This window comes from Mixophyes fleayi, chromosome 6 (genome assembly GCF_038048845.1).
Source record: "Mixophyes fleayi isolate aMixFle1 chromosome 6, aMixFle1.hap1, whole genome shotgun sequence".
Lineage (NCBI taxonomy): Eukaryota > Metazoa > Chordata > Amphibia > Anura > Limnodynastidae > Mixophyes > Mixophyes fleayi.
Window position 1 is genome coordinate 131,467,257 of NC_134407.1, and position 105,248 is coordinate 131,572,504.

Genomic DNA, 105,248 nt, shown 5'->3' on the forward strand with positions numbered 1-105,248 from the left:
GATCCAAGTACTGTTCGGGAACTTCCGGGCGCCAAATGAAGCCAAACCGAGGCTATGACATCCAAGTCTCGCGTCGGATCTCGCGAGACTCGGATCTCATAAATGCCCCGCTCGTGGCCGCCATCTTCATTCTCCCTGTGGTTAGTGAAGAGGGAGGTTGATGTGCTCTGTCCTGCTGATAACTTTACTAAAGTGGTGCTTTGTCCTGCTGAGTGCAGTAGTACTTTTTCCAGTGCTCTGTCCTGCTGATTCCAGTGGTGCTTTTGTCCTGTATTTGTTTCTGATAAGTCCATAGCAATTTGTTAATCAGCCAAAAATCTTTAAAAAAAAATAAATCTCTAAAAAAATATTAAAAAAAAAGATTAAAAAATATTATAGAGCAATATATTTTTGCAGTCCAAAAAAGAGGACCTGCCATTTCTATTACTTTTCTACATTGCTATTACTACGTTCATTATTTCTGTAGTTCCAAAAAATAGGAACTGCCAGTTCTATTACTACGGTCATTGTTTGTGTAGTTCCAAAAAAGAGGAACTGCCATTTCTATTACTACGTTCTTTGTTTCTGTAGTTCCAAAAAAGAGGAACTGCCATTTCTATTACTACGTTCTTTGTTTGTGCAGTCCCAAAAAAGAGGAACTGCGGCCTTAATAGCTATGTTGGTGTTAGACGTCCATCCGGTGTCCGCCATCTGTGCAGTGGAATTTAGACCAGTTGGAGGAGGTAGGAGCAGACATCTGTGCAGTGGAATTCAGACCAGTTAGAGGAGGTATTGTGGCCCCGGTACCAAATTGGGTACCGGGGCCACTCCACTACGCAGTCCAGATAGCTGCGTATCAGATATTAAACTACATTTAGTGTTGGGGCCAAATCCAAAAATAATTAAAATGCACTGTCATGATCGAAAACAAGTGGTATTGACACGCTAGAACTCCACCCTCTATATGCTGCAGAGGATGGAGGAGCAGCCATATGTGCAGTGGAATTGAGACCAGTTGGAGAAGGTATTGTGGCCCTGGTACCAAATTGGGTACCGGGGCCACTCCACTACGCAGTCCAGAAAGCTACCTCTGTGCAACGTTTCGGACTAAAAACAATATTGTGAGGTGTGAGGTGTTCAGAATAGACTGGAAATTAGTGGAAATGATTGTTATTGAATGCTATTGAGGTTAATAATAGCGTAGGAGTATAAAAAAAACAAAAAACTGGATTTTAGTGCTTTTTATGCTTTTTTAAAAATAAATCAGAACCCAAAACCCTAAATCGGAACCAAAACCTTTCGTCGGGTGTTTTGGCAAAACAAATCAGAACCCAAAACCTCAAGCTAATCAGAATCCAGAACACAAAACACTTAAAGTGCCAGTTCAAGACCACGCAGCTTAATATAAAAGTGCGCCAGCCACCTTCCAGCATGAGGTCGATAACCTACTGGAAGGATGTTAAAGTCTTTACTCAGATTTACTTGGATGACATTGCCATTTCGTGTAAAACCTGGGAGGACTATCTGAATCATGTAGGGCAGGTGTTGGGGCAGATTCGGTGGGCAGATCTGACAGAGCAGACAGGTGTCATGTGGAGATGTCAGAGGGGCAGTACCTGGGACATTGTGTGTGTGTGTGTGTGTGTGTGTGTGGAGGGTAGGTTCCGAGACTGGCCCCGGCCTAAAAACCAAAGACAAGTAACGGCATTCTTAGGGACTGCAGTGTACTACAGACATTTTGTGCTGGACTTTGGTGTTGTAGCAATAACAGATCTCATTAAGAAATGACTCCTCAAGACAGAGGGACACCTGCTTGTGAGCTGGCATCATGTGAGTTCCAGTACTGATGGTGCCAAATTGTGACAATGACTGTATTATACAAACTGATGCATCACAGTGCTCAGACAGGTAGGTGCAGATGAAAGGGAGCACCCTGTGACTTATTTGAGCAGGAAACTGCGGGGCTGGGAGTTGGGATATGCTACAATTAAAAAGGTGTAATTGGGGATGGCTCAAACGTGTGTATTTTTATATGTCCATGGATGATGATATCTGCCACGGATAAGCATGCGGTCTTTACAGCCACTTTGTTTAGTTGGTTGGAGTTTAAGGAATCGGTTGAATTTAAATCATCCTTTTTTTCCCCTCCGACTCTGGTAGTTTGAGACAACGTGATTGTTCACATCAGATTTATGTCCCTCAAAGGATGGGTCCTAACTGGCTTCGCCAATCACTCATGGTTTCCACTCACTCCATAATTAAACTTGGACACCACCACTCCCATTTACACCTAGTTTCCTTATTACCCTCTTTTCTTCCCTTCCCCACTCTGATTCCTCCTGGTTTCCACCTCATTTGTTCATTTGTTTTAATCCTAAAATGTAAATTTTCTGATACAGTCAACGTCTCGCTACATATGCAGCTGATATATATATATATTGTAATATTTTGATATGTCCTTCATACTTTCTATGTAGCTCTCTATCCACCGATTTTGTATTCAGATACATACACACACACACACACACACACACATACATATATATATATATATATATATATATATATATATATATATATATATATTATATAAAAGCCTAGCAGGGTGTGTTAGTGTGTGTGTGTGGAAAAAACTACCGGGTGACAGAGTTCTCAAGCTGCAGCGCCACCTGCTGGGCGGAGTTATATACTACACTGACCTACTAAATTCTTAGCATTATCTTCTAATATATAAAAGCCTAGCAGTGTGTGTGTGTGGCGATGAAGATGACAAGAACCTTTTTAACACCTTAAGTAGCTTGATTTGACTAGAATGCATGAGTATCATGCACGGGTTAACATGTATGTATGTATGTATGTATGTACACACTGCTAATTGGTATCCTATGGGTGACGTTTACTACCGTAAATTTGATCTATACCAAATGGAATGGAACATCAAAGAAGAATTTAAAGATGGTCTTGTAGCAGTTGGTCCATATGGAGGAGCAATAGGTTGTGACAGAGGAATGGCTTGATCTTTTACATGGTCCAAGAAAATTCATGGTCTTTTGACTATCTGGTACGCAGTTTTTATTTACCTAGGGTTGCATGTTGCACATGTGTGCTACATTTTTCACCTTTGGGTTTGCTACCTATTTTAACACTTTGTCTCCTGGTGGAGGACTATCTCTGGGTTCTGGTGCAGTTTTTATACATTACAATACTGCACTATGTTATTTTTTGTTCTGTTTTTCTACATTGTCGTTATGTCTGATGGAGATTGAGAGGGACTACCTCTGAACAGGAAACCTCCATATGATCTATACTTCTTGAATACATCCTTACGGTACGCAGTTATTACATTTTCCCAACACCATATTTGTGATAATACACATTGGGGCGCCCTACTTGTTTTTTCTGTTGCAATATATATATATATATATATAATGTATGTATATGTGATTCAAAAGTCGCAGTACACCCTTTTATTTCAAAAACTCTAGTGGAATTGGGCTGATTGGCCGATTTCAAGATGGCGGCCATGTTTGGTACATACCGTAAAAGATAGACCACGTCACCCATACCTTACTGGAGTATTCAGGTTTACCAATTTCCTGTAGAGTTTTTGAAATAAAAGGGTGTACTGCGACTCTTGAATCACCCTGTATATATGTATGTATGTGTATATATATATATATATATATATATATATATATATATATATATATATATATACATACATACATACATACATACATACATACATACATACATACAGTGATTGCCAATTTTGGGCTGCAATAAAAATTCAGCCCTATCTGTGGCCGTCATTTAACTGTGGTTCGTGATTACAATTTGTTATAGTGGCTGCAACACACTGGTGAATGGCAGAGTGGTGGAGCCCAGCATCTCAAAATTAAGAGTTTCATATTGTTGACAAGCAAGGAAAGGTGCACAGTAATGCGATTTGGCTGTTTCGCAATGAAAAGTCGGGTCCGCTGGGTAACCCCAGAGACTACGGGACTAAGAGCCAAATTGTTGGCATATGGCTCAAAGGTGACCCACATGGACAAGCGAGAGAGTGTAGCAGGGAACTCCCCCACCTTCCATGTGCTAAAGAGGGTTGCTGCAGCACCAGAGAAGTTCATCTTTAGTGCAGTAGAGGTGACTGGGTTAAACACTAGTGCAATGCGCTGGGGGTATGGAATTGTATATACACTTGTGTTTTTATGTGGATTTTTTTTTTTATAATAAGTGCACTTAGAACTGTGTGACGACGAAGCGCCAGTCAGTGCCTGGCATGCAGCAATGAAAGTGTCGGCAAAATGTGTACAATAATATGTGTATTTAAAATTGTTTTATATTTAAAAATGTGTAGTTAATAAAAAGGTAAATATGCTCCGAATCCTCCCTATTGGTCCAGTGGAGTTCCAACGCTCCTTTATTATACCGCTGCTCCAGTTGCTGTTGGTGGTGACCTGAACACTGCAGTGCCAAGGGATCCCTGATCCATGGTGTTCCAGTGGAGGGCTGCAGGGGTAAGCCCTGACAGCAGCCTCAGTCCAGTGGCTGCCAGAGGTCTGAAAATTGTGCCTCCTAAATTGAAATAAATCCAGAAGACTCGGGGCAGGCTGGGAGTCCCGGCCTGCAAAGAATTACACTGGGGCTCAGAAAGCTCCAGCAGTGGTAGCCCGGTGACTGATGCCATCAATCAAGAGCGAAATTTGGCTTTAAGGTAGACCCTGGAGCAAGGCCTCTGAAAGTATTTTAGTGGGGTGATTTAAAGATTAAGTTTCCGGCCGTAGACTTGGAGGCACCAGGGGTGGAGAGGAGGCTGTGCCTTTGTCTCCCTGGCAGTTGAGGCTGATTCGCGTGCTAGCTGCATGAATCAACCTGGATTGACTAAAGGTACAGGAAGCTGGGTTACCTCTTGTCAGGTTATGTGCTCAAAATTGTTTAAAAAGAGCTGTATTGTGTATTCCAGCTCTTATTTTGGAATAACACTAGTACCCCTAATTAGTGTGTAACAGTCCTTATAAGGACCCTTTAAGGCAATAGCCATTACTGCTTTTAAGTTTGTGCTTGACGCTTATTGACTGCTGTAACCTGTGACCAACAGATAAGAGCACACACTCTAATCCATTTACAGGCTGTACTGTGTTGGAACCAGCATCTCTGTGTCTACGATCTGCCCTCTACCCAGCAGATCTGATGCATAATAAGCGGTCAGCTAGTCACCAGCAAAGAGCTGCTGCAGCAGCTAGACCAACTACACAGATGTAAGTGGTGCCAGTGAAGGTGCATGGTGGTGGCAGCACTATCTTTCTACAACAAGTGCACAGTTGGCATTTGCAGTCGGCGAGTGTCTGGAGGCAGGTGACAGCAGGAGTGGTCCGTAATGGCTGGATAGTGACGGATGGAAAGCAACGCCGATAAAGACCTCCCGAAAAGGAAGACCAGGTGGCAGAGTAAGTCTATCCATCATCAGCAGCATCTATTTATATAGCGCTACTAATTCCGCAGCGCTGTACAGAGAATTCACTCACATCAGTCCCTGCCCCATTGGAGCTTAAAGTCTAAATTCCCTAACATACACACAGGCAGACAGACAGAGACTAGGGTCAATTTGATAGCAGCCAATTGACCTACAAGTATGTTTTTCCAGTCACAAATACCTTGAAGGACTTGCCTTGAAAGCCCAGTACTACCACTGAAATGTAAGTGTACATACCTACTTGTGTGTTAGATGCTGAAGTCTCTTTTAAATTGTGAGTGGGGTACCCTTACATATAGTTGTGTTTGGAGTATTTCTGCGTTTTCAAAGACATTTGCAGTCCAGTCATGGTGTGAGAGAAATATTTATCTTTGAAAAAATATACTTGGCATCATTCCATTGAAACGCATGAATTCAAAAAAAGATTGAAGAGAGATGGAGACTGCACCTTTTTCCAGATATCCCCATTTTAGAAGAAGTCTGCAAAGCGGGCATATTTTGCTATGATCTCTGCTAAACCTAATTTATTTGGTGCACCGCTACTTTTTAAAGGACATCTCCACCTTTCTGGAATTTTAATTATTTAAGATTCGCACCATGTATAACAAATTCCGTGAGCCCCGTCTTTACCTAAAGACGAACTTTTGCTCACTGAAAATCATGCTCATTTTCTCTACAGTGACGCTGCAGACAAATTGCAATTCATAGCACTCAGTGTAACAGCTTCCATATAGCTCTTTTGTAGACGTATCATCATCACCATTTATTATAATTTGACTTTGTCCACCAGTGCGGAAAGCTAGCACACACAGACACTAATAATCATGGGCCAATTGATGTATTTAAGATCATCAACAATTATTCCCGAAACATGGTTTTATCTAATGTTTAGTTTTTACCACTTTATAACTGCAATTATAACTCTGTCCATAAGAGGGCGGAATTGTAGTGTGTTTATTTGCATGCATGTTTTTTTTCTAAATGTGCATGACTAAACTCAAGGTATGTGAATGCATGATTCAGAAAAGCTGACAAAATGTGGTTTTTAGGCAGGTTTTTTTTCCATTATTTTTAATATTGTGTGTTCGATTAATTAGATTAGAAGGTATAATGGCATTAGACAATTTAAATAATGTTATAATCTTACAATAATAAATATAAGGCCATGCTGGTTGTGGACCATAAATTTGTGTGCATTCCTGTGCAGCAAGATCTATGTTATTCCACAAATCGATAATAATCTGAGCAGATGCTAAATACTACTTGAAAGCACAGTCTCATATTTGCACTGTATGTACATATACCATTGCCAAACCAAACTTTTTATTGTGTAGTGTCCATTATTCCCTACATGCTTGTTCACAAATGGGCACACAAAAAAATAGGTGCATAATCTAGGGAAGATTTCAAAGAACCCCAACAGTAAAAATATTGTTTATTTGTAAAAATGTTTTACCATGTGCTATGAGGTGAATTAATATATTTCAAAAGTAATTTTCTATTTTTAACACCCAGTCATCCAAAAAGCAACAGAGAATGCAAGACATTTATATAGAGTAAACAAGTAATACTCTGTGTACAACAATTAAAAAAGCAAAAACCTAGCAGTAGATGGGGCCTACTTAAAAAAAAAAAAATAGACAATCAAACTTGTAAATTTATGTATTTTTGTTGCTATTTAACTATCTTTTTTTTTTAGTAGATGTTTCATATCTATTACTAAAGCGATGGGTCCTGTAAGATCGGTTGTGCGATGTGTAGGTGCAGGCACTGATTATATTTGGTATATATGGTATCTAGAAAATGGAGTCTAACGGGCACATGGACAGGAAATATTCAGGGGACACTCATGCTGTGTCTAATTAATACCTACATTTAAAACTGCTCTTTGATTTTAAATGTAGCAAAGTGTGTTTAAACTATCATATATAACATTAAAATCAAATAAATTGCACTTATCAGTTGCATATTATGTGCACGTTTAAAATACCATGGTGTACTTTTATCAAGCAAGGAATTGACATGTCTTGTCTGCTGTATTGTTGGGAAGCAGCCTTTTAATTAGAGGACACAATGACCGTTATATACATAAGAATGCATAAAAAAACAATTGGGGCTGAAGCCTCCTTCCCCCTTTGTCTTAAGGCTGCATGCACAAGCAGGCCTCTCTTCAGAGAGAGCTGGCGTCTCAGGGTTAATACTCTGCAATTTGCAGCCAACCAGAGCGGAAGCTGTTTTTTCTCTCTCTCTCTCTCTCTCTCTCTCTCTCTCTGTGTTGCTTTAAGGACAGTTTCAGTCGGCCTTGGAGGATGGGGGAATAAAAGGTTTGTTGAAAAGGACAGACAGTGCTAAATGCTGCTCCTGTGTCATGGGAATGCCATGCCTTTCTAGTTTTTTATTATTAGTTTCACATTTCTCATTATTTCTCACATTTTACATGTGCTTACTGCTCCAGCTCTGAGGAGAATGTTTTTAGAGGCCTGCAATTTTTTTTTTTTTTATCAAAGTAAATACACATAGTAACAGTTACTGCATTGTATTAGAAAGTTCAGTGTATTGTGCATGGGGCAAAGCTTGCATTGCAGAATGATCCTTGTGTGTGTGCCTGTGTGTGTGTTTGTGTACTGAGACTGTTGCTAGCTGTGTAAAGAGCAGTTCTTTGTGTCATTTTGAACAGTTCGCTCTGAAATAACCTGTAGGTTATGTGGGGAAAAGGCCTAACTTAGCCTGTCTTTTTCTTTACACAGGATGGCTCCTGCTTGCTAATGCTGTACAAAGATAATCTCTCAGGAAGTGTTTCAGCCAATGGCCTGAAGCATTACACTTGGATTCCTGAAAGCATCCAATCCTGCCTCAGCTTGTATCAGGGGGAGTCTGTTCATCAGGCTGGAGTGCCAAGCCCTTTCTGTCTGAGAACTGAGAGTCTGTCCTCCATGTTTTATGTATTGACATAACACTGTAACAATGCATCCACAGAGGTAAGCCATACTTTTTGTAGTTTATTCCCATCTCTTGGACATAGAGATTGTGCTTTTGCAGGTTGCATCTCCAATGACTTTTCGCGCCAAATAACCACAACAGCAACTGTTTTAAATCTGTTTTCCTGGGGATCACATGGGTAGGTGTCATTAGCCACTGATTGCTGCTGAAAACTGAGGTTAGAGGAAAGGTGGTGGGGACAATGGTGCAGTAACTTTTTCTGCTTTTAAAGTGTGGGTTCTGTTTTTGTTTTTTTCACAATGCCCCCCTGGTTCAGCAAGGAAGATCTCTGCATTATTGTCTGTTCCTGTGTCACATGCTGCTGAAGGGAACATGGAGGCTAACTCAGCACAGGCATTCAGCTGCTTTACAGGGAGTCAAGCAAAAGAAACTGGCAAACTGAGCTGCAGGCAACTTTCCTTTTCCTATCACTAGAAGACCAGGTTACCCCAGGAATATCCCTTTTATACCGACTGCAAGGAACTCCCACAATACTTATGTCTGACATAAATTTTGGGCCTAGCCTGCATCTATTGGATTTCTAAAATACCATCCTATTAAACCTTTTTATTTGTTTATTTTATATTCTGAGGATTGTGGCAGCCTTAAGCATTTGTGTTTTTTTTGTTTTTGCACCAGAATATACATTTTTTATTTTTTTTTATATTTACTCTGGATATATGACTCCCTTCAGCACAGAAGCAAAGTAGTATGGATATCAAACAGTAAGTAAAGTATGTGTTTTTACGTCTTAAAATACCATGTCAGCAATTTTTAATGACATTTTAAAAAAACAAATAGTGATCAAGGTTTTCTATCCACACAGATGGGAATATATACTTTTTCATTCTGTTATTTTGTTGAAAGACCATATATTTTCAAGCTTTCTTGTTTATAAGGGTATTTAAACATCTGTAGTGACCCTTGTTAATTGCTATTAATAATATTTGTAGGCCTTTCCCCCATACTGCAGAAAGGGTTATTCAGTGTTTGCTTTTTAATGTTTATCTGCTCCTGGAAAACATAAAGGTAAGTTTAGGGTATTTATTGTGTATAGTAGTTAAGAAAGCATTTATTCTATTTTATTGAAGACAAAAATGAAAATGGTTATGTTCCCTCTGCATATTTTGATATTTGTATCTGGTTAATCTGCATCTTAAGTTGTGCTTTTGCTTCCTGTCATTTGTAAGCTGTGGTATATTTTTATTACTGTTCTCATTGAATAGCATGATTATTTTTTTTTTTTAATATATAATTTTTTGTACTGTATGACATCACAGGTCCCACCAACTGGCTTCTCCATGCACGCAATATTTAGAAAGGAAAGGATGTGGTTTCTCCAAATTAGGTCGTCTTGGCAATCTCAGATTTTTATCAGCCATATAACGAGGTTTAATTTTAGTTGCTGAAATAATAATTGGGTGGCGGATCTCCCCAGCTGTGTTTCAGTTTGAGGGAAACTGTTAAAGTGTGTGGGAGATTATATTCTTAGATACTGTAAGTTAAATGCTATTAATGGTGTGTCGTCTTACCCCACCCCCCTCCAACTTCCTTTTGTGACACAAGCACTATTGTATTTGCCATGTTTGCCTGGTAAACAGGTCATTTACAAATGTTAACTGTTACTAGTTATCCCATTCAGCCTTTCAGGAATCTTAATTTATTAAACCAGATATATACACAGTGTGTGTTTCTGCACTGTACACTGTTCTCCATGACAGTGGCCACGGACAACTTTCTGGCAATGAAGGGTTAACATTTACAAAATGGAGCTGGTTTCTCTGACGTCACTAGCAGTGCAAGCTCCTCCATCTTGATATAGGAAAGTGTTAGCCAAGCAGCTGCTAGAAGTTTAATGAAAATTGAGCTGTCTCCCTGCTGAAAGCAATGTCAGAGAAAGGGTTTGCATTCTTAAGTTAATTTATTTCTCTATTCACCGCACCACAGATTGCAGTGACGTACCTGCTTCCTGCTTCTTTTTCAAGCGTCCATTGCAACGACCATTTTGCCACTTCTGTTGAACAATATATATTTTCTATCAGCAATTATAGACATGGGGGTTAGAGTTTGGGCATTATATTGTAAAAGTAGTCTGTCTGCACTATTAATATATTAGTTATCTTTTTATTCCAATCAGCAGGCAATATTATAAGGGGCTACACCCGTCAAGATGGCAAGTCATGATAGGGTAATGAATCTATTGACCACTGTAGCTTAGGTCAGGGCTAAATATATTCTCTCTCATGTTAAATTTGATAAAAGAAATGTTCTGAACCAAAGGGGTTAATTTCCCCTCTTTGGAATTTAGCCATTTCATCTACACCAATGAAATGTTAGCCGTTTTTTTTTTTTTTTTTCTGCAGCTTTGTGATGCATTATTAGGAATTGTTAACACATTTGCAGGCGAGGCACACTCTCTGAACACTGAATCCAGTCCTGTTTGTCACACACACAGACATGGTAAAAAAATGCCTGCATTGCACCAAGATGTCTGAATTCAAGGAAGGAGCAAAAGGAAAAAATCCAGCCTTTTCAGACCAATCAACTGTCCTGTAAAGCTGTATACACCAATGACAGCACAGAGCTGGTTAACAGCTGACAACTGGAGAGCTGAGAATGGCATCGTTCTGGAAGTTTCTCTCAGCGCTGCTGGCTCCATGTCAGTGATTCAACTCCTTCCAATAAGTGCATGTTTTTACTGCTGTGAATCCAGAAAACTAGTCAAAAAGTTGATCTGAAGGTGCAGTTTGAGGGAGGAAGTGCACTTATTTTGTGTATTGAAAGCATGTGAACATTCTCCTGCAGCTGACCTAGGCATGACATTTCTTTCCCATAATAGTCATGAAATAAATATAAAAATACATTTTTTACACTTATGAAACACCCCTTCTTATAGGCCGCACCCAACCACTGGACATATAATCGGAAGAGGTTAAGCAGAATCACCTCACACAGCAGATTCACTAAAGCAATTTGCCTTTGTACTGAAACATTACACACATGAACTCATTCTCTGTAAAGTGCAGCGGAATTGGTGGCGCTATTTAAATGATGAGAGAGGTAGTCTAGATGAATGAAACAGTGGTCCTTCAATGTTTGAGAGAGGGTTTTTTTTATGTTTGGTACAGACCAGTAAGCATTCAGCCTTTTTCCATAATAGCTTTGTTAGGAATGATGTTCCTTTAAAACATAAAACATCTGTGTTATCCACAGAGAAAGCAGATTTTCTGTGCTCTCATGAAAATAATATTCATTTTTTACAGTTTGAGTTACCAGGTGATCCACTTCTGGGCCTTGAGTAAAAAAAAGAAGCAAAGAAAATATGGAAGTGTGTTTCAGGCCAGCAAACTTGGTATCGGGCATACTGAGAATAATATTTTATATTGTCACGTGATTAGGGCAGACACATAGTATATGATGACTCAGCAATGGGGCCCTACATCCCTAATTCAAGGTGGGCTCTTTAACCAGACACTGCTCCTTATTGATAGAGTATATTTCGCTTTACATAAAAACAATCAATATTCTTATTACACTCTCATTTCCATGCTACTCATCTGTCATCGTGTCTTTGGATTCCCTTTTAGGTATAGGAAATATGTTGCTTATAGAAAGTGACATTATATTGGATCTTTTACAACTAGATGCATGCCGTTCAGTATAGTAATGGGTAAATGGAACAGTGGTACTCCCAGCCATGAAGGTGTCCGCTTCTCTTGTGAGACAAGTGCTTTCCCCATATACCTTCTTCCTTATTGACTACGGTTATTTTTAACACTTTATTTAGTGTTACTGTATTATGACAGCAGCCACCTCCTACATGTCACATGTTTTGGGACAGACGTCCATCTTGTGACGCAACTGTCATTTCAAGTGTGAAGACAACACTGCATATTGTAAGAAGATGGGCATGTTGTAGAGTACTATTTGTCCTCACTCTACAGTAACGGTCCTTTACTTAGCGTGTTACACATTTCAGTTATTGGTAAATATAGGACTATGATATGTGATATCACTACGTAATGGGATGAGGAAAACTGCTCTTGCTACATAATTTAGCAGTAGTATACTTTGCTGCTGTGTAAAGTCAGCTGTGGTCTGGGTAATCTGAGACTTGCAGCCCTGACAATTTTGTGCTTATGTGTCTGTACAGTTAATTCGTAACCAGATGTGTCAGTGTATAATGGTGGAACTAGCTCAAAATGGTGGGGAAATAAATCATTCTGTTAGGTGAGATCTTTCTTGTGAAATAGCAATCTGTATAAAGGAATAAAGGCGTACATAGCCTTAATGGTATATCTGTAGACAATATTTTCTGTGCCATCATTAACTCATATATAGAGCATACTTACCCACTTTGAAATGTTGGTATCCGGGAGCCTGCGGGGGAGGTGGGCGTTATGTGACATCATGATGCAAACGCGTCATTTGACAGCGGGGGGCAGGGCCAAACGCCGTTATTCACCGGGAATCGCGGTGTTTGGGACCTAATTCTGCCCACTTCACCTTCCCAGTGAAGTGGGCAGATCCAGGAGATTGCCACACTCTCCCGGGAGTACGTGAGACTCTTGCAAAATGCGGGAGTCTCCCGGACATTCTGGGAGAGTTGGCAAGTATGATAGAGAGGCAGTGGTGCAAAACCTTTTTTAGTATGAGGGCTGCAGATATAGTACTCATTTGAAGACTCCACAATAAAACTTAACTTGTTTAAACATGTAAAATGTATTGAATTTACTACAGTATATGATGTGTCTTTGCAGTTTTGCCACGCCTTGTTTATTGCATCACATTGTTAATAAGTCAATATGCACAGTAATGAGTCACATAGGAAGCAAGCAACTCACCCTCACCTCTGTTGTAACACCCCCCCCCTCACCTCCACACCTCTGTAGCAACACATCCTCCGCCCACCAACAAACCTCTGAAGTAACACCCCTCCCCCTTAACCTCTTTAGTAACACGACTCTCCCACAACCCTCACCTCTGTAATGACCAGGGCCGTAAACTAGGGCCAGTGCCGAGTGGGGGTGTAACGCTGAAGGGGGAGCGCAATTTATGATCATTTTAGGTTCATTTGGTTTAAAATTGAGGGCAAGGTAGGCGCCAGGGTTCCCTTCCTCGCTCCAGGCGCTAAAGTTTTAAGTTACGGCTCTGGTAACAAACTCCCCCCCCCCCCTTCACCTCGGTAACAAGCACATTCTCCCACAGCCCTCCCACCTGCCATAGGCAAACCGAGGGGAGGTTTCCTAGTGCCTGGAAACCCCCCCTCCAAGCTTGGGGCACTGTATAATTGAGGGTGGCTGGACCCTTGCCCCCAGCTTCACAACGGCTCTGTCTGAAAAGGCTGAGAGCTGCGTGCACCCTAACAGTAGTGAACGCAGCATTGCCCATGTATATTATGGGGATAGGAAGAGTTGGAGAGCAGCCAATCACTGTCTACAATTATAGCCAACGCCCCCCATGCATGCTGGTCACGCCCCACTGGCGGCGTGGTGTGGAAACTCCCCTCTACAAATCCCTGCGTTTGCCCTCCGCACTGCTGTGGCAACATATTGCAACATCACCCCCCCCCCCCCCCCATGCAATAACACATTTCCCCTTCATCTATGTAAAAACACATTCTTCTTTCTCTCTCTGTCCCCTGTAGCAGCACATTCTCCCCCTTCCCCCATCCCCCCACCAGAAAGCCATTGTACATTTATTACCTGTCCTCCTCAGTCTGTCTGGTGAGACTAAGCTCCGCAGTTGTACAGAGGGCATTGGCAGCGAATCAGTGAAGCTCACTGAGGCTGTGGGGGGTGGGGACATTTAGAGTACTGACACCATAGTGAGATACAGGACAGATAGCTGGGCAACCAGGATGTCGGGGACAGGAATACTATAAATGTATTTCAGACACATTGTCCTGGGGTTCTCTCTGAATCTGTTGTGCTTACCAGCGGGCCGCAGAAAATGGCCATGCCTACATACAGCATGTTGTGCACCATTGCTCTAGAGAATGGTCAGTAGATGCTGAGGGGATTGTAGTATCGTGGCATAGATACAGAACATGAGTACAATATGCTAAGTACGTAAAGAAAAGGGGTCTAGCTGATTAGTGTTTATTTCAGCAGGCCCAGCATTGATGTGAGAGGCTAATGTATCATTCCATCAAGACAAATGTTCCCTCTTCTGGATGGAAATGCAGGATTGTTATATAGTTTTGCCTGAGGGTTGGGCGGGAGAGGGTTGTCGTTTTCTCAACTTGAAACCAGACTTAAAAATACTGCGCTTGAACCTCCTTTTAAACTGTTTTATTTATTAAGGAATCTCTTTTAAACCCACCATGTCTCTAGCAAGCCTTCATTTTGTCTTTTGAAACCTGATTCTTTCGCTTTTGTGTAAATCACACAGGTAGTTTATGGAGGGAGGGCTTCCTGCTGTGGATGGGGGAAAACTCCCAGAGAAGCCAGAAGTACACATTTTCTAGATGAGTTGTGGGGGGCGTGAAATGAAGAAAGAATCTCAAACAATTTGTTGTCCTAAATGATTTTCCAGTTGGTAGGTCTTTGTTGATGGGACTACAACATTAATGCATTAACTTCAGTGTGGGTGGTGGTGACATAGAGAAAGTGATAGAAGGAATTTCACATTGGCATTGAAAATGGGACATAAAGACAAAACCAGATTAAGATTTGCGTGGGGCCCCAAGGCAATTAATTGCCAAAATGAAGCCCCGGCCATGCAAACGCTGTACTAACTGCTTTCAGGCATTACTGACTGGCCTGGTCAGAGCACCCACGTGGAGGGTTACAGGTGACATATTTGGCCAATTTCGTTTGTGGGAGCTCTAGTGCTTGTCATAATAAAAAGATGTACCGATAACATGCAGCTTGTCTTCATGCCCCACCCACCACATTAAATGACCGTATCAAAAAGAACACACTAAACTGCATTGCTCAAAATCATTTATTGTTTTAATATAACAAATAATTACAAGAATGGAACAGTAACAGTTAAACATTTTAAAGATCAAAATCAATATTGCTGTAATAGAAATTGTAGTCTGTTTTATCTTTTTATTTATGCAGTATTGCTATATATAACCCATTTATTGCCCATCCACAATCCTTTATGTCCCCTTTCATCACCAATCTCTACCACATATGCCCGCTTTCTCACCTACTTATGCCACACTCCTCCCCTTACTCCTCATGCCTCTTACCACCTTTGCCACTCCATATCCCCCTGCCACATTGTCTTCCATACCTTTGCACTCCACACGTACTGTTTGGTCGGATTGTGACTAAAAACTAAATGGCTCACACCGCTGGGGTCATGAGTTCAATTCCCGACCATCGGCCTTATCTGTGTGGAGTTTGTATGCTCTCCCCATGTTTGCGTGGGTTTCCTCCGGGTGCTCCGGTTTTCCTCCCACACCACTCCAAAAAATATACTAGTAGGTTAATTGGCTGCTATCAAAAATTGATCTCTCTCTCTCCTCTCTCTCTCTCTCTCTCTCTCTCGTCTCTCTATCTCTCTCTCTCTCTCGTCTCTCTCTCTCTCGCTCTCTCTCTCTCTCTCTTCTCTCACTCTCTCTCTCTCTCGTCTCTCTCTCTCTCTCTCTCTCTCTCTCTCTCTCTCTCCTTCTCTCTCTCTCCTCTCTCTCATCTCTCTCTCTCTCTCTCTCTTCTCCCCCCCCCCCCCCCCCCCCCCCCCCCCCTCCCCCCCTCCGTATGTTAGGGAATTTAGACTGTATAAGCCCCCACTGCGGAATCAGTGGCGCTACATAAATAAATGATGATGGTGTACTGACATACACTAGAGCAGCACCGGTGGCAATTCCTGACCTGCCCAATGGCCTCTTATCTCTATGAATTTTTTATGTTCTTCCCGTATTTGCGTGGGTTTCCTCCAGGTGCTCCAGATTTTCTTCCCGCACTCCAAAAACATACCAGTAGGTTAATTGGCTGCTATTAATGTGACCATAGTCTCCTCTCGTTCTGTGTTTTTGTTAGGGAATTTAGACTGTAAGCTCCAATGGGGCAGGAACTGATGTGAGTGAGATCCCTGTACAGCACTGCAGAATTAGTGGTGCTATATACAAAGCTGATGATGATGATGCCTATGGCCAAGTTATCGGGTTCATAGAGGGTGGTGAGAAGTGACTTGAAATATTAGCCCCTGCAACATGTGACCTAACATAGCAGAGGTCAGAGCACATGACAAGCCGATGATGGTTTAACTTAAGAACCGTTTACCCCCTTTTTTTTTTTTTCTTAATGTGTAGGTTCATTTTAACTTTCTCAATATCCACTTGTTAACAAGATCAAGATTTTCAAGTGCAATATATGGTTAAAAAGACCATAACAAGCCGCCTGTTACAAGATGCAGAATGATGCTTGTCCTGAGCAGAATCTCTTATCAGTATAAAATAATTTTTTAATGTGGCTATTTTTAAAATATTGCCTTTATATTGGGTTATTAAAAACATGACAACTTAAAATAGGATCTGGAATAAGCAGCATGAACTAGTTGGTTTTAGGCAGCAAGTACTGTCATTTATGTATTGCACTGTGTCTCAGTCAGGACCTAATTATTCAGTAATTGCTGATATGACTGACCATGCTACCAAAGATGCCATCTTTTGGTTATTTATGCTGTTTGTACATGTAGCGTTTACATTTTAAGACAATAATAATAAGGAACTTTGGTACCAAGAAATTGGGTCTGTAAAACTTTAGCAGAAACCCAGCTCATCTGTACATTAAAAATCCATTTTCATGGTTTATAAACCTTCTTTATATCCACATAAATCTTTGACCTTTGTTCTGACCGAGTGTTTGTGATGTGTAAATCATGCTAGTCTCTTCCTGTCTGAATTTTCTCTAAAACATTTGGTTTTCATCTACAATTGCTGAAATAAAAAAGCGATCCCCTTGCTTTGGTGGAGGCGGTAGGGGAGATAGCACTTAAGTCCACATATGCCCTTATTGAATAAACTGCTTCCATTTTAGCTACAGTGCAGGAATGGGGCAGTGCATTGCTGCCGAAGACGCCATTTTAAGAGCCTGCACAAGTTACATAGCCATCGATGAGTGTGATAGGTGAGTCTTTCTATAAAAAAAAAAAAATAAAACAAAAATCTAATGTTCCTTCAGCTTCAGAATTGCTAGCACCTCATCCTTTTACATGCACGTTAATATGTTGCTTTAACATTTGTATTATTCCTACTTGGTATTGTTTTCTGTATTAAACTCAAAAAGAGGAAAGAGCTCCAGCATGACTTGTATGTCACCTCTTATTCAGATAGCTTTCTTACAATCTGCTTTAACAATGTTAGATTTGTGGCATGCAAAAGTTAGTACTGAGCATTTTATTTACATCTCTGTGTGGTAATATTCATTTTTTTTGTCAGCTTTGCTACAATGTAACCAGACAAATGTTACATATAAAGCAAGTGCAAATGACCGGGTAAACAAGTATGATTTAAACATTTTAATGTCGAGAAAACCATCTACTGATGAAATGGTTAATGCAAAGCAGATGGGAATTAGAGGAATATCGATTTTTCTTCCTTTTGTTCTCTCTATATAGTATTTTAAAAAATAAGAATAATCATGACAGCTTGGCATTATTATGCTGAAATAGTCCACTTACCCTTTGCTAATATCTGCTAATTGTCTAGCTTCCAGTATTGACTGACCAGTCTCAATTGCGATATAAGTTATCAATAATTATACCATCTATAGCTGATCAGTATTTACAAGTGAAAATAAATGCACGATAAGCCTTTCCTAGACAGTCCACGACCTTTCCAGTAGATCCTTGATGTTAATGTCCGAAAAGAAATTCTTCTTCTGCTTAAAAACAAAAACCCTCCCCCCATCAATCTTACCTTGGTGAGACTGTCTCAAGCTGGTGCTGCTTTCTCATCGAAGAGGTTATTTCAAGTGTATGCATCCATATTGACAGAGAGGCTTTATGTATGACTGTGATTTAATGGTCTAACCATATGCTATGATCTGTATAGATCATATGTATGGATGTGCTGCATAGAGAGGATATTATGTATAATGTTTAGATTTGTCTTGAAGATGCCCAGGGATGAGAGAGGGTTTACATGTTTATTAAAGATCATTTTGAATATCCTCAGCTTGCTGGAGTGCTGTTTAAAGCAGACGCTCTCCTTGCAGAATCTTGCGGGGCTAGTCTTATCTCCTGAATACTGACACTGGAGGTGCAAAGTGCTGTTTCTCCTCTTACTTTCATGGCTCATATGCTGGCGTGTTACCCCCCTAAGTGTTACTGCTTCATTTATCGCTAGTTGCATGCAAAAAATGAATGGCTGTATGCTTTAATGCAGTAGTGGACTGTCCTGTTTTGTTTTATTACCTCAGGAAGCCCAGTGATTATTTATGGCTCTTCTTCCAGGGAGCAGTCACCTACATTCTAGAAATTGACACTAGTTATTACTGAGAATTACCTCATGGATATATTTTCTGGGCTCCATGCTTGGGTTGAGGCTGGATGAAAGCTGAAAGTGTGTATATGTTGACATGTCACCTACTCTTTTTTGTTTCCCACAGTTTGGCAGAGGAGGAAGTAAAGACAGAGCAGGAGGTGGTAGAGGGGATGGATGTCACCACTCGATCTAAAGGTGAGGAATATTTTGTATGGCCCTATACAAATAAAATAAGTGTATAGAATCTTACACCTTTTTCTGGACTCGACTGGCATGCAAGTTTTTTCTACTAGAGTGACATGGCATAATCCTCAGGGAAAGTGTGAGTTCACTTTCCAGCATTATCTGGTAGCAGTACCAGATGTTTATGTTCTAGCTGCAGTGCATTCCTGTTCAACTCCCTTAAGAAATGCTCACAACTTAGTAGTCTATAGATGAGGAAGAAAGCTTAGCAGAGAATGATCTATTTAAAAGCTGGACCTGTGACAATAGCCATACACTACATCTTTAATAATTGCAGAATGGAAAGTTGAATCTACTTACTGTTATACGCTTACTGAAATATGTATGTCATTTTATATGCCAGGCTGGAATTTTTCATGTGCTGTCTTTTATTACTGTAGCGCTTGAAGTGATTTATGGAAGAGAGTGTTAAAAAAAAAAAACATGGCTGCCAGAGGAGCTTCTTCTATAAATCTACAACAATGTATATAGCAGGAATCTGGACTGCATACATGTTTACTGCAGCAGTGGTTGACTGAGCACTGGTTTTTCAACCAAATAAATTTACTTTAATTATAGTGACGGTAGTGTATCCTCTTACATTCACTATAATTCCAATGAGATTCATTGGTTGAAAAAACAGTGGTCTCCACCAGTCAACACAATATAAAATGAAAGCAGTAGAAGTGGCGGTATGGATACCACTATATACACCCTTACTTTGCCCACTGTATAGATACTGTAACGATTGACTACTTGTGTTTGGTGTACAGAGTTAAAGTGATAGTATATGATAGGCAATATAGTGGTAGCTGCCTTTTATCTTTGTTTACATGTTGTTGTTTTTTTTTGTGCTTTTTTTTTTTTTTATTTTAGGGCCTGCCCCTTTAATACTGATAGGCATGCATGTATTACTTGTACAGTTGTTTCTTCCGGAGTGTTACCACATGAATAGCAAGTAGAAGCCTGCACACTGTAATCTAAATAAAGAACTCCAGTGGTTTACCTGTCCCCTTGCACGTATTTCAGAGCAGATGTTCTCTACTCTCCAGACACAAAGGGGTTGTAAACAAGTGCTGCTTCTTTCATACAAATGTGACAAGACATCATTAGGGGCTTTTTTTTTTTTTTTTTACTGTACTACAGTTTTATAAGACACACCTAAATATTAAAATATTGGTTTAAAAAATGTCAGTTTTGTTTCTGATACTTTTTTCTGTTGATTCTAACATTATGTGTTTAAATTAAATTGGAATGTATTTCCAACATAGCAACATTTTAAAAATTAGTAAGGCATATATCTGACTGAGAGAAACCAGAAGTGGAACTATTCTGTGGGTAGCTCACTCAGCTTGACTACTTCAGTGAGATGTTTACCAGGTACCATTTTGTTTATTTCACTAGCAGTGTCCTCAAAATGGTGCTTCCAGAAAATCTTGGCACAACTCTGCTGTTACTGAGTGCACTGCATACTTGTCTTAGCTGCTGTCCAGCTGTGATTTCAGCATCTGCTTACAAACTGACAGGTTGTTTTTGGGTTGAACAAAAATATCATCTAGGGGGGCAAATTATTGATAAGTGTTTTGGATTTCACCATTATGTTAATGAGTGAACTGGACTCAGAGTTGCCATCCTAAATGTATTTAAATATCATTGCTAAACAGTCATCATTGCTAAAGGAGAGAGAGGGTGGGTGCCTGTTGTCTATTAAGAGAGGGAGTCTGATTGTAAAGAATAACCACCGATTTCTGTGGAAGGCACCATTCAAAAGTAATTGAACCTGATTGAAAACTAGGTGCTTACCATTCATGGCGTTTAAGTGTTGAGCTAGTAAAGACTTTTATGTATTTGGAGGAACACAGCAGAGAATGGGTTATTTTAACTCTTCCTTCAGGCAGTAAAACACATAGTACAGCTCTCAGTAACAGGGTGTGTATCTGAGAATTATTCTGAACAGCTTAAATTCTGATTATGACATACAGCAACTTGTCAGATTAAAAGTACTGTGTTAGCTAGTTTATTTCATTTCACTTAAAGAGACACTAAATCTGAAAAGTTAGTTTATTTACATAAAAGAACTACTAATATCATTAAATTGATATCATGGATCATGGAGAAGTTATGTTTGTTTGCAATTATTCGTCTATGAAGCCAGCTACACGTACAGGTAGGAAAATGTATTTGGCCAAATGAACGATAAAATGAATGTGTCTGGATGACCACTGAGAACTGTCCATTTTTGTGACCCATTTGTCTTTATTAAAAGACACTGTATGGACCTGTTGTCCGTACACTGTAGAGGAAGTATTTCATGGTCTGAATCAATCATAGTTGCCACCATTTTATAATAATTTCATGTTGGTGCTGAGCAAGTGGATTCAAGCATATTCTGTGTGGTACATTCTACGTAAACATTCAAGTATTATCCCTAACATGGTGCATTTGTTAGACTGTGAGAATTTCATTTATTTGCATTTTCAATGGATCTGTTGAATAAGTATTAATTTATAAACTTCAGAGAATAACCATAGACAGTGATAGTGTAGTAGTATAGTGTTTTTAATATATGAAATAATAGGAATTGTAATGTGCAGATAGTCAGATGTATAGTCAAATCAAACAGGAGAACATACCAGCGACAAATCATTTAAGGACTTGTTCACACATACATACTGGAAAAATGGGTAAAAACGAATTTGCTTTTCACGAGTTGTGCTTTTATCAATGCAATCTATTATTGTAGTGTGCGTATTTAGAACGTAATAGTGGTATCATCGCCATTGATTCTCCTTTGACATACTTTAAAGCATTTTTTATGTATTTATTATGGTGTGAATAGCGCAAAATAAACAGATATAAGCTGGCACAGTCCCTGTACATTGGGAATGGTTGGCAGATATGAACCAATATTTATTGGAATGCAGCCTATGTGTTCAGGAGTAGGCTCTATATCAGTGATGGCTAACCTGTGACTACAAGCCCCAGCATGCTTTGCCAGTAGATAACTAGCTGTTAACTGGCAGAGCATGCTGGGACTTGTAGTTTCACAACACCTGGAGTGTCACAGGTTAGCCATCACTGCTCTATATAGTCCAAGCTAACAAAATGGCTGCCTCCATTGTGTTTAGGTTTATTTTAATGCTTAAAAGATGACCGCTTTCAGTGAAGTAAATACAATGACATACAATTCAATGTTGTCATCATAAGAAAACATTTTCAAAATGTCTGCTTTATTTATTAACAACTGTGTTTATACCACTAGCATACTCAGCAGTGATTTGCAATTCTATATCATGCTCGTTGGGCTTCCATCCCTGTTTATTTGTAAGAATCAGTATTTACTCTTATGGTGATGTGACATATAAAGGCATCACCAGCCTGATTGTGGAAAGTCATTATTCCTTTGGGAAGGCTGGCAGTAACTAACATGGGGAACATTACTGACCAGGTCATTCACAATTCCTTATATACCGGTACACCGTTCATGTAGGTTTGCCTAGCTGCCATGTTTTGGGTACATCAACCCAGAACACTTGCTGCCGAACAGGAACAGGGATACAAAATTACAAATGGTGCATTTTGTCCAAACATAGGGCACCATGTCTGCCTCCTGGCCTAGCTAGTATCAGTAGAACAGGTTACTAAAACCATTCTAATCCCTTCATTTAAAATGTTACTGTGCAGTACATATAAAATCATAGGGATATATCTTCAAAACCATACATGCCATTGTTCCATATCTTGCACTGATCAGAGCTGATGAGTATAAAACGGCCGTATAGAACTGGATATTAGGTTGCATCTATAAAACAATGGTTTTTGTTGCACATCTCGACAGGGACACATAAGAAATCATTTTCATGTCCACGTCCCCACAATTCCTTGAGGATTAATTACCCCTTTTTTGGTTATATGAGTTAATGCTATTTTGTAGTAGATTTACGTAAATACCTTCTTTTTAAAGAATGTTATTCCTAAAACGAGTTTGACAAGTGGCTTTCCATTTTGTATGGCCTTTGAAGATGCAGCAGTGGAATGGGGGAAGTGTGGGGGGAGGTGTGGGCGGAAGAGGACCAAGCTGTAATTTTCCTATTGCAACACATTTGGCAATCTAAGAAATCAGGAGTATTATGAGATGCTTCTTCCTTTATTACATGCACAATATTCTGTTTTATGTGCACAATTCTATTTTATTTCTTGCTGGTAAATATATATCGGATTATAGCCTTCATTTTTAGATGTGAATGTTTTTCTGCACAGAGCTTTCTGTGCAGCCCCCACTGTCTGTATCATATCTCGGGCAGAGAGTGACGTAACATTTTCCATGGCAACCTCTCTCTGCACAGAAACCGATGTGTGCCTGCTCCCCAGAGATCCTAGTAACAATGTGTCCTTTGTCCCGCTTTCATTTATTCTCTGAGAGGGAATTCTGTATATCCCACTTTTTCAATGGGTTCAGTAACTTAGATATTAGATTCCAACAAAATACGGTGTTTACCAATAACAGGATTACTGAATGTTGTAGTTTATCAGTGTATATTAGAGCTCACTCAGAGGGAGAGGAGTAACTTCAGGTCTGGCCATTCAATAACAAGTAGAACTGGTGTGACCCGTTTAGATAAAATTCTGTGTGCAGTATTTAAACATCTCAAGTGAGTAATTGTGTCACACGGCATAGTGCAGGAGATCAGCCATTTGGAAACCACATGCTTTATTGCCATTCGATGCATGGTACATGCGTGTCTGCAGTTGTACTAACGGAGCGTATTTTAAGCAACTGTTGGTTTTTCTTTTTTTTTAGATAGCTTTTGTTGCTGTAGTTGCATTACAGCTTTAGAAATATTAACCATAAGATGAAGGCAACCATTCACACTCACCACATTTATGCATAAACCTATCCGTTTACTTTATAAATGACTTCACCACTTTACAAGTCATGTTTGTGCAGTATTCACGTCCATCCATTGATCCCATATTCGTGTGTATATTGTTCTGTGCATCCTCTTTACACTTATTTGTAAGTTTGTAGAGGACCTCACAACTGTTCTCTTTTATTCACAAGACCATTGATTAATTGAACCATGGAGATGCAATATTGTCTCGTATTTTGTAGGTACAACTTCCTTCTCTACTTTCAGAAGGTATACTACCTGAGAGACAGTTTTTGAACATCAATATAATAATTATTAACAGGCATTCCCAGACTAAGTGGGTAAAGATTCCTAATTCTGTAGGATATCCCTCAAGCATAGCTCTCGGGATGATGTCCATTGCTTTAAAGTGCAAGACCTATAGTATATTCTATGTGCCCATTAAAACTTTCCATGCATGGATGACAAATCTGGGCAGAAACATAATATTGTCTCGGGTGAGGACTGTTTGGTAATACCTTATCTTGTGCCATTTTAGAGAGAATATGGAGTCATAGAGCTGTTACCACTATGTATTTGTTTAGGTATGCTCTCGCTCAGAAATACTATAAACAAAATAAAAAGTTACATTGCAATGAGTTCCCGGCCCAGACATAGTCTTCTAGGTAGTGTGATACACAAGTGTTGGTGCATTCAAGAAGTTTACACTGGTTGAACTTTACTGACAGTATATATAGAGCTACAGAAGTAGAATAACTATATTTTTTTTTCAATACCTGGCCTAGAGTGAGAGGATTGGGAGCCATTCGACAGGAGCAGGCAGGGAGGGTGGATGTGATAACGAGTTCAGTAATATATAAGTACACAACACACACATTTCATGAATGTAAAACATTTAACAGGATTGATACTATTTCAGTCTGTCACGTGTTATCAGGTCTCAAGGTCTGGAAAATGTCTGATTTCCCCTTAGAACTCAATGTAGCAATTAGCAAAAACAATTCTAGCCTAATCACTACACAAATGGCTGTTGTTTGCATTCATTGCAGAGAGGGAAAAACTATGTTAACCCCTCCTGTCCCAATACAACCTATAGCTGCTGTTTATCCTATCCTTTCCAATCATACACCTCTACAATGTGCTTTCTCTTTGTATCATTTTACTATGAGGAGCAAATCCCTAAATATAAGAGGGTAGCCCTTCCCCTTAATAACATTGTACACCTAGTAGAGATGAGGTGTAACAAAGCAACCAGACATTAACTCTCATTAGTGTAGCCTGCACTAGACTGATGAAATCTCTTACTAGTGTCTTGACAATAGGGGCCAGGTTCATCTTTTCATGTAAATTAGTTTGCATAGCGTGTCTTGGGTCAAAACAGCTCTGTGTATGCTCAGAAAGGGAACTTGCACCAATAAACACAATTGCATGCAATTCATATATGAACACAAATAACACAACTGCCTACAGCTTCTGAGGTGGAATGGGGGTTGGTAGGGTCGGATGGACATAGGCCATGTGCAGTAAGGGCACGTAGACGCATATGCAGCCGATTCAAGTCCTCATTTCAACATATTAAAATCTATACTATGCGTGGCACTAGCTAACACAGAACATGTGTATTTAAGGAAGATTGACTATATATGTATTGTATGTACAGTATGCATTAAAAGCATCTTTTATTTATGTATTATATAAAAAATATATATATTTTTTTAAATCCTTATTTTTACTACTGATCATGTTAAGAGTTGTTTGTTTATTTTATGAGGTAAAATAGGTTTTTTGTGTTCTGATATGACTTTTTTTTTTTTACATCGTTTTTATTGAGATTTGTTAGGTTAACGGGGGATACAAAAAGAAAGGAGGGGAGAGAGGGGGGGGAATATGAACACACCAATATAGTGTATGCGGGTTAAAAACATTATACAGTATACATTCTACATTCTACTGTGGCTATTTCACCTAACCCACCAGACTTGATCTGATATGACTTTTTAGTGAACAGCTTGTGCGTATACTACAGTCTGTTGTGTGTATCTACATATGGTAAGTAATATTTAGGCAGAGCATACTTACCTGCAGATTCAAATTGAAACGTATCTTGAGATGTTTTGTATTTGATTATGGTCAGTTCCCTGCTCTTTTTTAAAATGCAACTTGCGTGCAAACATGAATTAGGCCCTAGATTTTTAAAACTACATTATGTGATTATCTTTAAGAAAAATTCTGTTTGTGAAGAACTACTGTAGCAGAGTTCATATGTGCGCTATAAATCAAATAGATGATTATGAACCATTGTAATTACTGATTTCTGTTACAAAATGTTTGTTTTATTGTAATATTATGGGGCATATTCAATTCTCACCGTTTTTTCTGCGGCGTTAAAACTAATACCGTTATTACGGTAATAGTAAGCTGGATTTCAGCTTGCGGCTCAGGGAGCTGCGAGCTGAAATCCAGCGAGAAAACTACCGTAATAACGGTAATAGTGCGCACGCCACAAGATTTTTGGCGTTTCCCCAAGAATTGAATATGCCACTATGAATTTATAACATGATTGGGGGTGAACTGTTACACTTCCATCAGCAGAGTTGTCAGTGGTCAGTAAATATACTGATGGTAAAAAACATAATAATTAAGTTGTCACATATCATTAAGAACAAAGGAGATTACTAAAATTAGACACACCCCTTCCCCTTTAATACTACAAAACTCAGAAGCGTTACGCAAATGTTCTTTTGACCCCCCCCCCCTCCCCCCCGTTTTTTTTTGTTTTGTTTTTTGTTTTTTTTGTTTTTTGTTTTTTTTATATGTGTATTTCATCATTAGTAGAGACATAATGGGAAGTAAAAAGAGAAAAACAACAACAAAATTGTATGACAAACGTGAGCATAAATGTATTAGAGTATATGCTATGCAAATGTAACATGGTGTAAAGCAGAAAAAGGATGTACAAAAACTAAACAGAATTTGCATTATATAGCTATGTAGTCATCAAAAAATTAAACTATATCTAATAAAACTTAACTATAGCTGTTATTATACATTCATTAAGTGTCTCTCTGAGAAATGATTCCACTGATAACTTAGTAGCGGGAGGCAGTCATCAGGAATGGGGAGCCTAAAGGTATATAGGGGGGTAATCTGCTATCATCCTCACTCCATACCATGTGGTATATTGGAGGCACTTATGTATTTGTGTTCTGGTGGAGTCTGGTAGAGGGGTGATATTGCTCTCCACCGTTCAGTTTTAGAATCTCTATCTATGGATATCTTTAACAAATTCATCTTCAATAAGTAAAACAAATTTTCTTGAAAAAGGGTCCATAGAGGTCGGACTAGTATGAATCTGTGTATGAAGGATTGTTTTTCGCACCACTGTGGTAACAGTAAGCAGTAACCTCTTACTACCTCTGGTAATCCTTTGATGTTTCTGAAATATTCCTAGAACCGCACACTCTGGGGTAAGAGGGAGGTAGTTAATAAGATCATATAATGCGTACCTTCTGACCTGTAGCCAGATCTCTTACCATTGGACAATGCCAAAAACAATGTACAAAACCTGCATCCACATTTATAGTATAATGAGGAGGTGAATAGTCTAATTGTGAATAGATAGTGGGGGAATAGGTATGTCCTGTGGAATATATTCAAAAACATTTCAGTTAACATGTTGGAGAATATAAACTTGGCCTTAGATTTATTGATGGATGAGCTCAAGAATTTATCCACCAAAATATTCCAGTCCAGATCTGAGAATGACTCCCCCTTATGATTTTTTTCTTTGAATTTAATTCTTTAGGCAGACTAGATTATGGAAACACCACAAAAACTTTGAATGTCCAGAAACTCGGACCGTTTCTTAAGGAATTTCATTGTAAGGCTGGCTCAGCCTGACCTCCAGGTTCACTGTCTAATTTCAGTACACGCGTGGGTGGCCAAATTGGATAAGATCCAACCTGACGTTGGCGGCCAACAGTTGTGTGTGCTTGCGTAGGAACTATTAACTCTTCCCTATAAATGCTAGTAGTCCATTTCATCACACAAGTATAAATATTCCTATTCTCCGTTCTTACTAATTTTTTTCCACACGCTGAAAATTTTGTCAGGGTGTTCTGTGCTCTACTCAGATTATCAACAAATCAATATGTGTGTATTGTGTGTATAATAACTACATATAATTGGATCCGCATATATGGGTGGATGTTCAATAAAGAATTTCACAGATAAATGTCATGCTGAAGCAGAACAGCAGAAAAATAATTGGTGAAAATGTTTTATAAGGACTTACATATATGGGCACTTGTTTAACAGCTGTGGTGTATCTACTCTGAGCTGTGTTCACCTCAATCAGCACTGCATGCAGTGTTCATTATAGTACATGTAGATGGGCATAATTGCAAGACATTAGGACATGCAGCATCCATATCCCCCATTGTTCACTTTTGTGTACTGCAGCTGCATTCCTCACAGGATTGTCAAGTCTATATGCAGCTCAAGACAAATCATTATTGAAGGACCGCTCATTGTGCACTGGGGTATTGTCATGCTGAAACAGGAAAGGGTTTTCCCCAAACTGTTGCCACAATGTTGGAATCGCACAAGTCTATACAATGTCATTGTATGCTGTAGCATTAAGATTTCTCTTCACTGGAACGAAGGGGCCAAGGCCAAACTATGAAACCACTATCATTAAGAAGAAAGTAAGATTAGTAAAATCAAACATACCAGGGACTCTGTTCAGAGGTGGCATAGCGCAGGTGATGTAATTGCGCTGTTTTGAATGTCGAGTTGTAGGAGCCAATGACGACATTTGAACCACCCTCTTTTCTCCTGAGGTTTAGGGCCAGCCTTTGTAAATGCTGGGCCCTGTGCATCATACATCATGGGCCCTCCCCCATACTACTGGAGGGGTGTGACCACAATGAAAAAAGTTTTTGAGGGTTCCTCTATTTCTATGCAACAGATTTATGCAGCTGCTTAGAAGTGTTAACCAACAGAGCATGTCTGCCAGATGAGGAAAGGGAGCCCCATGATTATGCACCAATAGGAAGTCGCAAGCTCTTTGCTTACAGTTTCCTATTGGTCAGTGTGGTCACACCTTCAAAGGCTAATTGTTTAGCACTATTTTAACACGTATGTACATCTCTGGCACTCCACTTAGTAACAAAAAAACACAACAAAGATGTATTTTCTTTTTCCCCCTTTCTCCTGTTTGAAAACAGATCTATACCCACAGATCCGTCAAACATGACTCATCCCTAAACTTTATTTTATTAGTTTAGTCATTACTTCCATACTTTTAAAGAACTTGTAAACTTTCTGGAAATAAGCATGTGGTGAAATCGCTCAGATATTTGGTTGTTTGGTGGTTGTTGTGTTTGATCGGTATGAAAACCTGCACAAGCAGCCAGCACTTTTGAACACTACGCCCATCTTTCTACAAGTGAGTAACACATAGTCATTGCTGTAGTAACATCTTGGAATGCTGCATTCATCCCGTCACACAAGAAAGCTTCAGCTCTGAAGAAATCCTCCACGGTTGCTGAGTGATGATACATCTATGGCCCTACTCAACATGACATGATCCCTGGTCACAATTCCAATTCTATGGTGTTATAAGTACTCCCCTTTATTTTTTTTCAATTTATGCAAAATACAAGGTAAAAAAAGATACTGAGAGCTATTAAAGAAAGCCTAACGAGGGAAGTAGCATTGGGGCAACTGGTCATTATTAACAAAACAGTGGCCTTATTAGGAACAAACATTTCCCTGGAGTAAATCTTCAAAACTTGAGACTCCGCATATCAGACCGTTGCTAACTGTACCACAACATTAACATAATTAAACTATAGGTATTTCAAAATAGAAAGGGAAGTAGAACTGAAAAAATGTAAACATGTCCCATGAGCATTTTATACGCCCTGCATGTGTTTCAGAAGAGCTAGGGGAGGAGCTATGAGAATGTGCATTAATTTACACCCAAAATAGTGTTTATACCTTCATGTGTCCAAACTGAATCTATGTTGTGAAACCAGTTCTGTGGGACGTATACCCAGCAATACATTTTACAGTTAGTTTTTTTTACTCCTGGTCAGAATTGTTAATCCAGGTGGATTTAGCTCTGAAATTTTTATTTTCATATTTTGTTTAATATAATATTAAATCAAAAGCTCTAAAGGTCTATGCCCATTCAGTATAATATTATATGGTTCTATAATTTTATTACGTGTGTACTATTAGGGCTCTTTCAACAACTGCGATTATAATGCGGTTTTTATGTGCCAATTAGTACTTGAAACCACATTACATTTAAAATACATTATTCTCAAAGAAGGTCATTCATACCTATGCATTAAGATACACCCTGAGTTGTGTTTAAAAAAAAATATTGCATACTGCAGTTTTCATTTGGTAGCACTAGTTCCATTTATATAACTGAATGGAGTCCAGCTTAATGCACCAAAAATGCATGGGCTTTTTGGGTGCATTTCTGATGCATTTTTGTTGGAAACATGAAGCGCCTTAGTGTGAATGAGCTCTTAAAGAATCTAGCATGTCTCCCTTTATAAGGCAATAAGAGAAAATATAATATATATGGCAACATTCAGAAATAAGTGTGTGTCCTGTATACTCTCTCATAACACGTAATAATATGACATATTGTGCACTGTAATTACATTTCATATGCAGTATATTACTATTATCTGTTATTAGTGATGTCTGATCCGTGGATATATAAAGAAATTTGTACGTTGGGTACAGTGATCCTTGATCTGTTGTTGTATTGTGGGGTTATCGGCCTTAATGGAAACAGAAGCTGTCATGTTTGGCCATGTAGTGTCTTGGTCATACACTACATGGCCAAAAGTATGTGAACATCTGACCATCAGATCCATGGTATTCATATGGAGTTGACCCCCGCCCCCCCCTACTGCCATAACACTCTTCTGGTGAGGGTTTCCACTAGATTTTGGAATATGGCTGGGGATTCACATCTGTTTAGGCACAAAAGCATTAGTGAGGTTGGGCACTGATGTTGGGCAATAAGTCCTGGCTCACAGTTGGCTTTCCAATTCATATCAATGGTGTTTGATGGGGTTGAGGTCAAGACACTGTGTATGCTAGACAAATTCTTCCGCATCAAACTCAGAAAACCATTTTTTGATGGACCTGTCTTTATGCACAGGGGCATTGTTGCATTGTCATGCTGAAACATATAAGGACATTACCAAACTGTTGCCACAATGTTTGAATCTCACAATTCTCATTGTATGCTGTAGCATTAATATTTCACTTCACTGGTACTAAGGGGCCAAGGCCAAACCATGAAAAACCCCAGCCCCAGACCATTATTCCCCCTCCACTAAACTTTACGCAATTGGGTAGTGAGTGGTCTCCTGGTATCCACCAAATCAAGATTTGTCCAGATGATGAATGTGATTCACACTCCAGACAACGTGTTTCCAATGTTTCCCAGTCCAATTTATATATGTGATAAACACATATATCAGTTGTTGTTTGGGATTGCACGAGGTGATCTGAGGCTTGTGTGTGGCTGCTTGGCCATGGAAGCCCGGTCCATTAAGCTTAATGTCGCTGCTTCCAATGGCAGTTTGTAACTCAGTAGTGAGTGTGGCAAATGAGGACAGACGATTGTTACTCGCTATGTGCACTCAGCAGACCCATTCTTGTATGGTCTATCGTTTCGCAGCTAAACTGTGCTCTTAAATGTTTCCACTTCACAATAACTGCTCTTACAGTTAAACGGGGCAGCCTAGCAGGGCAGAAATTTAGTTCACTGTCTTATTGGAAAGCTGGCATCCTATGACAGTGCTATGTTGAAAGTCAATGAGGTCTTCATCACCCTACTGCTAATGTTTGATTATGTAGATTGCCTGGCTATCTGCTAGTGATGGGTGTTGCTGATATGGGCAAACATACTAATTAGAAGTGATGTCCTCATACCTTTAGCCATGTAGTGTAAGTTAAATTACTGGGCAGGAACATGTTAGTGTCCAACTCTTTCCCACAGCACTGTGTCATAATTAATGCAGTCCTCTAATAGAGGTGTTATTAACTATTATATATAAAATAGGGGCTTGTCCTATTCATTCCTTATTTTCTACAGCCAAGCCCAGCAGCATGTAATTGCAAGTACATGAGATTGTATGATCATTTTCATCTGCGCTTTCCACCATTTTTTTTGTAGGCCCAGCTGTTGCTTATCCAGAAGGATTATCACAAGAACATGGGGACAGTCAGCAATCCAGTGAGTAAAACTCATAGCTGTGTAATGAGTGATTTAATTTTTGCATTTAAATATGTTACTGTTTATTGTGTGTCCTTGCGCCAAGACCTGATATGTGATTGAAAATGTGTACATATTTTTTGTACTTAAAAACACCTTGGGCTAGATTTACTAAGCTGCGGGTTTAAAAAAGTGGAGATGTTGCCTATAGCAACCAATCAGATTCTAACTGTCATTTTGTAGAAGGTACTAAATAAATGAAAGCTAGAATCTGATTGGTTGCTATAGGCAACATCCCCACTTTTTCAAACCCGCAGCTTAGTAAATCTAGCCCCTTGTGTTATGTGAGTTAAGTTTTATATATACACAAAAGCATGTGCTTAGTCTGGCTTTTGTCCTGTCTTTCATTTTACCAGAAATTCCTCTTAAACCAGTTATCTCATTAATGACTTCCCAGAGTCCTCAGAAGCTGGTGATGTCACCACTGTGCAAGTAACCTGATCTCATCATGCTGTACCTGGGTTGAGCTCGGAGCAAACATTTCAAAAGTACAATAGAACAACACACAACCTCCTCCATTGCTATTCACAGTATAACCACTAAGTGTATAGTAGACGCTTCTCTCAGAAATGTTTCATGTATTGCAAGACATTGTCAGAAATCATTGTGACCATTCAGAAAAATGAAGCATTTATTTCCTCAGACTGATGCTAGAAATGAAACAACAGCAGCAATTGTTCTAATGACATTTTAAAGTATCTTCAACATAGGGACAGGTATGATTTACACATGTTCTGTGGTTAGTTGATTGGGACCTGTTGAGATAATTACCTCTCAGCCAGTCCCAGGACCTGTGTAAATCCTATGTCTCCCTTATTAAAGAGCCATGTTGAGACATACTTTAACAGAAAGTCAGACCTTTTTGTTTTTTAAAGCAAGAGGCAACGCTGTGCTCATGCCGGAAATGTATGCTGTCCCTATTGTATTGCACTGAATTATCCATCTCTAACTGGAGTATAGGGAAAAGGAGACTGCATTCCTAAGTAAAACATTATTATATGCCTTTATGATGTCAAGATTACAGAAAGCAAAGTGGCCACGCACTGATTATTGTGATTGGACATTTAGGTTATTTGTCACCTAATTGATCAGAGATCACTCCATTTGTGTTGCCTAATGCTGCCCATACTTGCAGCAGTATAACCGTTTGTATGCTATGAAAATTACCCCAATGCCTGATCATCATTCTATTAGTCAATAGAATATCTGGCAAGCCGTAAACAAGGTCAGAAGATGACCACAAAGGGCATGTGTATGGTCATATTTGGACAGTTCTAAAAGGCACCAGAAATTACCTGCACCCTGAGGGGAGGGGCACTGGGTCTCATCCATTTGGGGCATGTGTGGCTGTATTGTGCATTAATCCTGTCACGTGGTGCTTGCAACAAGCAATAGGTTTGGACTGTGTGTAGCTGTCCTAAATTATATAAAAAAGCAGGACAATTTATTTGGCCGATGACTGCACTCTGCATGTATGTACGTTTTTTGAGCCCTCGTGATCAGTTCAGTTTGTCCCTTCATGTGTATGGACATAGTTCAGTCATCTAGCTATGTGTTACCAATTGTCTATTATAAATACCATAAATGCTTACATTTCCACCAATATTCTAGGTTCTGACAATCAGATTAAACATGGTATTTTAATGTGTATAAACCTTGTTGGTTTTTAAGGAGTCTGCTTGCATGTTTACACGACTACCTTTTTTCTTTCTCTGTCCCAGAACCCACTTATTGTCTTAACCTTCATATCAGTCTTATTCATGTGTGAAGTTCCTCGTAGTAGAACAGCTGGGGAGATTAGGTGGACTAATTGTGCTGCAGCATGATATTAAGCAGCGGCAGAGGATTTGGTCAGGATGACGATTGTGATCTGAGCATGGTCAGGTTGTCTGTTGTTGTGGCCATACATGTACACAGTAATTTGCAGACTGTTTGGACTAAACTTACGAAATTGGCCATGGAAATTGCTACATACTATAGTCTGAAATCATATGTAGCACAGTACACAAGCTAGCACGCTGCCTACCAAATGTAAATGCTATGTCGATTATCTAAATTTCTGCCATGGTTTCTGATAACAAGTATTAATACTGAATGAACTTGAGTTTTCAGTTTAAGGGCATTTTAAGGAACCTTCTATGCTGACCAAGTAAACGCCTGAATGGCTGTAAAGAAAAATAAATAATTGAAGTATGTAGCCGCTCAGCTCCTAGGGTAGTATACCTCTAGGAAGAGGATGTATGTCTGTGCACTGACAGATATGTTTGTGATTTGATAATACAGTAGCATTGGTTGTGATACGTGAAAAGAGAGCATAAATAAATGGGCTGGAGCAAGATATCCGCTTTCATTGAATGTATAGAGCTTACAGAAAACTCTGAGAGGGCATTAAACCTTTATATTTTATTTCCAGGACTATACTCCTTAGTAACAGTGAATTGCTACCTTTATGCCATGATGATTGACAAATTATATTACATCATTTGTATAGACTAGTGTAAGAAAAAAGCAGGCTTCTGTCACCAATGAATGAGTTAACTGTTAAAAGACTGTCTTTAAAACAGAGGCAGCTTGTTGCTCAGTGTGAACTATGATCCCTGGCTTCCTTTTTAAGCCTGAGGTCAACTGCAGAGGACAAGTAAACGCTAGCTGGTGTGTTGTATTGCCTCTAGGAAAGAGTGACAAGAAACCTGCACTGTATGTAAAACACGTATCTTCTGTGTCCTCATTCTACAACATTCTACAGGTATTGAAATCCACACCTACTGACTGCACTTTGCCAGAAGGTTAAACACTTTTCCTATCAATAAGTGTTAACTTATACACATCACCAATTTTTCAGGAAGAAATCTTCAGAACCTGGGTCTGACCTTGGTAATTAGTAACTGTTGACAGATATGATATAAATATTTTTTGTTCTATTTTAGACCCTAGCTCTGCTGAGCGTCCAGGACAGAAAAGGAAGTTTCCTAGTCCTCAGCATTCATCCAATGGGCACTCGCCTCAAGATTCATCTACTAGTCCAAGTAAAAAGAAAAAGAAACCCGGAATGTTAAACAGTCACAATAAAGACCAGGTATGGAGATAACCCACAGCACCATAATATATTGCATACCTGCCTATTCTGTGTTACTGCTCGGATCAGCCACACATTGTGCCGTGTTCTGTTACAACTGAAACACAACTGATGCGTGAACAGCCTGTTTAGTTACACTGCAAAACACACCGTTGCCATTTTATTCGGTGCTTCTAATAATGCGTTGCATTTTCCCAGTCAGTATTTGTCATGACATGGACTCAACAAGTCGTAGGATGTACAGCACAGCGTGCTGGCTCATGTTTACGCAGTTGTTGGTTCTCTAAATAGCTTGCTCCATCTCGCCTCACATGTGCTGGATTTGATGAGATCTAGTCACTATTATGTTCCTACAACCATTCCAAGAGTTTCCCAGCCTTGTGGTATGAGGTAGAAAAAGATCATTCACAGAGGGGTGTGCCGCTTCTATGAAGGGATGTGACTGATCTGCAACCAGAATCTCTTGTCCTGTGGGATTTAAATATTGTTCTATTAGTACTCTAGTGTTTGCCATATATTGGTTCTCCCATTAGTGTGTTGCGTAACTCACTGCAGCTGCACCCATTTATTGCTGACAGGAGTGAGTCAGTGGGATACTGAGCTGTCATCTCCCATTCATGGCAAGGTGCTACAAATTGTGATTTCTCATATTCCTCCTTCAACACTACTGTTGCACTTGGCTGTTTGCTTGCACTAATTCTGCAAAAGTTCCGTTGGCTTCGATCGCCCCCTTTCATCAACGTCTGTTTCCAGCAACACAACCACTTTTTGCTGGATTTAGTTTTAGCAGTGGTCCACTTTCAGTACACCTCTGACACTGTCATTTGTTGTTACTGATGTTGGCGTGTCTTGTGCCAGGGCATCTGGTGTCTTCTACCATGCCTCACTCAAAGAAATGTAAATATTTTGTTATGCCCATTCTCCTCTACTTTGTATACACTGAAGTATATTGATTCATGCCTTAAAAGGCACTGCCAAGCCTGTAATTTATAATCTGTTAAATAATACTTGTTTTGTGTTGGGGTGGGGTATATAGCATTATTTTTACTATTCGAGACATGACCGATATAAGCAATGACATTAAAAGTGTAATGTTTGCTAGATTGGAAATTGCTCTGTCTATAGATTTTACATGGCAGTGACTGAACACTGTTTTTTCTGACTAGAAAAGGGCAGTAGTCATAATTGCTGAATTGCTATTTTAGTGATAAATTGGAGTGATGGGGAGCCTCTCCTCTTTTGTTACATTGCATTCCGCATATTAATAGCTGAAGCACTCTTGTGTGTGACTAGAGAGGAGCGTTTTCCCTTCACTCCAATGTGTGACTAGGGGAGCAGTTTAGCCCTATTAAATGCAGCATTCTTTCACTTGCTGTCATATAACAGAACCCTATGTGGAAGGTTCTGTTGTGCCAGATACAGAAGCAAGTAACAGAGGAGGTAATACACATAAGTAGCACAGAGGAGTGTGAGTAATGCTATGGGGACTCGCACAAAGTGCAGTAAAATACATGACAGGACATACAAGGAAGTCAGTCAGACAGTGGATAGACATTGGAGAATAGCTAGAGAGAACCCTGCCCATGAGAGCTTACATTCTAGAGGGAAGGGTGATGAGAGACAGGGTTATAATAGAATAAACCATTGTTTCTCCTATTAGAACAGTCACTATGTGAGCACTACAGCCAGCAGTGTGTGTTAGACCACCGACCACCAGTCTAACCAGTCCTGGCAGGTGTGGGCAATAACCTACAACATTTCATAATTATTGTAAAGTATTACAATTTCCTCACTCGGCTGATTCTTAATGCCACCCGGCTGGCAACATTTTCTGGGGAGAACACTAAGTGCTGATGGATATGTCTCTTACTGTCTTTTAAGGTCCAACACATTATTCGGATATCCAATTAATAGGCAGGGTTTACTTTTTGTTGAGGTACAGTAAAAGCCACAATACTATTAAAATTAAAAGCCACATATATAATCCATAGTCTCTGAATATTTTTGTTGCAGAAACTGTTAAAGCTTTATGAATCAGTAAATATCAGTAAATTTATAGCGTTTATACAATATGTCTGCCTATAATTTAATTGAATACTATGTATATTTGTGAAAGAAGTGTAGGTTTTATATTGTTTTCTATTCTATTTTTTGCCAGGCTTTGTAGATATGATTTGCTGTAAATATGTTTTATTTCTCTGTTGTATTTTTTCTTACAACAGTTTATATAATAGTATGCTGTTTAGGTGAATTATTTCTGGCACCAAGATCTTTATAGTAAGACAGATAACTGTAATTTATTTGACTTGGACATACCCTCCTGCAACTTTTACTAAATCCATTGCTTTATCTTTATAAATATTAATGATGTGCATATTCGCTTTGTTTTATGCCATCAGAATTATGTATTTTCATTGAAATGAAATACAAAACAAAGCTGGTCTCTGGTTACAACTGCATCTAATGCAAACAATCCTGCAGAGCTGTGTCCTATCTGACTGGAAAGACAATGAACAGCTCTGCTTAATTTGTAACAAATAAATTGGTAATCTGAAGGTGGGAACCCTTTTTAAAGCAGATCAGTGCTGGCAAGCAGACCAAGCTGAAACTTTCTCTGCCACAGTGAGCCGTCCCCTACAAAATATGTGGTTGGAAAGGCAGTGTTTTATATTTTATACAGATAATGTCAACATGTACAGATTGCCTCACATTGAATGTCATGCTTTAAAAGTGTATGTGCTGTTACACAGGTCAAAGGCAGCTTCGCATAAGAGGCCTGATTCATTAAGGAAAGTTTAAGCAAGAAATTGAGTAAGTTTTGTTACTAAAGTTTTCTGGACAAAACCATGTTGCAATGCAAGTGGTACAAATTTGTTTATTATTTTGCACAAAAGGAAAATATTGGCTGTATTTCCATGTAGCACACAAATACTTGATAGCTTATTTGTACACTGAAATTTAAAGTTGATCTAGGAAAATAGCCACTGTTTTCCTTATGTGCAAAATAATAACTAATATGCTTCCCTTGCATTGTAACATTGTTTTGTCCAGGAGAAAACTTAAGTAAAAAAAAATGAGTACTTTCCTTAATAAATTAGGCCCAAGCAGTTTAATTATGAATGAGTACAATATATTTATCTTTTGGCCTTTGTACATTATAGATGCTTACGACTTTATTTTGCTGAATGTATATTGAGCTGTTGACTCTTCTCTATGCACATGTGTTTTGAACCCAATCTTGTCTCTCTTGCCTACATTTCAGTCAGAGCTAAGACATGGTCCATTTTACTATATGAAGCAGCCACTCACCACAGACCCCGTTGATGTTGTACCGCAGGACGGCCGCAATGACTTCTACTGCTGGGTTTGTCACCGGGAAGGTCAAGTTCTATGCTGTGAGCTCTGTCCTAGAGTTTATCATGCTAAGTGTCTGAAACTGACCGCTGAACCTGAAGGTGACTGGTTTTGTCCTGAGTGTGAGGTGAGGCCCAATTTTAAAGGTGCTTCTTGCACTGATTTGTGTTTAATTGCAAGAAAATCAGTCTTGGACAGCAAAATTTAAATATTTCTCTCCAAAGTTTAATATTATATTGTTGGTTTGTCAGTTTTATGAGTGCAAAAGTAATGAAAACTAAGGTACATCTGTCTGCACAGAATTGAATGTCTATAATCCAAAGAGTTATCCCACACTTGCCGACTTTGTCACTGTCCTCCGGGAGATCCTGGAAGACAGGTCATGTGACAGGGGTAGGAGGGGCTGTGGTGATGTCTTTGTGTTACCATAGCTCCGCCCCCACTATAAAAGTCACAGCATTGAATAGTGGGGGTGGGGCTTAATGACGTGATTATGCTCCACCCCCCGGTATTCAATGCCGTGTTTTTCAGCATTTTTTAGGATTCGGGAGGTTTGCCTACTCGTCTGGGAGGACTCCCCGAAATTCGGAAGCCTCCCGGAAAGTCCAGGAGAGTAGGCATGTATGAGTTATATATATCCTTGCCTGGTGTTCTCTACTCCAGGTAATAGCATAATGTACCGCTTACATTTTCATATTCAGCACTCTGTAATCCACACAGAGGGTATGAATATTTAAAGAAGTTAGACATTTTTATCCTGGCATCCTAGATTACCTGTCATATTTTCCTTTTATCAATGCACTTTTTACTTAAATCACTGCTAAATGATCAATGTTGACTCCTTAGTGAATCACGCCGATGCATTTTACTTAGTTCTGCAGTGAACAAAAATTGTTAATGATGAATATTATATTATAGGTTTTTGCTTATTTCCGAGCAAATTAGTAGGTGTAAGTGAGAAGTGGTGTATGTTGGCTATGCACAACAAAAACACTATTACTTAATTTATTTAATAACAATGTTACCCCTTATAATTTAAAGGTGCATTACAATGATCTGACAGTCATGGTAATAAAGAAAGTGGCATTCTGGGTTTGCAGGAGCTGTAGGATATATTTCAGTTGTCTGTATACCGGGAGTTTGCTCAGAATGTCTGTGGAAATGTAGCCGTATCTACACCTCTAACTAATGCTGTGTCATATGATTTTGCTCTTCAGAAAATAACTGTTGCAGAATGCATAGAGACACAGAGCAAAGCAATGACCATGCTGACCATAGAGCAGCTCTCCTACCTACTGAAATTTGCACTACAGAAGATGAAACAACCAGGGGTAAGTCTGGGTCCAAAGTTTCATAGTTAAAACCTGATATTGGCTTCCAGTGACACAAATTATAAGACTTCTTACCTACTTTTTGTAGTCCCTCTTGTGGACTACCTCCCCTTAAAAGACACTAGAATATTGGAAGATGAAAGAGAAGTCAGGCCGACTGGCAGATGAGGAACATCTACAATATGTATACTGGTCAGTAGGCTATTTTGTGCCCCCAAGCAGAGGTGTGCTTATAACAAGGCTGTCCCAAGTGATGGGTGTACTTACAATGAGGCTGTCCCAAACAGGGTATGTGTATAAGAAGGCTGTCCTGAGCAAGGGTGGTTTTCAACAAGGCTGTCCAGAACAGGATGCTTACAACAAGACTGTCCTGAATAGGGCTGTGCGTACAATAAGGCTTTTGTTTGTGCAGCAGGTTTTAGATGTGGGCAAAATGTGGGGAATTATTGTATGTATTTATTTAAAAAAAGCTAATTCCTCAGGCATCCTATTTGGGAGACACTGCTCACAATGGGGCTGTGCTTGGGAGTAAGGTACTACTGAAACGAAAGAATTGTCTGGCATGCTCCTCCTCCTCTATGCCCCTGCTTGGAGGCCATTCAGGTTTTTTTAGTGCCCAATGAGTAGAGCACTTTTTTCTTTTTGTTTTATTTTACATTTATTTTGTGTTTAGGCGGTATCAGTGTTCTCTAGGAGGCAGGCACAGTCAGCTCTTCTTTGCCACTCCCCCACCCTTCAATGTTACAGGGCTCCTGGAGAAGGGTCTCCTGCACTTATCAGTGACCGGGGTCCCTGGATCTGCACTGCATCCAGGAGCTACGGCAAGCACAAGCCCACAGTTCTTCCCACTTGGCAGAGACGGGGCTGGCTGTTGTATCCAATGCCTACTAGGAAGATGGTGCCGCTGCAGAAAAGCAGAACGGATAGACAGCAATGGATCCTCAGGTAGCCATGGAAATTGTCAGGTAGGGACCACACAAGGTAAGCACAATATAAGCCCCACGCCAGGGACAGTTATGGCAGGGAAAGCAGCTGCCATGATGGCCCTTTAATCTAGGGGAGGGATGCTTTCTTCAGTAGCACCTCCCCGTTGACGGGATCCTGTACAGGAAAGACCTTCATTAATCACTTGCTCCTTACTCACCCCTGCAGTGACTAGTTGCTTTTTTGCGTGCTGGAATAGTTTTTCATTGCAAGATAGACTGTGTGGTAATGTGAATTTACTGTCCATGCAGCCACTGCATACTCTATACTGTCACTGTACTCTCTGCTGTATTATTTATTGATTACTAACTTTATTTACCACTCTGTTGTTGCTGCACTCTCCCTGGTTTTAAACATGGAGTACAGACTTATTTAACAAACTGTTGTGTCACAGTACTCTCTGTGGCTTTCCCTCTGATGTCTTCTACAGTTTCTTCCTTTTTTCTGTGTGTTCTCTTGTCACAAAAAGGGACTATTTCCAAAATACAAGACTGCCAAGGAAGATCTTGTACTGTACTTCACTGTTCCAAATGCCAGACAAAGTTACATAATGGATGTTGGGAACCAGATGCACTACTTGTGAGTCTGAGGACCAAGGTCTGGGTAAATCTGTGGGGAGATGCAACAGAAATGGTGTAGCCAGCCTGGGCTAAGACGCTAGCTCCGTTCTTCACAGAGCTGAAAATGTATACAGTGCGTCCTGTGCAGATAGGTGAATTTATCCTTCCTACTCTTCCCTTAGGGCTCCATCAGTCAGTACCCCTTCTCAGGAAGCGGTGTCTCAATTATCCCTAGACCGCATAGCAGCAGTCCAGGTACCTTCTTGGGTTTTAATCTTAAAAGGTCAGTTCAAGGACTGGTTAAAGTGTCTTCCTCCTTAGAAAAGCTGTTGGAGACTTTATCACCCACCAAGCCTTGCAGTATCAGGCTCAACTCTAGGTCCAAATTTTAATAGATTCTAAGTCTGAGCACTTCTCTCAAGATGGCAAGATCCATAGGGGGACTAAAACTATGAGGACCTGACTTAGTCCTTGTCTCTTCCCTTTTCAAAACGAAGAAGAAGCAGACAGTTTCTTTTCCATCCTCCCTGAAGTTGTCTGAACTCTTGGGTGAGGCTTGGCAGCAACCAGATTTCAAGTTACGCAAAAGTTTTGGTTCAGTTACCACTTCTCTGAAGCAGACACAGAAAAATGTAATATTCCGCTAAAATGGAAGCCCCCATTGCCCATCTTCTGAAATCCAATACCACTACTATTTCAAACACTTCTCTCTGGCTTCGCCTATGGGAGGCAGATGCAGAATCTAAAAAGACTCTGGAAGCCTGGTTCCCAGGCCGCTGAAAATCATTCCGTTTGATGGGTTTCATCCCCACCCAAAAAGCTCCATGTTGAGAGTTCATCTCTTGCTTTTTCGGGATAAGTAGATCAGGTCATCTTCAGACACATGGGTAGGGTATATCAGAAAGCTGTTACATCTTGGACCTCTTGGGGCCACCACCCAATTTGTTTCTCTCTACTCCCATCCCAATAGATAGGGCCAGGAGACTAGTCCTGCAGGGAGGAGGCATCCAGTCCCCTTTGTCATCAGGGGGTGATTCTGCCAATCTTGAAAGAACATGAGGGTTTGGATTACTACTCAAACCTATTTCTTGTACAGAAACCGGACCTATCTTTCCAGTCCATCCTTAACCTGAAGTCCCTAAACTTACACTTGGTGGTGGGCCTCCATGGACATAAATGATGCCTTTCTCATATGGCAGGAACATCACAGTCTTCTCAGGTTTGTGAGAAATCCCATTACCAGTTCAGGGCACTACCCTTTGGTCTGACTACAGCACCAGTGGTATTTACCAAAGTTATGGCAGCTCTCTTAACAACCAAAGAGGTGTCAGTTTTCTCCTGTTCCATTTGTGCCTGACAGTGGAAACACTGGAATTGAGCAGCTGGGTGATAAACTATAAAAGGTCCCAATCTATTACATTTGTCTTAAGTCCAGAGACTTTTATTGGTCTCTGCTTTGACATCAGTGTCGGATAATATTTTTTCCAGAGGAGAATATTCTGGCCATTTACAAACAAGTAAAAGCCTTGTTATAGCTCAGGCAGGTCTCTTGCTTTGAAGTGGTGCAATTTGCTCACTTCCACTCCCGTATGTTTCAGAAGGAGATTCTTGCCAGTTGGTCAAGGTTTAACCCTCCTTTGGCAGCACAGTTTTTTAAACTGTCGCTGCACACCCTTCAGTCTCTTCTCAATTCTCAACCAGGACCTTCATAACCACAGATGCCAGCCTGCAGGGGCTTGGGTCCTTAGCGGGACAAGGCTGTCCATAAATGTCTTTGAGCTCAGAGGAGTGATAAATGCTCTGTTGCAGGTCTTAGTCCTCAGTCCTCCTGGGCAGCACGGCACAGAACCTTGGTTGAACAGTTGTCGTTAGCAACCTGGTCCTTCATCCACACCTTTACCATATTCTACAGGTTCATTAGCTTTGTCTTAAAAGACACCAGGGGGTAAATGTATCATACTCCGGTTTCTTCAAGTCGCCGGAAATCGGCGAGTTGACAGCTAAAATTTAAAGCGGCGCTGCCCTGTAAAGGCAAGTTTCCCTTTACAAGGCAGCGCCGCTTTAAATTTTAGCTGTCAACTCACCGATTTCCGGCGACTTGAAGAAACCGGAGTATGATACATTTCCCCCCAGATTTGGCTGAAACATTTTGCAAGTAGCAGTGGTTTCTGAGCTTGCCCACAATTAGGGGTAGCTTAGGAATGTCCCCGTGGTGAACAATATCTCCCAAATACGATGCCTGAGAGTGAGGATTTTTGTACTAACCGTAAAATTAATTTCTCTGGATCCATTTTGGGGACACTGCACTCTCTCTCTCCTTTTTGTTTTTTAGTGGAGTGTGGTTCTTGTTTAATTATCATATCTGTCCTATCCTTGGGTATACCTCCCAACATTTCAGTTCCAGTATTGGGAAAGGGGTTGTGGCCAATCCACAGGGCTGCCTAGCACTGCACCCATTCACAGCTGCTCTGCTATGCACAGTAGCTGTGAAAGGAAGATACCACCCACAGGATAAACATGTTCTTGGGTAGCACAACAGACAGAGCCCTAAAATTGGGACTGTCCCACTGAAATTGGGACAGTTGGGAGGTATGCCTTGGTGTCTTGTTAAAAATCTGAATGGTGTGTGTGCAGGGGGCATAGATGGAGAGGAGCAGGACAGACAGTTAATTTAATTTGTGCTTTATTCCCAGCACAGCGCCCTCTATACCCCATGCTGAGCTGTATCCCTCAAATGGTTTCAGAGAAATACATTTTACAGAAAGTAAATGTATCTTTTTTTTCTTACTGCAAAATTATGACATGATGGCTTCTAAAGCATAGGTAAAGCTAATAAAGAATAAAATGATAATATTTGTTTGTTTGTATACTTCATACAAATGTATGTTCGTTTGTGCAGGAGAAAAAAAGGCATTGTTGTAGTTGTGACCTCAGACAGCAGAATGACTGGAAAAACTCTGTCTGACTCTCCATGTAAATCAAACCATCCCTATTACACGCCAAATAATTATTTTCACAGTCTAGTTTATGACAACAATAAAATTATCACCTGAAAATCATGCAGACACAGAAACAAAAGTCACAGGTGTATGTTCTATGAAAGTTACTGTCACTTAATTATGTGATCTGCAAATGGAGTATCTTCATCTTGAGGGAGCTGCCCTTCTGTTTTCAGCTACAAAGTGCATCTAGCTTCACTGGTGCTCTCTTATCACAAGTATTCATTTCTTTTTCGCAGACAGAACCATTCCAAAAGCCAGTATCATTGGAACAACATCCTGATTATTCAGAATATATATTTAATCCTATGGATCTCAGTACATTAGAAAAGGTCAGTGGCAATTATTAGCATGTATAGTGCTGTGAAACTATTGCTATGTTATTTATTGTATGGAATGGCAAGAGTTAACATAGAATTTTTATCTTGCATAAACACAATTTTAACCTTTGGACTTGAACCATCCAAAACATCATAGTTTCTCTGTTAGAGACTACCCTTTTCATTTATTGTATTATTTGCATATTATAAGTTACTTACCTCTAGTGTTCTGTAGATTATTGCTATCAATTAGCATTTATATATAGCAAGTCACTCTTTCTGATTTCTTGAATATCCGGGTCCTTCTACTTTTTTGTGCCTATATGTACATGTTAGATAATTACTGTTTCAACCTGTTTTGCTTTAATTTTGAGCTTGTTTCACACTGAACTGTTATTTTTCAACAAAACGCAAAGACCGTGTAGTACAACATTGTTCTGTCCTAATTGGTCATATTTTGCAGCATCTAAGGGCTGCTATTGATAAATGCTTGGGACATATCGGATGTTTATCGGGAGTGGCAGAAAATGCCATTGGGTGATGATTATGATCTTAACGTGTGTATGGATGTTTGGTCCAGTCTGCCTATATATATTAGCACCTTTTCTGTTTACTTGTAATTTTCTTTACACTAATTAGCAGTGGTCAGGCTGTGACCTCTGGACTTATGTGACTGTAAGCCTATTTTTTTTATCTCGCCATCTCTGTAAATTGTTGTATACTTTTGTATACTTTGTACATGGTATCTTGTGCTCTAACATGTACAAGTATTTTCCCTTTTCAAATATTAACCTCTCTTCTAATAATTTTGCATACTTTATTTAAATACACAGTGGTTTTTACCATGAAATGAGCAGTAAAACTTTGGGGCTGTAGCTTTTTTCTGAGTATAAAACACTTCTTCTTTACCCAGTTGCTTTTAGACAATTTGGAGCTGCCATCTTGGACTTGGTAACTGTTGGCATGGAAAAGCAATAATGGTTGAAAGCAAGATTACATCATCATTTTACAATTAAAGTGTCACTTACTATCCACTGAATGTTCAGACTTATATTAGATTTTTATTTTGCACTAATGCATCTGTTTGCTCACATAGTGCACATATATGTGCATTCCCACTCCCTGGTGTGTCCCTGTGATCACTTGTGGCATTACATGGTCAGAAGTACAAATGAAACCTCACTACAAAGAAATGCCTACTATCACTTTTATCATTGTAGGGACACACTCTTAATGTAAGCGCCTAAAATACTGTTTGTTTGTGGCTCATTGTAATGGGAGATCGGGACTGTCTGTATAACATTGTGATACTATAGTGTATAAATGTTTTCTGCATAAAAAGTGTCTGGAAAGGTGCTCAATGCATCCCTTTGTACTTATATGATTTAGGTAAGTTTTACATTATCTAAAGGATGTATTCTAAAAGAGAGGGAGAAAAAAAGTCTTTGTGGCCAACATTGATGTGTACTCTGCACTCCTTGAAGCTCATTTGAAAATCTTTGTCTCACAACATGAAATTTGGTGTGTCTAAGTACTCATGAGCCTTGTGGTGTCCTGATACACAAAGCCCTGATGAACAAAAGTTTATCCCACAATTACATTCAAGCTCTCAAACCCACCCCACCCCTCGTGTCCACACTGGACGGTTCTGTAGAACAGGAAGTTGATCACTTGTAGACATGACATTACACAGTGATTTGTTTTCCGTTTTAATTTGAGTCTACTCTTATTAACTACAGCACTGATCCTGTTCCCTGTATTTCAATCTTTAACATGCTGCTTGTTTCTTATATCCCAATAAATTCATGGAGACTGTCACATATGTGGGGCTGTCTTTTTAAATATTCAATTTTTAACTTTCTTTTATTTCCAGAATGTTAAAAAGAAAATGTATGGCTGCACGGAAGCCTTTCTTGCAGAAGCCAAATGGATTTTACATAACTGCATTATTTACAATGGCGGTAAGGTTGACCGGTGTCCAGTGTAATATGTTTTAGTGACTCTTGAAATAATGATCTTGAGATTCATAAATATTATTTATGTTTTCCCACCTCACACCGTTGCCATCAGTCACATTGCGTGCATAAGAATCACTTATTTCTGGGGGCTTCTGGACCTTCTGGATGCTTGCTGAGCCTTTCTTCATATTATTTTGTTTTTCCTGAGAGAACTCATAGGGGTAAAAAAAAAAAAAAAAAAAAAAAGCCTACTAACCTGTCTTTGTTCTCATGAGACATTTAGCCAGTGTTTCTTTGGGGCTGTTTTCGCCTAATCTTGGGGGACCTCCATTAACTTCACTTTAACCTTAAATTCACTTTGTTTTTTTACCCAACACTTGGAAAAACTGTTACTTGCCTTATCCTGAGTAAGTTAATGTGTGAAGAGAATTTCGATATAAAAGAATTTCTTTCTGTTTTTTGTTTCTTACAGGAAATCATAAATTGACACAAACAGCAAAAGTAATAATCAAGATATGTGAACATGAGGTGAGAATTAAAACCATGTCTGCCTGAAAACCAAATCAATCTTTCTTGCTCACATCAGGAATATGTATTGACCGTACTAGCTTCAGCTGCTGCAGTAACTGCGTACATCGCTCTCTGCACTGTAGATTGATGCAGTTACTTTGCACACAAATGATTCACCCAGTGTAGTGAGGTTTGTGTGAGAGTGACACTTGTTAGCTTACAAATGCACAGAACTCTGTTTCATCATCCATCTGCCTGTGATAGATTCTTCCGTTTTACTTGACTCATGGCCATCACCTATTCAGGGCACAGTGAGATAGGATATCCTGACACCTGCCCTTCTCCACTTCTGATGTAGTCACAAGTAACTCCATGTGCCATGTATACTAAGCTGTGTTCAGTCCCAGTGTATATGCCATGTGTACTAAGCTGTGCTCAGACCCTTTGGGTGTGCCATGTATACTCAGGCATCAGATGTGTGTCATATATACAAAGCTGTAATCTGTAGTCATTCCCTGGTTGTCTGCCATGTTTTTTAACCTGTACTCATTCTGTGAATGTGTGCTATATATACTAAGCTGTGCTCTGTCCCTGGGTGTGTGCTATGTGTACTAAGCTATGCTCAGTTGCTGGGTATATGCCATGTATACTAAGCTGTCCTCCATCCCAGAGTGTGTGTAAAGTGTACTGAGCTGTCTTCAGTCCCTTTTGTGTCTGCTATGTATCATAAGCTATGATGAGCCTCATCATGCGTGCCATATTACTACGTTGTATTTAGTCTATGACTGTGTACCTTGTATACTAAGTATGCTGTGCTGATTTCCTGAATGTGTGCCATATACTAAGCTGTCCTCAGTCCCTATGTGTGTACAGTATATTCTATGCTGTGCTCAGTCTCTGAATGTGTGCCAGTTATACTAAGGTATGCTCTGTCCTTTTATCTGTATATTAAGCTGTACTCAGGTTCGGTTATCTGCCATGTACATTAAACTATGCTCTGTCACCGGGTGCGTTCCCTGTATACTAAGCAGTGCTCGGTCCTTAGGTGTACCATTTATTTTAGGCTGTACTTGAATATGTGCCATTTATACTGTGCTGTATCGAGTCCTTTCCTTTGTGCCATGTATACTAAGTTGTGATCAGCCCCTTCTTGTTTGCCAAGTATGCTAAGCTGGGTCCCGGATGTATGACGTATATCTAAAGCTGTGCTCAGACCCTGGTTTATGCAAAAGATAGTATGTTATATAAAACGGATAAACCCTCCACAGCAACAACTTTCTGAACAGTGTTTCTGATTATTTACACTGCTTGCTCAGGGTGTGGTAGTAATCTAGAAATAGCTGCAGATCAGTGTAGAGATATTCCTCTCAATCACAGTATGCAGTCTCATCAGCATTTTCAAATGGCTTCCTGTGTGCGTGTGAAGGCTGAGGCCTGGCAGAGAATAAATTATTGAAACATTGTAAGGATCCTTGCACCACCTGCTGTTCAGTAGCTTTTACTAAATCTACTAAACTACTGGAAATGGTTAAAAATAAAGCCCACCTTCTTTTAGACCACACTTAACTTAATAGATCCAAAGGACATGCATTTTGTATTCAATAACAATCAGTGTACCTATCAGCAGCTGAAACATAGGACAGAACCATCTATATACATTTGTTCCCCATTGCTGTGTCATCTGTTTGAAGTCACTGACATGATTAAAACAAAAATACACAAGTTTAAAGACCATTGGCCAACTTGATCAGGTTAAATTAGTTATCAGTCAGGTTGTATTATTCAAATAACTGAAACAAAAAATGAGGCCTTGATGCTTATTTAACTCTTTTTTTTTTTTTTTTATATTCGATTTGAAAAATTCAGGCGCTGTTTAAATTTGTGGGCTGTGGGCTTAGTTGCCAAACAACTGACTCGTTGGCCACTGTGGTCAGGCTTGTAGTATGCCAAAATGATACACCGCAGTTATTCGGTGGCTGGGCAGATTGAGGTGCACCATGTTTCAAGCTACCCTGTGTCTGTTTAAATAATCAGGATCAAATTTTTCAACACCATAATTTTGAGTGCCACAAATGTTCTAGTTGTAGGCTAATGTGGAAATTGGATGACGAAATCTGCATGTGTATGACTACAAGACATTGAAAGTTTGAAAGATAGTTCTTGACTCTGCTCCTGTTAACGATCCCGTACATTGCAGTCAAAGTTATGGACCACTGAAATAGAGAATCTCAATTAGTAAAGTGCTATTTTTTTTTATTTGAACAAATTAAATTACAAGCATTGATGATAACAATAAATAGCAGTAACTGAGTTAACACATAGTAAGTGTCCTCCGTGAAACAAGTATCAGAGTGGAATTCCTTCTACAGGCAGCAGGAGAACAACATGTTCCTGTATATGTTTCCATTTTGATGGCCCCTTATGACATTTTAGATCACCATCCCAATCCTCATGAGAGCTAAAGGTGTCTTGTCAGATCCAGCCATTTTGCCTAAATTCAGGACGGCTAGATCTTAAATAATTGGCCAGACACATATATGGATGTATGATGGATTCAACCGCCTCTTTGATCAGGGTGAGTGGTCAGATTGTCCTGTGTATTCCCAGCTTTATTCAGTTAAATATAGATAGTGTACAAATTTCAGGTGGTGTAGTGCCAGTCGTAGCCTCTGCTTGCTGGATACAACCTATCTTGTTTTATCTTTCAGATGAATGAAATTGAAGTCTGCCCCGAATGTTATTTAGCTGCTTGCCAAAAAAGAGATAATTGGTTTTGTGAACCGTGTGTGAGTATCTTATCCCAGTTCATCCACATGCAGTTTGTAACATTCACAAAAACAATAATGTTTTTTTTCATTAATTTGTTAGAATTGAGACATTGTGTATTATTTAAACTTTTTATCAAGATCAACAATTTAAGTTATCTAGCATTGGTTCCTGCTGTTTCTCACAGTTAGAGCCACTCACAAAGACAGATGTAGTCCAGTATTTAACATTGTTCACATAAATGCATTATATATGATCATATAGGAGTAATTTGTAGATCTAACTAATTGGAATGACACGTCCATCTTAAATTTAATAGTATAGATCAGAGTCTTGGGTTATTATGAATATATAAAATGCTTGCTTCCAGTGTTCCAATACTGGCCGTTTTCTGTATTATTAGACGGCTTATGTATAGTAATAGGTATTAAAGTCACCAAAAGTCATATCTGAGCCACAAAAAATGAGTATCTGCACTGCTTTATTTGTGCCTGTTAGTCTGCTCATTTCGAGGTGCATGCCCACTAGTGGTCTTTGGAACTGCTCCCAGAAAATGAGCCTGTGCCTAGATTTACTGAATCTCCTAAAAACACGCTTGGTGAAAAGAGTGTACCATCACCAATCTAAACCTTTTACCATCTCCTTCATTCACCTCAACTTGTTTCTACTAAAGAACTGTTCGGTTTAGCCACATTTATATATTAACTCAATTATGAGAGCCGGGGTCATCAGATCTGTTTAAAGTACATTATTACTTTTTTGTGTTTGAAGGCTATTCTTACATTGATGAAAGTGTGCCTAGAAATGTGCTTTTCTACGAAAATGAAAGGGAAAAGTTTGTCAAATTATAAGTATATGACCAGAGCCGATCTCTGGGACTTCAACAGGACATGGATTTATTCAAGCATTTTGTGGGGAGAGAAATTCTGTACATTCTCACACAAACTGGTGAACTCTCACTTTATCTGCACTGAGCAAGATACATCCGTGCTTCTCTTAACTCCTTCCATCAGACGGCACAAACTTTTGTACCCCCATAGAGTCAGCTATTTTGGCTGTGTTCTGATAGTGTGCACCCTAACAACACTCAGCTATGCAGATTTTGCGTGTAAGGGGGAACTGTGTAGCCATTTGGGGCTCTGCTTCTACTAACAAGCCACTCCTCTAATGTTACTTAAGATTTGTCTAGTGGAGGTTCTGCAAAACACCTGGGGTTATATGATCCTGTATTATATGTGGGATACACTGTATACAGACAATTGCAGTCTAGCCAACTAGTGGGAATATCATGTGGTAAATAACCAATATGAAGACCCAAATAACAGTTTTTACTCTTGCTCCGTTTAATCCTATGTCCTGTCCTCTTTAGAGCAATCCACACCCGCTGGTCTGGGCAAAATTAAAAGGATTTCCTTTCTGGCCCGCAAAAGCCCTGAGAGATAAAGATGGTCAGGTAGATGCACGTTTCTTTGGACAGCATGACAGGTGAGAGCTAACATGGATGCAGATTTTTAAATGATCTCAAAAAGTTATTAATGCCCAGAAAACCGATAATGCAATGTGTCCTTAAATCTGTGGTTTTCAGATTGTCTGTAATAATTATTAAAGCTCCATTTACCTCTAATGTGTCAGTGTATTGGTGAGCTTGTAATGAGCAGTAGACAATATATTTGTTTCACTTACACGCTAATAGGAGATGACATGTTTTTCTTGTGAGAATTAAAGGGAAAATATCCGGTTTTAGAAACATAGATTAGCTTCAATCTTATTTTCTATAAATGGAAGATACAGGCAGAAGTCATTGAACACACAGATCCTCATTTATGTTTGTTATGTCTTTATTACCATTACTGGAAGCTGTCTTTCTGATTTCTGAGTTGCAGACATTGAAGGAGCACTGCCCCCCAATGGCTACTTTAACACATATATTGCTAAAATACAACAATATAAAGTCACAACATCAGCAAGGCACAGATGTTATACATCCATTCCCTAGGAACTTTTATTATTAATTAATTATTTATAGAATGCCACAATATTCTTCAGACCCATACAAATGGGGAGTTACGCATTATAAATATATAAAGTTAATTTTACCTAAAATAAGAAAAATACTGTACAAACATAAATTATAATATGTAACAAATACCTGGCGCTTATCTTGGTGAGATGTTAACGTACACAAAAACAGCAGGGTAGAGGCCCTGCTTAATGAGCTAATGAAATAGGAGGTGTATGCCGACACAGGCTAGTCCTGTGGGAGAATGGTAGGCTTTAGGGAAGTGTTTGGGTTTTTAAGGAGCGTATAAACCTTTGAAGAGAGGTTGATGGGGCATAGTAAACTATTCTATAGGTGGTGAAAGGCCCAGGAGAAATCTTACAGGCAGGAGTGGGAAGTGGTAATCAGTGGGCTGGGAAGGAGATGTGGTCAGATGTGGGGCGGTATAAGTTGAGGGCTTTGGCTTCTACTCTGTAAGGTTTGTGGTGACGGAGAAAAAAAATAAATCTTGCTGTGTCATTGAAGGTGGATTGAAGCTGGGAAAGATGGGTGATATGGATTCCCAAGAAGATTACTATATTTTAGGTTGGAGATAATGTGAAAGTGGAAGAAAGTTTGTCTACAGGGTGACACCAAAGGGTTCATTTTGGACATGTTGAGCTTTCATAGGTTTCATTGGGACATCCATGAGGAAATGGCAGAAAGGCAGTTGAATACATGACATAGGAGAGATAGGGAGAGGTCAAGTGAGGAGACGTTTATTTGGGTGTCATCAGCATATAGGTGGTATTGGAGTCCAAAGTAGCCAGTAGCTTGTCAAGGGAGGACATGTACAAGAAGGAGAGCAGAGGGGGCGTGGATGATGATTTGAGAGATCCCCAACAGAAAGGAGAGGAGAGGGTAAGCTAGCACTAGAGAAAAAGTGCTTGTAAGTGAACCAGGAGTGAGTAGCGTCTCCTGTAACATTATAGAGACATTTTCTGCCAGTGGTGTCACTGGTTATTAGTGATATGATAAGCTGCATTCTCGTGAATATTTTTTCAGCTTACAAAATGGATGTCCGCACTTTGCGCAGGTGACAGGTGTATTTTAAGCAGAAACACTCCTCGAGACAGCAGAAGTGACTTCAGTGAAGCTACTTCAACTTCCCAAAGCATGGCATGTTGCTTTGCTTCACCTTCACTGCTTTAAGTCAAGGGTGATCTCCTTAGAGCTGTACAACCTCTATTTGTTTGACACACTCCAAGGGTAACCTCTCAAGATCTACCCATGAATGTGAAATAGCTGGGACTATAGACTATCTCACCATCTCAATAAATCACCTCCCTCAAACTTGGAACAACAAAGTGTTGTTTCATTTCTAATAATAGGATGTGGTGTTCACACAAATGAACATCTCACTGATTGTAATTTTCAAACGTGATTAGAAATTTTGAGGAATATTCGTCAGTGCTCTATGATGTTTTTATGAAATGATCATCCTTCTTTTACCTGTAATAGCTTATTCCTTCTATGAAGATTATCTGTTGTCCTGTGGACCAAAAAGAGATATACAAAGCCCTCTTGTTTTGTTGTCTTTTTTTGTTTGCTGTGAAGCTGACAAATCCTTGCTACTTTCTTTCAGGGCCTGGGTTCCAATGAACAATTGCTACCTCATGTCCAAAGAAATCCCCTTTTCTGTTAAAAAGACAAAAAGCATCTTTAACAGCGCCATGCAGGAAATGGAGGTGTATGTTGAGAACATCCGGAAGAGGTTTGGAGTATTTAACTATGCTCCCTTTCGGACACCATACACACCCAACAACCAATACCAAATGTTGCTGGACACTGGCAATCCAAGTGCTGGCACAGCAAAAACTGACAAGCAGGAGAAAGTCAAACTGAACTTCGACATGACAGCGTCACCGAAGATCTTGATGAGCAAGCCCATATTGAACAGTGGCGGAGGACGGCGGATTTCATTAACTGACATGCCCCGTTCTCCAATGAGTACAAACTCATCTGTGCACACTGGCTCCGATGTGGAACAAGATGCTGATAAGAAAGTAGTGTCCAGTCACTTTAGTGCAAGTGAGGAGTCCATGGACTTTATTGATAAGAGCACAGGTGAGGAAACCAGAGTGGCACAAAGCTGATTAGATTTGTTATGGGTGACATAAAGGTTCTGGTATTAACTATACACACAGGAGTCTAATTTATGGTCAGTCTCGTGGATATTTTGCCTACTCCTCATGGTACGTCACTGATTGCTGCAGTATAATGACTGAAGAAGAGAGAGGACAAGAAGGAGATAACTGTCCAGAATATGGTAGAACAGATCACAAGCACGATATAGACCATACTGGGGAGCAAGTGAAAACAGTGACACCATTGTTACTGAGAAAGAAGGGTATATGGATCTGTTGGAGGGAATAGTCAGGCAGATAGGGGCAATAAAATAAAGCGGATACATTGAAAGTCAGACATAGTAGGTAGAATGGCAGATATATAGGCAGCTTATAGGAGGAGGCTAGGACTGTAAGGAATGAATTAGAAAGAAAGGAAAGGAAAAATAGAGAAAAAAAATAGCTTAATTGACAGTAATCACATTGTTAAAGGGATATTAGTGAAACACTGTTCAAAACACTTTACTAAAACTATTTGTCTAGTAAGAGTGGAGAGATGTTCGATTTTAAATGGTGGTTTATATTAAATAAAGTTTAACTTTTTAAAAACAAAAAACAAGAAAAAACCCTTCTTTCCATACACAAGGGTACCAAGTAAACAGTGTGTTACGGGGTGAGGTATTTGGCACATGGATCTTCCACTATGTTAGCAAAATGCAGTTGGAGACACTGAGCTGGCAATTTGTATTTTGTTTTATAGCCTCTCCTGTATCTACAAAAACAGGACATGGTGGGAGCATATCGGACAGTCCCAAACCTTTCTCTCCTCAATCTTCCACACCGGTAACATCTAAACCAGAACGAAACACCAGCACAGGCAGCATACTCAACCTCAACCTCGGTCAGTGATTACGACTCTTACGCGCTATGGTTTTATGAAATTTTAGATACTAATGTTACATATGCTATTCTTTCTTACTTGATAAAACTTGCTTGTGCTATACAGAGGAATGTTATCAATATTCATCAGCTGTGATATCAATCTGCCATCAGGAGCTGCATGTATGGCCCTCTAACCTTTAAAAGAGCTGCACAGTACCCTTCGTAATAGGTTAAAATAATACTCTCACCTCTCTTCCCTCTGCACATCTGACCACAAAAAAACCCTAAATATATATTGTAAATGCACAAAAAGCCCCCAAATTACCTTCACACCTCGGCATGCCAACACTTGCCACAAAATGCCTCCACTTACCCTCACAACAAGTTAACAGCTAATACCCACTAAGTAACAAGGCCACTAATTACTAATTAATTGCCACTAATTAAAACCACAAGATTTTGTGGAGATCCAATTTGCTCACACTGACAATGGAAGGAACACTTGCAATTCTGACAAGGGTGGTGGATGATTATATATATATATATATATATATATATATATATATATATATATATATATATATATATATATATATATATATATATTTTTTTTTTAAAGGTTGTTGAAAAGGTGGAATATGTAGCCTTTTAAGCAGGCAATGTTTTTCTTAATACATAGCAGCAAAGTACATATGCAAGCAATTCCATCTGCAAAAAGTATTTCTGTTCATGCAAGAAAGATTACTGCAGACAAGTGATCTTACCAGTCACTACTAGAAAATTGCAGCTCATTAAAAGTCTTGTGGAAAGAGTCACTACACACAAGTAAAATATGTCTATGCATTTCCTACACATCTTAACCAAAGTATGTGGTTTTGGTTTTGAATGGAGTTCAGTAAGTCATACTAGGTCCCTAATAATACTGAATGTTACTTATCTGCAGTCCATCTTTTCCCATCCCCAATTCCTGTGAAGGTCTAGCACTTCGATTTAGAGAGGCAAGCCTCTTTTAAACTGAATGTCGTATCGTCAATTGAATATTCTATTTGCATAAGTAGGAATTTTACGGAATAGAGGTATCGACAAAATGGTTGACAATTAAGTATTGGCAGGAAAAAGTACATAACAGGACTATTACCAGAAATGCAGACCCTAGGTTACTAGCAGTCCGTATTCTAATTGCAGTTCACCCAAAACTAAGTTTTCAGGTGACATGCTGGTCAGAAAAAGTCTGTAAATTGTGATTTCATTTGAAGTTATATTTTATCATACTAAATAATATAAAATTTATGTAATGTAAATTAACGTGCGTCTTAAGTATTTCACAATTGAATGTTTGCTAAATTAATGTGAACTTACATTTTTAGACCGTAGTAAAGCGGAAATGGATTTGAAGGAGCTCAGTGAATCTGTTCTTCAGCAGTCTACACCCACCCCGCTCATATCTCCCAAGAGACAGATCCGGAGCCGGTTTCAGCTCAATCTTGACAAGACCATAGAGAGCTGCAAAGCTCAATTAGGTATCTCCAAATTTTTATCGCTTCTCATGCAAATGGACAACTAAAACCTGCATGGTAGATTGTTTGATTTACTGGGCTGGTTTATCATCTCTTTAAATCCAGGAATTAATGAAATTCCGGATGATGCATATACCGCAGTGGAGCACAGCGATTCAGAGGAATCTGAGAAGACTGATTCTAGCGATAGCGAATATGTGAGCGACGAGGAGCAGAAACCAAAGAATGAACACGATGAAGACGACAAAGAAAGTGTGAAGGTTGAAAAAGAAATCTCTGCTTCATCCTCGTTAAAGAGGAAAGTCAAACCATCAATTCCAGCAGAAGTGAAAGATGAAGCCAAAAGCACGTCCACTGCAACAGAGAAAGGGGACAACCTGGTTAAGGAGAAGGTGGCTTCAACTGTAGAGAAGGATGTTCCAGACAAAAGCAAACCACTGGCACACTCTGCTAAAGAGAAGCTGCAAGGGAAGGACGAGACAGACTCCCCCACGGTACATCTTGGACTGGATTCTGACTCCGAGAGTGAACTAGTGATAGATTTGGGAGAGGATCACTCAGGACGAGAGGGACGAAAATCCAAAAAAGAGGCTAAAGAAACCCCAGCAAAGCACCCAGAAAGTATGTCTGTAATTTCTATCATGTATCAAATGAAGAGTACATCTTGTTTTAGAGATTCTAGCACTTTTTTATCATTCCTCTCTTTGGGGACAAACATTTGTGGAGAGAGTAGAATCTATTTACTGCTTTTTGCCAAACACACCAACTTATTTGTGAATAGTAGACATAAGGAATATTAAAACAGATTTGTACTCGACTTACACAACTAATAAAATACATGTGACGTACACATAAGGTTCTTTAAGTGTACCCTTCACCTACACATATAGAAGCAAGTCATGTTATAAACTGAACCAATATTTTTGACAATATGGCCTACCAATTGACTGAGAACTCATGCAATCACTGGGGCATAAGGCAGAAGTTCCTAGCAAATTGAGCGGTTGAATAGGCTCAATTCAATTTTATTTTGTTTTCTGGCGGTGATGGTTCCATTTTAACTGTTCCCTGACATAGGCTTTAAAGCAGAATATCTAGTAGTAGGCAGCATAATGCTGGACAGTGTAAGTACCATACACTGGACCAACAACCAACATTTCTGGTAATGATAATGAGATCTCATGCACCTTTCGCCATCATTGTTTGCATACTTTTTATTTGTAATAGGGAGTTCTTTATAAACACAGGGATATCTATCCAAGCTGCAGATTGTCCATTTTACTAGTACTTGTAAAATAATAATCTGTGAATGGTTCTCTGTGCAGCTAAAGTGTCAGCTGCAGCCAATACCAGCAGCCAGCCACCTGTTGAGACCCCCATCATGACCCGATCTGCAGCCCAGGCCATCCCTGCAGTGGGGGTAACAGTGACCACCGGCGCAATTGCAGCTGTGACTGCTCCAGCTGCAGCTACTGGCAGTCCAGTGAAGAAACAAAGACCCCTACTGCCAAAGGAGACTGTCCCTACCGTGCAGAGAGTGGTGTGGAATTCTTCCAGTAAGTTTCAGACCTCATCCCAGAAATGGCACATGCAGAAAGTTCAGAGACAGCAGCAGCAACAACAGCAGCAGCCTCCACCTCCCCCAACCACACCTGCACCGTCACAATCTCCGCAAGGGACAAGATACCAGACACGGCAGGCTGTTAAAGGTATAAAATGCGGATACTAACTTGGCAAAGTAGGTAGAGATTCCTGTCATTTCAATAATTTAATTCATTGGTGCTTGGTGCCCCTCCCCTTCCCTTATGGAGCGCAAGGCTCCCACATTCCTCAAGACATTCAACTTTCCTTTTTCTGGTGTATACTGAGAGTATATCCTGGCTTTGAAGACAGCATAAAATACTTATACAGGTAGCAAATGTGTTATTGAAGACTTTACAGTAAAGGACTATTTCCAAATAACTATAATAAATAAATGAATGTACAATTTCCTGTAGCATTTTTCTAAAGTAATGTGATATGTTATTATAATACTATTTATATATCATTTTGCTAATTGCTGTACATTTTACAAACAGTTACATGAAGAGTATTGAATGTAATTTTTACATGAAACGAGCATCCTCGCAGTCACTATTAGATGCAATGAAATTGTTTAAATGGAAGTGGCCTTTAAATAATGCAGGATTAACGGAATTAAGCTTTTTGGGGCAAGAAATTAGAAAGTGCCGGGAGCAAATAGCAAAAAACTACAGCTCCAAAACGTTGTTTTGGAATACTCTTGAGTACATTTAGATTTGTTGTAGTGAGAAAGGCGCAAGAGAGTATATGAAGTTCTAAAAGTTCCTTCTAGTAATGAAGAGACTTGTTGTATAATGCTGACAAATCTTCTTATGATTATAGCAGTGCAACAAAAAGAAGTAACACAAGCCACTACTACATCCACCATAACCCTGGTAACCAGTGCCCCACCACTAGCTGTGGTGACCAGCCCGGGACAGTCTCTAACCACATCAATCACTAGTGACCTTCCTATCGCCACCGCCTCTGCTGATGTCGCTGCTGACATTGCTAAATACACTAGCAAGGTAAGTGTACGAAATAGAACATATAATATGCTAGTGTTTCATAGACATATCCCACGCCTTTTCTTTCTTTCTAAAGTAAATGCCTTTTCATTCCATTATAAATAACAATGTTTTCAAATGGAAAGCTCATATTACTCAAACTTGTCATATATAAACCATAGCTGGTAGTGGCGAGCACTTCCTCGGTCATGTTTAAAATGGGCTATTAGTAATGGACTAAGTATCTGCTTGTTGTTCAGTAACTATTTGGCTCAGTTCATGCCCCTCCAATCTCCAGGGGCAAAGAGAACTCTAGGTGCTCAAACAAAAGTCCTAGATCAGTGGCTTGCATTGGTAACCAACCTGGAGCCGTCAAGATGACATCAGCAGGGATTGCCTTAGTTGTTGGGAGGACCTATAGAATCTCCTCTGGCACTAACCAACAGTTCCAGAGTAATCTGGGTCTCTTTTCAGCTTACGTATGAGCTACTATTAGGTCCAGATAACACTGGATCTAATTATGCTGGTGTGCATGAGAGAGTCATCAGATCCTACCTCACTATAGAGTTTACGCAAACTAGAAAAAATCTATAGAATGTAAACCTTACAGTGTGTCCTGGAAGTATGTTTTATATAATGTATGCATTTTGGTATCGCTATAGCTGAGTGACCTATTCTGTTAAATTTCAGGTGGATATTTTGTTTTCTATGTTTTTCCCATCTTAGCTATATTATTTATTTTTTTTGGGGGGGAGGAGAATGTTATGTTTGTAATACTGGACAGACGCACTACAGTATCTTAAATGATACTGAGTAATTGGCCCTGAAAAAAAAATCCTGATCACATATTTAGACCAGGTTAGCATGTTTTTGCAGCCATCTCCTAAGTGATACTGCCTGAGTGCTGATTGGTGGTATATGGATCAATTTGGCTACTAACACAGTCTCTCTCCTCAAGAGGAGTGGCAGGATGACGGCGGCACAGTGTAGTTCCTACTTGCACTGTGTGTGTTGTTGTAAAACTTTATTTGTTCACTGTCCAGGACAAAGGACCAGTGGAAGCAGGTAGCAACAGATTTCACAGGATACAACTCTGGTGTAATTATGGTTTTCCTGTATTAGGAAGGCGTGTATTATAACCACATATCCTAATAGAGAGATATTTATACTTCTGTAAAAAGACAGTTGACAAAAGTTGGTTTTCAGAGAGTACAAATGCTCCTTTTCCCCTCCCATTCCCATTTCTCTACATAGATCTTGTGTTATGGGCAGGTTTATTATAGGATGTGCTCAACATGTTTAACCAGTAGCTAATAGTACTAGTTTGTGCTCCAAGGGGGTTGCTTCCAGCAATCGTAGAGTCTATGCAGATGAACAGAGCAGGCATTCTGTTGTGAACAGATGCAGATTTCACCAGTTAGTGATGCTGGATTGGAAATGCAGTTTCCTTGGTTACAGGCATGTACTTGTCTGGTATCTGAGATAGACTTCTGTGATGGAATATATATGGTGGTTGTATCTTGGGAAATACATAGAGACCACTGGCAACTTGTTGGAAACTTCTGTATAATCACCAAGTATTTTCAGAAAGAATTATGTGTTCAGAGAAAGCCAAGTAACTTACTATGAAGCTTGGTGGATGACTGTGATTCTCGTGTGTTTACATATGTGTAGACAAAAAAGGACAGATGGAAGCAGAGATTTGTACTGGGTCTGTAGCCAATATCTTTCACTAAACTCTCTGTAAGAATGTCTTCTCTTAGATTAAGCTGCGATATCTGAAATCTTTATGAAGGAGTCTATAAGGCCTCCTATCCATTAGCGTCAATTTTGCTGCTTTTTTAATCACTAGTAGTACACATGCAAATGTGTCTGAATATAAACAACATTGTATCCAGTGACCCCATACACACAGAACTGGCACACAACCTGCTCTACTCACCTGCTTTTACTACATATGAATACATACCAGGCCTTACAATGCAGATGTAAGAACAAAAGGGAAACTAGTGGTTGTTAAACATAGTATTAAATCTCCACCTCTTAAAATAAGTTAATGAAAATGGTATGAGTTAGACTTACAATGTTTTCCTTTATCATCCTCTATTGTGTGGAGTTTGTATGTTCTCCCCGTGTTTGCGTGGGTTTCCTCCGGGTGCTTCGGTTTCCTCCCACACACTCCAAAAACATACTAGTAGGTTAATTGGCTGCTATCAAAATTGACCCTAGTCTGTCTGTCTCTCTAAATGGTGATGATGATAGCATGCTATGTATTTCTCTAGTTCAGGCAAGGTAGGAAAAATGTTATTAATTAATCCACGTTAACAAAACAGAACATCTTTGTTTCCAGTAAAAGTGCTAAACAGTCTCCTTTTATCCATTTACAAACTTGGAAGAGTACATGTGTGGAAAATATAGAATTTCCAGTGTAATGTTTTATAATTAATGCTCTGCAAGGAGTGGCTGTATCCTTGGTATGTAGTTTAGTCAACTCTGCAAATATAAATAATAATACGATCATGGCTTTCTCCTTGCTTCTAGATGATGGATGCAATTAAAGGAACTATGACAGAAATTTACAATGACCTGTCTAAGAGTACGACGGGGAGCACCATAGCCGAGGTATTCAGTGTATGTCTGTCTTCTGGCTTCATGTGTTGTTCCATTATATGAAATCATGGCGGCAAATCAGATCATATGATTTGCTTGTGCATTATATGAAAAAATAGTAGGTTGTGCTGTCAGCCTGTCATCTGAATTGTTGCTCCTCCTCATAGATCCGACGCTTACGAATTGAGATTGAAAAGCTACAGTGGCTGCATCAGCAGGAGCTTTCTGAAATGAAACATAATCTGGGTAGGCACTGGGCCTGAGACTGAGTTGGGGGTATTCATCCTACATTGTGTTCTGTACACTTTTCATGTATATTACACACCGTAACACAACTCCATGCTTCCATTCTTTGATATACTCTTCTGTGGGACACTACACACACATGTATGTGTATAATATCCTAAACTAGACATCTGTTTTGACTTCTGAGGTATTTTATTCTGATGTAGAACTTACTATGGCTGAGATGAGGCAGAGTCTGGAACAGGAGAGGGACCGACTGATCGCAGAGGTGAAGAAACAAACTGAACTGGAGAAACAGTCGGCAGTGGATGAGACAAAGAAGAAACAGTGGTGCGCCAACTGCAAGAAGGAAGCAATTTTCTACTGCTGCTGGAATACCAGCTACTGCGATTACCCCTGCCAGCAAGCCCACTGGCCTGAGCACATGAAGTCTTGCACACAATCAGGTACTGGGTCATGTAATATGCCTGTGGGCTGACACACAAGAGGAGGGATGCAGACTTTATTCTCTTCAGTATATTAGTGTGGCTTGTGACCTTGTTATTTACAGGCCAACAGTCACTGTTTCCTATAATACATTATGTAGTCTAATTGAGTTGGAATAGTCTTCCTAAAACTGAAGTGTCATTATAAACAATAATAATGGTATCTATAGTATATAACAGTTTATGATCATAGCTATTTCTCTCATTCTTGCAGTTTCTTAATTTGTACAACCACATTGTCCTGTGTTCCTTATGTATAGTATATTCACCTGTATTAAATTTGCAGCCTCTGCAACTCAGCAAGAAGCCGACCCAGAAGTTGGCACAGACAAAACTGCACAGTCCACAGCCAGCATTCAGCCACAGCCCACTGAAACTGCCACCACACCAAAGGAAAAGGAGAGTTCGGCAGAAAAGAGCAAGGAGAGTGTCACTGTACGTATCGCTGGTCGATAGCTTGCCCACATCCAAAGTGAGTGAAGACAAATCTGTGTGTGTCTGCTGGGGACAGAAGCTTTTCGCTTGCAGTCCATTTCTGAAATGCTTTGTTTGTTTCCCAATAACTCATCCATGCCGTATCGGGAGATAACGCATCTTATTTCATGTTTTGCACTGTCTGATGTCTGCAATGGTGGCTTCAGGATAAATCCCTTGTTTAACTGTACTACCTCTATGTGACAGAAAATAATACTTCACTTGACATTTTTCATTTCTTTGAAAAGTGCTGATTTTTGAAGTAGAAAATTATATTGTCATTTCTCCTATTCTGTGTTCCAAAATTAGTAATCCCTATATTTCCAGCCCCTTACACTTCCATAGTCTGTTAACCAATCCTGAGGGTGTAGCTTGTATAAAACTCCTTCAATAATACTAAAAGCTTTAAAGGTATATGTTGTGAAAACCATAGACATTGGATATAAATTAATCATTTAAATAGAACCTGTCACCAGTTTTTGGATTAGTATTTTATTTGTATGCTCTAGAACACCTTTTGCATAGTTGCACTACTGCCTTTGCCTAGGACAGTGTTGGCTAACCTCTGACACTCCAGGTGTTGTGAAAGTCCCAGCATGCTTTGCCAATATATAGCAGCTTATTGCTGGAAGAGTATGCTGGGACTTGTAGTTTCACAACACCTGGAGTGTCACAGGTTAGCCAACACTGGCCTAGGAGCTTACCCTGCATTGGCTTCCAAGTTGAGCTGCATGTGTGCTCTCCAGGATAGCTTTTTCATATCAGCTCCGCTGAATCGCCAGTTGTGTTGAGACCAAGGAAATATATGGAGGAAGAGTGCACTGCTTTACAACCCCTCTCCCACATGGGGCCACAGTATTTTTATTCTATACATGCATAGACATTAATTGTAAATACCATACATGGATAATAGCTTACTAATTGCAAGCTAATTTTAAGATTTTAGGACACAAAGGCTCATTCTTGTGTAAATCTACCTGAAAGCTCACAATATCTTTGTGATTAGCTAACTAGTAAAAGTCTCATATACAATTTCTGTGGCCTGGACCTCCATCTGTAATACCTCTCCATGTCATACATGTCATGCATTTCATACTTGCCTACTCTCCCAGAATGTCCAGGAGACTTCCATATCTCAGTGAGTTCTCTTGGAATCCTGGGAGAGTAGCCACCTTCCCAGATCCCATACCACTTTCTACAGAAGAGGGCGAGATGACGAGATTCAATGCAAATCGCATTATCATGGCCAGCTCCCGTTGCATGATGATGTGAATTGTGTTTTTTGCACAGCAGGGGGCAGAGCCATTTTGACGCAAATCAAATCACCACGTCTGCAGTTGTCCCTTGGACCTCTGTTCCAGGATATCCAAGAGGGGAGGTCCAAAAGTAGGCTACTATGGTCCATGTTCTACCAATATAACAAATGGTCATGCTTTCCGATCATGAAAATATTCCAAAAATAGAGCATGTGGGCAGGAAGTGACTGAGGCGTTTCTATCACAGGAAGATGGTGAAGAAAGGATATTAAATGTTAGTGACACATGATCGATCTTCCTCACTCATTGTGTTTTAAACCATATTATTGAATTGCTTTGTGAATCTGAGGTACACAATATTTCACAGCAAAGCAAAATGCCCCCTTGGTAATAAACCCATATTGGTCAGTGTTAGGAGGCATACGTACGTGTATGGCAGCAATCACTGTCCTCATGGTGTAGCCTGCTATCTAAGGTTCCCTGTGCTGTCCCTGCAGATAGCAACAGGTGTGACAAGCAGCCAGCCTATTAGACTGGTCCACGTGCCGCAGACCACTGCCTTTATCCCAACTACTCAACCCACAATTGTAAGTACCAACACTCTCATCTAGTCTGTTGTTGGCATCCAAGTAGCGTAGTAATTCAGTGTCTCCTTTCTTTGTTGCTTCTGCAGTATGATTTCACCAGTACCACCACCCTGCACTTCTGCTTTCGCATCGCTCTGAGATCTCACCTGCTTTGCTCTGTCACTTTTACTTTTCATGCAGTGTTTCTCCCACATTATTGGCTGAGGCATGATAACCTTGTAACATACATTTCTCTCCTAAGGTATAAATAGCAGTCATCTTGCATGTTCAATTGTGTATATATCATATATTTGTATGCAATTTGCCACATTTAGATGTGGGTTTTGTGCAATTTAAACAAATCCCTAAATATACACTCCCACCACATGAAAGGACACAATTGAATGAAAAAGATAAAGGATGTGCAGCTTATTTCTAACCTTAAATTGTCTTTTTAGAAGACCTTGGTAAAGCTATTTATTAGTATATCTTTTTTAATATATTTTAATTGTTCATCAGCAGAATGTGTTCTAGGTTTTTTTTTTTTAGAATTAATTTAACACTTTTATTTTGAACCTCTTTTAGGACAATATGAGGCCTACTATAGAGTTATTTTATAAAAATAATCACAAGGACTTTCCCCAGCAGAGGTATTTGGTCTTCTCCATGGTAGCACTATTACACCATGTAAATAACTCTATGAGATCCAGTTTACATTAAATCTTTAGTGAGAGAGACCCATGAAACAAACAAGAGTCTACCCAAGTTAATAATAAGAATTAAAAAAATAGAAATACAAAGGGAGAAAAAAATGAAAATATTGTTAGGGCAGAGTACAATTATTGAATAAAATTTAGAATAAATAAAGTTAGATTAAAATAGAATCTTGTTAAAAAGTGCCCCTACAAAGCAGTCTCTGATATCTGTATCAATATATAAAGAAGGTCTTATATTTTTGGAGTAAAACAATATATTAGGCAAATAAAACCAAAAGTTATTTCCAATTAAACAGAAGCACCCCAAACCTTTTTTTTTTTTTTTTAAAAACACGGTCATTATGGGGGGGGGGGGGTGCAAGGTAATGAATGTAAAAAATGTGACTTATAAGAGGAATTTCAGTGGCCAGCGCTCTGTGTGGGTAATCTGTGACCCTCCAGCTGATGATGGAGTAATGGTTCTTGAAGCCTACTCTATTGTATCATGGTGCTGTCCTGTACACAATGAGATATTGTCCTGCTGTATATGAATCTGTATACCAGGATCTGTACCTGCAGATTTGGTGGGGGCCACAGTCCCTGGGAGCATGCTGTATTTCATTATGTTGCTCTCCAGCACACTATCAGCAAGTGACAATAGATTTTGTCACTTGCTGATAATGTGCAGAGGTAGGTAACCTGTGGTCCTCCAGCTTTGGTAAGAGTATGGTAATGGTTCAATGAAGTCTGGTGTATTGTATTGTGGTTCTCTCTAGTATACTATGAGCCAGTAACAATAGATAGCCCTAGTGTACATGAACCTATATACCAGAGGTCGGTAACCTGTAGCCCTTTAGCATTGGTAGGAGTAATGATCCCTGGGTGCCTGCTGTGTATTGTGGTGCTTTGTAATACACTATGAACCAGTGACAATGGATATTGTTCTTCTGTGCATGAATCGAGCAAGGGAAGCATTTTTCCTCTTACAATAACACATTTTATCTTTCATCAACAGACCATCCCTGTGGTAGTGAGTCCAAATGCTGGAACTGTGGCAGTGAGAGCAGGCGTTCAGTATGTACAAACCACCATGCCTGTCCAAATGAGGAGAGTGATCTGAAATGCCAATCCAGACCCTGCGCCATAGCATTACATTAATGAACCAAGCAAAAAACACTACAATGTGACAGAGTATTAACTAGGACCTTGTTCACATCTACCAAAACGGCTCATTCTGTTTGTATATAATGTACAATTTGTGGATGTGATTAAAATTAGAATACCATCTTTTTATATTTGTATTCACTTTAACTTATGAACTTTTATTTGGAATGATTATCACAATGTTAAAAAACCATTGGTGATTAAGCCAGAAACTGCTGAAATCCTGAAAATCGTCTAAACACGCAAGGGGGGTCTGCGCTTCTGTGCCCTGTCCCAAACTCATATGCAAAACTGAGGCAACTTGTGGACCTTCCAAATCTGGATAGAACATGTACATATACAGAGATTTTACGCCCATTAGTCTGTGTACGAAGACATCTTAGATGGAATTAATCTACAAATTCCATCTTAGTGCTCATTCAACAACAAATACTTTTATTTAACAAAATAATTTGACCATCTAAAGAAATAAAGTTTTTTGTATTTTATCTTGGGGGGGATTTAAAGCAAACAAAACAATACAATAATATAAACAACCAGATTTCAAAATGAAGAAATGACAGAAAAGAAGTTTAATGCTAGACAGCATGTGTATGTATGGCTGAAAGCAGAGTTTCTGTCAGCGCATGAAGAAATAATGTTTAGAAAAGAGAAAAAAAAAAAGAGCATCATTTATGGAAAACACCTCTTGTCTGTTACATGTACTCAGTAGTTTCATTTTGTATGTTGTGTAAAATGCAAACATTGAACAAACCCGGATATGATGTATGTATATAAGAAAATTCACTGTATGATATCATTCCAGTACAATCTGTTGTAAATTTTTTGTCTTGTTCATTTTTCGCGTTGTTCATAAAGGATGTACATGAACCAGCAATATATGATGGAGACAAGACACCACCAATAATCCTAAGCGAGAGGAAATATTTCTGGTTAAACCGATTGGGCGGTTACTCTGGCTGGCCTTCCTTGTCAAACATAATTGCTTTTAGCATATGGAAGTATTTTTTCACATTTTCTTTGTATAAAATTTGTATTAAATCCCGAAATTTCCTTTTCATTATTTTGTTTCTGTCCGTGTGAAAAAAGTATGCGCATGATTTTCTTTTATTTATTTTTGCAACACAGCTTTATTTTTTGCCTATATTGCACATACCAATGCAAAGGAATCAGTGTTGAGAACCTAACATAAGTGGTGCTCAGTGTCTGTACAGCTTAACCCAAATCGTGGAGATTAAGTGCATCAACCTAAATTCTAGTCAACAGGTAGCCCTGGCATGTATTTTCTTCCGGCAAAACCAAAACACAGCTGTATATTAAAGTTAGTAGTTGTGATGCAAATCACCATAAAACAATATAGAACTACCACTATGCCAAAAATAGAGCTAGGGTGAATTATTTGTAGCATAGAAAGCTGTGTGCACACCAAAATAAGAAGAAGAATATTTGAAAAAAAATAGTGCTTTTCTATACATTTTTTTTCTCTGCAATACTACAGTAATCTTCAACTATGAAGAATCTTAGAGAAATAGAGCACAAGTTATCAGAATTTTAAATATGTGGTTGTTTGGTCAGATAAGAATTCTGGATGCACAAATGATCCTACTGATTTATTATTTTTTTTATAACATGCCAAAACCATAAATAAATAGACTTCATTTTGTTTTAGGCGGTTTAATTCAGTATTGTAGTTTTCCTGTTGTATTTCTTTAATCAGGTGTTCTTAGTCACAAAACTGAACTTGCACAAAGCAACCATGTAATTGACCAGAAAAAATACAGGTCTAGTTCTTGACTACCAATCTGGTCCCCAGCAGCCATCCAGCAAATTTCTGTGGTGTTATATTTTTTTTTCTCTTTCATCCAGTCTGGGGGACACTGTTTACCATGGGGGTTGTGGAGGGAGCTTGGGGAGTTGGCACCTAACTAGTTAACTTTTAGTACTGCCGACAGACCCCTCCCCTCTACAATCCCCCTGCCTCTTCCTCTTCCTGTCAGTTTTTTTAGGTGTCCATGGAGTTGGGCAGTGTTTTAGTACTGTAGGTCATTTTTAACTTTTATTTTATTCTTTTAACTTTTTTTTACAGGTAGCAGAGCTGGAGTGTGTTCTAATATAGAGAACACACTCACAGGAGAGCAGCGCAGGTACTACCCTGTCAGAGGAGAGCCAGCGGCTCTCACTGACAGGGACAGGAGGAGATTAAAGAAATTGGTGCCTGAATTAGGAGTGACAAGCGGTCTCACGGACCGCTGTCACTCCTGGAGCCTCCCCGATAACCGGCGCTGCCACTGCAGGCATAAAGCGCCGGTTATCGGATACTGCATTGACGGCGGCCATCTTGGATTCAGAGGAGAGGAGAAGGGGGCTATACCAGGATCCCCCCTTATACATAGGAGGGGGCATCTGGTATTATCCGCTGCGGATACCTCCCCTGGAGGTCTCCACTACTCTGCCACATAATACTTTTATGTTTTTATTCAGACTCAGAATCGTTGCTGAGGCAGCATTACTGAAGGGGGGGGGAGCTAACACATAGAGCTCCCCCTCCTTCCAGAGAGAGAGAGAGATGGTTTATCCCAGTCTTCTGGCGCCAAGGAGAAGCCCTGGAAGAGAGAACAGATCTGAGGGAGCAGGCACCAGGATACTGCTGTTGGACTTCTCCCCTGTTTGGCCTATGGGCTAAGTATCTGATTTATTTAAACACATTCTGTATTGCTGTGTTTAAGTGGGCTAGTAGGAGTTATATTATAGTTCTCCTACTTGCTTAAGTATTATTTCGTGTTTAAAATTTTACAAGTACAACTTTTATATCTAGATTAGTTGATTACTTGTAGTTTACACTTTTCTCTCCACACATTTATATCTCTCTCTCTACTCAGATAAATTTAACAATTTAAGTCTGTGTGTTTGGTGTGCCTTCCTTTATTAAGAAATGTCAGATAAGGGAAAGGGCCCTATTGCAAAATATTTTACATGTTCTAAATGTAATGTAAAATTACCCTGGGGGCAGAAGGACCCGTTGGCGCTCTGCTCTGTCTGCGAGGCAGGGGTCCCCCCTGCGCTAGCCCAGCATATTTCAGCCCCGCTGACGGAGGAACCGGCCTGGGTGACCGCCCTGTCACAGTCGGTTTCCTCTTTAGCACAGATGGTTTTTCAATCTAATCAATTGCTATCTACTGTGGCTACTTCGGTGGCTAATAATACTAGTACTCAGTTGGGCTTCCCTGTTACCACAGGTTCTATTGGAACATCTATACCAGGACCTTCCTCTTCTCATACAGACCAAGCCCCTGTTCCCACAGAACCTGCAGGGTCTGCAGCATTTATAAAGGGTTTGGATAAACTAAACCAGTTACTTGAATCCCCAAACATTCCACCTTCTAAAAGAAGGAGGCCTAGATCTGATAATACCCTTATGGTCCTTTCAGACTCTGAGGATTTTTCAGAGGAAGAGGGGCGAATTAATTCTGATCCTGACCAGGTTCAACCTTTGGAACAGGAAGAAAGCTCTAAAAGCCAATTTATTAATGATTTGGTTTTAGCAGTGAGACAAGCGTTGGACCTCCCAGAACCGGAGGATACTACTCCTAGAGACAGAAGTCTATTTAAGAAGGCCAAAAGAAAGGCTATCCGTTTTCCCCCTTCCGTAGAGCTTAAGGATATTGCAGAAGGAGCCTGGAAACAGCCTGATAAGAGGTTATCTGTTCCCAAAAGGTTCTCTTCCCTGTATCCATTGCAGGAGGAAGATGTGGTTCGCTGGGAGAGTATTCCAAAAGTAGATATTCCAATAGCCCGATTGGCCAAGCACACTTTACTTCCAGCTCCAGGTTCTGCATCTCTGCAGGATGTCAATGACCGCAGAGTGGAATCCCAGCTAAAATCTATATTTGCGGCTGCGGTTTCTTCCTTTAGGCCCACATTTGCTTCAGCTTGGGTGGCTAGAGCCATGGAAGCATGGGCAGACCAGCTGGCAGAGGCCTTGCAGGACTCTGATTTACTTCCCCTGGCTTTGCATTTGAAGGAGGCATCGGGGTACCTTTATGAGGCAGCCCAGAACTCAGCGGCTGTATCCTCTTTTATTCAGGCTGCATCTATTTCAGCAAAAAGAACGTTATGGCTGAAATACTGGGAAGGAGATGCGGAATAAAAAAAATGAAAAAAAAAAGTCAGTGGAAACCATTCCTTTTTCAGCAGCAGGTTTGTTTGGCTCGGAATTGGATACCCTGATCTCACAGGCAACGGGGGGCAAAAGCACTTCCTTGCCGGTATTCCCTAGCAGGAGCCGAAACCCTCGGGTCAGCTCCTTTCTTCAGCCCTTTCGGGGGACCTCCTTACCTAAAGGACAGTCCTTTAGAGGCAGACAGCCAAATTCTTGAGGCTCCTCTGCCAGGGGGAGATCCTCGTTTGCAGCTAGGCGCCAGGCCTCCAAGACCCAGGAAAAGCCTGCGTCCTGACGACCACCCTGTTCCGGAGGGGGCACCAGTGGGGGGACGTCTGTCTTTGTTTCAGGAACAGTGGGCAGCGTCCTCCCAAGATCCTTGGATTCAGGGTATTATATCAGAGGGGTACAGGATAGACCTGCTGGGCCTGGTCCCACATCGTTTCTTCCTAACTCCGCTACCCCGAGATCCATCAAGAAGGCAGGCAATACAGGATTGTGTCCCTCTCTTCTTTCTCAAAGAGTTATCTGCAGGGTCCCAGATTACCATAAAAGGTCTCAATGTGCACTTAAGTGTGAACAAATTTCGGATGGAATCCCTAAGGTCGGTGATAAACGGCTTGGAGAAGGATCAGTTTATGGCGTCTATAGACATAAAAGACGCATACCTCCACATTCCCATTTGGATCCACCATCAGTCTCTCCTAAGATTCTCGGTGGGATCCTTCCACTATCAGTTTCGGGCCCTCCCCTTCGGCCACTCAACAGCGCCGAGGGTTTTCACGAAGATCATGTCAGTAATGGCAGCATGTCTTCACCTTCAGGGAGTTCAGGTCGTGCCTTATTTGGACGACCTGCTTATCAAATCCTCCACAGAGAATTGCTTACGTCATCACTTATACCTCACCTTGGCGGTTCTTGAGGGCCATGGATGGCTAATAAATTTAAAGAAATCCCAGATGGTTCCGTGTCAACGCATGGTTTTCCTAGGGCTTATTATGGACACCAGCCAGCAAAGGGTGTTCCTACCTGTCGAGAAGATCAGTTCAATTCAGAGTATAACAACTCAGGTCTTGTCTTCTTCCAACCCTCAATGCACTTGTGCATGCGGCTGCTGGGAAAGATGGTGGCCTCCTTCGAGACCATCCCCTTCGGTCGAGCCCATTCTCATTGTTTTCAGTGGGATCTATTGACAAAATGGTCAGGATCCCACCTACGTTTGGATCTCAAGAGGATCTCTATCTCCAAGGGCGAGAGAATCGCTTCAGTGGTGGTTGATTCAGGATCACATGACAGTGGGCAGGTCCTTCGCGCCATGGATCATAGCCACGACGGACGCCAGCCTGAAAGGTTGGGGGGGGGGGTAATTCTGCACCTCCGGCTCCAGGGACTTTGGTCGGTTCAGGAATCGGCCCTATCAATAATCGTGCTGGAGTTGAAGGCTATTGGTCCTCCGGGGGGCCCAGTCCCTCCTTCAGGGCCACCCTGTCAGAGTTCAGTCCGACAATGCCACGGCCGTGGCATATGTCAACAGGCAAGGAGGAACCAGGAGTGCAGCGGCAATGAATATTGCAGCTCAAACTTTGGTTTTGGCAGAACAATTTGTTCCAGCAATATTGGCAGTTTTCATTCCAGGAATAAAGAAATGGGAGGCCGACTACCTAAGTCGACACCAGATGATGCCGGGGGAGTGGTCACTCCAGCCGGAAGTTTTCCAGTCTCTGGTTCAGAGGTGGGGTCTTCCAGACATAGATCTCATGGCCTCCAGACACAACAGAAAGGTTCAAAGGTTTTGCGCAAGGGCAAGAGACCCCTTAGCGGTGGCAGTGGACGTTATGACAATGTCATGGGTGTTCAGGTTGGGATACCTGTTTCCTCCGATTCCCATGCTTCCTCGCGTACTCAGACGAGTAAGGCAGGGCGGTCTGCCAGTAATACTAATGGCTCCCTTATGGCCGCGCCGAGTCTGGTACGCAGACATAATCTCTATGGCGGAAGGACAAGGTTTTCGTCTTCCGTCTCGAGACGACCTTCTTCTGCAAGGTCCCTTCCGTCACCAGAATTTACCTCCGCTCAGTTTAACGGCATGGCTGTTGAAGCCAGCCTTTGCAAGGCTAGAGGTTTTTCCTCAGCGTAGTGAATACTATGATGCGAGCCAGAAAGCCAGTTTCAGCTCGCATCTATCACCGGATTTGGAGAGCCTACATCAGATGGTGCAAAAATAAGACATGTCACTCGTCCTCTTTTCGCCTCCCTCGCTTGTTGGCTTTCCTTCAGGATGGCCTGGAAGCAGGGCTTCGGTTAGGTTCTTTAAAAGTTCAGGTTTCAACTCTGTCAGTATTTTTTCACCTGAAATTAGCGGATTTACCAGATATTAGGACTTTCCTCCAGGGAGTCTTGCATATTCAGCCTCCCTATGTTCCGCCCACAGCACCATGGGATCTCAACCTGGTACTGGATATGCTTAAGGGGCCTCCTTTTGAGCCATTACTTGTGGCAGATTTGAAGTGGTTGACCTGGAAGGTCCTCTTCCTTTTGGCTATTGCATCTGCACGTAGGGTTTCGGAATTAGGAGCTCTATCTTGTCGGGAACCATATCTGGTTTTCCACGAGGACAGAGCGGTGTTAAGAACCCTCCCTTCCTTCGTTCCAAAAGTAGTTTCGGCTTTCCATGTGAACCAGGAAATTGTAGTTCCGGTCTTCTCATCTACTTCCCATTCGGATCAACAGTCTATGGAAAAGTTAGGTGTGGTTAGGGCTCTCCGCATTTATGTCAAGAGAACTTCTCAGATTAGACGTACTGATTCTGTTTGTTCTTTATGATTCTAGTAAGAGAGGCTGGCCAGCCTCAAAACAGTCCACTGCAAGATGGATTACGGCAACCATTAAGCAAGCTTACATAAAGGCTAACCGTCCTGTGCCGGAGAGACTTGCGGCCCATTCCACCAGATCGGTAGGGGCGTCGGGGGCAGCGAGAAATGGGGCTTCTGCAGACCAGCTTTGCAGGGCAGCCACCTGGTCCTCTGTCCACACCTTTACAAATTTTTACCAGTTTAATGTATTTGCATCTGCGGATGCAAATTTCGCTCGTAATGCTTTATGAGCGGGATTTTTAGAATAGTCCCACCCTTAGGGGGCTGCTTTAGAACATCCGCATGGTAAGCAGTGTCCCCCAGACTGGATGAAAGAGAAAAAAGAAATGATGTACTTACGTTAAATCCGTTTCTCTGATTCCGTCTGGGGGACACTGCAATCCCTCCCTTCTGCTTTTCTTCTGTGTGCTTTTGGTTGATTTGGCCTTTTCTCCTTGGGGCTTTTTAATTAACTGACAGGAAGAGGCAGGGGGATTGTAGAGGGGAGGGGTCTGTCGGCAGTACTAAAAGTTAACTAGTTAGGTGCCAACTCCCCAAGCTTCCTCCACAACCCACATGGTAAGCAGTGTCCCCCAGACGGAATCAGAGAAACGGATTTAACGTGGTTTTTTTGCCACCAATTAAGCCTGTTTTTTTTTAATAATAATATACCTGTGTTGGTACACATTGATAAGGTTTCGATGAACACAAATAATCAAAGAGCATTCTTTTTGTTTTTTGGTAACTTTTTATTTAGCAGGAACCATAATAAAGAACAAATGATAAATGTAGGAAAAATCATATTTTCAACAGACACCGTTCATTTTACATTTTAAAACTATTGAAACTAGTATAACAATATCTGGACTGTTAGGGGGAGGGGAATTCGGTTCTGTGCTAGCAAACGGTACCGTGATCGAGCCCATAGGGTGGCCCCAGCTGCTTCTAATATTTATCTATCAAACACTTAGCGGTGGACAGAATATGATTTGCCAGTTTGAGTGTTTGTTTCTGAGTGGATAGCATAGTAGAAAGGTTGAATGGTCTTTGGATACTGGACAAGGGTTTAGGAGCTTATAATGTATATCCTAGAATGGAACTATTTTTGGTCATGACCACCAAATATGCATGAAATATCCTTTTTGGCCACAACCCTACAACAATCAGAGTTTGTATTATGAGAGACATCAGGGCTATTTTTATCTTGGGTGTGATACTATATATAGTATATTTTATGCATTCTCTTTGATCAAAGTTGAGATTGATCTAGTGGCTATTTTATTTCGAATAGTTTCCCAATGTTCATTTATTGGGGTGGCACAGTTCCTCTACCTCGTGTTGATTTTGAGAAACAATGACCAAATCCAGTAAGATACCATAAAGAGAAGAGATAATTTATTTTTGTAAGGGTGAAGAAATGCAAAGTTTCCCATGGTATGTTAATTCACTTTTGAGGAAGTGATCTTAGAAAATGGCTAATTTGTAAAATAAAAAATGTAACGTGTAATGCAGGATACTTTTTTCATAGGAAGTCGAGAAATCCACTTTTCTTTATCTGAAAGGTTACAGACAAATCATGTCCCAGATTAAAATTAAGACTTTTAATACACCTGAAATAATACCATTAATACATTGAAGAGGAACCCAGAGGGAAATCTGGGTTTTCCCATAATAGTACAGAAGGAGAATATGAAGTATGAGATAATACCTGGATCTTCCAATTTCCCAAATATTAGCAGAAAATGTTAAAGTTGGGAAGGTTCTAGAAAGGCTGCTACTAAAATGGCCCCAGAGGCTAGAGAAGGATGTCCGATTGAGATATTTTGTAAAGTCTACCCAAAAAAGTTTGAATGGCGAGGAAGAGGAAGCAGCCATTTTTTTTAATTTTTTTTTTTTTGTTAAGTAGATTAGGGAGAATATTCATCTTAATAGCAATGATCCTGCTAAACGATGAGGTCATTATAGCTCTCCACGAATGTAGGTCTGATTTTCATTTCAGAATAAAGTCGAGGTAAATTCTCCCTATTGAATGAATCATAGAATGGGGTCAGTTGCCATTTAAAATCATATTGAGACATGATTTGTTGCTTATCATGAGGAGGATATTTAATAACATGGCATCTAATTTAAAATAGTTAATCTTATATATATGTCCATAGTTTTACATAAAATTAGTAATGATAGTGTAGGCTGTAGAAGGGTCAAGAGCACATCATCTGCAAAACTGGATAATTTGGAGTCAAGATCCCGATCCTCCCTTTATGTCTAAAGAGGTTTTAATGGTTGCTGCTAATGGTTCTATAATAAGAGCACATAAAAAGGGTATGAGAGGACATACTTGTTTATTTCCATTTCTTATAATAGGGTCTGTTGAAGTGCCATTGACCAGGACTCTAGCTGAAGACTGATTATTCATCACAAAGGTTTTTAACATTTGAAATATAAAAGAGATCCAGTTGAGGGCTTTTTCAGCATTTAAGGATATTATTATTGCTGGAGATTTCCTAGAGTATATTTTCTGAATAACATTAATGGCCTTCCTCATGTTATTCCTGGAATAAAGCCTACTTGGTCATAGGTTAACTTGTGCAAAACACCCAGGTCTACAATGATGTTCAGTACCTGGGCACATATCAGGGTGTACTTTTCCCTAACTACTCTTGATGCACAAATCAGATCAATTAACAGTACTCTTAATTAATGCCAATGGACTTAATATTGCTGCCAGACTTCAGTTGAGGGAGCGTAAGTCTGGCAAATTGACATTGCATTTATTCAAGAAACTTACTTCAAGCTTGAATCTCCCAAAACTTAGCAACTACTACAGCCCACATGCATTCTGTAATAATAGCTCTACAAACAAATCCCTGAGAGTACACCATATCTTAGAAAAGGTAGGGATCATATGCCAAAATGCAAGATATTTAATAAAATATTCACTCTCCTATACAATATCTATCCTGTTTTCTGCCCAGAATGGGGTTTGCTAGTTGTTAGTGGTGACTTCAACTGGACCCTTGACCACGAGATGAATTATGCCTCTACTACAGCACAAATGCACTGGCACCATAAGGCACAAGGAACCCACTACCCCCGGGTAAGAGACTACACCTTTTATTCTTTACCACAACACAGACATTTACACCTGGGGGTACATTTATAAAGCTGAGGGTTTGAGAAAGTGGAGATGTTGCTTATAGCAAACAATCAGATTCTACCTGTCATTTTGCAGAATGTACTAAATAAAGAACTAGAATCTGATTGGTTGCTATAGGCAACACCTCCACTTTTTCAAATCGTTGAGTGATAAATTTACCCCCTGATCTCTAACTGCACAGTAGGCCAGATTACCTTGTCAGACATGCATCAATTCAAATAAAGTTTGAGTTTTACACTTCTCTACCCAGACATTGGTCTTGGAGGCTTAATTGGCTCCTACTCCCAGTCCCTGCATCAAAGAATGTATTCTATAGATGAATATATTGCTTTGAACATTTCAGGCAAGATCACTGTTTGGGAGGCACATAAGTGTGTGATTAGAGGGAAGTGCATTCCTTAAAAAAAATAAATGAGATTCTAAAAGTGCAGTAGGTATATTGAGTGTCTATACATGAAAGAAGGGCTAGATGAAGCTCTAGCATCAACCCCCAATAGAAAGAGCCTGTGGGGTGGGGTTCCAGTTATTTATTATAAGACCTTTAAGAAAAACTTATGCCTTTATTTTTTACAAGCTTGCAACTAAATATCCGGTGAGGGTCCTATTTCCCCTCAGTTCTTGGAGGCATATATAACAATCATTCCCAAAGTAGGGAAGGACCCATCCCAGTGCTTAAGCTATATGTCAATATATTTAACAGATGCCTGTTAAATATAGATCTTAAATAGTATGCAAAATTACTTGGTAATTGCCTAAAATCCCTTCTATCAGGACCAGGTAGGATTCATGCTGTACAGAGAAGCTAAAGACAATACCACAAAGGTAATTGATTTACCCTGTTAGTCAGGACTGATACCATGTGGTACATTTGTCAACGAATGAAGAGAAGGCATTTCATAGGGTCGATTGTCAATTTATATCGGGCTTACTCGAGCACATGGGATTGGGACTGTAAACTTTTGCTGATGTCCCTCTAGCTGGATTTATGGGCTTGCTACATGCAACCATTTTCTAAAACAGAACCAGCAAATCATTTCCATTAGTCACTTTAAACAAGCAGCTTAAGGGGAAGGGTGAGTTAGATGTCCAATATGAAGCCGTAATCTCTTAAATGCCATTTATGATTTGGTTCTCCAGTTCTTACACACCCATATCCCCACCCCTTGTTTTTGACAGGGTTTTGAGGAGCATTGTGCATGGTACAGCCCCCAGGGCTCTGGTTATTGCAAGGAACATGTTAGTAGCAATTTATAGTACTAGTGTTAGTGCAGATTTAAATGATTAAATATATTCAGTATGTATATTAGCCCGCACATTGTCAGAGAGCCCCCAAGGCTGTTACTGTATGTGGTGTACGTACAGGGCCGGACTGGGACTAAAAATCAGCCCTGGCATTTAAAGCACACGGGCCCACCTCTGTTGATGAGCAGGAAAAAAAACACGTGCCACAGCGCATTTGGTGCGCCGCCAATGGCGTGGCTACATTATGTTGAGGGCGTGGTCAAAATGGTGCATTGATACATACATTATAATAAAACATTACATTTATCAGGCCCTCCCCATCCACATTACGTCACACCCCCAGACACATTATGACACCCCCAGCCCACTGTACTTATCTATGCTTCTAATGCTGCTGACATTCCTGTTGAGTGAGCAGGGAAGCTCTTAGTCTCACGAGATTAATAAAGCTCATGCAACTTAGATCTCCTCGGCTTGCTCTGCAGGCTGTGTCCTGCCCTGGACTGGGAGCACAGTTTCCTCCTGCTGACCAGAACTGGATTAAGGCTCGGGGGGCCCGGGTACTTAAGTCAGGGGGGCTCCTATGATGTAATTTGGCTATTAGACACATTTTTGACAAATACACAGGCAATACTGTGTGCACTACTGTTAGGTGCACGCAGTTCTGCCTTAACAAGCAGTACAGTGTGAAGCAGGACATATCTCCCAACTGTTCTTGTAGTCAGACCAAATCCTGACTAAGCGGGACAGTCACCCACCAAATTCAGAACAGTTGGCAGACTGTCCTGGTCTCTCCTACCTGTCTTGTCATTGTCACCACTTGTGGCTGCTGGTGTCTTTATATCAGTTGCTGCTTGTCTGGATCCTGGAATGTTGGATGCCCTATTTAAAAAAAAAATTGAGTACATGAAATTTAGCCCCGGTGTTAAATCAATATAGCATCCACGTTTTAAAATTAGGCCTCACTCCTGCCCCAACATTAAAATACTAGTATTCACATTTGATAAATACATCAATTTCTCTCCAACTAGCCCTGACATTAAAAAGTATTCCCATTTAATAAATAAAACTATTTACCTCTCTCCAAACAACTCCAGCAAGAAATTAAATAGCATTTACGTTTAATAAATATATCCATTTCCCACAACCCCCCCAGGCATTAACTCATAATCACATTTAATAAATAGACCTCATTTTCCCCAAATAGCCCCACATTCAATTAATAGCTCCCAAACCACCCCAGCATTAAATTAAAAATCCAATCACTCCATCTTAAATTGTTAGGCCCCATTATTAAATAGCCCCACCATCACCTCACAAAAAAAATAGCACCCAATAATTAGCCCCTACCTGCAATTCACCATTAGATTAATAGCCTACCTCCCACATTATATTAAGACCCTCCCCCCTCACACATTATAGTCATACACCGGCCCCCACACACATACAGTAGTCATACCCTGTCACACACATACACACTCTATAGTCATACCCTGTCACACACAAAACATACTATAGTTACACTGTAACACACACATTCTAGTCATACACTGGCCCACACACACACTTTAGTCATACACTGGCCCAAACACACACATACTATAGATCCCCTGTCGCACACATACTATAGATCCCCTGTTGCACACATACTATAGATCCCCTGTCGCACACAAAACCTACCATAGATCCCCTGTCACACACACAAAACCTGTCATAGATCCCCTGTCACACTCACAAAACCTGTCATAGATTCCCTGTCACACTCACAAAACCTGTCATAGATCCCCTGTCACACTCACAAAACCTGTCATAGATTCCCTGTCACACTCACAAAACCTGTCATAGATTCCCTGTCACACTCACAAAACCTGTCATAGATCCCCTGTCACACTCACAAAACCTGTCATAGATCCCCTGTCACACTCACAAAACCTGTCATAGATCCCCTGTCACACTCACAAAACCTGTCATAGATCCCCTGTCACACTCACAAAACCTGTCATAGATCCCCTGTCACACTCACAAAACCTGTCATAGATCCCCTGTCACACTCACAAAACCTGTCATAGATCCCCTGTCACACTCACAAAACCTGTCATAGATCCCCTGTCACACTCACAAAACCTGTCATAGATTCCCTGTCACACTCACAAAACCTGTCATAGATCCCCTGTCACACTCACAAAACCTGTCATAGATCCCCTGTCACACTCACAAAACCTGTCATAGATCCCCTGTCACACTCACAAAACCTGTCATAGATCCCCTGTACACAAACTACCCCCCCTTACCTTGTGCGCTCCGCGGCGCGCTCTGTAGTGTCTTCTATCACATGGGACGGCACTTATCACATGGTGCACGTCCCATGTGACAGTCTTCGGCAGATCCATTCATTTCATCGGAGGGGAGGAGGGGACGCGCGGCAATCAGTAAGTGTAGTGCTGGCCCCATTGCTCAGCGCACAGACTGTCATGCCGAATTCTGGCATGACAGTCTGTGCGCTGAGCAATGGGGCCGGCCAGCTAGCAAACGGCCCATCTGGCCATCGGCCCTTCTGGCATTTGCCAGAAGTGCCAGATGGCCAGTCCGGCCCTGTGTACGTATAACATGAAAAACACATGTTCATCTGTAATTAAATCAGGAACAGAGGATGCTGCATTCCTCACATTCCTTACCATCTATACTGCTCAATTATACATCAACCTGTTTCTAATCCATGTCACGAACTACCAAAAGTATAATTGTGTGTAAATTCCAACAGATGCTTGTATTTTAAACCATTGAGAAGCACATTCACTAACAGTGCTGTAAAATGAGACTGAAATATAAAGACATTCATCCTCTGCACTAAATGTTATTATTGTTATTCTAGCTACTTCAAACTGTACTCTGTATTAAAACAGGGAATGTTAGTTAATATAAGCTGACCAACTCACGCAAACGTCTTCCCTTCTGGCCAGTCCTACGCTGAATAAAAACATAATTTCAATCTGAATTTTAACAAGATCATTACTATGTTTTTTAACTGGGTTGATTCTTACCTGCACACAGCTTTTAAAGGTAAGTACTCCTCAAGCAATAGCAATTACTAGACACCTAGTGAATCACCTGACACAAGTTGTATAAGGAGAGGGGCTATAATAAGGTTTGTAGGGAGTGCCCATCGTGGTGGGTCGGAGATGGTTTGCACTGTGATAGAGCAGTTTAGAGGCAGCAGTGTCAATAGGGTTATCCATGGCATTGTTGAGATTACCATGAAGCAGAGCGGGAAGGTCAGTGTATAGGAACGGAGAGACCAAGCTGCAAAATTATCAATGAATGGGGGGGGATATAGATGGCTGCAATGCAGAGATTGAGCAGAGAGAAGAGATGGATGGCTAGATTTCAAGGAAGTAGAAGGAAACAGATCTTCAGGGGAATGACTTGGAAGGTGCAGTCGTTGGAAAGTAGGTAGCCTGCTGTACCAACTTGTCGGCCACCTGGTCCAGGAGAATAGGTAAATAAGAGACCCTCATAGGAGAGAGCTGCACGTAATGCAGTGTCAGAGGGGGAGAGCAGGTTTCAGTAACGCCAAAGAGGCTGAGGAATAGGACATGGATGGATGTGAGCCTGTTGCAGAAAGATCTAGCACTCCAGTGTACGAAGATAAAGGGGCGGAGAGGTATAAATGAGGTCAGGAGAGTTGGCAATACTTTGTGGGTGAGAAATTTTGGGGTAGAGGGAGAAGCGTGAGTGCATAGTGTGGACTGTGCAGGGCCCAGGGTTGAAGAATATGGTTAAGAAAGATAACTAGGGAGAGTGATGTATGGATGTGGGGTTTGTTCCAACTTGTGTAAGTTGGAAAGTGGGGAGTGTGCAGAGAGCTTTTCAAAGGTGCTTCTTTAAATTATTTATGGATACAAATCCTCTCAAACATATCTCACTTTACTGCCTCAACTATTTGTTCGTGCTGACGTGTCCTGTCTGACTTGAGTAGTTGGAATAAGCTACACGTACCAAGTTACACAACAGATGAACATATTAAAGATGTCACCAGACAAAAAGCTGGAAAAATACGCTTTATTTCTACACAAATTATTCATTACATGTAAAATGCAAGAAGAAACACTTCAAGATTTTGATGCTGCTATCATTTTCTGTCTTTAGTGCATAATATATATCCAAGTATCTTATCCAGTTGCTGGAGGAGCGATAGAAGCAAAGACACATTGGCACTCAGTATTCAGATTATATTTCACAGCCGTGGGATGAATGGTGTCTAATGAGCCTAAACCTGCCGTAATTTTTATTCTCCTTTTCTCTGAGGGAGTGGTGGAGGAATCTCTGCTGTGACACTTTTGGCCTTCGCTTGGACAATTACTCCACACTATTGGCAATCTATGATTTGCCCATCACTGGTAGATTGACAAAGGAGTTATGACACATTATGAGAATAGAAGCACTTATAATAAATTGTCAGTTTTCACCTGCTGCTTGATGAAGTTGGATGAAATGTATGGAAACTAACAATTTTAAAGCTATTAAGTACTCCCAGATATCCTCAGTTCCAGTGACAACCAGCTATGTTGTGAAAAAAGCTCTTAAACACATGAACACACCACCTACTTTCCCACTTCTACTTTTCTTTGTTCTTCCTCCTTCCTTAACGCACCATTTTTGAGAAATTTTAAGACTTCATGGGGTTCCTTCCCGATATATTTCCTAAAAGCCTACTCCAGGTCAATCTATGTATTAGCATTAAGAGGATTGACTGCTCATCCTTATATGTTCCCATAAGGGGACGATGAGCTGTAATGTGACTTGGATTTCTTTGTACTATGCAATGTGTACTGCTTAAATGTCAGATTTAAGGCCTAAATGCATGCAATGCTTCTCTTTATTTGTAAAACCTTTAACAGCTTAATTAATGTGACCACTTGCAATAATATATTTAAAACGCATATGGCTAATGTCCTTTTCCTTCACGCACCTTACCAACCTTCGTACCTTAAAAGTGTTACTTAAACTAATGAAATAGAGACACAGACACGTATAGCTACTTTGGCAAAAGGTCGCAGTTTTTATTAATCGTAAACCAATTAAATGAAAGTCACCTGGTGGTGGCGAGAGCAAACTGCAGTCAACTAAATAACTAATCATCTAACCAAATACTGCAATGCCCAAATGGCATTCAAACTAAACCAAGGAATACTCCCTTAACATTGGCCGGTGTTAAACAGGCGTCAGCATGACTGCTCCATCTGGACTCAACATTGACGGCCACGCAAATTACGCGAAGGAATCCTCCACTCAGAAGGATCAAGAGTAATGTTACTTGAAAGGGGCAGTGACGTGCGGCCAAATATCCTAACCACCGTTGTGACTAGTCGTTGACTGCACTGCTCTCCCACCAACTGCGCCTCCTCTAAAAAAGATTGTTAGAACCAAACAATAACTAGCTTGGCGGGGGAGAGGCATCCGTGAAATCGCGGGAAGGAAAGATCTAGAAGCCCATGGGAGTTTCTAATGAGGTGACTACAACCACTCCCCATGGATTCTATTGGCTGGGAATGAAACAACTTTAACCCCTAATGGGTAAGGGCCTGAAAAACATAATCCATGCATTTTAAGTGCCCTCAGCTAAAATGGCTTTGCTTAACATAAAACGCATATGGCTAATGTCCTTTTCCTTCATGCACCTTACCAACCTTCGTACCTTAAAAGTGTTACTTAAACTAATGAAATAAAGACACAGACACGTATAGCTACTTTGGCAAAAGGTCGCAGTTTTTATTAATCATAAACCAATTAAATTAAAGTCACCTGGTGGTGGCGAGAGCAAACTGCAGTCAACTAAACAACTAATCATCTAACCAAATACTGCAATGCCCAAATGGCATTCAAACTAAACCAAGGAATACTCCGTTAACATTGGCCGGTGTTAAACAGGCGTCAGCATGACTGCTCCCTTCTGGACTCAACATTGACGGCCACGCAAAGCACGCCAAGGGATCCTCCACTCAGAAGGATCAAGAGTAATGTTACTTGAAAGGTGCAGTGACGTGCGGCCAAATATCCTAACCACCGTTGTGACAAGTCGTTGACTGCACTGCTCTCCTACCATAGCTGGTACCCTTTAACGGGTTCCCAGCCCGCCACCACGAGAACAAAACCACGAACCTAATTGCTCATAAATCTCCCTGATGAAAAACCCCATCCCCTCTTTATTCAAATGAACACCGTCCGGCCGGAACAGGTGTGTATTATCCGCCTTAATGGATGGGTGGAAAATTTCTACCCCCCCCCCCCCCCCAATTCTCTAACCAGTTTCCCTGTGACGCTATTAATTTTTCTTAATAATCTTGTAAGTGTAGATGGGCGAATGGGAAACCTCCAGTATAGACGAGGTATAATGTTGGACCAACAAATCCTAATTGTAGGCCATCGTGCCCGCAAAGCACGTAAATCTTCTCTAATGCTTATTATGAGGGCCAATGATTTTGTCTTCCCCACCTCATTCCCCCCGAGGTGTAAAACAAGAATATCAGGAGGTTGTGATTTTGCCAATTCCTCTTCTAACCAAGAAACCAGGAATGACCAGCAAAGGCCCCTCTTCCCCATCCATTTTATATCCACCAGGCATGGGAAATTAGACCACTCATTCGCCAAATGATGTTTTGAAGCCCAATACGCAAATTAGTGTCCCATTATCCAAATGTTTATCTTCAGGCCTGTAAACCGAAGATAGAAAGAATTGGTGATCTGGAGTAGCACAAATATTCCAAAATATTCCCTGAGTATAAACCAGGGTCAACACAGGCCCTGTATCCTTTACTTATTACTTCCTATATGCATACATAACCCAAGGCACACCAGCTCTAAAGAGCAATGACCCCAATCCCTGGATACTTTAAACAATTGTCCATATTTGAAACCAACCGCAAAGGTTTAATATCAACATCGTATAGAAATGTGGGACAGGGGGAGGGGAACGGACCAACCAACCGGTTTATATGACTATGTATATGCTAGAACTGCTTATATACTAACTCAGAAATCTAATATGGCCAATTGATGAATAAAATTGCTTAAGCTAAAGAGAGGGGAACTAAATGTGTGAGGCTATAAATACCAACCTATCCGACTATTATTTAAGGGGAACACCAATATAAGAATTACTTAGACCACCCTGATGAGGGGGAATGATACTAAAAATATATATGCTCAATGGAGATGCGATATGACGCCTATACGTGCCTTGTAAACATACCAACCTTTAGAGGTTTAACAGGAAGTAGGAAATTAAGTCACGCTTTACCGTATGTTACACCAACATGACAATATATTAAATTCTACGGTTCTATGCCTGCGTGGTTTATAACACTGACATGCAAACATACCAACCAATCATGGTTTAACATAAGCTATGAGGTACCAACCCATACGGTTTAACACCCCCTAGAACAAAAAAGTACCAACCTAAACAGGTTTAATTAAGAAAAGAACGGAAGGAACGGTAACCCAGATGGTAACCCAGATGAAGGTGAACCAACCCAAAAAACCCCAGAGGCTCACCACTAATCAGGCCTTAATCCGTAGGAGAAATTGGGAAAAAATCCCTCCATGCCTCCGCTGAACACGGCAAGCAGCTTTCACCCTGGATTACCGAGGAAAGGGGGAGGGAGGAGTAAGGAGGAGAAAGGACAAGGACCAGAAAGATAACAGTAAAGACAAGTGAACAAAGTGTAGGCAATAGAGAAATAACATATGCAAAAACATGAGCATAATGTACCTTTTATAATTATCGGACTTCCATCGCCCCAACAATTTAATATCTGGAACGGAGGCCCCTCCTATGGCAGCAACTGTAGCTGCTCCAATACGGAACAAAAGAGTTCCATAAAATTTTGGGTCTAAACCCACCTTTATCACCGCACTTTTAAAAATGGCATTAAACTGAAACTTGGACAAAGGAGACCCATCAATGTGTACTAACCAAGCCTCGCTATCCCTAAGCCTTATTCCTGCATACTTAGTACACCAAGCCACCGGACATATAGTCGTATCATTGCAAGGAGACAAGATGACCCAGTGACCCCTACTAAACTGATCCGTTTTGGATCGTGCAATTTTTACGGAGACCTGTGTACTAGCAACTAAAGTATATTTTCCCAAAAGGGCTGTACCTAGGGAAACTCTCGATTTAGCCACAAGTTCGCTAATTCTAAATGCTCCGTGAAACGCCATATAAAGTGGACTCATAGGAGCTAGAAGTGACCTCCGCAAGCGACACAATCAACTGCCTAAGCAAGGGAACCCTAATAGGACGCCTAGAGTCAGGAACCGACGGGCGGGTTCTAGCCCACCCTTTCATAGCCTTGGAAATAATAAAACCTCTTGTGGGATCAACTATTGAATGTAATTGGGCCATGAAAGAAATGCCTGCTAACGCTGAGGCCATGGCCACCTTTTTAACACCCGTGTTATATTTTTCCCACATAAACTCTAAAATCTCCTCCGCCTGACCTGATGTACTTGGGGCCCTGGATTGCAAGAAAGCCTCCCACTGACCCCACACTGACTGATACGCTCGTCTTGTGGATTGCGCCAAGGATGACTCCGCCAACTCGATCATTCCGACTCGACCCACTGCAATGCATAGAAAGGACAAGGGATGCCGGTTAATTGAGCCAAAGGAGCTAGCTCCCTAAAGCGGCGCCATTGGAAACGCGAAAGCGCATCTGCCACCTTATTCACCTCTCCGGGTACATGTCTGGCCCGGAAAATGATATAATTTTCCAAACATTTCAGAACAAGTCTACGTAACAGGTTCACTGCTGGCAATGATGTAGCGCTCTGGCGATTGATTGCCTGCACAACCCCAAGGTTATCACACCAGAAAACAAAATTCTGGCCCGCTAACCTCTGACACCATAGATCAATGGCTAAAACTATTGGGAATAACTCTAGAACCAGCAAATTTGACACCAAACCGCTCTGACGCCACCCCTCAGGCCAAGAGGCTGCACACCACTCGTCCTGAAAAATGGCCCCAAAACCATTCGCCCCAGAGGCATCTGTGTGTAATTCCAACAAAACATTCGAGACTTGTCTCTTAGGCCATATCCGCACTCCATTGAAAGACTGCAAGAATGTGGCCCATACTCTCAAATCTCCCTTTATTTCCGCCGATAGGCGTACTCTGGCATGAGGCCTTTTTAAGCCTGATGTGGCCATTTGCAATTTTCTAGAAAAAATACGTCCCATCGGTATCACCCTGCATGCAAAATTGAGTGATCCAAGAAGAGACTGAACCTGACGCAAGGAGCTACCCTGTGAACAAATCGCCTCAGAAACCGCTGCCCCCAACTTGTTTATCTTTTCCTCAGGCAAACGACAACAACCTGCAATGGTGTCTATCTCTATGCCCAAGAATGACAAACATGTGTTAGGCCCTTCAGTCTTGTCATGCGCCACTGGGACCCCCATGATTGTGAACAATGCCGTAGCTGAAAAAAGCGTGTCTGCACACACTGAAGATGAAGGGGGACCTATGAACAAGAAATCATCCAAATAATGGGCGATTCCTTGATGACCCGTTCCTGCTTGTACACACCAATGCAGGAATGAACTAAACTTTTCAAAAAGAGCACATGACACTGAGCACCCCATGGGGAGACAGTGATCAATGTAGAAACCGTCCTGTAGCCTAAAGCCCATGAATCTGAAAGATTCCGAGGCATTGTTATATGCAAAACATCTGTTCTTACTGTTTTGGGGAGTACTACGCCTCCCCTGGCTCTGAAACCTAGGTACCAAAGGGGGCATAGAATCTTTGGTTGGCAGCATCAGCGCCATCCATGACTCTACGTCCTTACACTCGAATGGGATAGTATGCATTTTGTTTGCCTTGCTACGAAAACTCTCATCGTAACGCCTCCAAATTGTACCACCCGCGTTAATCCACAGATCATTAATCAGGTGTAGGTACCTCCACACGTCCGCCCGCGTGTCCGATCTAGACTCCACATAAATGGCAGCGAATATACAATACCCCCTCAACCAGTTTGGAAAGTTCTGTAATTTTCTTCACCCATTCCACCCTTCCCACAGGCAGCCAGCAACTCTTTTTAGGCTGCAGAGGTGAGCATAAACAAATCAACATAGTACCCTTTATCTATCCTATCCTTTGAACTGCGACGCACGCCTCTTAACAAGGCTGTATTATCGCACTGAACCATAGGAACTTCTAGCACTGTGGGTGGTGCTACGCCTGAAGGGGTCACCCTAGTGGGCTTCGCTTAATGCTCTGTTAAGATTTTTAAAAGCTTGCGCGGACCCTGACCTTCCTCATCTGATTCTTCGCTAGTGCTAGCTAAGGGAGGGCTGCGTGTATGTGAACGATGTGTCAAAACAGATTCACACTCACCTCCTTGCGTAGATGTCCCTGGTAACGCGAGTGCTTGTGTTGATGCTTCTCCTCTTGAGGCCGAATCCGCTGCTGACTCTGACTGTAAGGAAGAGCTCCCCGTCACCGTTAGTACTTCTGGCAATGGAGCGGGCACCCCTCCACCAGATGCTGCAGTCACTGAAACAGAATGGATGTTAGCGACTTCAGACACAACCGACTGGTTAACCCTACATGCTGAAATACTGTCCAACGACTCTATTGGGACAGGCGTACTAAAAGCAAAACCTGGGGCTGGTGGACGGGCCAAATCTTGAGAAGTACCCCCATAACAGGGGGGGATACTATGAACAGGGACGGGTATGTTTCTAATGTTTGCATTTAGCTGATTGGTATAACTTGGGCTATAAGGAGGTGGATAAGGTGCCATCCAATTCTGCGGGGTATGCTGGACTCTATCTGTATTAATAGGAGGATACGGTAATGACCATGAGGGCGGGTTTCCATGGGACGGTTCTACCTGCATTCTCTCTGATCTTATCCCTTGGATGATGCATTATGTTTGGTATTTGTTGAAAACCCCCTGACTGAACCAAAGCCGGGGGATGACCCCCAACATTAATGGAACCGCTATATGAAAGGCCCTACTGAGGAGCATTAGCAGTTTGAATTGGAGATACGAGATTATACTGTATAGTGGGAACGGTTTGAGGGGATGAGTGCCCATATAGTTGAGGTGGTATGATAGGCTGAAGACTAATATTATGAGCCACCGGAGGGCGCCCTCTACCCCTGATCCATCCCTCAGGCATGAGTGAAGGGATCCTGTTAAGGGGGGGGATACCATCCCCACTACTGCTGTGCAACCAGGGCCTAATATGTATGTCATCACCAGGGCCTTGCTGTGACACTGAATCTGCCTCACTGACCGGAATAGTTTGATGGTACACAGGGGAATTATAAGAGGAAGCCAGGGCCTGCAACCCTCTCCCCCCTACCCTGGAAGTGTTATGACCTCCTCTGCTGGAAGGTGGTGTGCGAGGGGAACGAGGAGTCTGGCTGGCCCTAACAGAGGAAGGAGAAGGAGATCTCCTCCTCTGCTCTATCTGCTGCCCTGTAACAGCGTCGCTACCAGAAACGGCCAGCGCCGCTGACCGCTCTGGTGCACGGGACCTGCGGTGACCGCCCCTCCCCCCCTGCCCGGATCTCCGCCGAGACCCGATGACAGGGGAGTCCCCTTCTGCAATGTTAACCGCGCTGGGACGCCCGCTCTCAGGCGGAGCGTCCAGCGCTTCACTAGTGGAGGCAGAGCTGGCTGAGGTAACAGGCGGGCGCAGACTCCCGGCCGGGAGCTGCGACCCGTCTGACAAACGTGCAGGGGGGCCCGCTGATCTCCTAGGTCTGGACATAGTGACAACAAGGGCAAGTACTGGGGAAAAGTGAAAAATGGAGGGGGGGGGGAGGAGGGAAGGTGAATGGAAAGGAGGATAGTGAAAAGGAGAAATTGAAAAGAGAAAAATGAATAAGGAGTAAGAAAAACTGAAAGGAGATGAAAGGAATGGACAAGAGATAAGGCTGAAACAGGGAAACAATGAAAGCAGAGAGAAAGAAAGGATTTAAAGCTAAAAGCAATAAAACGATCTTATCTGTCTCCAGGGAGCTCCTGCAACCGTGAAATCGCGGGAAGGAAAGATCTAGAAGCCCATGGGAGTTTCTAATGAGGTGACTAAAACCACTCCCCATGGATTCTATTGGCTGGGAATGAAACAACTTTAACCCCTAATGGGTAAGGGCCTGAAAAACATAATCCATGCATTTTAAGTGCCCTCAGCTAAAATGGCTTCACTTAACAAAATTACAAATGCAAGATTATCAGTGATATTTATTCACATTTCTGAGGTACCTCATTTGCATCCAACATTTCTTTCCCTAGAACATAGTATGTATCATTTCATCTCTGCAATGACTATTTGTTTTATTGTTATGTTTATTATTATTATTATTATTATTATTATTATTATTATTATTATTATCATCATCATTAACTTTATTTATAAGGCGCCACAAGGTTTCCGTAGAGTATAGAGCGAAGGGGGTACAACACTACCTATTTTTTATGTATAAGCTATTTTTGTAACCAATTGTAATTATTGTCTCTACAACCTATGGTACAAATACAGTATGTATCGATAGACTTAAGGAGGCCGTCTATGTGATTGAAATGAATGTTACTACATGATAGAATGGAAAGAGTTCTTTTGGTAGTTTTTCTCCTTTGGAGTTAATTAACCTTTACAGTTGCATAAGACAATCAATTGTCCATAGAGTAAGTACATACACCTCTCACACTACCATTACTTTTTGTATATTCTCTCGCACCTTCATAAAATGTTGTTTTTCTGGGATTTGGGGCTTTTTCAATAAAATATATATATACTGATGAGCCACAACATTAAAACCACTGAATTACATTGATTACTTCAACATAATGGCACCTGTCAAGGGGTGAGATATATTAGGCAGCAAGTGAACAGTTAGTTCTTGAAGATGATTTGTTGGAAGTAGGAAAAATGGGCAGATATAAGGATCTGGTTGACTTTGACAAGGGCCAAATTGTGATGGCTAAATGACTGGATAAGAGCATCTCCAAAATGGCAGATCTTGTTGGGTGTTTACGGTATGCAGTGGTTAGTACCTACCAAAAGTGGTCCAAGGAAGGACAACTGGTGAACCAGTGAGAGGGTCATGGGCACCCAAAGGCTCAGTGATGTGCATGGAGAGTGAAAACTCATCCGACTGGTCTAATCCCACAAAAGAGCTGCTGTAGCACAAATTGATATAAAAGTTAATGCTGGCTGTGATAGAAAGGTACAAAAGTGGAAGCTGCTCAAATCAATTTATAGGCCATAACAGGTGCTTGAAAGGGTGGGGTTATCCTGCAAGGAAACTACACACAACATTTTTTCCCCCAGCACACTGCTATAGCCAGCAACAGATCTGCCATTTCTACTGTAGATAAAAATGCAAAAGTCTTTGTTGCACACATTTGCAAATGTATGTTTAAGGCATCCGCCACGCCAAGGCGCTTTTGCTAATAGGATGGTCCTACTCTAAACAATGAGAGTCCCATATATTTGGGCCATACATATGTGTTTTTAAATTGAGAGCCAACTTACCAAAAGCCTATTAGCAAAAGCGCCTTGGCGTGGCGGATGGCTTAAACATACATTTGCAAATGTGTGCAACAAAGACTTTTGCATTTTTATCTACAGTAGAAATGGCAAATCTGTTGCTGGCTATTGCAGTGTGCTGGGGGAAAAAATGTTCTGTGATAGAAAGGTGTCAGAACACACTGTGCATCTCACCTTGTTGCGTATGGAGCTGCATAACCGCAGAGTGCCCATGCTCACCCCTGTCCACCACCGAAAGCGTCTACATGGGTGCCAGAACTGGACCATAGAGCAATGGAAGAAAGTGGCCTAGTCTGATGAATCATGTTTTCTTTTACATCATGTGGATAACCGGTGAGTGTGCATCATTTCCCTTGAGAAAAGATGGCATCAGGATGCACTATAAGAAGAATGCAAGCCAGTGAAGGCAATGTGATGCTTTGGTACTGAAATTCATGTGAATGTTACTTTGACACGTACACTATATGGACAAAAGTTTGTGGACGCTTGACCATTACACCAATAAGCACCAACAAGGATCAGGGCCGGACTGGCCATCTGGCACTTCTGCCAAATGCCGTAAGGAACGATGGCTAGTTGGGTCAATCCAGCCGGCAGCATATCAGCATACCGTCCCATGTGATTTTAATCACATGCGACGGCACCTGTCATGTGATTACTTGCATCGGCCGCACATCACTGAAACTCTGTTTGCAGAGCAGCGCACAGGGGGTTAACAAGGTAAGTGTGTGGCCGGCCATGTTCATATTGAGTGAGTGAGTAGCCATGTTCATATAGTGTGTGTGTGTGTGTGTGTGTTTGGCCATGTTCATATAATGTGTGTGTGTGTGTTTTTGGCCATGTTCATATAGTGTGCGCGTGTGTCCGCAGTATTTTAATATAGTGTGCGTGTGTGTGTGCGCGTGCAGTTTTTTAATATAGTGTGGGTGTGTGTGTGCGCGCAGTATTTTAATATAGTGTGTGTGTGTGTGCGCATGCAGTATTTTAATATAGCGTGTGTGTGTGTGTGCGCGAGAGCAGTATTTTAATATAGTGTGTGTGCGCACAGTATTTTAATATAGTGTGCGTGTGTGTGTGCGAGAGCAGTATTTTAATATAGCGTGTGTGTGCGCAGTATTTTAATATAGTGTGTGTGTGCACGCAGTATTTTAACATAGTGTGCGTGTGCAGAATTTTAATATAGTGTGCTTGTGTATGTGCACAGTATTTTATATAGTGTGCGTGTGTGTGTGCGCGCACGCAGTATGTTAATAGTGTGCGTGTGTGTGTGTAGGCGCAGTATTTTAATATAGTGTGCATGTGTGTGTGCGCGTGCAGTATTTTAATATAGCGTGCGTGTGTGTGTGCGCGCAGTATTTTAATATAATATGTGAGGTAAGGGAGGCTCTTAATATAGCGTGAGAGGTAGGCTATTTAATTGTGGAGTGTAGGTGGGGGATAATTATTTAAGGTGAGGTGGTTTAGGGCTATCAATTGAATACGGGGCTGATTTTGGGGAGGAGGGTTATTTGTTGAATGTGAATATGAATTATTTATTGTCGGGGTTGGTTGTGAAAAATGGCTAAATTTATTAAACATTAATGCTATTTAATTTATTGCTGGGACAGTTTGAAGGGAGGGAATTATGTTTTGAAAAAATCATCATCATCATCACCATTTATTTATATAGTGCCACTGATTTCCTCAGCGCTGTACAGTGAACTCATTCACATCAGTCCCTGACCAACTGGAGCTTACAGTCTAAATTCCCTAACATACACACATACACAGACAGACAGAGAGAGAGAGACTAGGGTACATTTTGATAGCAGCCAATTAACCTACCAGTATGTTTTTGGAGTGTGGGAGGAAACAGGAGCACCCGGAGGAAACCCACGCAAACACGGGGAGAACATACAAACTCCACACTGATAAAGCCATGGTCAGGAATTGAACTCATGACACCAGCGCTGTGAGGCACAAGTGCTAACCACTAGACATCAGCAAAAAGGACTCTGGGCCAGGCTTTGTGGTGCCGCTGGAGGCAACCCTACCAGGACAGGGTTGGTGTGAGCCAGTAACTCAGGCTGGGAGACACCATAACTGTTTTGCTAAACGATAGTGGTAATATTGCTGGATGATAAGACACTGAAAGAGACCGAGATTATTACTTTGGAGTGCTGATTTCAAGAGGCTGCTGGAGGATACATGCTACCATTTACCCTGTAACATCTGTGAACGTCTTGTGATGTTGTGCTGTCGTAATAAAGTCTTATTTTGGATATATTCTGGTGTACCCTAGTGAGTTGAATCCCACAGAGGGTAACTGCCATCCCAGCTAAGGGTGGTATCCTCACATTTGGGAGGATAATCCCCATAGCGTGGGAAAATCCCCATAGACTATAATTAGAACTAAGCTCATTGCGCATCTGAGCACCTACTGTATAGAAGCTCTGATACGCAACTTAGTTCATTGCATTAGGTCTATTTAAGGTATTAGGTATATGTTGTATATACTTGTATATACTTGTATAGCTACCTTGTATCCTGCTGTTGTTAATTTCAGACATCCTTGAGAAAGCAAGAGAGGTGTCTATTCCCACTCACTTACTTGCTGGTGTGAGAGGGGTCCCAAGTATAGCGACGGGCAGCTGCCGACCAGTGAGCACTGACAGAGCTCCAAGCAAATCAGCGCTGAGGTAAGATGGTGCCCGGAAGAACTCCCTTGCAACAGGAGAAGCTGTGCCCTCTCTAGATACCCCAGAGGACCGTAGGCCGTCTGATAACACTTGTGGCATTCTAATACATCCAACCACATTACCTTTTGTGGTAATTATTCACATTAAGAAATGCAATTCTATGTATAAGGATCTTTTGCAGAGTATTTGCAGCGGAGACATCAGCGCACACGCAGTCAGGTCTGTGATAAAACACTCTCCCTATTAGTTCTAACTAACTGAAATATCTTACCCTGTCAAGTCCATAGAAAACTTGTTTGAAGGGATCTGCATCATCCTCTCTCGGATGTCTCTCGGGTCAGCACAGTGGTTAGCACATCTGCCTTATAGAACTGGGGTCATGAGTTCAATTCCCAACCATGGCCTTATCTGTGAGGAGTTTGTATGTTCTTCCTGTGTTTGCGTGGGTTTCCTCCGGGTGCTCGGGTTTCCTCCCACACTCCAAAAACATACTGGTAGGTTAATTGGCTGCTAACAAATTGACCCTAGTCTGTGTCTCTGTCTGTGTCTGTCTGTCTGTGTGTGTGTTAGGGAATTTAGACAGTTAGCCCCAATGGGGCAAGGACTGATGTGAGTGAGTTCTCTGCACAGCGTTGCGGAATTAGTGGTGCTATATAAATAAATGGTAATAATAATAATAATAATGTCTGTGTTCAGAGCTGTGTTGGACCGCACTTGGAACATACTTGCGGCTCCTTATTTGACTCAGTCCTGGGATGCGGAGTTGAATTGCTTTAAAACCTTGTTCTTTGTGGTCCCATAGCTGGCACTCAGCCAGAGTTGATAAGGCTGAGAGCCGCGTCCTGGTCACCCTGTTTCCAGAGGCCTGAAATGTGGAACAGAGGGGAGCCTCGATGATGCGGGCTCTCCTGCTTTCGTTGCTGACAAAATGTGATGTGCGCGTGCTGGAGATTGTGCCGAAATAGGAGGTCAGTAGCAGCAGCCCCTGTTAACTGCAGCCATTAGAGTTGACTGCCAGGTCACGCCCCGATATGTCAACATTTAAAAAACCTGACAGACTTCCAATTGAAAATGCATCAAACTTTGGAGCACTTTTGTCAGATTATGATCACTGCTGTATCTAGGGAGCCTGAGCAGATAGAGCCGGTGGCTTTACCACCTGTTTTTGACCCTGTTCCATCCTCTGCTCAGGTGACTCAGAGGCAGTTGCGTTCCAACACTTCAAATATTGGGCCAAGCGGAAAACAAATTGCACAAAACACAATGATTTTGGTGAATCACTTTTGTTCGTGAGTTTATTTTATTATTATTATTATTATTATTTTATTTTGTTTGTTTCACTAAATACACTGTTTAAAAAAAATCTGGGTACCTTATTTATTGCAAGCATAAAATGTAAACTAAATAAAAAAAGTACTTTCATCAAAGGTAGGTTAAAATCACATATGTCTTGAAGACCGAATAATCTTGCAAATGTGAAGCACCTGGATCAACATCATCTTCCTGCTGGCCAGCAACCTTGGCCTCTTCCACCCATGGAACCCCACTCTGGATAGCAATATTATGAAATATCTCACACAGAGCTATGATGTAGCACACAATATCAGGTGCCTATATAAAAGCTCCCCCAGACCAATCAAGGTAACAGAATCAGACTTCTAAAAGCCCGAAAGTCCATTCTATAACCATCTGGTAGACGTATGCACGGAATTGTATGCAACCTCTTGCTCTGTCTGTGGATGTAAAATTGGAGTGAGGAGCCAAGGGCAGGAAGGGTAAGCGTTCTCTCCTTTGAACAAAAAAGGATATAAAAAAATAACATTAACGTGGGGCACAATTGTATATAAATGATTTACAATCTTTTTCATTATGTTAAACACCAGTCAAGACATTTTGTAAAAACTACACAATTATGCAAACAGTGTTATCGCAATTTGTAAAGGTTAACATCAACGCTTTTAATAGTAGAATTTTTAACTATATTTTGTATGTATGACAAAAAGTGGGCTTATAATAACCAATTATTTTAAAATAGTAAGTACTCAATAGCCACGGGTCTCCATATGTCCTTTGTGCCTCCTAGCCTAAGTTCTAATTTGCTCCACATTCCTGGTTGCCTTAAGGCAAAAGAATCATGGCTGCTTCCAGGTCACTTAGCAGCCAGGCATTGAATCTGGAGAGATGCATCACATGTAGCCTGAACATTTATTGAATGGGTATGTTTTCTATTTCTAAAATTAGCTTAATTGCCATCTGATGGTATCAGGGTTATATGTGTACCAACTACTGCCCCTATAATATGCTGAAAGCCGGCTAGTATGGCAAATTGTTGCTTTATTGGCACAAGGGACTCTTCATGGAGTCATAGAATGATAAACTGATGGATGCATGTACAGGAAAGCCTGCAGCACACAACTAAAGATAGGATGGAACAATCCTGCTGCAACACCCAATGTGGTCTGGATGGATCACACATCTTGCAACATGAGGCTATATGTAAGATAAGGGGAGGGGGGAAATAAATTACCTTATACATCGAAGATGTTTGAGGGCTATTTAAAATTTCACATTATATACAACAAATATTTACAAGTAGCACAGCTTCCATATTTTAATAATACTATTTTTCAGATTCTATGTTGCAATTCAGTGTAACAAACGGTGTAATTGGAAAGTCTTTGTTAAAAACAAATATACACGTATAAAAAAATTCTGTGCTAAAGTATAAAAAAACATTTAAAAAAAACAAAAAACCTGCTAATGCTTATGTATGCAAATGCTTACAAGTAAAGATTTGCTTTGTATGTTGCTACTGAGACATATGTGTGAAAGTTTCACCTACCTCTTTAAGAAGGACTGCAAGTGTCTCTGTAATACAACAAAATGGCACAATAGGTGTCCCCAGCAATGGTCTCATATAGTGTTCTTTGATCACATGAGTGGTGTCAGGTGTGCAGGTGAATTTGCAATCACATATTTGTTGGTCAATGCAGTATTTGTGGAACAGTTACACCTGCTGATCCAGATAGCTTTAAGTGTTCCTCCTTGGTATCAACATCATCGTGGACTCAGACAAGCGCTGTTTTTATGGGTGTTCTTTCTTGGTATCAACATCATCGTGGACTCAGACAAGCGCTGTTTTTATGGTACCTTTTGTAAGGGTTTTTAACCTTGTTTAAAAAAAAATGGCTGTTTAAAAGATTTCACACATGGGTGGTTGTCTTCTCGATGTGTATTACCTTCACAGAGAATAAAGGGATTATAGTGAGAAATTAAAAATATATAGGCTGCTTTCATTCAATAGTATCATTGATTGTACATTAATTACTACACCATGAGCGCCCTTTCTCCCTAATTTTCAGTGCAAAATGTTCTTCTACTACATTACTACTGCAGCTACTTTTTTGTGTGGTATCTCCTCCCTTGTACAACATAACTTGCCCTAACCTCAAAACTTCTAATTATTTCATAAAAATCCACATCTTTAGGTTAGCTTATTTCATGCCCAAACCACCTTTTTAACCTCCATATTTTTAATCTGTTCTGTATTCTCGATTTACTAAAAATGTCTCTCTGACCCCAAACTAACCGCATTTTTCCGATTGCACTCTGTCTAGATTAGAACAATATGTAATATGTATGTGGAAGTGGACCTGTATCAAATTACATCAACATATCATTTCAATTTAGGCTTGTCAGTCCCTACTTGAGGGGACTGAACTGTCGTCCCACTAGTAGTCACGTTTGTCCCGACGCCGGGGAAGTTGCAAAGTATGTCCCTGAGCATGATGGAAACTAAGCACATACCTAGGGATGTAGCCATGCCCCTATATGATATGGCCATGCTTCTTTTGTGTGAACTGCTTCATCCCAATTACCTCTAGTAATTGGGAGCTACGTTCAAACTCCTATTGTCCTATAAATTGTAAGCTTATGATCAGGGAGCTCTTTTTTCGATCTGTTTGTAAACACACAGAGGAATATTTACTAAATGGCGGGTTTGAAAAAGTGGAGATGTTGCCTATAGCAACCAAACGGATTCTAGCTGTCATTTTGTAGACAAATGATAGGCAACATCTCCACATTTTCAAATCCGCAGTTTAGAAAATATACCCCATATTCTTGTTTTATTACTGTATTTGTTCCCATTTGTATGTTGATGACATTTAAATTAATGTTAATGATATATGTTATATAGTGTCTGGTATATTTGTGACTTGTGTATTAGGGTGGCAGATGTTTGTACAATATATGGTAAATATGGTAAATATAGGACATTTGTAATATAGTGTCCAGTATGTATTGTAACAAAGGGAGGCATTTATCTGACAATATGCAAAGAAAACATACAAGCAGAGTAAGACATTGGCGCAGTTATGCACCTAGATTCAGGTTAAACCAAGTAAAGACTTATGTGTAGTTTAAAGTTGGTTAACTTACATGATTTAAAAGCTGCTTCCTCTCAGCAAACAGACAGGGTGTGTCTGTTAGTTGAAAAGAGAAGGTGGGTGTGTCACCTGTCCATCAAGCTAAGTCTGGGGGAGGAGTATCATGTATAAAAGCTTGTTTGTGCCATTTGTTCACTGAGACTAACGCTGGGAAAGCTGGCTAGTCCTGAGAGAGAGCTGGTCTATGTATAGCTAGCGTTTAGAGTATCCATGATTGCTGTGCAAGTATACGGTGTCAAAACATTTACCATCCTGACAATAAAAGTACATAAAAAGGAAGAAGTTGTTTGCGTGTGCTTCTGCAGTAGCGGGCTCTTGCCACAGTATATTACTTCTGTAATATACTACTAATGTGTCTCTCTGCCATCTCATTTTGGATGTCCTCTCGCCAACTCAAACTCAATATCTCAAGAACAGAGCTAATAATATTCCCACCAACCATTAGAAGTTATCCACCTGACCTTTCTATTGCTGCTGACAACATGACAAAAATCCTAAACCCCATGATCGCTGCATAGGTGTGAAACTTTACTCATATCTACCCTTTGTTCTGCATATTCTCGTAAATCTAAATCCTGTTACATACATATAAGAAACATTTCCAGAATATGCACCTATCTCACAGAAAACACTGCAAAAACTTTAATGTATGCAGTCATCATCTCCCCCGTTGACTATTGCAACATGACAATAAATCGCTCCTCACTAGCTCACTGCCTGGGTGGGATCCTTGACTCAGACCTATCCTTTGTTCCCCACATCGACTAAAACATACATTTCTGTAATATGCACGTCTTACGCAAGACATTGCAAAAACAGTAGGTTATGAGAAAGTAGGCAATGACACCATCATCCTCATCATGTCGGGGTAAGTGGTGTCAGAGATTTGTAAGTCGTTATTTAGTACCCAACCCCATTGCTGTGTTACTGGATTATATTGCTCACTAAGGGGCATATTTAATAAAGCACGATAGTGCTTTTAACGGGTAATTAAGGTCCCACAGTGCCCTCCGCAAATTTATTAAGGGGGCATCGCAGCAGATATCATGGATATCTGCTGCTTTGCATTCCTCTTCGTTTTTGGGAGCAGTCACCATTCAACAGAATGGTGACTGCTCCTGGCCGCAATCTAACAAGTCCCGAAAAAACATTTTTTTCGGGAACTTGTCATGTTAATGTACGCCAGCTGAAGCTGGCGTACATCATCCGATTTGAGGAAATCTAATGCTGTCAGCTCTGCTCCGGAGAGCAGAGCTGTATAGCGCATGTGTGGAGGGATCACATGATCCCTCCCTGTCACTCACAGCTCTCTCTCTGCAACTATCGTAGCAGAGACAGAGAGGGGATCTGTGTGCGCATGTCCAGTTCTTGGAACTGGACATGCGCAATTGAAGAGTGAAGAGAAGACCCGGAGACAGCGCTTCCGAAGAGGGGGGTAAGTATGATTTTTTTTATCACTGAAACAGCAGTTTTTCGGAACTGCTGTTTCTGTGCACGGCTGTACATAAATGTGAGAAGTAGTTCAATCCTTATCATTGCGATAAGGATTGAAAACTACTTTTCACTTTATGTGAATATTGATAAATGTGCCCCTAAGTTCTTTTACCTTTGCAATCTAACTGGATCAATATGCAATATGAAGCACTTGACCTCATGTATCAAACTCCCATGATCCTGTAGATTTTAAGCTTGCGAGCAGGGCCTTCTTAACTCTCTGTCTGTCTGTATCACACAGTATTGTTTTATTACTGTATTTGTTCCCAATTCTAAAGCACTACAGAATATGCTGATGCTATATAAATAATTGTTAATAATAATAATAATAATAATAATAATAATAATAATATAGTGCCTGGTATACATGGTATTAGAGTGATATAATTCCTGTTATACAGTTTATAAGACTTGTGTAACATGATGTCTTGTATACACATTATTTATATAATATAGTTTCTGGTTTATATAGAATATAGGTAATATAGTATCTGGTATGTATAGGATTTGAATAGGTTTTGCTCTTGACTGTTGTATTTAGGATGTCTCAAAATAATGCCCTTTATATATAAGAAATATGGAATATACTGCCTGCTGTATACATAGTATTTTAGTAATATAATTCCTGGTATATATAGGATTTGTATAATATAGTTCCTGGCATACTTTTCCAGTTGGAAGCTAATGTCTAATTTTATATTATGTGTACAAAGCTGAATTATCTGTATCATGTGTAAAATAAGAATAAGAATAAATAAATTAACATTATCCACCAGGGGGAGACATAGACTAAACTAAACAAAAGATTTGGCATTTAGCTTTTCACGTGTGCAAGTAAACTTCACCTGTCCAAGATTTTCAACTGCACAAATAAATATAATACCATAGATATAAGCTATAACTACATTAATTGAAACATACTTTTTCCTAACAAGTGCAACTCTCAGATAAGTTTTTTCTTACTGCACTTTATATTCTTAACCCCACAAATCAATAATACTTTAATAATAGGATATTATTAAATAACTTGTTCTATCAGACTATCCCTTAGCCGTATAGCTTCCAACGGTCATTGAGACCCCACCTGTTTAGAAAACCCTACCAGTCCTCCATTTAACCATTTCACCATGCAGTATGCCTCAACCTCTTTCATCCTTCATCTCTCTCATTCTTGCTTCTTGCCCTCAGATCTCCTTACATTGGCTAACCCCCATCTGTCAACCATTTGTCTGCCCCTTTCGCTTTAGATTGTAAGCTCTTGTGATCAAGGCCCTCTTTCCTCCTGTTCTCATTAACTATAACTTTTGCTCACCAGCTACACTGCACACCTCCTCTATGGACTCTCTGCCTATTGACTCCACTTCTCTATTGTCTTTTTACCTTTTTCCGTAGATCTAAACCTGTTAGTTGTCGCCCACACTAATGGGCACAGGTTTCAGCCTGTGCTGAATGTGCCACTTGCACCCCAGTAGCTGTGTTGAGAGTTGTAATGTTGTTTGTTTCCTTTATTGTACTGTTATACCATGTACTGTCTTGTTGTTTGCCCTCTGTACCACGGTGCAAACCCCATGTGGCACCTTATAAATAAGGTTTACTACTACTACTACTGCTACTACAACTACTAATAATAATGTCTATTTATAGGTGTAATCCTATTCAACATATAGTTCACATCTTGTGAAGTAATTAAATCAAAGTGTAAAGAGTGCAGAATTGCTTCACTAAAGGGTGTGAAGTCATGTTACTGGGAATCTTCAAGTTTAGTTCACTGATCCATGTATATTTTGTTTTGCTTTGTTCTTTCTTTTTGGGTGTTTATTTTACCTCATTTTTACAAATGTGTAATTTTTTTCCTCAGTAATGATTTTCTGTGTCTTTTTACAGAGTTTAACACCAGAAAACATAATTTATAAAGTAATTTTAATATCCCATCATACAGAACTACTAGTTGCAGATAATGTAGCACAGAATGAACTTTGAAGTGAAAGGGGTGTTATGCACGTTTTGTCGCTATCCAATAACGATTGTCGAATCTTGATTTGTGTTTCCAAAGCACAAAGTAATTTATTATCCAAAAGTAGCAGAATAATTCAAGAGAAATAAAATAAGTACAGCCGTTACTTATCGCAAGAGTCCTGGATCCATTGAACAGTCATTCAGGTCTGAAGTCTGTGGTCAAGGAAGACTGGTCACTAGATAAAGAGCTCCTGCTTATATGCAGTAAGAAATACAGTAAAACAATGCAGATGACGTGGCTTGCTTCTATTGGTTCAGGTTTCAGGAAGGTCCAGGATGTTGCAGATCATAGGCCAGTTCAAATCAAAATATCCAAAGGTGGGGGTCATCTCTCCAGGGGATGTGCTCCCACTTTCCCGCCAAGAATCCAGTTTCAACTAGTCTATTAGCATTTTATAGTCAGTATCACTTTAAACATTTATTCCCTAACATCGCTAACTAGAGTATGCAATGTGCGATCTCTTCGGCAAAAGAACCAGACAATTGCTGATGAATAGGGGATTAATATGATACCAGACATGACACATTTCCTATAACCTGAACCTTATGTTTCACTAACATGCATATAACTTATAATATTAAACATAAATACTACTATATTTCGCCATAAATAACTATGTGTTGCAACTACAATTAATGTGTACTAATTACAAATGTGTGTGTTTGTGCGAATGTGTGTAAAAACTGTTATTGCCACGTGTTGTGGCTGGATACGCCCTTCCACGCCGTAGCGTGCTCTACGCATCTTTTCAGACAAAGACAACCAAGTTTGCTCGATATTAATTGAAATGACTTTATCCAATTTGCTGACTTCGACAGCTGGCAGGTAAGACCAGAGCCAGTACAACCATTAGGCAAATTCAGGCTGTTGCTGAAATACTGATTGAGTAACTTCATGTCATTCGTTTAGTGTTTTTATTTGTCCCTGTAGACCCCCATACTGAGCGCTGGCAGCACTGGGGATTTAAATGAAACACACCATTCCTTATTGGCTGACAATGGGGAAGAGGGCTGTGCTTAATAATTTAAATGAAATTGAGCCGATTTGCACACTTTTTACCTTACATAATGCAGCTGTTGTTGCTTCTCCGTGTCAGCTAGTAACAATTCTGCTGTAATGTCATATCGCAGTGCCACACTCTGTTACTAACACAGGAAATGGTGAGGGGGGTGCATCTCCTGAAGAGGTGGATATTCTGAGGGGAGCTCCGGAGTAGTGTAGCCACACCGAGTACCCTTCCACCACACTGGCTAAGACACATCAGCCACCAAAGCTGTTACCCACAGCAACAAAACTAAGCAGGCTTACGCCACAGATAGCCAGGCATTTCTGTATCTTTTTAACTAAAGTCCACATGTATCATGTTGTAATGGTAGATGTGTATTTTTTGACCTAATAGATTTAGTGGAAGCTACTTGTTGAAAATGTACATGTTCTTTAAAATGGTGCTAAATTAACTTAATATATTATATAGTTGGGGCTGATTTGGGGTCACATGCGTCAGGATAAAAAGGAACAAACTGACACCAGGGGCTTCATAAATCATAAAATTTAAGTTCCACCTATGGCACTCTGTATATATGAAAACCATGCATCAAATGTTATTGTTAGGGGATGTGCACCGGCCACTTTTCGGGTTTTGGGTTTTGGGTTCTGATGTGTTTTGCCAAAACACCCCCTCAAGTTTTTGGGTTTTGGGTTCTAATTTTTTTTTAAAAAAAGCATAGAAACTACTAAAATCCTGTTTTTTTTGTTTGTTTTCACTCCTACGCTATTATTAACCTCAATAACATTCATTTTCACTAATTTCCAGTCTATTTTGAACACCTCACAATATTGTTTTTAGGCCAAAAGGTTGCACCGAGGTAGTGCTGGACTTATACTGCAGGATCAGTGAACTTAGTTATATAGCAGTACCACTGGACTTATACTGCAGGATCAGTGAACGTAGTTATTATATTGCAGTACCAATGGACTTATATGTAAGGTCCCTAAAGGAGATGTGCCTCACAGGGCGACTACCTCCTAATACCTCCGCTTTTACCACGATCCGCGTGGATGACTGGATCCCACCTCGGTCCCGGTTTGGGTTTTCTCCGGACGCCCGCAAGTAACGCCTAAGAGGGAAACACACAGTTAAACCGAGTCTACCAAGTAAGGGCTGTCCGAGACTACGGCAAGGGACGAAGACACGGTCAGTCCAAGCTCCTTGCCGCCTCCTCACTTTGTTCTTGCCAAGACGCGGGGGACTACAGGCACTGAAGGCCAAGACTAATCCGAGGACTAATCCCGCCTCAAGTGCCTCACACACCTGCCGGTGAGGGCCTAACCGAAAGGAGGAATCGAGCGTGATACTCACCGGGACTCTCCCACTTCCGATCCGGTTCTCCTGCACCTTCCCGACTCCTGCGGATGACAAGACACACAGCCTCCCTCTACGCTCTCCGTGAACTAAGATGGCACCCACAAACTGGACTAACTACAACGGCGACCCGACCCTAACAACGTTCTAATGGTCGGCAACGCAACTAAGTCAAACACTAGGACTAGCTAAATGTGGTGCACTAACGGAACTACTAGTTACACGCTACGGGGAACACCAGCCGGTGTTCACAGCCTAAACCGGAGGGCGGTTCCTAACCCCCTCACCCAGGTCTTACCAAGAAGCTGCCTTCTTGCTATGGAGTCACACACAGGCCCTAAGTACGGGTTCTTTAAGCCCGGCTGAGGCTCAGTAAAACAGCACACTAACCCGCGGGCCGACTGCCGCACGGAACAGCCGATCGAACTGAACCGCCCGACTGCCTGTACTCGGGTATCTCACACGTGTCCCCACGTCCGGAACCACAGGTCCACCTGCACGGAACCGGCCTTGAGGACCCTTGATCAGAACCACGGCCGCCCCTGGAACTGC

At 40.6% G+C, this 105,248-nt stretch overlaps 1 protein-coding gene across 9 annotated transcripts; it reads left to right on the forward strand.

The window, feature by feature from the left end:
• The first annotated feature begins 7,682 nt into the window (after window positions 1–7,682).
• ZMYND8 (zinc finger MYND-type containing 8) lies at window positions 7,683–67,769 on the forward strand. Of its 9 annotated transcripts, XM_075176439.1 has the most exons (25): window positions 7,683–7,779; window positions 8,203–8,433; window positions 9,129–9,159; window positions 19,003–19,073; window positions 32,187–32,246; window positions 35,213–35,361; window positions 38,624–38,842; window positions 39,933–40,046; window positions 44,829–44,921; window positions 46,783–46,870; window positions 47,340–47,395; window positions 50,086–50,163; window positions 51,513–51,628; window positions 53,767–54,248; window positions 55,008–55,148; window positions 56,497–56,649; window positions 56,752–57,267; window positions 57,972–58,355; window positions 59,050–59,234; window positions 61,755–61,835; window positions 61,991–62,069; window positions 62,276–62,515; window positions 62,841–62,989; window positions 64,782–64,871; window positions 66,561–67,769. In XM_075176439.1, the coding sequence occupies exons 3-25, from the start codon at window positions 9,146–9,148 to the stop codon at window positions 66,663–66,665; spliced, it is 3,663 nt and encodes a 1,220-aa protein (XP_075032540.1). In that variant the 5' UTR covers window positions 7,683–7,779; window positions 8,203–8,433; window positions 9,129–9,145; the 3' UTR covers window positions 66,666–67,769. The 9 variants fall into 9 exon arrangements, with proteins under 9 accessions (XP_075032540.1, XP_075032546.1, XP_075032539.1 ...); XM_075176445.1 differs by lacking the exon at window positions 64,782–64,871 and having other exon boundaries at window positions 62,841–63,026; XM_075176438.1 differs by lacking the exon at window positions 9,129–9,159.
• The last annotated feature ends 37,479 nt before the right edge of the window (window positions 67,770–105,248 follow it).

Excerpts from the sequence above, each read along its gene's own strand:
- ZMYND8 (XM_075176437.1), top strand. The coding sequence starts at position 17,444 with ATGGGGCAGTGCATTGCTGCCGAAGACGCCATTTTAAGAGCCTGCACA. Across the intron at positions 54,249-55,007 it reads CTTTATTGATAAGAGCACAG|CCTCTCCTGTATCTACAAAA; the intron begins GTGAGGAAACCA and ends TTTGTTTTATAG. Across the intron at positions 59,235-61,754 it reads TTGCTAAATACACTAGCAAG|ATGATGGATGCAATTAAAGG; the intron begins GTAAGTGTACGA and ends CCTTGCTTCTAG.